At 38.2% G+C, this 121,896-nt stretch overlaps 6 protein-coding genes across 10 annotated transcripts; 4 read left to right on the forward strand and 2 right to left on the reverse strand.

Annotated features, from left to right (window-relative positions):
- Positions 1-8,873: 8,873 nt before the first annotated feature.
- Positions 8,874-12,218, reverse strand: LOC125473262 (vacuolar protein sorting-associated protein 20 homolog 2-like). Its single transcript, XM_048575837.1, has 6 exons — positions 11,870-12,218; positions 11,463-11,615; positions 11,187-11,339; positions 10,486-10,569; positions 9,417-9,561; positions 8,874-9,264 (listed from the first exon to the last, which is right to left on the reverse strand). The coding sequence occupies exons 1-6, from the start codon at positions 11,969-11,971 to the stop codon at positions 9,239-9,241; spliced, it is 663 nt and encodes a 220-aa protein (XP_048431794.1). The 5' UTR covers positions 11,972-12,218; the 3' UTR covers positions 8,874-9,238.
- A 37,900-nt stretch (positions 12,219-50,118) lies between these two features.
- LOC125473261 lies at positions 50,119-70,749 on the forward strand. The gene is made up of 12 exons (XM_048575836.1): positions 50,119-50,346; positions 50,569-50,631; positions 50,734-50,806; positions 51,090-51,212; positions 51,490-51,643; positions 52,189-52,334; positions 53,024-53,167; positions 53,675-53,735; positions 54,124-54,437; positions 55,363-55,489; positions 56,225-57,189; positions 70,437-70,749. Exons 11-12 carry the CDS (start codon positions 56,335-56,337, stop codon positions 70,497-70,499), a joined length of 918 nt encoding a protein of 305 aa, XP_048431793.1. The 5' UTR covers positions 50,119-50,346; positions 50,569-50,631; positions 50,734-50,806; positions 51,090-51,212; positions 51,490-51,643; positions 52,189-52,334; positions 53,024-53,167; positions 53,675-53,735; positions 54,124-54,437; positions 55,363-55,489; positions 56,225-56,334; the 3' UTR covers positions 70,500-70,749.
- Positions 70,750-71,066: 317 nt separating this feature from the next.
- Positions 71,067-77,705, forward strand: LOC103966758. Of its 5 annotated transcripts, none has more exons than XM_048575841.1 (10): positions 71,067-71,281; positions 71,535-71,621; positions 72,106-72,226; positions 72,327-72,450; positions 73,109-73,243; positions 73,658-73,809; positions 73,995-74,135; positions 75,424-75,747; positions 76,295-76,434; positions 77,332-77,705. In XM_048575841.1, exons 6-9 carry the CDS (start codon positions 73,753-73,755, stop codon positions 76,412-76,414), a joined length of 642 nt encoding a protein of 213 aa, XP_048431798.1. In that variant the 5' UTR covers positions 71,067-71,281; positions 71,535-71,621; positions 72,106-72,226; positions 72,327-72,450; positions 73,109-73,243; positions 73,658-73,752; the 3' UTR covers positions 76,415-76,434; positions 77,332-77,705. The 5 variants fall into 5 exon arrangements, with proteins under 5 accessions (XP_048431798.1, XP_048431799.1, XP_048431796.1 ...); XM_048575842.1 differs by lacking the exon at positions 77,332-77,705 and adding an exon at positions 77,061-77,187; XM_048575839.1 differs by lacking the exon at positions 77,332-77,705 and adding an exon at positions 71,774-71,896 and having other exon boundaries at positions 76,295-76,477.
- A 1,213-nt stretch (positions 77,706-78,918) lies between these two features.
- Positions 78,919-80,975, forward strand: LOC103966767 (protein CHROMOSOME TRANSMISSION FIDELITY 7). Its single transcript, XM_048575850.1, is given in 6 exon segments — positions 78,919-79,242; positions 79,512-79,679; positions 79,681-79,771; positions 79,882-79,978; positions 79,981-80,332; positions 80,714-80,975. Coding segments are annotated over 6 exon segments (1,032 nt in total). The 5' UTR covers positions 78,919-79,063; the 3' UTR covers positions 80,859-80,975.
- A 14,143-nt stretch (positions 80,976-95,118) lies between these two features.
- On the reverse strand, positions 95,119-102,774 carry LOC103966756. Its single transcript, XM_009379962.3, has 2 exons — positions 102,373-102,774; positions 95,119-95,966 (listed from the first exon to the last, which is right to left on the reverse strand). The coding sequence occupies exons 1-2, from the start codon at positions 102,772-102,774 to the stop codon at positions 95,283-95,285; spliced, it is 1,086 nt and encodes a 361-aa protein (XP_009378237.2). The 3' UTR covers positions 95,119-95,282.
- A 6,882-nt stretch (positions 102,775-109,656) lies between these two features.
- LOC125473268 (exocyst complex component EXO70A1-like) lies at positions 109,657-112,116 on the forward strand. Its single transcript, XM_048575848.1, has 5 exons — positions 109,657-109,893; positions 110,552-110,749; positions 110,838-110,937; positions 111,432-111,661; positions 111,753-112,116. Exons 1-5 carry the CDS (start codon positions 109,718-109,720, stop codon positions 111,868-111,870), a joined length of 822 nt encoding a protein of 273 aa, XP_048431805.1. The 5' UTR covers positions 109,657-109,717; the 3' UTR covers positions 111,871-112,116.
- The last annotated feature ends 9,780 nt before the right edge of the window (positions 112,117-121,896 follow it).

Here is a 121,896-nt window from a genome sequence, read left to right on the forward strand (position 1 = left end):
ACCTTGAATGTGATTTGGAACGGCTTCCGAAATTTCATTCATACTCTAGCTAAAGATTCTTAATCATGTCATAGAGTATTCTCCCACAATGGTTTGAAGGTTAGAGATCCCTTGTTGCACATTCACATGCCCCTCTTGATTAAGTGGCCTAACCCCAACTATGTCATGGACACTCTTAAATGGAATGCCTTTAAAATAGTCAAAGAATAAGGACCTACCCTGTGAGAACCCATATTTTAATATTATCTACATATTAGCTATGCTTTGTTTTGTATAGTAATATTTATACTACTTCTAGTTAGATATATTAATGCCTTTATTATAAAAGTATTTTTGCATGATCATTATTAGAAGAGATCTTTGCTGCCATCATTTCCTAATATCATGACACCTTCAGCTTAACCATATGCATTATGACCTATTCAACTGTCATGTTATAAGCCCCTTCTTCCACAACTAAGTTGACACCTCCACCTTTCACCATTGTTTACAAGCCACCTGTTAAACCCAAGTTATTTATCTCATGCACAATGGCACCTGAAAGCCATTTGTCAACGTATTATTCATCAAATGCATTCTTATCTCATCTTGCCATAAAACACTAGTTATGCGGCCTTTTATGTCCCTATAAATAGGAGCTAAGCTCCATTTGTTTTCCTGCACAAGCTCGCATGCAATGCATGCTCTGGAGCTCACGTAGTGTGTATATATTATATATGTTTACAGAGGGAAATTAGATGATAAAAGAGAGTAGAAGAAATATATGGTGTTAGGAGGGGTCAAGGAGCTTGCTCAAGTATGTGGAGCTTAGTTGTTTCAGTAGTGACATGGATAAGTACGTGGAGCTTAGTTATTCCGGTAATGATATGGATCTTTGTTTTAGCTTTGGAATCGAGGTAGGGGAAATACTGCATACCTTTACGGAAATTGATTTTATTAAATTTCGTGAAGTGTTGTAATATTCTTGATCTTTTTTGGTTGATTAATGTGTTGGATATTAATTGGCTAATTGCTTTGGTTAAGTGTTTACTTGTTATTGGTTATGGAATTATTGTTAGAATGCTATTTGTTGAGAATATATTTTGATACATATAAAAGATGAAATGACATTATTTGTGCATCATTCATGTTGATGTGGTTGGAACTTCAGTGTTGAGACTAGTCTAGAAATGAGGGTAATTGGAAAGGATCTTTTGTGTAGTTGAATCTATTCATTGTGAACCAAGTCCCAAGCAAGCCTGGTGTGCACATTAGAATAGGATATCAGCAGGATAATTGTCAATGTGGGTGATTTGGGTTAGAGATCAATGAATTAGATAAGATGACTAACAAAAGGGGTTTATGAACTTAGGATATCTTATGGGGGTTAGTTTGTATAATAGAATATTCAACCACCACTACAGTGGTAAAATGTACGGTATGGGACATGCAGGTCTGCGTGTTTTATTATATGAGTTAATGGGAATAGTGGAAGAGGTTGCATTGCGTTCATGCATTGACATCAATAAGGATTTGATATTTGGCTATATGATTCCATGACACTTAATTTAATATTGTCAATTTACTGTGGTAAGGTTATGTCCCTACTGAGCTGCTAAGAATCACAAAGAATCATGAGTTATTTTATAAGAAGAAATTTATTTTCTAACCCGTTTCAATTTCCTTTTAATTATTTAGTTTTTAACTCATGTTTCAGATTTGGGTTCGAGTTTTATTACCGACCTCGGGTTCAGGGCATGAGATACCCACAAGACAACTATGATGTCTCAAGTTAAAGGACTACTTCGCATTATCCCAACCATGAGTTCTCAAATGATATGAGTATGAATGATATTGTCACATCCCGACCCGGGACGGATCACTTCCTGGGCCCGCTCCACCACCATAGCACGATATTGTCCGTTTTGGGCTTACCATTCCCTCACGGTTTTGTTTTTGGGAACTCACGAGCAACTTCCCAGTGGGTCATCCATCATGGGATTGCTCTAGCCCCTTTCTCGCTTAACTTCGGAGTTCCTATGGAACCCGAAGCCAGTGAGCTCCCAAAAGGCCTCGTGCTAGGTAGGGATGGAAATATACATATAAGGATCACTCCCCTGGGCGATGTGGAATGTCACAATCCACCCCCCTTAGGGGCCCGACGTCCTCGTCGGCACACCACGGCCAGGGTTAGGCTTTGATACCAATTGTCACATTCCATCCCGGGACGGATCACTTCCCGGGCCCACTCCACCACCATAGCAAGATATTGTCCGCTTTGGGCTTACCATTCCCTCACGGTTTTGTTTTTGGGAACTCACGAGCAACTTTCCAGTGGGTCACCCATCATGGGATTGCTCTAGCCCCCTTCTCGCTTAACTTCGGAGTTCCTACGGAACCCGAAGCCAGTGAGCTCCCAAAAGGCCTCGTGCTAGGTAGGGATGGGAATATACATATAATGATCACTCCCCTGGACGATGTGGGATGTCACAATCCGCTTGCACATGTATGTTATTTACTTTGTGCATAGCTAGGTTTGTTTTTTATTCATAATTTTATTATTATTTCTTAGCTTCCGCATTGTGCACATGGTTATGTCACTTCCACGTGACGGCCAGCATGCCCTGATCTAAGTCAGAGTTCGTGAATCGGATGGCATGCTGATGCAGGAGGGTAGGATGTTTGTGCCTAATAATTTGGATTTAAAGAAAGCAATTCTCGATGAAGCACATATCTCGGCTTATGATATGCATCCAGGAGCCTAACCCTGGCCGTGTGTGTGCCGACGAGGACGTTGGGCCCCTAAGGGGGGTGGATTGTGACATCCCACATCGCCCAGGGGAGTGATCCTTATATGTATATTCCCATCCCTACCTAGCACGAGGTCTTTTGGGAGCTTACTGGCTTCGGGTTCCATAGGAACTTCGAAGTTAAGCGAGTAGCGCGCAAGAGCACTCCCAGGATGGGTGACCCATTGGGAAGTTCACATGTGAGTTCCCAAAAACAAAACCGTGAGGGCGTGGTCGGGGCCCAAAGCGGACAATATCGTGCTACGGTGGTGGAGCAAGCTCGGGAAGTGGTCCCCCCCAGGCGGGGATGTGATAGTTTGGTAACATATATATAAATCATGCTCAGAAATATGCCATGCCAAATGCCTCTAAATAAGATGCAAGTACTCAGGTAATGCCAATCCATGTCATATAATCTGTCAGCCGGAGTCACCTAACGTGACCTGTACGGCTGAAATTAGAGCTCAAATCTCCATCTCACTAACTACACCTGCACATGAGTCGGAACCACCTAAAGTGGTCTGTACGACAGGACTGGGTGTAAAATAAGTACGCTCAAGTGCTACGATCACATGAAGACTGGGCGAATAATCGCGGGTCACCAACGAGTCGGAACCACCTAAAATGGTCTGTACGACAGGACTGTGCACCTAACTTGGATCCAAGATGAGCGTGTGGTGTGGGAGGTGAACATCACGTGAAGGGTTGTGCCCAACTCTCGGCGGGAGCACTAACACCGGAGGTGCAGGTTATGAGCTCTCTATGCATCTCAAATCACTACTAAACATAAATATAAACCATAACTTACCTGGCACTTACCTGTGCGTCCGCAGCACCAAACATATATTATATTTTTCTGGGAAGTATACAGGTTTTACAGCGAGGGGTTAGAACTTTGTTTATGAAATGATTTTTGAAAAGCTTTGTTTTTGCCCACTCACGCTTTATGTTTTGCGCCCCTCCAGGTTCTAGTTGGCTAGCATTTTTGGTGGCTCCCCAAAGGATTTTCTTGACTTATCTGACAGATTATCACCAGTGTAGGACCACCTTTGAGTGTGTTTATTTAGTGTTGTTTCTCTCGGACTGCACTAGGTCTTTCATGCTCTGAACTTTGTTTTTCACACTTACGCTTGCACATGTATGTTATTTACTTTGTGTATAGCTAGGTTTGTTTTTTATTCGTTCTTTTATTATTATTTCTTAGCTTCCGGACTGCACGAATGGTAAGCCCAAAGCAGACAATATCGTGCTACGATGGTGGAGCGGGCCCGGGAAGTGATCCGTCTCGGGCCGGGATGTGACAATTAGTATCAAAGCCTAACCCTGGCCGTGGTGTGCCGACGAGGACGTCGAGCCCCCAAGGGGGGTGGATTGTGACATCCCACATCGCCCAGGGGAGTGATCCTTATATGTATATTCCCATCCCTACCTAGCACGAGGCCTTTTGGGAGCTCACTGGCTTCGGGTTCCATAGGAACTCCGAAGTTAAGCGAGAAGGGGGCTAGAGCAATCCTATAATGGGTGACCCACTGGGAAGTTGCTCGTGAGTTCTCAAAAAGCCTCGTGCTAGGTAGGGATGGGAATATACATATAAGGATCACTCCCCTAGGCGATGTGGGATGTCACAATCCACCCCCCTTAGGGGCCCGACGTCCTCGTCGGCACACCACGGCCAGGGTTAGGCTCTGATACCAATTGTCACATCCCGGCCTGGGACGGATCACTTCCCGGGCCCACTCCACCACCGTAGCACAATATTGTCCACTTTGGGCTTACCATTCCCTCACGGTTTTATTTTTGGGAACTCACGAGCAACTTCCCAGTAGGTCACCCATCATGGGATTGCTCTAGCCCCCTTCTCGCTTAACTTCGGAGTTCCTACGGAACCCGAAGCCAGTGAGCTTCCAAAAGGCCTTGTGCTAGGTAGGGATGGGAATATACATATAAGGATCACTCCCCTGGGCAATGTGGGATGTCACATTTTTGGAGTTGATTTGCTATTTAAATTAAATCGAACAAAAACATAATAGAAACAGATTTTAAATAATAAAAAGAGATTGTAGTTCACAAGCTAAGAAAACGAGTTAGGGGAATTGCTATCCACCACCAAATAATCATGCAAAAATGTTATGTTTCATTCAAATTCCTTCTATTTCCGGATGAAGATGCTCAAGTTGGCTCAATATTAGAACTCAACCTATTACTCTTTCTTATGTGGTATGTTAAGAGAATGGCGTTTTCAACTTAACTTAGTCTCTAACATGCAATCTAGAATGGCGTGTTCATAGATTTAACAATTAGAAATCATTAAGAACGAAAAGAGTTTGAGTCATCACAAGGCATCGTAAGTACTAGCGTTGTCTTACTTATCCTAGAAATTGATTCACATGTTAATCGCAATTAACAAGTACTACTCTAGAACATATGTAGGTCCTCATTCGACAAGGGTAGGCACACACATATTCATAGCATTAGAATCCTAGATATGCTTACTAAGTATGCATCCATAGTACTAAGTATGCATCCATAGAAAACACATAAAGAATTCGTCAATGAGACAAGTAGTGAACCAATTTTCATCCATTCATAAAAGTAATTCAAACGAAATGTCAGAACAAACTTGCAATCATATTCGGGGCTTCAAAACAGCCCCTAACTACTAAAAATTTAGTTACACAATCCTTAAGTTAAAACAAAAGATAGACATGAGTTTGAGAAAATAGAACCGAAAGAAATTGACTGAGGCCTCATCTCCTTTCCTTCCTTCCCTAACGCTGCTTTTAAATCAATTCTTGCTGCATCATTTTCTTCTCCTTAACTCACCCACTAATAGCCATTTAGTGATGACAATAAGTGAGAGGAAATGGTAAAACAATTGTAACTCCTTGGGTAGCCTTTATGCCAATTACTCCCTCTTAATCCTCATCTTTAATTCTATTTCCTCTGATATTTGAATAGGTGTCAACTCGTTTGTTCTTGATTGCATCAGTTTTGGCTGCTAGATTTATTGGATTTATTGCTTTCAATGCTTTCTTGTCAGTTACAAACTGCTCAATCTCTTGGGAACCTTTCAGTGTTAAAATGGCCGTAACTTCTTCTAGAAAACTGATATTAACATTCCGCGAAATGCTCCAGAAAATAGACATCCGTAGCTTTCTAAACATATAAGGCACATTCTCTAAGTCATTCTGAGCTGTCAGAAACTTGCTTCCAAAGTCAGCTGACCTGCACAGGCAGTTTTGACGAATTTGTTACTTAAAATTCCACTTTTGCTATTTTTCTTTTCTTTGCTTGACAAATCCTACAAAACACAAAAACAAAGTAAATAGCTCAAAAATATACGGAACTAACTACGAAAAGACAAGTGAATTTGATGTAAAATTTATATAAATATGAGCTTATCAATCGATCGCATCCAGTGGACTCATTCTCTATTAATCACTTACATACTTGTCTTTGTATCTATTGAGACCCCAAAATGTCATGAGCAAGCCCAACCAAGCCTCGAAGCCCAATTGTCATGCAAGCCTCTATTCAAGCCCAAATACATGCAAAGGTGTGGGATCGAGGAAGAATTATATGTACAACCCCATGCTACAGTAATTAGACCCGATCACATTAAAATAAGCCCAAGTCACATGCTCAGGGATTGTCAAGTGAATTGTGGTGTGGATGGTTACGGAAGTTCATTGGGCCTACGTGGATCAAGATTGTGGAAGACTTTGGGTTGCTTGGGAGTCCAAAAGTCCAAGCTCATAACCTTTGCCTTCCACGCGGGTAAGTTTGAGAGAGAACTAACCTAATTTCCTCTTTTCCCTAGCAGCTAACCAACTTCGTTGAGGAGGAACTAAGCCCTAGTCACGTAAAAGCCTAGCCAGGCATGCTTTTAATGAAGAAAGAAGCAGACTTTCCCTTCCTAGCTCACGCAGAGAACCAACGTGTGAATGCCATGATGCGCTCTACCAAAAGTAGCAACTGCGAAAAGCTGACCCGAGAAATCTTCACCTTGGAAAGAAGAACAATGCAGGTTCTACAATCTAGCCTTCTTACACTAAAATAGGGGAGTAGTAGAAGAACTAGGGAGAAAAGGGAGGGAGAACCAAACCACAATTAGAGATTCCCTAGGAAAGCCCTAGAAATGAGTCATTCACCTACAAAAAGGGGAGTCAGAAGCCATTATAGGGAATCCAAGAACTCAGCCCAGAACATCATAATACAAAAAGGTTCAAACTTTAAGGAGGGAAACACATAACCATCTTTTTGCAATCTTGGAGTTTTCCCCCAGACTTCCTTCAACCCTTTCAATCAAGGAAAGCCTCTTGATCCCTAGTCCTCCAGCTTCACACAAAGAACAAAAGAAGCCCAAAAACATCACTCTGCAACTTGGCATTCTCCATAACCTCCCTCTGAGTATTCCAGCCATAGTAAGCCTTGCTGCCACCCTAGGAGACCCAGATTATCTACCAGAGAACACCATGCAACCATGCCAACTTTCTCTCTCTCAACATGCTAAACTGATGAACTTCTAGCTTCTACACCATACCTCACTTGAGCAAGCCATTATTTACTTAATCATGTTATCTTCGACTCATTGATCTATCTGGAATATTTCCTAATACAAGCTAACTCTTTCGAGATATTCTGGGACTTCATACGAAACTGAACCAAGGGAGACAAGAGGACGTTCTCAAAGCCCGAGTCCACCTCGACCTAAAAGTCCCCCAACAGTATCAATCACACCAACGACTAGAGACCAGTCACTCTCTTAAGAGAGAAGACATAACAAGTACTGATCTAAGTAGATTGTCAATGCCTAATTGGGTTGAATAAAATATCCTTGATCCTTTAAATAAATACTGATTATGGTCAGCATTTGTACCATGTGAATGCTGCTTTTGAGACTGAGAATGTGGCAAGACTCGTCCTCTTATAAGTTTGGCAAGCTTGAGCTCATAGTCAACGATGGAGGGGATGTGAATTGTGTTTGTGCTCTCCAGTCCAACCATTAATTTTTTTTTTTTTTTTTTTTAACAAACGATATTATCTGTACTAAAGGGAGAGGGTGTATGCTTAGTCTCACAATGGGCTAACAATAATGTGGTTCAAATTCGCCTTTGGTGAGAATCAAACCTAAGACCTCTCACTTACAAGTGAAGAAGAATACCACTAGACTGTAATATTAAGTGGCCAGTCCAGTCATTAGTTTTGGTTGTAATTACAATCAGGTGGCATTGGCACATATGTAAAATGCTGTAATTCCTTGCAAAAAGCAAAGCATCGAAAAAAATGGGTACAATGAGCCCTGGCCTTGTTCTTCCCTTCACCAAAAGACACATGGATCGACTCAGATCACCTTTGGCTGTACTACCTATCGCGCGGCAGGTTTGCAACGAGTGCAGGTCAGTGGTGGAAATGTAGAGTAGACACATTCTAGCTTGGAGGAAAAATATTGTGACCTTCATATAGTATACAAGCGAGACATGGAGGAGATATGACATGATGATTTCGATAAACCATCAGTAGGTCTAGGACCAACAGGATCCTCTCCGGATCCTTTTGGTAAGGATCCTGGGGATTCGTGATTTGTGTTCGTTAATTGTACATCGTATGGTTAGTTTTGGTCAAGTAATGTTTGTGTTTAATTTTAAATAAAAATATTTAAAATAATTTCTGACTGCACGATGTACGATGAACAGGATTAACGGATCCCCAGGATCCTCACAAAGAGGATCCGATGAGGATCCGGATTCAGTCTAAGAGGTGCCATTGCTAGGCAAAGCCGTGATATCTACGAGTGCAGTGATCAAGTCGAATGCAGGGAAAGCGGCGAAATCAATCCGATGATTGGAAATGCAGTCAGATTCTTCCGAGGTTTCCTGGTTGGATTGCTACTTTTGATTCTTTGGCAACTTTGCTTTCCCATGTTCCTTTTTTGTCAATTTATTGGTAAGTCAATGTGTTTGTTTTCTGTCAATAACAGAATTGGACGACTTAAAAAAAATAGTAAATAATAAAAAGGAATTCACTCAGAACATTCATCTTATCATCAGAACAGCTAATATCATAAATGGTTAGTAGTTGTATCAAATTCTTGAAACTCTCATCTAATAATTAGGAAATTAAAATTTTCTAGAAAACACAATTAATAATTTCTCAAAGTAACATATATAGCACTACAACAAACAAGTTTCAACCCAGAGCATTCACATTCTTGTTTCCGTTCGTTCCATGAAGAAAGACTGATGTCGAAAAGAAGTAAATATATGTTGGAGCAATGAGTCCTTGGACTGAGTCCTGAAAAATTACATATTTGTACAATCCAATTCAGGTAATCAAGAAAGAAAACAATCAAAGTTGTCCAGAGAAAATAATTTTTACTGGTACATGCGTGGTTGCAGAAGGGAGAAGCATCGATTGACGTTTGAAAACAGTCTGACAAGAAGGCAACCTAATTCAACTGTTTAATCTAATCAAGCCACCAATGGTTCCTCCATAACTGCATATCCCAAAATATTGTCAAGCATTTGCAGTTGAGTTAACATGAGCAACGAGCAGTTAGCATTGTGTTTGTGGGGTTCTTGTTCTCTGTGTGTGTGTGTGAGAGAAAGAGAGAGAGAGAGAGAGACAGAGACAGAGACAGAGACCGACCTTTTGTCTTAGTGGAAATTTCATCATTCGCAACCAGATCAGGTGCAACTGGTACTTTGATTGGTACATCGGGAAGGTCCAACCTCTCGTTTTCTTTAGGAGATAGCACTGAAACAGGAGCTATAGGCATATCTTGAACGGTGATCTGACAAAGGAGTGAAGTTTCACTTTTAGATGAGATGAAATTATGTGACACCAGAATAGTAAAACTAACAAGAATAAGAAACAAACATAAGGGAAAACCAAAAGGTAACCACACAACAAAACATATACTATTAAAACCAGCAAAAATACTAAAAGGGAAAACCAAAAGGTAACCGTACAACAAAACATAAAACTAAAAGGGAAAACCAGTAAGAACAAGAAGTTGAGAAAATGTTAAAAGAAGAAATTTCATATTTACTTATATCTAAGTTCAAAATCATAATTTTAATGGGTGCCTACATAAGATTGATTGTTAAATGAAGGAGAAGGAAAGGTTAAATGAAAGGTCAGAGAGGGACAAAAACCTGCCCTTTACGCTGTGCAACAAGTTCATGTTCCCAAGAAGTCAACGAAGCAAACATTTTTCTGTTTCTGAAGCATTTTTCACCTTCGAATGTTTTACATCTAAGGGTCAGAATATATCTTACCCCAGTTGGAAGTCCAAAGCAAGTGGGATAAGGTAGTGGCATATCTACCAATTTTCTATCCTAGAAATCTAGCAGTAACACTGCTGGAGAAGGGATGATGAGACACCAAATTGCATTGTTCTTACAAGAACCGGATACCATGCATTGCATGAAAACTAAATTAGTAATAGCAATATTGGTAATGGGATAAATGAAGAGCACCTAAGAGAAAATAACTTTTCAACATGTTGATAAGTATTAAAAAATGATTTTGACACAATAATCCTAGATACAGCATGAGGATTTTTATTAATCTCAGAGAGCATTAATGCATTGTATGTTAATCACTAGTAACAGATTTGCTGTATAAAAAATACCCAGAAGGGAAAAAATGACAATGAGGAAGCAAAACAATCATTAGGGTTTGTGGACCTGTTGTTAGAATAGAAATATCATACCTGAGCTTCCAAATTCTCTAATTCTGCTATAATATCCTCTTCGTCTTCTGCTGATAATTTCTCCCCCAAGATTGCATTAATTTCCTAACAAAATCATGAGCGAAATGGTAGAATTTATTAAAAAGGAAAAACTGAGGAGAAGATGATAATCAAGGAAGAAGAGAAGGTTTAGATGTTAACTAATCATTGTTTACAATGACGAGAAAAACATACAAGAATACACACAAATGATGTGAGAAACAGAGACATAATTTCTTACGAGATCACAGCAGAAATAGTTATATTGGGAATCTAGTGTCAAACAAGAGGGATGGGTGGGGGTTGAAAAGTAAACTTGTTAATAGGAAAGGAACTTGTATAAACCTTACAAGATCGCCAATCTTTACAAACTCAACTCAGAGGTAAACATTTTCTCGCAATTGATTTATAATAAAAACAACAACAAAATTCCAAGCACTTCCGCTCCTCCGTTTACCATAAGAAAAAAGATGGAAAGCTCTCAAATATAAATGAGGGAGGGAGGTGGGAAGAGGGAAGGCCTTGCACAGAACAGGAATCAGAAATGTGACAATCAAAAATCTTCCCAAATCACCAGAAAGTATTTGATATAGATCCTCATCCTAAGAATGCAACCCAAAAAAACTCAGCTGAAATACTAGATAAATAAAAACAAAAAATGAAGGAGAAGAAGTGAAGCTCACATCTTGGTAAGCTTTAGCTTCATCAGTATCATCCATCAGCTTTTGCACATCGTCGAGATTGATCTCACTTTGTAAGGCTTTAATCGCATTATTACCAGCCTTCAAACTCTCGAACACCGCTTTCTGCTTGCTTGTGAGTTCGATGTCTTGCAACTGAACCAAAACATTTACTCGAGGAGTGTGAACATGTTATTTGCTTGTTAAAGTAGACCAAGTTGTAAAGGAAATGGAAAGAAAGAAAATGGACAAGTAGGGTAGGGTTGTGCAATTACATACTTGTTGCTCAACATTAATAACCCAGGTATCAACTTGCTTCAATAATTCTTCTTGTGCCTTCTTCTTCTTTAATGCTAACAAAGCTCTTTCCTTTTTCTTGTCACGAATCAAATCCCGTGCGGCTTGCTTTTCGGCTTCGATTACAGCTTCAAGCTGGGCAAGGTGGGATACAAATCAACTTGATCAATACCCTCTATTCAAAATTCACAAATACTACGCAAATTCACATCCTCATTACAAAAAAAAAAAAAAAAAAAAAAAAAAACATGGGAATTCCTCAGTCAAAGAAAATTAAATGAAGTTCTTCGTTTTCTGGTAGCCCATTTGAGATGACAAGTAGAATTTATTTTCTGTTTGACAGGAGTATCCACAAGTACAAAATAAGAATTAAGAATTAAGATTAAGACCTGTTGTTGGTACTGGGCAAGTTTGCGCCTCTGGGTCTTGAGAGAAAGAATAGCTCGATCTACCTCCGTGATCTTGGGCTTCTTCACGAACAAATTTCCCATCTCTCAATCCTCTTCTGATCCAATAATATTTCCTATTTCTTAAACCATTTCGTGTTCGTTGAGAATTTAACAATTCTCTCTCAATTATCTTCTACGATGATTTCAATTGGATTTTGCTTTGCTCCCTTCTAATTTCCCCCAATAAATCTTATTTCTCCCTCCGAGGGTCCTTCTAGTACTCGTCTCCTACAGACACACACAGAGAGAAGAGAGTGGGGAGAGTTTTCGCAGGAAAGGGCAGCTGTGATTTTCGACTCATTGACCATAGAGGAATTTTTTTTTTTTTTTTTTTTGAAAAAATTAGTTTTGGCTCTTTACTGTCTAATATCTTAAGATCTTATCAGGTTTTAGATTTTAATCAAAGTCTCCAGCATTAATATATTGATGAATTACAAGTAAGTTACATAATTTAAAAAAAAAAAATTAGTAATTGATTTGAGTTTTAATACTCACACCCTTATTAAACTCCTAATCAATTTTTAATTCAAGCATTTTCCAAATATAAAAAATAAAATAAGAATAAGTTTGTAACCATTAAATTTTTATAAAAAAAAATTCAAATTTTTAATCTTATATGTGACATCCCACATCGCCCAGGGAGTGATCCTTAAATGTATATTTTTATCCCTACCTAGCACGAGGCCTTTTGGGAGCTCACTGGCTTCGGGTTCCGTAGGAACTCCGAAGTTAAGCGAGAAGGGGCTAGAGCAATCCCATGATGGGTGACCCATTGGGAAGTTGCTCGTGAGTTCCCAAAAACAAAACCGTGAGGGAATGGTAAGCCCAAAGCGGACAATATCGTGCTACGGTGGTGGAGCGAGCCCGGGAAGTGTGATGCGAGAATTATACGCACACAAATTAAACCCTCTTTGTAACAATTGTAGTAATGATGTAAGTAGGGATCGTTCTGGACCGGGGATTAGGAGGGATTGTTAATCACTTGGATTTGACTCAAAAACGTAAAAACAAGTTTAAAACACTACACTAGACTCAAAGAATGCAAAACTCAAAATAAGATAGATTGTAATGACTAAACAAAATATGGAGGGGATTGAGGTTTTGATGAAATTAAACTAAAATGCACATATTGTAATTAAGGGCAAAATGTAAATATGAATGTGATGATAATATGGATGAATGCTAGCTAAAAGGTTCTTCTCCACACATGTTACACTTGCATACAAGATGATTTTCGGTTGGTCTTTCGATGAATTATAAAACTCAACACCCCGGGTTAATTAGGTCTGCTTAAATTAACCGTCAAGTTTTCCTTAAGTTAATGAATTGGATGATTGCATGCGACAACCCAAAGCATTCCCCACAAGTTCCCTACATGAATTGCATAATAGAGATACAAGCAAGAATCATTAAGCATCATGAAAACTATAAGTGTTGACGAGGCATTCATTACTATGATTGCATGAAACTTATGCCAAGAATTTATTTCACGCGATTGTTTATAAGCAACCTCCACTACTTGTGAATATAAGTTCATAACTATTAGGTGAAACTCACTTATATTCTAGCGTCATATTCATGCATGAAAATTAAGCGTGCACTCTCAATAAACATACATAAATAAGTTATCAATCAAACAGTTAAACAAATTGAATCCACAACTCATGAAATTCCAACCAAAAGTAATCAAATCATATCGCAAGCATAAACATGTATTTCGAATCCCCCCCTAGCCAAGGGGGGTTTAGTTCCTCATACGTACAAAACAAAGATAAGTAAATTTAATCATTGAAATCAAGGAAAAGAAAACACCTAAAAATTCCAACAACTCATACTTGAATTGTATGAACGTTTAGGCCCTTCTCCTCCTCTTTGTTGCGGCACAAGGTCTAAGGATAGGTTTTGGGGTGGTATTTGTATGGAGGAATGGTTGTGTGATGGTAAGGTAGTGTTTTGGAGGGATGGGGGGTGCTGGAATTGGAAGGGAAGGCACGGCAAAGGGGAAGTTGGTGCTGAAATGGGTGTTGTTTTTGTTGTGTTAAAGGAGGTATGGAATGGTTTTGCTGGTTCTAAGGCTTTGTTTGATTGGGCTAGGCCCTTTGTTTTATGTCCTAAAGTGCATACAAGGCTTCAATTTCGTCCAACACTTTGGCTCCAAGCATAAGCTATCCATTCTAAGCCCAATTTTGCTCCAAAATGCTCCAAAATGCACCTTTTTGCTTCCTTAGCCATATGAACCTAGAAACACACGAAAATGGCATACAGGACTAAAATAACTAAAGAAACATAACGTAAATGCACGAGAACAAGCCAATTAAGTCGCATAAATATGCTCCTATCAAATTCCCCTACACTTAGCTTTTGCTAGTCCTCGAGCAAAACAGAAAAACAAAACAAAACGAAACAAAACAAAACAAACAAAAGACAATCTAAACCTTCCAACGTTGCCTCAGGGATTTCCAATGCACATGACATGTTAAAAATTCATTATCTCCACAGATTTTAGTCATCTTCACACTTAAGTACATTCTTACTCATAGTCACCACATACTAGTTCACAATTAAGCATTTAAAACCATGTTTTGAATGTAGTAACATGCCTTAGAGAATTTGCTCAATTCCTTACAAGATATGCACTCAATTTTCACTCAGATTTTCTAACTACACACCCTAATCTAGTCATATGTGAGAAGATTGATGTAAACATGAAAACGAACACTCACATATAAGTATCGCAAAGAAAGCAATTTCTGGAGTTAATAAGCATGTTTAGATATGATCTCATGAATGGAATGCTACCAATTAGATGCGAGAACCAGGGACACCATATGCTTACATCAATTCCAAACTCCACATTATTGAAAACATAATGATCAAGATTGAAGCATAAGGATTGTAACGGGGTAAGGGTGATTGGCTAACAATGAAAGGTAAGGATAACAAACATTCTTTAAGCAATAGCAAGCAAAGTAATGAAATTTGACACTTAGAATCACTTATGATTGCAGAAACTCACTTAGACATAGAAGGGGAAAAGTCACACAACTCTTAGGGCCATATTCAACGTTTTGGACCCTTTCTTTAACTACCACAAACATGTGAGCTTATTTTCACTTATTTCATCCTCTTTTTCTTTCTTTTCACAACTTTTTCTTTTCTTTTTCTTTTTCCACGAATATTTTTTTTTTTCATGCCTTATTTCTTTTCGTGGCATATCAATACACACACACAAATTCCCCCACACTTGTTGTTTTGCAAATTCGAAAGGATTCCCTCTAAGTCATGCTTACTATGCTTTAAGAACAAGGGTATGGGTGGTCCTAATCTAGGCTAGGTGGGGATGATATGGGTAAACAAAGGCTAACAATGGCTCAATGGGGGTTATGACCTACAATAAATATATAGTGCATGGGTTGGCTGTTTGGTTGATGGTTTCACTACACACTTCATCTTGATATATATTATGCAATCATGCTTTGACTGGAATGGATGCAAGTTCTAGCATTTGGAACTAAATGATGAAACGCCTTCTAATTAGCAACCAAGCAAAAATAATGAGATCATGCAACGAGTTTGAAAACAAGAATCACAGATTAATACTCTCCAAAGAATGTTTAAAGCTCAAGTCTCTCAGGGTTGTAATGTTTGTTTGAGTTCCTTCCTTCAAGCATGTTACAAAAACTAATTTTTCTTTTTAGGATTGCATGTGAAGTCATACATTATAACCATAACCAAGCATATACCAAGAGTATATCAAACTTTTCTCCATGTTTATAACTCTTTCTTAACAATCATGCAATTAAAAACCAAATCCTCATCATTGTGTTGGAAGGTACCCTAAGACACAAACACACAAAAACGACTCAAAACACTCTTTTTAGGCTTTTCAAAACATGTTTTTCAAATTTTTATGTGATTTTCGGAGTTATAAAACAAAACATACTAAAACACTCCAAATCAGCTTGAAAACATTTTAAAAAGCAAGGAACAACACTTGAAGTTATGGGTGATAAAATCCAACGAATTTGCATCAACATACTTAGTTACCCCCCCACACTTCAATCAAACATTGTCCTCAATGTTTTAAGCTTAAAACCACACTAAACACAAGCAAACACATAAACAGCGACTAAACTCATTAAACAGGGCAGAATGTAAATAACAAAGAGAAGAGGTTTAGGGATGTAAATCTGGTTATGGAGTGAAAGTTCCTTCTTCTCGTGTTTCAACACATGGGTTGCCTCCCAAGAAGCGCTTGCTTTAACGTCTTCCAGCCGGACGGTACCTCCGTTTAAGCTTGACTAGGTTCCACGGCATGGAGGGGTACCTCCTCCACGACATGCTCCTCAAACGTCTCGTAATAGGGCTTCAATCGATGCCCATTCACTTTGAATTCTTGCTGCGTCCTTGAACTTTTGATTTGCACTGCACCATGAGGGAAAACATTAGTGACAATAAAAGGACCAACCCATTTGGAACGCAACTTACCCGGAAACAACCGAAGGCGAGAATTGAACAACAACACTTTCTGCCCAATAGAGAACGTCTTGGCACGAATCATCTTGTCATGGAATGCCTTCGTTTTCTCCTTGTAAATCCGGGCATTCTCATATGCTTCATTTCGGATTTCATCAAGCTCACACAGTTGAAGCTTTCTATGTAAACCTGCGGCATCAAGGTCCATATTGAACGTTTTGACGGCCCAATGTGCACGATGCTCTAACTCGACAGGAAGATGGCATGGCTTCCCATAGATGAGCCGAAAAGGTGACATCCCAATGGGGATTTTGTAGGCAGTGCGATACGCCCACAATGCATCGTTTAAGTGCAAATTCCAATCCTTCCTTGTAGGCCCCACGGTCTTCTCAAGAATCTTCTTGATTTCCCTATTCGAAACCTCGGCTTGCCCGCTCGTTTGAGGATGATAAGGTGTGGCCACCTTATGCGTGACATTGTATTTCTTGAGCAACGCCTCGATGGTTCGATTACAAAAATGGGAACCTCCATCACTGATTAGCACTCGTGGCATTCCAAACCTTGCAAAAATGTTAGTTTTCACAAAATATGCAACCAAAATTTGATGCGTTACGAATGTGACACATAAATTAAACCCTATTTGTGACAATTGTAGTAATGATGTAAGTATGGATCGTTCTAACTGGGGATTAACTAGGGGTGCTAAACACTTGACTCAAATAAATAAAACTAATCTTTAAACACTTAATTCACTTAACGAAAAATCAAAATAAGTCCACAAGACTCCAAATACTTAAAAACACAAAATAAGATAGATTAAGACTAAACAAAATATAGGGGGGATTGAGGTTTTGACGAAATTAAACTAAAATGCACAGATTGTAATTAAGGGCAGAATGTAAATATGAATGTGATGAAAATATGGATGAATGCTAGCTAGAAGGTTCTTCTCCACACATGTTACACTTGCATACAAGATGATTTTCGGTTGGTCTTTCGATGAATTATGAAACTCAACGCCCCAGATTAACCGTGAATTGCACTAATTAACCCTCAGATTTTCCTAACGTTATTGAATTGGATGATTGCATACGACAACCCAAAGCATTCCCCACAAGTTCCCTACATGAATTGCATAATAGAGATACAAGCAAGAATCATTAAGCATCATGAAAACTATAAGTGTTGACGAGGCATTCGTTACTATGAATTGCATGAAACTTATGCCAAGAATTTACTTAACGCGATTGTTTATAAGCAACCTCCACTACTTGTGAATATAAGTTCATAACTATTAGGTGAAACTCATTTATATTCTAGCGTCATATTCATGCATGAAAATTAAGCGTGCACTCTCAATAAACATACATAAATAGGTTATCAATCAAATAGTTAAACAAATTGAATCCACAACTCATGAAATTCCAACCAAAGGTAATCAATTCATATTGCAAGCGTAAACATGGTTTCGAATCACCCCCTAGCTAATGGGGGGTTTAGTTCCTCATACGTACAAGACAAAGATAGGTAATTTTAACCATTGAAATCAAGGAGAGGAAAGCACCTAAAAATTCCAACAACTCAAACTTGAATTGTATGAACGTTTAAGCACTCTTCTCCTCCTCTTCGTTGCGGCACAAGGTCTAAGCACGGGTTTGATGGTTGGAATGTGTATGAATGCACGGGTTTGATGGCTAGAATAGATGTGTGATGATAGGGTAGTGTTTTAGAGGGATGGGGAGTGGTGAAATGGAAGGGGAGAATGCTGGAAATGAAGATGGGGTGCACGGCAATGAAGTTTCAGGATGTGTGTTTTTGTGTTGTGGTAATGGAGGTGTTGAATGAATTTGCTGGTTCTAAGGGTTTGTTTGATTGGGCTAGGCCCTTTGTTTTATGTCCTAAAGTGCATACAAGGCTTCAATTTCGTCCAACACTTTGGCTCCAAGCATAAGCTATCCATTCTAAGCCCAATTTTGCTCCAAAATGCTCCAAAATGCACCTTTTTGCTTCCTTAGCCATATGAACCTAGAAACATACGAAAATGGCATAAAGGACTAAAATAACTAAAGAAACATAACGTAAATGCACGAGAACAAGCCAATTAAGTCGCATAAATATGCTCCTATCAAAGTGATCCGGCCCGGGCCGGGATGTGACAATTTGGTATCAGAGCCTAACCCTGGCCGCGTGTGTGCCGACGAGGACGTCGAGCCCCTAAGGGGGGGTGGATTGTGACATCCCACATCGCCCAGGGAGTGATCCTCAAATGTATATTCCTATCCCTACCTAGCACGAGGCCTTTTGGGAGCTCACTGGCTTCGGGTTCCGTAGGAATTCCGAAGTTAAGCGAGAAGGGGCTAGAGCAATCCCATGATGGGTGACCCACTGGGAAGTTGCTCGTGAGTTCCCAAAAACAAAACCGTGAGGGAATGGTAAGCCCAAAGCGGACAATATCGTGCTACGGTGGTGGAGCGGGCCCGGGAAGTGATCCGGCCCGGGCCGGGATGTGACATTATATGTATCCATTCTTAAATATACCAATTTGTTAAAAATGTACCCTTTTTTAATTTAAAATGTACCCATTTTTTATATAAAATTTCATTCAATCTTTTATGTAATCCATTTTTTAAACTTATATGGGTACATTCTATTTCGTTGATTTGCGAATGTATGTGATAACCCGTCCCTAATTTTATATTTTTATAAATTTTAAATGAGTGAATTGACGAAAATGCCATACTGGCGAGATTGTTGATTTTTGTTGACTGTCATTTAGTGACGCGTGCAAGTTACTATTTTACCGTACTCTCGAAGTTCTCAACAGGACGATTGCATAAGCGTAATCTGAATCGAAACCGAGGTTACAATAGGGGTTTTATGGAACTACAAATCCGAAAAGTGTTTTGTAAAGATTACTATTTATTATTTTATATATTTCTCCTAATTATTATATCATTATTTTAAGATTATTTTGTGAGAAATGAGGAGAAAAGGAAGAACGAATCGGAGAAAAGGACAAAAAGAGGAGGAATTAGGGGGCAGAGCTGCCTAATCGGGAGAGAAGAGAAGAGGATTCACCAATGAGAACCAAGAGGAAGGAGAGAAAGGAGAAGGAAGAAAAGGAAAGGAACCGGGGGAAATCAACCTAGCCAAACCAGGTCATTCCTTGACCTGCTGCCCGACTCAGTGAAAAGCCATGATTTCCTACGCCTTTTCAAGCGATTCGCAGCCACCCACCACCGGGAAGTCACTCAACATCAACACCTCTTCTATTTCAACCCAAAACTCGATAGATTTTAGCCTTGGTGTCGTGAAGATCTCACCGATGGGTTTTGTGGGTGTCCAGTAGTGATCGGCTGATTCTGCATAAACCATCACTGACCACCACCATGGTTCAACTCTTCTTGAACCCAGGAACAAGTCCCAAGCCTTGGTTGGGGTGGCGGCGCACCGAAGGTGTCGAATTGAAGCTCACCCATTCTAGGGTTTTCGACGGATGTGAGCCAATTTGGGGCCTTTCCCAGCCAAACTGGACTTGGCCACAGGTATAAAACTTGCTCTACTCGTTAAGATCTTCAATCATGTAAAATTTGAGAATTTTTGGAAATAGTTGAATTTTCTAGTGGTTTGAGGCAGTCGGCCGCTACTTGTGGTGATGCGTGGGCAGAGACACCACTTGACCTCCCTAGGCTAAAATGAGCGCCCTGATTTCATATTAGACATCTGATTGATGAAATTCCGTTGTTTGATTATATTTTCGTTAAGGGCCGCCACTTGGGTATTATATGATTCAACGATCCGACCAATGGATCGTCACTAAACTTTAATACGTAATAGTACAAATATTTAAGGATATTAGGAACTGGTGGATCAGGAATTTGACAACGGATCTTCCCGGATGGGTTTTCTAAATTTGTAAATCTAAACGTCGGCCACCACTTAGCGATTGGCGGAGATTCGACCTGTTGGATCGTTCCGAAACGTTAGGATGTTATTCTAGAAGCTTATTGAAACTCTTAGGAAGTTACAGATCTGAAATCCGAGGTACGAATCTTTCGGATTGAGTTACGTAGGGTTGTGGACCCTCCCGTCAACCTTTGACCGACGGTTGACTTTTTATTAATGGGTTACAAATCATTCTAAAACATCCTTAGGGATGTGTTTTATGTAATTTACGTGTTTTATCGATAAGAATTCTAAAACGTGATTTGATATTTGTTCTAGGCAACGATTGTCGTGACGCCTTGATATTCGTGTTAGGGAGTTGTAGCACGGACTTCAGGTGAGTGGGTCTTTTCTTTTATATAGTATATACATATTTTTTAGTTTCCATTTATACATTAAAAGAGAATTTACTACGTATACCTTAGACTAATGCTTATAAGAATTAGTGAAATAACGGAAAATTACGAAGTGATCATAAATCCTACAGGATGCATAGGTATGCATATGTTTATTGATGACATGATTATACCTATGGCTATGAATGATATTATGTTGATTAGAACTATCGAACCACTATGGCATGACTATATTTATGTTTTATGCTCATCGTTTGCTACACCGATGTTAGTGCTCACCTAAGGCTAGGGCCAATCTATCACGTGTATGTTCACATCTACACCGCACTCTCACCTTAGATCCACGTAGGTGCCAGTCCTATTGTACAGGTTGCAATAAGCAACTCTGACTCATATGTGATAGCGAATAGTGCCTGTTTTCACCTGATTGTAGCACTAGAGCGTATATCATAATTACACCCAATCATGTTCATGTTAGAATAACTCTGCATGAACTCAGTGTGTCAGCATGTGTCGATGAGTATACGATTACTAACGTCATGTGCTTATTTATGAACTATCGTGCCATATTGATATCTTGATATTTTGCAGGCTATGGTGAGTATTTCCATACTATATGTAGTATGTATATCTTGGAAATTATACATGTTTTACGGTGAGGGGTTATAGCATTTTCAAAGGTTTTTATTAAAACTTTATTTTCAGGCCCACTCACCCTTGTTTTTCACCCCTCTAGGTTTTAGTAGCTGAGCTTTCTTATCGATGAGGATTCTTGACAAATCTTAGTGTAGATGATTACCTTCGATGGTATAATTCTCACCCTATCTTATTGTAATGTACTTGTGCTCTTGTTGTGTTCCTTTCAAGTGCAAAAATAAGGATAGTATAGTGGCATAAGTAAGGGGGTCGAACCACAGGGACTGATTAGAACTCTACAAATTACTAGCTTTATGTGAACCCTAACTAAGTAATGAAAATGAAAACTGAATTTAGATTTTTGTTTTGAAAGCTAAAGTAACTTAAAATGCAAGACAAGATAAAGATGAATGACAGATTGATTCAAAAACGATGGGAACGGAACTAGGGATACCGATTTCACCATTACAAGTCAATTCCATGAAAGTTAAGTCAAAACGCATTCAACTCTCCAATCTGCAACTAGGGTTCGTTTTACTTATTTATGATCATCCATTTGATTTGTGGTTGTGATCAAGTACTCCTAATATGCAACCTAGTTGTTATGTTCAACTTAGATTAGCAAGTAAAAATCCATTAAGAACAAGAAAACTTCAAAGAGCCAAAGAAATCACATGGTAGGATGTATGCATAGTAGTTTCTTCATTCATCCACATGTCCAACAAGATTAATCATGATGTGTACTATAACCTTGATCAAATAATTCATAAGCAGCCTTAATGGCGATCAAATATTAAGATTAACAAACAAATTATACTATAAAATCAGTGAATGAAACAAGAACACACATTGGTAATTTGAATACTTTAACTTAATAACATAGAGTAGGTTTGCAAGGCTACATTGAATTCCCCAGCTACGAACTTAATTACACAACATGATTACAAAATATATAAATATCAAGAACAATATGAGTGAAATGAAAGTTCATAGAAAAAACCCCCTTGAAGCAATTATGATGTTGAACTTTTCCAAGAATAGCACGACGGTGTGGTTTCTTCGGTGGTAGCAAATGGTGAAGGGAAATAGGGTTTTGTTTTAGGAAGAAAGGGGGCTTGTGTAAAAGTGATCTAAAACCCTAGTATTTATTTGCTAAATGGGCTGCAAGATATTCCAAAGTGATCCAAGCAACTTAGCCTTTATTTTACACGTTTTTACCTTATTTGGCACCTCCAAATTAGGCTAGATATCCCAATTCCTTTGTCTTGGATTCTTTATTTGAGCTTCAAAACAGGCCATTAAACTTCTTTCCACGTTTGGATAAGGGTTAGCTCCAAAAATGGCATGTTTTTACTACTTTTTCCTTCAAATTGATCCTAAAGTACATGTAACTGCACACTAACACAAAATAAAGTAAAATACAACCGGTTTAACTCAAAAACATCTCAAATAGACTAGAAATGGATGGTAGCCTGCTTATTTCATAACAAAGATACTTTGGTATGTCCCAAGCTCTAGTATTTCCTTTCCTTTCTTTCATAGCCCATAGCCTAAGCCTTACATTACAACTTTGTGAAAGACCTAGCTGATCTTTGGGGATGTATTCATAGGTGCTAGTAAGTACGCGTGCTATCCATATTCTTAGTATTTGATTCATTTCATGAGATCTGTACAGAAATTGTGCTGTTATTTCATATTTCATATGTGAGAATTTTTTAATCCCTTTTACATAATTTCACTCACATGTGTTTGTGGAGAGATTACACCTTGAGTTATATATGTGAGGACTAGAGTTGAGGCGAATTCTATCTTTGGCATTTGAGTATGATGCCTTTAAAGTCATGAGTCACGGAGTAATATTTTTACACTCTACATATAATACGATTCTTTGAAGTGGCAGACTTTTGGTTTGAATGTATGACTAAGCTTTCATTGGTTCTTATTAGTTTGTTATTGGCGTCCAGGACCCATGCACGATAATGGGAAGATTTGGGAATTGCATCTTCTTTGATTTTTTTTTTCTGTAACTTTTTATTTTTTTTATTTGCAATTCCAGCACATGTTACCTCGGTACACGCCATGTTCTTGATCTAGAGCTCAATCTATATGTGTCTTCATCACTTTACTATTCTCCAAACTATAAAGTATGGCTGTAATGGGCTAAAATTGATAGAGTTTGGTATGGGTGATGAAAGAACTAGGCTAAAAGTGTTTGGCTGCAACAAGGATTAATAAAGCACACAAAGGATGGGAATTAGGCCTTTTAGCGATTAAAACATGCATAGCCTAACATCATCTTAATGAGTTCATTCATAGCTGATAATAAACACATGGTATCTGCAGCATAGGATTGATTATTCTTACCATTCAATCAAAGAGAAATAATGAGATCATTTGAAGTGAGTCTGAAAGAAAAAGATAGGAATATAAACACTTTAAACCCTCTCAAAAAAGTAAATAGGCTCAAAATAACTCACTAGAGTAGTCTCCACTATTCTTCCTCCAGAATTTAAGCATGGTACTTTAACCATCATAATTCCAAGAGTAACAGCTTTGTAAAAGAAAATAAGATACAAAACTTTTTCATGACAACACTGTAGTTTTGTTTGTAAACATAGCCCTCATATACATTCACATTAGTAAGCAAAAGCAAACTTAACCAAAAATAAAAACAAACAAAAATTTTCAATCCCACACCCCTAAAACCTAAACTAAGCATTGTCCTTGATACTTAAAAATGAATAGAATGCATGCAGTGCAAATAGGCAGAGAATGTGGAATGAAAATAAAATAAAATAAAAGACACAAATAAAAGGAAAGAACACAAACCCAGCTAGGTTGCCTCCTAGCAAGCGCTTTATTTAATGTCTAGGCAAGACGTGGTGGGTATGATGGATGAAAGCCTAGGATGGCAGGAAGTCAAGGTAGCAATGATTTTAATGGATGAGTTTGTGACTGCTAAGGATGAATGAAATTCATTCAAGGCAGCAATCTCATCATCTAGCTACAAATCTTATTTCTTATGGTAAATCAGCAGTAATGATTTGTCATCCAACTTCAATTTTGTTTTCCTCTTGATATGGTAGTAAATCATCTTCCAAAGACTCCAAATATGGCACCTAAAAAGATGTAAAACAACATGGAGAATCCGACATAGATTTTGAAAAACATTCAATTGAATTAGAAGATTGAGGAAGAGCTTCAAACACTATGTCTAGCACAATTTCTTCAAGCACATCTATGGGTGGCTCATCATGCTTTTGTTTGACAAATCTCCCTAGAATAAGAATTGGTGGAACATATGGCTTGGGAGGAATGTAAGGTTCTTCATCTTCGTGAAGCTTAGGAACCTCACTATGAAAATATGCACAGCAAGCTTCCTTTGGTTGTTCCTCCTCCTTTTCTTGATCATCACCACCAGATTGATGTTCATTTATAGCTTGGACAATCTAACCCACTTGAATTTCCAACTTAGTTAGTGCTAAAGAGTGGTTTTAAATAATGTTACTTGTTAATTGTTGAAATTGCAAATTGTTTTGAGTGAGTAGCTTCAAAGTGTCCTCCAATGTAGTGACAAAGGGGGTCTGCTCTGGGGGAGGTGCAAATGCTTGATTTGGAGCTTCCATGCTACTCCAAGACTCATGATTAGGGTTTCTCCAAACAGAGGTATATGTGTTTGACAATGGATGCATTGGCCTTTGGTTAGAGAAACATATGAGGTGTGAATGCTCTCGGTCAAATGTAGGAAATTCATCTCTCCTTGGACATAACTGAAAAGGATGACCAGTCTTGGCACATAATGGACATACACCATACATCTTTTTATACCACCTAAAATGAAAACAAACTAAATTGTAAATGAAAAATCTAAACTAAGAAAATAAAAACAGATAGGGTTTATAAAGCAAGCAATTATAGGGGACTGAAATCAGTCCCCAACAACGGCGCCAAAATTTTGTTGTGTTCCTTTCAAGTGCAAAAATAAGGATAGTATAGTGGCACAAGTAAGGGTGTCGAACCACATGGACTGATTAGAACTCTACAAATTACTAGCTTTATGTGAACCCTAATTAAGGAAAACTGAATTTAGATTTTTGTTTTGAAAGCTAAAGTAACTTAAAATGCAAGCCAAGATAAAGATGAACTAGTCTCTCTGCACGTGTTCACGCGCATGCAAGAGGCACTTTTTCATGTAGTGCCCCTAAAGATGTGTTACTTTGGTTATGCATGTGAGAATGTCATAACAATTTCTTATTATTTCCTTTTCTTCAATCATCTCCTTATGATATTTTTTTTCTCTCTACGATTGTGTTACAAACTATTATTATAGCCATGCTTTCTAATTAACTCACTTATAGCCATGCTTTCTAATTAACGCACATAGTCAAGGCTTATTGTTCTGTAATTCCGGGTGGTACACCCAAAGAACTTTTACATATGTCAAAACCACGTATGCCAATTTGTACCCATTGTTATTATTTTTTTTTATCATTGGTGCCACATCATCAAACGTTTTTTATCACACGCACCAAAACAAATAAGTATGAAATCTGAATTTTTCCAACTATTAAGAAAGATAACATGCACAAATATTGTCTACAAATTTAGTCTCCCTAGCATTACCTATATTGTTATCTTTGAAATCCATTATTCAATGATGACAATAAATTCTGCAACATCAGTACTACAAATGGAGTACAACTAAAATGAATTTGGACATTGTATTTTTGAAAAAAGAACTTGTAGAAAAAATGTACAAAATGCAAAAAAAAACCTTAACTCACTTTGAAGTTGGTGTAGCAAAGGAATGCCTACGATTGCAATTACAGTACAAAATGCAGAAAAAAATGTATCAAGAGAAAATGGTGAAGCTCTGAATATAAATCTGAATTGATTGTTGGTCGTACGTATTAGATATAAGTGATTGCAATTGTATGCAGAGACAATGAATTACAAAAGTGTTTTGATATCTTTTTTTCTACAGGCATTAAATTTTCAAGGCATTGTCTGATGATAAGAACAAAACCAAAGATCTTGAATCAGAATCCAGAATCTCTGGAATTGAAAGTTAACTTTGTTTGCAAGGAAATGAAATCCTACTAGTCAAAAGCAATTTGTAGATTGGGCTTTTAGAATTCACCTAGCTGCTCCGAAAACATTGGTTTGATATCCTTTTCTGTACGGGCATTGATTTTTAATCAAATGCTAATTGAACTTATAAATTTCTATTAGGTTTTAGACATTGGCATGTCAATGTTGTGCACATTAAAAATGTTGTTTGTCACCAATTGCAAGTAAAATTGACAATTCGCTATCAGGTGGTACTTGTTTGCAAAAGTACTAAAATTATACAGAAATTTGTTATTCCATTCACTACACACGGAAAGCAAAATTATATTTCATATACTCTTATATTTTTCTCCTCAATCCACATATTATTCAAAAACCTTTGTGTTTAATGTTTATACTTTTGTCCTTCACAATGAGAGCAGTCAAGAACTAATCTCCATCTTCCATACTTGTTTTCTCTTTGGCATAGCAGATCTTCAGTGGTTCATTCTCTTTGCACTGATCACTATGGAAAAGAGGAAATTTATTTATTTATTTTTCAAATGAAGAAGATGTCCAACTTCTCACCCAAACATTGAAGTAAAAGCATACAAATGAAGCCATATAGAATTGTTTGAAACGAAGATATATAAAACCCAAAACAAAAACCTGATTAAGCAAGACAACACATAGTCTTGAATTCTCATTTGGATGGACTTCAAATGGCTTGCAAAAATGCTTATTGTTCCTTGTCGATCCAAACAATAAAAAAGCTTTATCTTGTTCCTAGCTAGTCAAGAAAAAAAAAAACACACGGAATGAAAATAAATGAAACAATAACAGATAAAACAATTGTGGAGAACTAAGAGCAAAGCAATTGTAATTTTGCAAATTGAATCTACTACAATAAAAGTCCAATCATATATCAAAATGAGGGAGATCAAAACCTTATATCTCCACATACGCTTACTCATGTGGGAAGCCTTTTTTAATCATGGGCACTACACGCCCCTAAAGATGACGAATGCATACAGCATATACATTAGAAGGGTATGTCTGGTTTCAATCTAATTAAACTATGTCAATCATATCGTAGGCAATAGGCCTATATTCTGATTTCCTTCAGAAAAATCAATGGACCAGTCAATACAAAATTTGGATGACCACATTATGGGCATGAACAATTTTCTACAAGGTTATTTGTCCTCATGATTGAATATGACTTACAGTTTAACTTCTCTTGTATAATTAGTGCAATTATTTTAACTGTGTAAGGTTTTTGGGTAATCATATTGCAATGCATTAGAATCAGAAGTGGGGGAGCACTTTGATCCTCTTGCCATAAGTATTCATTTTGTTATCTTCAGAATGATTTTTTTATTTTTCCCATTTAGATCTCATGTAAAACTACTCAGATGCATCCCTACAGTGAGTAACATAGGAAAGAAATAAGGAAAAAAATAAATATGGATAGCCTAAGTTTATTAGAAAATAATCACACGACACTAAAAAAAAAAAAAGTAGCTGAGATCATACAGAATACCATACCTTTTCTATAAGAAAAATCCACATGAGAAATGCCTTAAAATTCTCCATTCATCTGCAAAGAAACAAACGAACCCGTTATGCTCTACAACTTGTGTTCTTTCTCGCAAAACTGCCCATTGCGTTACAGTTTCATCCCATGTTTATCCTTTTGAATATTCCGTTAGAGGAGACTGGTGAGCATATGGAAGAAAATGGAGGATTTCAATCCAACTGGAAATTGTAAGGTGCAAATGTAGTGGGGGTGAAACTATTCCGACTTTTCCTCTTCCTCTTCATATTCTTTGCCATCCTCATTGTCCTCATAATCCTCATATTCATCGTCTGACCGACCATATTCCTATGCCAAAACAACAGATATCAATTGTTAAACTAATTACTCCAAAAAATAATAGAGTATCATGATAAAAAATTTACATACAAAAAGTCAATGGTTGAAGATTGGAAATTTGGTTACATCTCTATCATATCCCCGCATTCCCTTTTGAAATAAGCAATTACTAATCCGGAGTACTTGAAAATTAGCACACCAAAAAAAAAAAAATATCCTAATTTTGATTATGTTGAACAATTAGGAATATGGAAAAAATCACACAAACAATCCCTAATTTTTATCACAGACTTAATATGCAATAGCCTAAAATAATTCAAAATCTAATTAAGTTCATCAAATTCAATATTAATTATACATCAAAGACACAATCTTTATGTATCCTAAACCTAAAATACCATACAAAGACCATAAATTTTCCAAATTTCCAAGCAGCAATTCAATCTCTCAATTCGTAACCAAATTCTTACAGAAGAGTGACATGGGTAGTAGGAGAGGGAGGATGCTTTGTGCGGAGAAGCTACAAATTAAACTAATTAACTCAAATTTTTTTGGTCAAAATTAGCAGAAGACCAAACTTACGCAAAAAAAAAAAAAAAAAAAAAAGGAACGGTCTTGCCGTTGAAATTGAATTACCTATCCAAACCTTTTTGGCCCAGCATACACCATTTTCAAAATACGCACATCGGCTCTGAACTGCAAACGGATGTCTGTTACCATACGAAATAACGAAACTTTATTTAGATGAAGATCTTAAAACACAAAGCAATTTCATATTGTTGAACAGATTGTTAGTTTAAACCTGTAGTAATTCATAACATTCACAGCTCTTCATCAGAAATGAACAACTACAAATTAAACTAAGCAAATTAAATTATTTTTAGAATTCAATAGAAATTAGCAGAAGATCAAAATTATCCAAAAGGAACGAACGGTCTTGGCATTGAAATTGAATTACCTGTCCAAGCGTTTTTTCCCCAGCTTCCACCATTTTTTAAATCTGTAAATCGGCTCTGTGACAGCCCGTCCCAGATTATTCGTACCGTAGGGGTGAAATGACAGTTTTGCCCCTAGTGTTTTTTTTCGTTGTGTGGTTGTTTTGGGGATTTGGTTGACTGTATCTGGACCACGCACACACCCACACACTCATTCTCATTTTCTGCCCTATCCCAAGTCTCTCTCTCTCTTTCCCTCTTCTTCTACACTTACGTACGGACAAGGATCAAAACACTCGAAAACGCTACGGATCGAAGTAGAAAATTATACCTTTGTGTTCATGAGGTTCATACGAGTTCAACCATACCCATTTCAGGTAAGGAAACCTTTATTTTCACGTCGAACTCGAGATCCCCGATTTGGTCACTATTCATGCACACGTAAAATCATGTGTTTTTGGGAATTTCAGAGTTATAGGAAGCTTGGTGAGGTCCTTAGGAAGCTCGGTGTGGTTCGTTTAAAGGTTTTGGGCGTCACGATTGTGAGTTGCAAGTTTGGCTGGATTTTTGTGAAGTTTCTCCGGCGAGATTCTGTTGGTTTCAGGGCTTGAAAGTGGTAAGGTTTTGTTCTATTTGTTGTAAGCTTCATTTTGGTACCAATTTCGTGGAATTTGGTTGAAAAACGAGTGAGAAACAAAGATTAGAAAATTTTTCAGTTTTCCAGCGACGGCGACGGCGCTAGAGGTTGGCCGGAGAAGACGACGGAATATTCCTAACAGCGTTAGGTTAACTTTAACGGAATTTGTTAGTTTTAACGGAATATTCCTGACGGCGTTAATTGACGCTGTCAGTGTGCTAGGCATGCGCCTGCGTGTGGGCGGCGAGTGTGGCCGTGCCTTGGCTGGTGCGTGGGGGCACGTGTGATGTCGAAAAATTATTTTAAAAATATGGGGATGTTCGTAAGGTTGAGTAGATCACGTTGGTGTATTCATGCACCCCATTTGAGCATTGTATGAGAAGTTATTACCTAGTTTTGGTTATGTGCTTTAAATTAATGTTTTTATAGTTGTTTCGCATATAGGTAAGACCTATCCCAAGGATGAGTGCAGTCACTCGAGGCAAGGGGGTTATGACCCTTCTACATACCAGTTAGTGGGCTTTTGGTTTTCCGTAAATACCTATATACTTGTGATTTTCCCAAAAAATGAAATGAAACGTTTATATGTTTTAAATGCCATGCATTGCGTTTGCCTATTTAATTATGCATTAGTAGTTGCATATATGTATGTTTGGTGCTGCGGACGCACAGATAAGTGCCAAGTAAGTTATGGTTTATATTTGTGATTAGTAGTGATGTGAGATGCATAGAGAGCTCATAACCTGCACCCCCGGTGTTAGTGCTCCTGCCCAGAGTAGGGCACAGTCCTTCACGTGATGTTCACCTCCCGCACCACACGCTCATCTTGGATCCAAGTTAGGTGCATAGTCCTATCGTATAGACCACTATAGGTGGTTCCGACTCATAGGTGACCCGCGATTATTCGCCCAGTCTTCACGTGATCGTAGCACTTGAGCGTATTTATTTACACCCAGTCCTGTCGTACAGACCACTTTAGGTGGTTCCGACTCGTGTGCAGGTATAGTTAGTGAGTTGGAGATTGAGCTCTAGATTCAGCTGTACAGGTCACGTTAGGTGACTCCGGCTGACAGATTACATTGCATTGATTGACATTACCTGAGTTACTTACCCTTTTATGTAGAGGCATTTGACATGGTATATTTCTGAGCATGTTTTCGATATATGTGTATATCCTATTTTCTGGGAAACTATACAGGTTTTACGGCAAGGGGTTAGAACTTTTAATAATGAAATGATTTTGAAAAGTTTTGTTTTTGCCCACTCACACTTTCTGTTTTGCGCCCTCTAGATTCTAGTTTGGATTGCTCTTTTGGTGGCTCACGAGGGATTCACGGCATATCTGACAGATTATCACCAGTATAGGACCACTTCTGGGAGTGTTTCGTTAGTGTTTGTTCTTCTGGACTGCACTAGGTCTTCTGTGCTCTGAATATTGTTTTTCACACTTACGCTTACACATGTATGTTATCTACTCAGTGTATAGCTTGGTTTTTATTTACTCGTACTTTTATTTTTATTCTTAGCTTCCGCACTGTGCACATGGTTACGTCACTCTCACGTGACGGCCAGCACGCCCTAATTTTGGTCGGGATATGTTAGGTTCTGAGCTGTAATACCTTATCGAAATTGAACAAAAACTGAGCAAAATGAATAGGAAATTTAAGACGATGAAAGTGGATGAAGAAGAAGCATAAAATAGACGATGTGAGAAACGACTATGTGTGGTTGAGTTCGTTTCTGCTTTTTCTATGAATAGTGGGGATTGAGTAAGCCGTTGTGGCCTCTTGAACGTGCGGTCGGTTACAGTTTCCATTGTAGCAATTGCTTGTAGAATGTCTTTCATCTGAAGGGATGCCAATTTCACTATTACAAGTCAATTCCATGAAAATTAAGTCAAAACGCATTCAACTCTCCAATATGCAACTAGGGTTCGTTTTACTTATTTATGATCATCTATTTGATGTGTAGTTGTGATCAAGTACTCCTAATATGCAACCTAGTTGTGATTTTCAACTTAGATTAGCAAGTAAGAATCCATTAAGAACAAGACAACTTCAAAGAACCAAAGAAATCACATGGCAGGATGTATGCATAGCAGTTTCTTCATTCATCCACATATCCACCAAGATTAAGCATGATGTGTACTATAACCTTGATCAAATAATTCATAAGCAGCCCTAATGGTGATCAAACGTTAATATTAACAAACAAATTATACTATAAAATCAATGAATGAAACAAGAACACGCATTGGTAATTTGAATACTTTAACTTAAGAACATAGAGTAGGTTTGCAAGGCTACATTGAATTCCCCAACTACGAACTTAATTACACAACATGATTACAAAATATATAAATATCAAGAACAACATGAGTGAAATTAAAGTTCATAGAACAGCGCGGCTGTGTGGTTTCTTCGATGGTAGTGAATGGTGAAGGGAAATAGGGTTTTGTTTTAGGAAGAAAGGCTAAAGAAAGAGAGGAGAGAGAGCTCTAGGCAACCCCCAAGGGGGCTTGTGTAAAAGTGATATGAAACCTTATTATTTATATGCTAAATGGCCTACAAGATCTTCCAAAGTGATCCAAGCAACTTAGCCTTTATTTTACATGTTTTTGCCTTATTTGGCACCAAATTAGGCTAGATATCCCAATTCCTTTCCTATTATGCTTCTAGCCTTCTAACAAGCTGGATTCATCTTGGATTCTTTATTTGGGCTTCAAACCAGGCCACTAAACTTATTTCCATGTTTGGATAAGGGTCAGCTCCAAAAATGGCATGTTTTCATTTCTTTTGCCTTCAAATTGATCCTAATGTACATGTAACTGCACACTAACACAAAATAAGGTAAAATGCAACCAATTTAACTCAAAAACATCCCAAAGAGACTAGAAATGGATGGTATAAATGCATGAAATATATGAGTTATCAACTTTGACATCACGTGTGAAACGGGTTCATTCCCGCTCACAACGCACTCTTATATTTAGGCACTTTTAGGTTTAAATTGGTTCACATTTTCCACATCACTACACTTTATGGCTTCGTCACCTTCTAGGTGTTAGCCAGCATAGCTCGATTCAGAATCCTAGTGGACATTCAGGGTTGAGGTGTTAGTGCTTGCCCAGGGCTAGGGCCAATCTTTCACGTGTATGTTCACATCCGCACCGCACGCTCGCCTTGGATTCGAGTAGGTGTCAGTCCTGTCGTACAGGTTACAATAGGCAACTCCGACTCATATGTGACCGCGAATAGCTCCAGTCTTCACGTGATTGTAGCACTATAGCGTATATCATTATTACACGCAGTCTTGTTTATGTCAGAATAACTCTGCATGAACTCGTGTGTCAACATGTGTCGATGAGCACTTGGTTTGATATGTTTACTTATGCGAAAGTATATGATTACTGACGTTGTGCACTTATATATGAACTATCGTGCCATATTGATATCTTGATATTTTGCAGGCTACGGTGAGCATTTCCATACTATATGTAGTATATATATATCTTGGAAACTATACATATTTTATGGTGAGGGGTTATAGCATTTTCAAAGGTTTTTATTAAAACTTTATTTACAAGCTCACTGACCCTTGTTTTTCGCCCCTCCAGATTTTAATAGCTAAACTTTCTTATCAACAAGAATCCTTAGCAAATCTTGGTGTAGACGATTACCTTCGATGGTATAATTCTCACCCAATCTTATTGCATTGTACTTATGCTCTGACATGATGTGTGAAATGGGTTCATTCCCGCTCACAGCACACTCTTATATTTAGGCACTTTTAGGTTTAAATTTATTCACATTTTTCACATCACTACACTTTATGGCTTCATCACCTTCCAGGTGTTAGCCAGCACAGCTTGATTTGAAATCCTAGTGGACATTCCGGGTTGAGATGTGTTAAAGTATCTATGTCAAGTTTAATAGAAAAAATTTAATAATGTTATTAAGCCTAATATTTTTTTTTTGTGCTTTTGAAAAATGTATCCATGCTTTGGTACAATAATTTTTTGGTTAGTTTTGATGAATGTACCCATATATATATACACACACACGTACACACACAATATATTGGAGACTATAATTCATCTTTGATATTTTTAATCCCATAACTCATGGGTTTTATTTAAAATCTCATTAATATAAATAATTACAAATTTCATTTTTAATTTAAAAATATAATAACCTACATAGAAATACACTATTACATTAATGTCAAGGTCGTCGATCAAAAACTAAAAACCACCAAGGTTTCAATCAAAGAACATTAGTAGTTAGGAACAGCATCCAAAGTGTCCCCTTTTTTTTTTCAATTACAAGCCAAAGACTGTGAAACATAAGGTCATTTCCAATGCAGACGGCTAAAAGTCCAAAAGCCAATAAATGGCCTGATTTGCCTAAAATTCCATTTCCAACCGATGGCTAAGATATATTATTAAAGAGCCCACCAGGCTATTATTTGGTCAGAGAGGCATCAGGCTGGCCAAATGTAGCCACCCTCTTTGCCATTTTTTTGGAGTTCAGCTCCTCAGTTGCAATAATTGATTCAAATTCAATGACTAAATTTGAAAACATTCAACGGTACTTTAACCAAATTAACCAATAAATTTAAGATATAAACTTAAAACTAATTAATTATTAAGGGGGTTATGCTTAGGACCTTTGGTTGAAGATGATATATGAGTATCGCCTGACACTATTCATTTAAAAATAATTTTTTCGGCGCTCTAATTCTAGATGGGGCTACTATGTTTAGCTCCTTCAATTTGAGATGGCCTAATAGCTTGCCTAGTGGGCTTATATGCTATCGCGATTTCTAAGTTGCGGATTGCATTTTGCAAACTAAGCATTTGGATCAAATATGGTATGTTGGATCTCATCTGAATGGTCGAAAATGAAGGAAAAAAAATTTGTCCTAGCTAAGAACATGTGAGAACATTTGAACACATAAGCAAACTAATAACACTTTAAAGTAGGCATGCATTCAAAAACAATTCTAAAACCCATGACTTTCAAAGCCTAGTGAATGGTGAACCAAAAGACTCTTTAACAAATTAAAGAGAAGAGAGAGTTTAAGTTTCATTACCCTTAAAGCTCATCCTTGCTTACACAAAGGATTCACCTAAGTGGAGGGCTTTCAAGTCACCTCCTTTACTCCTTGGATGGTTGCTTCTTTGCTTCTCCTTTGCTCCTTGAGGGTTTGAGGAGAGGAACTCCAAGAACACCAAAAGTTTGGTGTCTCTAACGCTCCACACCAAGGATGAGGTGTGAAGATGAAATGGATGACTTAGAAGAAAGAAGATTGCTAGCTATTTTTCTCTAAGTGTGGCTGGCCTCTTTGGAAGACGAAGAGGGAAAGAGTTTTGTACTTTTGCCACAAAAGAAAAAACCTCTTTTGTGGTAAAGCTATAAAGGAACAAGTTCCTCTTATAGCACCTCACATTTGAGTGGCAAACTTGCAATTATGCCAAGTTCACTACCACTCACCTTATGGCCAGTCGTCGAGAAGTATGATTTTTGTTTTTGAATCACTTGATTTCGTTGAGTATTGAAGAAGTTATGACCGTTTAAAGTTTACCTAGTTTCCGGCGAGTTTTCTAGTTTTCCCTCGAACCAGTCAACTTTGAGGCTATTTACCGGCCATCTTCGGCAACCATTGGGCTTCCAAATAGGTATAATCTTATTCTACACTTTCCTATCTTCATTTTGATATATTATGAGTCGAATTTGGTTAAGAAACGATTGAGTTACAAAGCTTTAAAAATTGCCCAGACTTCCGGCCAAAAGCTCTGGGACACTTAACGGAGTCTTTAACGGAAGGACCAAAATGATGGATGGTGGACAATCTCAAGGACCACTTTTATTGATTTGAAATGTTAGGGACCAAAGTGATGAGTTATGCAAATCTCAGGGACCATCACACCTCGATCGAAATCAGGGTGTGCTGGCCGTCACGCGAAGGTGACGTAACCATGTGCACAGTGCGGAAGCTAAGAATAATAATAAAAGTACGAATAAATAAAAACCAAGTTATACACTAAGTAGATAACATACATGTGCAAGCGTAAGTGTGATAAATAATATTCAGAGCACAAAAGACCCAGTGCAGTCCAGAGGAACAAACACTAACGAAACACACCCAGAGGTGGTCCTACACTGTTGATGATCTGTTAGATATGCCTAGAATCCCTCGAGAGCCACCAAAAGAGTAATCCAAATTAGAACCTGGAGGGGCGCAAAACAAAAAGTGTGAGTGGGCAAAAACAAAGCTTTTCAAAACCATTTCATTAACAAAGTTCTAACCCCTCGCCGTAAAATCTGTATAGTTTCCCAGAAAATAGAATATACCTATATATAGAAAACATGCTCAGAAATATGCCATGTCGAATGCCTCTACATAAAAATGTAAGTACTCAGGTAATATCGATCAATGCCATGTAATCTGTTAGCCGGAGTCACCTAATGTGACATGTACGACTGAATCTAGAGCTCAAATCTCCAACTCACTAACTATACCAGCACACGAGTCGGAACCACCTAAAATGGTCTGTACGACAGGACTGGGTGTAAATAAATATGATCAAGTGCTACGATCACGTGAAGACTTGGCGAATAATCGCGGGTCACCTACGAGTCAGAACCACCTATAGTGGTCTGTACGACAGGATTGTGCACCTAACTTGGATCCAAGATGAGCGTGTGGTGTGGGAGGTGAACATTACATGAAGGACTGTGCCCTACTCTGGGCGGGAGCACTGACATCGAGGGTGCAGGTTATGAGCTCTCTATGCATCTCATATCACTACTAATCACAAACATAAACCATAACTTACCTGGCACTTAACTGTGCGTCTGCAGCACCAAACATATATATATATATATATATATATGCAACTACTAATGCATAATTAAATAGGCAAACACAATGCATGGCATTTAAAACATATAAATGTTTCATTTCATTTTCTGGGAAAATCACAAGTATATAGGTATATACGGAAAACCAAAAGCCCATTCATTGGTATGTAGAAGGGTCATAACCCTCTTGCCTCGAGTGACTGCGCTCGTCCTCGGGATAGGTCTCACCTATATGCGAAACAACTATAAAAATGTTAATTTAAAGCACAAACTATGTAATAACTTCTCATACAATGCTCAAATGGGGTGTATGAATACACCAACGTGATCTACTCAACCTCACGAACATCGCCATATTTTAAAAATAATTTTCTGACGTCACACGCGCCCCCACACGCCGTCCAAGGAACGGCCACATGCGCTGCCTACGCGCAGGCACTTGCATGGCACACTGACGGTGTCAGTTAACGCCGTCAAGAATATTCCGTTAAAACTAACAAATTCCGTTAAAGTTAACCTAATGCCGTTAGGAATATTCTGTCTAAACTGACGGAATATTCCGTCGTCTTCTCCGGCCAACCTCCGGCGTCGTCGCTGTTGCCGGAAAACTGGAAAAACTTATAAACTTCATTTCTCACTCGTTTTCAACCCAAATTTCACGAAATTGGTACCAAAATGAAGTTTACAACTAGAGGAACAAAACCTTACCACTTTCAAGCACTAAAACCAACAGAATCTCACCGGAAAAACTTCACCAAATCCGGCCAAACCTGCAACTCATGATCCCGACGTCCAAAACCTTCAAACGAACCACCCCGAGCTTCCTAAGGACCTCACCAATCTTCCTACAAGCTTCAAATTCCCTGAAACGCAACAATTCACGTGTGCATGTACAGTGACCAAATCAGGGATCTCGAGTTCAACGTGAAAACAAGGGTTTCCTTACCTGAAATGGGTATGGTTGAACTTGTATGAAGCTCACGAACACAAAGGTATGATTTTCTTCCTCGATCTACAACGTTTTCGAGTGTCTTGGTCTAGTCCGTACACAAGTGTAGAAGAAGAGAGAGAGAGAGAGACACGGGACAGGGCAGAAAATGATAAGAATGAGTGTGGGTGCGTGTGTGTGGTCCAAAAGTAGCCAACGAAAACCCCAAAACAACCACACTACGAAACAAAACACTAGGGGCAAAATCGTTATTTTACCCCTACGATACGAATAATCCGGGACGGGCTGTCACAATTTTTGACACGCCCCGACCCCGATATTCCCCGAATACCAGGATAGGCACGTGCTGGCCGACACCCGAGGGTGACGAAAGCCATTTATTGAGTGCAAATGCTGAAAACAAAAGATATATAAGGCTTATGAATATAAAAGAATAATTAATATGCAAATAAGGACCGTGTTCAGAGCACACCACTAATCTAGAACACTAAAAGAAAATAATATAAAATTGAATGAACAAAGGAGTGAGTCCTACACTGAGAGGACTCGAAGATGCCGATGCGGAAGTGCCTGGACGTCGGGATTGTATGCCTCGATTCTAAGTCCAGAAGGGGGCGCAAAACAAACATGAGTGGACCAGGTTGATATATATATATATATATATATAATAAAATAGTTATCAACATACTAACCCCCAGGTTTTATGAAAACACATATATATAATGATAAACATAGGTTTTCCGAAACCTAACATGTCGTGCAATGTCTCAAATCATAATTCGCATAAATAATAAACACTAGTGAATGTCCGATACAACTCTCCAGGCCCCATGCCGGCTCCCCGTCTCTGAGCACACAGTCAGAGGAAAATACACTTCAGGCCCCATGCCGGCTCCCCGTCTCTGAGCAGACAGTCAGAGGAAAACACACTCCAGGCCCTATGCCAACACCAAACCGTCGCCCGGGACGGACCGGATCTATCCCTACGTCCCGTATTGGAAAGGACCACTAGGTAAGTACAAAACCAGTGAACATACATATATTTGAAAATCAACTTCATAGTATAAAGTCATCCATCATCTATACTATAAAGAGGTGTTCTAAACATATTCTAAATATCATATCGTCATCCATCAGATATTCTATAAGAACATGGGTTATAGGAAAAATAGTAATCATTTAAACTAGCCTTAGTAAGCATGTTATCTCGTTAAACGTTTCGTAAAACATAATCATCAAATCATGCTTTTCATGTATGCATTTATACTATCAAAACATGCATTTTTAGAAGGGGTCCACTCACAATACTTCGCCGTTGAAAAGCCACGCCACTAGCGAAGACGGAAACGCCACAATTAAACGCCCCTAAGCACATAAACGGTACATTTAGTCAAACTCTACTCAAACAATTGAATTTGGGGAAACGGACATCGGAAACGGGTTTAGAACGTCGAAATTAGCCTAAGAGGGTTCCCGCACGAAAACTCAAAAAGTCAACGGTCAAAGTCAACGTTGACTGTTGACTGGTCAAAGTCAAAGTCAACGGTCAGACCGGGTGCGGGTCAAAGGGTCAAACGGGTCTGGGCTTGGATCCATGTTGGGTTAAAGTGTTTGGACTTGGGTTGGATCCGGGTTTGGCCTAAAGGGTTTGGGTTAGGATAATCGGGTTAGGTTTTTAAGTGGGTTGGGTTGGGCTTGAACCCATACGGCCCAAAGGCCCACAACAGAAAGGGTGATGGGTTTTGGGCTAACAGGCCCTAAGGCCTAATTAAAAAGGGGAAAAATGGGTTTGGGCTCCAACCAAGGCCCTAAGGCCTTTTGGGTTTTTAAAAGAAACAAAACTAAAAATAAAAATAGAAAGGGTGAGGGTATTGGGCCAGAAACCAAACAGGCTCTAAGCCCGTGGGTGTGGGAGATGGCCCGAAGGCCTGGGTGTTTTCTTGGGCAACGTTTCACGCCGGAGAAGAAGGCCGGAATTCGGCCGGAATTTAGACAAACTTCGAACGTCCATAACTTTGTTAATACTCGACGAAATCAAGTGATTCAAAAATGAAAATCGTAGCTCTCGAAGAGACGAAGAGAATGGTACCTCACACGACGTCTAACTCGCCGTGGTTTGGCCGGAAATCGCCTCGAAAGGGACGGTGCTTGCCGGAAATTTGGGTGTGCACTCACCCATGCCAAAAACACTCCAAAACCTTGGAAATCAAGAACCCAAACTCAAAAACCACATCTAGGCAAAGTCTAACATAAGAAAAGAAGAAGAAAAAGGGCTTACCCAACTGGAAAAATCACAAAACTCGCCGGAGGTGTTCGTATCCTCCCGGCGCCGTGAGCAAGGGAGAGAGAGAGATATATATGCAGTTGAATGGCGACGATGGTGATGATTTCCTCGAGTAGGTGTAGCTGTGGGTGTGTGTGTGTCTGTGTGTCTTTCACGGGGAAGAAGAAGAGAGAAATGGGGGAGTTCGAAAGAAAGGAAAAAGGTGCAGACAAACAAAACAAAAGAAGGAAAAGAAAAAAGAAAAAAAAAGAAAGGGAAAGGGAAGAACCGGGGAACAAAAACAGGGGGTGGGCCCCTTGGGCTCACCAATTAAGGTTCAAAAACAATTTTAAAAAGGAAGGTATCCCCCAAACTTAGTGAAAATACAAAAATACCTATTTTCTTACGTAAATCCCGGGACGGGTTCTTACAATCTACCCCCCTTAAAAGAATTTCGTCCCGAAATTTAAATTCACAACTTAAACCAAAATGCTCGAAAATAGGAAGAAGAATATATGTATAAAGAGAATTCAAGTCAGAGTGGGTTCATCAAAGAGAATATGCCACACCGTCGCGAGTGGGTTGCCATATCCTCTATCATGCCTCCAAACTCTTACTTTCTTCCCCATCAGTGTAAAAGTAGAAACATACTTTCATAAGATATAAAGTTGAAAACATATATAGACGTAAGTTCAAAAATAAGTACGCAAAATACTCTAGCGTCAAAAATAGTCAAAATAGATATGTACTAACATATAGGTCGAAAACTCGCGCTTAACTTAAAACTGAAAATAGAAATACTTCCCCCAAAACATTTGTAACGTCGAAAACAAATAATTAAAGAAAAGGAAGTTAAGATACTTACTAAAAATCAAAACTGAACTCAAAATTGAAAAATGAGAGTGGGTCTCGCCTAAGCATACGAACGTCACGTACTCCGAGAAAAGATGCGTCTCTAGGTCAAGTCCTAACAATAGCAAATCCGTGCCAACTGCTGAAGACGAATCTTCCTGCCCACTTGCTTAACAAACCCAACGAATAAGTTTTCAATACCACAGTCGGCCGCCCGTGATATCGATCACACATTTGTTGTCTCGATAAGCAAGCAGTAATTTGTTGAGGTTGCACAATTTCACGCGTCGTAAATTCAATCTTTCGAATACTAGTTCACAATACTCCTCTGCTACCCAGTATTGCCTGTAGAACTCTCGTACCATGCCGCAAAAATGGCGTACTCAAACCGATCAAAACAGAAATTGTCGTCATAAAACTCTATCCAGTATCAAGCATACTATCCTCCTCAGTTCTTCCAAATGTGACCAACTACTCCAGTGTTTTGCCAACAAAGAACCCATTTGAAAACTGTACCTTGGGATTCAAAGGAAGTGGCTACCATGTTACTAGTAGACCCACAAGCTCAAGCCAAGCAAGCAGAAAACGAGAAGTCACCTTTCCCAACAAGCAGTATCTCTTGGGAATCATTGTAGTGCTCAAACCACCTCTCCAATTTTGCTTAGTTGCAGATTTCTAGTAAAACAAGGTCAACGTTGATAGAAAGAAGGACTCTCAAGTGATCAACCTAAAACAAAAGAAAGTACACACCTTTCGAGAGAAGTGTAGAGATTTTCCGATTCTCGCCTCGACCGCGCTGGGGTGCCAACCCAGAGTGCACTAAACAGATTGTTAGAAGTGTTTCAATAACCACGTACTCACAATAAGAGTCTTGGAGCGAAACAATGAAAAGATGAGTTGAGACGGCACATAACATTGGAAAAGAACCGATGTGATGTCTATGAATTATAGTAAGATGGTGATGCAATCCGCTGACCTTCTGTACTCAAACCTTCATCCAACTCTTACTAAAAGATCGCACAAACATCACGTTCACGTGCTCACAAACCGAAGGATCCTGGTGCCAAGGTAGTGGAAAGCTACATTGAGGCGAACACATCACATCATCGAAAAGGCCTACCAAAGTACGATATGATGGTTATGAATTGTAGCAAGATAATGAGTGGTAATCATTCAATTCAGCGTGAAGATAATGATGCAATCTGCTGCTCACCTGCACCACAATCTTCACCAACCTCTTACCACAAGACGACTCCAACCTCACACCCACGTGGAACTCTTTCTGGTAAGTAGAGTAAGCTTATGAAAAGATTAGGCTCCCAACATTTCTGTCTGAAATGATAAGAATTAGGCGCATACTTCCGCCGAATTGATCGATCGTGAATTCTTCACTGATTGAGCGAGAAACCATGTAGAGAAGGCTAAAAGAACACTTAAGAATTTGAGGATCAAAACAAGTTTATTAAAACTAGAGTACAAGATATCTGGATGAGTGAGAAATCATGCCAAGAACAAACGAGCGAAAGAAGGTAAAGATGTAGAAATAGAAATCACTGTTTATGATTATTTGGTTAATCAACACGGTAAGGTTGACTGGTTCCTTAGCCAAAAAGGAAATAGGTATAAGCTCAAGAATAGTCAAGAATTGTTAATAAGGTTTGACGAGGCCAAAGACATTTCGAAATTCACAATACTTTGTGAGAGCTGTTTCAAAGTTCAAAAATTAAACATAGAACCTCTGAACCAACAGAATGACGAAGAAGGAAGATACAAAGCAGTCTGTGTAAGCATGTAGTGACACGATTGGCTAACTTAAAGTGATACCCTTGAGCAAACCAAAGCTCAATGAGTCCAGAGAAGTTCAAAGTAAAGCTCGATCTTCGTACAATGATGAATATGGTAGTCTCAAGCCATTACATTGAAAAGCTACAAAGCTAAACAGTTAGTGGATAAGAGCACTGGTCAGTTGGGCTACACGCAAGAGGGTAAGTTCACTTTTACTGAAAAATACGTGGGCAAGATGCTAGGATTTACCGCCTAGTGTCAAACCCAAGTGAAGTTCAAAAAGTCTGTTTATCCAAACAAGTATGGATCTTCATCAACCAAAACCAACTACAACAAGAATAATCGCAACTGCTTTTGGAAATTGGTGAGAATAGCGTCTGCTACCGAAGAGTCACTTAAGAAATTATCTAATTTAAATGAAGTCAACGCCCGAAGAATTTGGTGTAGAGCTAACGGTCAATGGTTAAGGAATTGACTTCGTCGTTGAGGCAAGCAAGGAGGTTACTGGTAGAACAATCATCGAAGATTCATTCTACCGGTTCACACGAGTTTCTTCAGTGGTAATGAGCCTGAGAACCTTGATTTTCTCCTGCCAACTACCACATACTAATCGTCGTCACCACTAGCGCTAACTTGCTTTCTCAAACACACACTTCGAATATTTCAAGTAGTTGCCACTGCAATATGACTCTGCCCACCATTCCTAGGGAACGCATGTCGCAGAGTGATGTCATCGTTTCAGGGTTCTAGTTGATCTCAACCAACTCGTACCGTCAAGATTTTTCCACTTCTCGAGATTTCGATGTAGAGCCGACTCTGCCCGCAATTCTTAGGGAACGCATGTCGCAGAGTGGCATCGCCATTTCGTATCTACAGTTGTGCTCGCCATTCCCTGAGAATGCACGTCGTAAAGTACAAAACCGCTTCATATCTTCCAAATTCAACTCACTTATGGTTTTTCCGTTTCCCAACGCTCCTAGGTAAATCCAATTATGTCCAAAACTCCCAGGGAATGCACCATGTAGAGTACCGATCCGATGTCGAAAGTCATCCAACAATCCACTTCATCACTGCTGAGGCACAATCTCAACACGAATTCTTGTATTTCAACTAGAAGGTGAAAATTCAAACAGAGAAAGGTTTGCACAACTACGTCGAATGACACCAAATCCGGAAGTCGTGACATCCAAATGATGTCATGACAAACACACTACTACAGTAACAGAAAGTCCTAAGTATGCTCTGAACAAAACCACGCTCTGATACCAATCTGACACGCCCCGACCCCGATATTCCCCGAATACCAGGATAGGCACGTGCTGGCCGACACCCGAGGGTGACGAAAGCCATTTATTGAGTGCAAATGCTGAAAACAAAAGATATATAAGGCTTATGAATATAAAAGAATAATTAATATGCAAATAAGGACCGTGTTCAGAGCACACCACTAATCTAGAACACTAAAAGAAAATAATATAAAATTGAATGAACAAAGGAGTGAGTCCTACACCGAGAGGACTCGAAAATGCCGATGCGGAAGTGCCTGGACGTCGGGATTGTATGCCTCGATTCTAAGTCCTGAAGGGGGCGCAAAACAAACATGAGTGGACCAGGTTGATATATATATATATATATATATATAATAAAACAGTTATCAACATACTAACCCCCAGGTTTTATGAAAACACATATATATAATGATAAACATAGGTTTTCCGAAACCTAACATGTCGTGCAATGTCTCAAATCATAATTCGCATAAATAATAAACACTAGTGAATGTCCGATACAACTCTCCAGGCCCCATGCCGGCTCCCCGTCTCTGAGCACACAGTCAGAGGAAAATACACTTCAGGCCCCATGCCGGCTCCCCGTCTCTGAGCAGACAGTCAGAGGAAAACACACTCCAGGCCCTATGCCAACACCAAACCGTTGCCCGGGACGGACCGGATCTATCCCTACGTCCCGTAGCGGAAAGGACCACTAGGTAAGTACAAAACCAGTGAACATACATATATTTGAAAATCAACTTCATAGTATAAAGTCATCCATCATCTATACTATAAAGAGGTGTTCTAAACATGTTCTAAATATCATATCGTCATCCATCAGATATTCTATAAGAACATGGGTTATAGGAAAAATAGTAATCATTTAAACTAGCCTTAGTAAGCATGTTATCTCGTTAAACGTTTCGTAAAACATAATCATCAAATCATGCTTTTCATGTATGCATTTATACTATCAAAACATGCATTTTTAGAAGGGGTCCACTCACAATACTTCGCCGTCAAAAAGCCACGCCACTAGCGAAGACGGAAACGCCACAATTAAACGCCCCTAAGCACATAAACGGTACATTTAGTCAAACTCTACTCAAACAATTGAATTTGGGGAAACGGACATCGGAAACGGGTTTAGAATGTCGAAATTAGCCTAAGAGGGTTCCCGCACGAAAACTCAAAAAGTCAACGGTCAAAGTCAACGTTGACTGTTGACCGGTCAAAGTCAAAGTCAACGGTCAGACCGGGTGCGGGTCAAAGGGTCAAACGGGTCTGGGCTTGGATCCATGTTGGGTTAAAGGGTTTGGACTTGGGTTGGATCCGGGTTTGGCCTAAAGGGTTTGGGTTAGGATAATTGGGTTAGGTTTTTAAGTGGGTTGGGTTGGGCTTGAACCCATACGGCCCAAAGGCCCACAACAGAAAGGGTGATGGGTTTTGGGCTAACAGGCCCTAAGGCCTAATTAAAAAGGGGAAAAATGGGTTTGGGCTCCAACCAAGGCCCTAAGGCCTTTTGGGTTTTTAAAAGAAACAAAACTAAAAATAAAAATAGAAAGGGTGAGGGTATTGGGCCAGAAACCAAAAAGGCTCTAAGCCCGTGGGTGTGGGAGATGGCCCGAAGGCCTGGGTGTTTTCTTGGGCAACGTTTCACGCCGGAGAAGAAGGCCGGAATTCGGCCGGAATTTAGACAAACTTCGAACGTCCATAACTTTGTTAATACTCGACGAAATCAAGTGATTCAAAAATGAAAATCATAGCTCTCGAAGAGACGAAGAGAATGGTACCTCACACGACGTCTAACTCGCCGTGGTTTGGCCGGAAATCGCCTCGAAAGGGACGGTGCTCGCCGGAAATTTGGGTGTGCACTCACCTGTGCCAAAAACACTCCAAAACCTTGGAAATCAAGAACCCAAACTCAAAAACTACATCTAGGCAAAGTCTAACATAAGAAAAGAAGAAGAAAAAGGGCTTACCCAACTGGAAAAATCACAAAACTCGCCGGAGGTGTTCGTATCCTCCCGGCGCCGTGAGCAAGGGAGAGAGAGATATATATATGCAGTTGAATGGCGACGATGGTGATGATTTCCTCGAGTAGGTGTAGCTGTGGGTGTGTGTGTCTGTGTGTCTTTCATGGGGAAGAAGAAGAGAGAAATGGGGGAGTTCGAAAGAAAGGAAAAAGGTGCAGACAAACAAAACAAAAGAAGGAAAAGAAGAAAAAGAAAAAAAAAGAAAGGGAAAGGGAAGAACCGGGGAACAAAAACAGGGGGTGGGCCCCTTGGGCTCACCAATTAAGGTTCAAAAACAATTTTAAAAAGGAAGGTATCCCCCAAACTTAGTGAAAATACAAAAATACCTATTTTCTTACGTAAATCCCGGGACGGGTTCTTACAATTTTGGCTATTTAACCTAAAACTAGAGAAGAAGAACCAAATCAAATCCTCCCTGCCGCTGCCCTCTCTGCTTCATGTTAGAAGAAAACACATCCCCCTGCCGCTGCCTTGTTTCACGCCAGCAGACGAAATCAGAGTCCCCCTCTTTGCTACTGCTTCTTCTCTTTATATTTTGCCCCCTTTTCCAATTCGTAGGACCACGTTCTTCTAATAAAATTAAGGATTTTATTGCTTGATCTCACAAATATCTTTCTCCTAACTTGTCGGTTGCCAATCCTTGGAACCACCAATTGAAATTCTATTGATAATTGTAATCCCTTGTGTATAAAGTTGTAATGCCTCCTTTGTAAGTAAACTCCAAATAAATAAGATTTCCCAAAACCCATTAGCCTTCAACCTACTAACAAAATAACAAGTAATTAAATAAATGAAGCCAATGTTAACAACATGACCAAAACGTAACGAATGTGCTGAGACCATGTTAATTGCACTGTTATCAATAAGCATCCTAATCCTTATAAAAACAATAATAGAAGAAGTACGAATAATTAAAAACTAGCATACATAAGGTAAAAGTAATAAGTGCTAGCGTAAGTGAGGCACAAGTTCAGAGCATAACGCCTAAAGCAGTCCAAATTAAATGACACGACAACAGTACACCCGAAGGTGGCCCTACGCTGGTGATCGTCTGTCAGAAATGCCGGAAAAGCCCTCTGGGAAACCACCAAACTTGCTAGATAGCTAGAACCTGGAGGGGCGCAAAACAAAAGCGTGAGTGGGCAAAAACAAAGCTTTTCAAAAACCGTTTAACAAAATAAGTTCTAACCCCTCGCCGTAAAACCTGTATACTTCCCAGAAAATAAACATTTGTACATATAAATATATATACCAATCATGCTTAAGAATATGCCATGCCAAATCTCACAATGAAATGCAAGTGCTTAGGTGAAAAATCATATTAATAACGTATAATCTGGCAGCCGGAGTCACCTAACGTGACCTGTACGGCTGTATCTAGAGCTCCAATCTCAATCTCAATAACTAAACCTGCCCACGAGTCGGAACCACCTAAAGTGGTCTGTACAACAGGCCTGGGTGTAATACATATAAACGCTCTAGTGCTACGATCACGTGAAGGCTGTGCGAATAATCGTGGGTCACCTACGAGTCGGAACCACCTAAAGTGGTCTGTACGACAGGACTGTGCACCTAACTTGGATCCAAGCTGAGCGTGTGGTGCGGGAGGTGAACAACACGTGAAGGACTGTGCCCTACTCTGGGCGGGAGCACTAACACCGAGGGTGCAGGTTATGAGCTCTCTAAGCATCTCAAATCACTACTGAATATAAACGTGAATAACACTTACCTGGCACTTACCTGTGCATCCACAACACCAATACATACGAACATATATATATATATATATATAAATGCAACTAATCATGCATAATAACCAACAATATAAAAATGGCATATAACTAATAAACATTTAAATCAATTTCTGGGAAATATAAGTATATAGGTATATATGGAAACCAAAAGCCCACTCACTGATAAGTGGAAGGGTCGTAACCCCCCTGCCTCGAGTGACCACGCTCGTCCTCGGAATACGTCTCACCTATATGCGAAATAACTATAAAAACGTTAATTTTAAAGCACATAACCAAAGTTTAGAAATAACTTCTCATACAATACTCAAATGGGGTGCATGAATACACCAACGTGATCTACTCAACCTCAGGAACATCCCCATATTTTTAAAATAATTTTTCACCACCGCACGCGCCCTCATGCGCCGGCCACGCGCAGGCACGTGCCTAGCACGCTGACGGCGTCAACTGACGACGTAGGGAATATTCCGTTAACCTTAACGGTTTCCGTCAACGGCGTCAAGAATAATCCGTCAGATTTGACGGAATATTCCGTCTTCTTCCCCGGCGAGCCTCCGGCGCCGGAAAATCGCGAAAACTTTAAAACGTCCTAACTCCTTCGTTTTTCATCCAAATTTCACAATATTGGTACCAAAATGAAGCTTAGAACTAGAGGAACACAATCATACTACTTTCAAGGGTTAAAACCCACGAAATCTCACCTGAAAATTCAACCCAACTCCGGCCAACTTCGAAACTAGTGATCCCGACGTCCAATTCCTTCAAACGAACCACTTCGAGCCTCCTTGGGACCTCACCAAGCTACCTACAAGCTTGAAATTCCCTAAAACGTGAGAAATCACGTGTGCATGAACAGTACTCGAATTCGGACATTGTGGATTTGACGTGAAAACGATGGTGTTCTTACCTGGAAATGGTATGGTTGGACTCCCACAAGCCTCACGAGCTCGAATATGGTCTTGGTTTTCTCGATCTGTGGAGGTTTAATGGGTTTTGGGTGTGTGTCCATACGTATATGGTGAATGGGAAGGGAAATGGGGCTCGGGACAATCACAGGGAAAGGGACAGAAAGGTGTGGGGTGTGGGAGTGTGAGTGTGTGGCCCAAAACATGCCAACACAACACAAAAACAACCAATAACGTAACGAAATCGAACTAGGGGCAAAATAGTCTTTTCACGCGTACGTTTTAACATTCCCGGGACGGGCTGTCACATCTCACCCCCTGATGCGTTTTGCAGATTTTTTTTTTTTTTTTTTTTCAATTTCGTTGGTTCTGATGAATCTGATCTGTAGCTTTTCAATTTGTTTTGGGTATGCTGGATTTGATTAATTTGTGAGAGTACATAGGGTTTAGAGTAGCTTAAGGGGTAGCTTCCTCAATTATATTTGGGTTCTCCTCGTTCTTAGTTAAGAACCGAACCATTATATTCGGTTCTGTTTGTTCAGTTTTTTCTAAACACAACACCCAAACCAATCCTTTAAACGTAGTACATAGGGTAGACCAAAACCAAAACCAATCCTTTAAACGTAGTACATAGGGTAGACCAATTTTTTCTGAACACAACAAACCCTGTTTGTTCCATCATAAGTTATGGAATTTGTATGTTCTTGCTCGTGGCCTCCACTTCAGTCTTCATTCGTAGCTGTTTGTTCAAAAATTAAAAAAAAAAAAACATAATTATAAATAATCAAGTTTTACCGGAGGAGGAGGATTGCTAATTGAATCTTTATGACTTATGAGTTGTAGATTACTTTCCAAATGTCAAATTAATTAGTATTTAGGTGTCAATACTTTCGAGTAATATGATGAGGAATACGAGCTCAACGACTAAATTTCAAAGAGAACCAAAATATGTTTGATTTTGATTTTTAATTATTTGTCACCCAACAACAGAAAGATTAAAGTTTGTTGTGCATCTATAGCTTTTTCATCTTATATGTTTTGTATCTTTTGATGATTATAGTCATAGACCATTAGACCTTGCTTTTATTTTATATAAAAATAAAAAATCAAAAAATCAAAACCAGATCGAAACCGAACCTGAAAAAATGAATCGAAAAAAAAACCGAATCGATTAAAAACAGAAAAAAAATGAATCGAATTGAACCGAAATTTCGATTCGATTTCGGTTTTGGTTTTGCCAAAAAATCGAACCATTAAGAACCGAACCCAGCCCTAGGTCAATGGATCATCTTGATGGTGTGAGTCAATTTCAGGGATCATTTATGATAAAAACCCGTAAATCTTGTAAGTCCATTTATGTGCCACATCAATACTTAATGGAAATTTTAACATAATTATAATGGAACGACCACATTGATTTGTAACACCTATTTTCAGGGACTACATTGATTGGTTTTCAATTTCAAAGACTATCTTGATGGTGAAAATCAATTTTAGGGACTATTTATGATAAAAAATCAATATAAGAATAATCTTTGAGTAATTTTAAGAATTTAAAAAATTTCGATTATAAAATTTTTAGGATAAAAATAAGTTATTTACAATTGAAATAAAATAGGAACTGTATCTCTCCGCCGATCCACAAAACTCCCCCTTCCCTCTCAGAACGCTCTGCAATTACTCCTCGCCGCCGTGACTGTCACTTTCTCGTTCCTTGACCTTCTCTTCCCTTCTCCTCCTCCTCCTCCTCCTTCAACTTCGTTGCTTTGCACTTCGAAGACTACAGCTTACTGTTTCCATTCCGCTGTTTGGTTGCCGAGAAGAAGGTACGCAAAGGAAGAGAGAAACAATTCGTTCTCTTTAATTTTTTAGAGTTGCTATTTTCCTTTTTACTTCCCCAAATTTTCTGAGCTGCCAAACGGAGAGCTGGTTTAGTTTACTGCTCCTGGAGTTCTTGTTCTTAATAGCTGGCGAAGGCCTGAAAACGGCGCTGCATTGTCATTTGACACTATCTGATATGATCAGCAGAGCCTGTGTGTATGCTGTAGGTATAAATGGCACGCTCCAAGGCTCCGGCAAAGAAGCAGCAAAAGCGCGGCATCGACTTCAAAGTAATCGATATTTCAGGTTTTGAATGCATTTTTCTTTGGGAAGTTCAACATCTGAAAACTTTGTTTGCATTTGATGTTTATTTTCTTTTGTAATTTTTGCAGAAAATAAAGCGAAAGATTGGCAGAAAGTTGCCGCCACCAAAGAACGCTACGAATACTGAAATTAAGTCCAAAGGTTTTGATTTTAATCTGTTCTTAAATTCATGAGTTGATATTGCTTTTTGTACTCTCTGTTGTTTTTCGTTAATTCATTGAAAGGAAAATTCTGTCATCGTTTTAAAATAAGTTTGTTTGGGGGTGACGAGAGTAATTAAGGATGAGAGTTTGTATTCTCTTGATTGTTTGAAATACTTTTTCTTGCCACGATGAAGGAGTTGCCTTTGTGCTTCCATTTTGATGTCAAATATCGTAGTGAACTAGTTTCTTAATGAGAACTAAATAATGGTTACTATGAGCAGCAATTGTTCTTCCCGAGCAGAGTGTGGCATCGGAGAAGGCAGGATTAGCAGTGAACAAGAAAGGTTTAACATTGAAAGAACTTCTTCAGCAAACATCTCATTACAACCCGAAAGTTCGTAAAGGTATTTTAATGTTATTTTAAAATATTTTCTTAATGAAAGCGCTTACAGCCGTATAGTATCTTCCAAAATATGAGAATTAATCTATTTTTAACCTGAAATAGATTACCTAGATCGTTGATCATGTATTTCTGCACATTGATTTGGGTTTTAATGTGTTAAATTTGAAGAAGTTACGACCTTTTCAATAATTATGTTATCTAGGAAGTTGTTTCCCATTATTGATATTCTGTACCATATAGTATATATCTAATAATCTTACCGTTATTTCTCTCTGAAGATGCATTATTGGGTATGAAGGATTTACTGAGTTGAGGTTGCATAAGTATGCTGTTGTTGAAAAGCTGCGTGAACGCATTGGCGATGACGATAGGCTGGTTTGAGATACGCTATATCAACTTTTTAAGTCAGTAATTTTACCTGGCTGTAAGGAGGTAATTTTAATTCTTGTCTGAATGCAGCAAGGTAAAAACCTGTTGTGAATTATATGTATTAATGCGAAACAAGGACGATTATTTTTTATTATTTGCAGTTCAAGAAACTTTTGGGTTGTTAATTTCACTATTTTCCTCTTAATTTTTTCACGATACAAGTGTCTTATATGCCAAATTTTATTCAATTGTTGCCGTGCATTGCACTAAATTAAACTGCCAGGCCATACTTCTGGATGCGCAAAGCCATTCCTAGCTGGGGGGGGAAATGGAATTAATTCTCTTTCATAGAAATTGACATAAATTATCTTTGAAGGGCTTACTCTTTTTCCTTCCAGTTTTCACTTTCTCTTAATGCTATGCATCTTCCATACAATAGAACAATTTGGTAGTTTCACATCTACACTGCTTTTATTGTATAGATGGATTCATCAAGTGTAGTTTTGAGATTTTGTTGTCATCATCTCTCTATTATTATCATTAAGTTCGGTGGTGTTTATAGCCAATGAATTTAATGTGACATTTTTTTCCCTTCTTTTCTTGTCCAGGATAATCAAGAGCTGTTGATTTCCTTGATGATGGCCTATATATTTAATGCAATGAAACATTTAGCAATCAATGTTCGGTTGATGGCTTTCAAATTTTTGGAGCTTGCTATCCAATACCATCCACCTTCTTCTTGAATGCTGAAAAGGTATCCTAAGATTGTACTGTAAAATGTTGTATGCAGTGTTTTCATTGGAATCATTTATTAGATATGTTATTCTGATGTACAACTGTAGAATTTCTGATTTATGCTTTGGTCATTAACTATGAACTGTTATATGGTTTGTTGTTCTTCTATGCATTATTCTAATGGAATGGACTTTAGGCATATTCTGGTAGTTATGTACCTGTCACAAAGATCGGATGGTAATTTATGGCTAGAGTTTGCTACTTTGTGGTCTAGTGTTACGGATTGAGGCCTTATTCAACAACATTCTTTTTCTCCAAGATTCTGCTCTTTCTGTAATTCTTGGTCTCTTCTCTTCATGTTTTCTTTGCTCTCATTCTGCTCAATAACACGAAAGTTCTTATAGATGTTGAGCTTTAGGTTACTTGTCATCTTCTTTCTTTCTTTCTTTCTTATTCCCACTAGACATGTTATTCCTGTACGCAGATATTCTTGTTCGAAACCTTATCCCTGGTGGGTGTGTGAGCTTGTTTGTTTGGTTGCCATTATATGTTCCACTGCGTTATTTCCTATCAATTGTTTATGGTTTAGTCCGTCTGTGTGGTTAATGAATCTAAATATTAGATGAACTCGAATTTTTCTGTGTTACCGCTCTCTTTTGTGTTTAAAGATAACTTTTAAGGTTGTTTTAATGATTGCTTCATTGACAGATTCTTCAAAGCTTTGAGGATATTCTGCGGTGGAACCAGTTTTTTTTAGAGGACAAGGGCAAGCTCAAGACTGCTCTTGCCGGCCTGGAACTATGCTTGTTGCTTTTGCCATGTAACAAGAGAGAAGCTGGCTCATGTGGAAAGGTATTTTTATGTTTTCTTAAAATCCGGAGGGTTTGCATGTTTTCTTTCATTGTTTGTATCGTGCAGCGTGAGCCTGCTTGTTTTCTTGTACCTCCCAGCCGTATTCTTTCATTGCACATTATTGTTGAAACTTTGCTGTTAAATTTTGTTATTGTTATTACAATCATCATTTTCCCCTACTTGGTTAGTATAGACAAGGGGTGCAAAGCATGTGTCAGTCAGAAAGCCATGAAAAGTAGCCTCAACTGCACATGTGAAACTTTTGAAAATAAATTTGTTTTTATTCATACTTGGAGATCTCACTTCTGAAGCTGGACGAACAATTTTTGAATGGGAGAGTATTTTTTTTTCTTAGGTTATAGTGGTGATCAGAGGCCAAATGAAAGGGAAAAAAAAAACTATCTAGGCATATAATTGCATCAGGAAGAAACTGTTCTGAGTTACTGCTTTTAGTCTCTTGCCTTATTGATGAAATAGTTTTGTAATACCTTTCCTTTTACTTGATAGAATGGTGCTGGACAAGGGATACTGCATGCTTTTGAGCCTGATGTACCTGCAAAATCTGCTGGTATGTGAAACATTGGTGCATGTGTTTATACGTCATTATCGATTATGTTCTTCTGATGGCACCATGTGTGTCTAGTCATGGCTCATATCACGATAAAGATCAATATGAGTTTGATAGTTGAAGTTCCTGAACTTTGGAATGATAATACTTATTTTGGTTATGTAATTTTATTAGTTTGTACTTCTTAGTTTCAAATGCCTTGCAGTTGGCAGCATTCTCACAGCAGGAGAAATCAAAATTCACTCTAATAATATTAGCTTGTTACTTAGATTGTGTTAATAAGTTGCGGTTTAGTGGGACAAGCATTCAGCAATTCAAGAACTTCCAATTATTTAATACCTTTTTTCGTTTTCATATTGACCTATCGTCATCTTGCTTTCTTTTGTAGGATGTTCAATCATCATCCCAAAACTAAAGGATCTTGTCCCATTTCTAGTAAATTGTTTCCAAGATTTTATTCCGGAAGTTCAGACTGGCTCTCTTCTTAATACACAATCATTTGATTGTATGCTGTCCATACTTAACAGCATAAACCTTGCAGTCAAATTCTTCTTTTATATGACTAATGAGGGTAAACTAGAATCACAACCTACTCAAGGGGGGCATGGTGTGACTATGTGTGATACTATCTTTGTGACACTAGTAAAGAAGTTTTTACAAGTTTTGCTTCCCCTGAACATGAGAAATCAACATTCAGAAAAGGTATAAGTTATAACCTTAATATAACTTTTAAATTCATCATTGTTTCTGCAAAATGACTTCTTTAAAAGTCTCTTGATTGATCTCACTTTATTTTGCATCCGTTCTATGGTCTTTCTGTTTTAATACTTTGGTAAGCATGGAAGCCTATAGTATTGCTTGATATTTTATATTTGTATTTTTGTGTCAAAATTTCCGTCATTTGCAATTTCTCTCATTATCGATGTATTTGTCAATATTTTCATTGATATATTCCATTTTTTCGGACCCTTGTTATTTCATTGATAATGATATATTATACTTTGAATAAAATTGGTATAAAGTTATAGTACAAATGCAATGAATAATGTGTATTTGACCTTCACATTTTATTTTTTGTTTATATTAGATATTTCTTGCATTTCTCTCAATTTCTCTTCTGTTTGGTTCACCTAAGATATTTCTTGCATGTCTTGCAATTTCGATTCAGTATTTTGGGGTTTTCATTACTATCTAATGGTATCTGAACATGTTGACATTTTCATAGAAGGTCATGTTTCCATAAGTCTGTCTTGTTCTATGGATTATATCAGGCCAACCCCTTGGCAGCTCTTGCTTTCTTGAAACCTGACTGTATGGTAAGAATCATATACTAGAGTTTTTTCTCCTTGGCAGCTCTTACATTCTTGAAACCCAACTGTATAGTAAGAATCATAAACTAGAGTTTTTTCTTGGGGGGAAATTTCAAACTTTAGGATCTGGGCAGGTGCTATATGGGCACCAAATATCTTAGAAAGGGATGTATACTATGTGAGGCACATTCTTAGCTGTAGATGTGTGTGTGTGTGTCTGTACTAACTCATTTCACATTTTATGAGGGTCTTTTGTTGCCAGTATTACAAGTTCTCTTTTTAACTTGAATTGGTTCTTTTCTATTTCTGTTTGACAGGATGATGTTAAATATTTTGTCTTGAACACTGATGACAGAAATATTTTTGCACTTAAGCAAATGGATCTGCTCTCCTGTTTTATTTGAGAAAGTTTTAGAATTTCTGGAAGATTCTCTGCTTGGAAAGGTTGGTTCGTCTACCATAATGTTTTAGTATGAAGTTGCATTCATGGTGTTCAAATTTCTGCTCATGTGCTTTGTATTTCTTAGAAGTACTGATTTAGGTGTGATAAGCGGTTATAAGTATAATAGCATTGTAATTTGAATGTTTCCATTCAATGAATTGAAATATAAAATAATCTCATATATTGACAAAAAAAAAATAAAATGATTTGCATTCTGCTAATGTGTATTAATAATGTCGGTGATGGCCTTGAGGGCTCATGGCACATCTTCCCCTTAAGCACAAAGGTGGGGGTTAATTTGGGGTGCAAATACTGGTTGGTGCTTGATGTAATTTGCCTTGAAAAAAGTATATTAAAATAATATCTTCGATATAATAATGTAAACGATGGATTGTTGTTCCACAGCATCACGTTTTGAAGGTAAAAAGAAGTTTATGATCTACATTTTGCCATGATAGTTTGGGCCTCAAATACTGGTGGGTGCTTGGTGTAGTTTTTCTAGAAATTAAGACATATATTATAATAGAATAATGTAACTGATAGGTTGTTACGTGCAGCATCAAATTTTGAAGAAAATATTTATGCTCTAGAACTTGCCATGGTGGTTATTTATAAAAGAAAATTTCATTCAATTTTAGTTACTGTATTTAATAGTTTTGTACTGTATGTTTTAGGTTACATTTCTAATACTTTCTGTAAAGCTTCTTTTAAAATGTTGGAAACTTGTTACTTTACAGGTATGCAATGACACGCTTTCTGATAAGGCATTGCGCATCAAATTTTGGCGCCGTTGCCGGGGATTAGCAACTTTGCTAATCCCTTGTTAATTCTTTTATTTCTTTTTTTTATGTATTTTCATTTTAACTTTGACGACGATTTTGAGCGGACCTTGAGGAAGCAAAAGCATCAACAAAACCCTAACCCACCATCTTCTAGCTCTACATCCGAGTTTGACGAAGGAGGTGAGGAAGGAGAAGCCACGACACAGGTTGTGGAGGAAGTGCAAACCATGGTCGTGGACAATCGAACCATCAAAGAGCTCTCTGCCTCAGGTATGGGCAATGCCGTTCCTTTATGCATACAATACCCTACGGCAGCTGAAGGTAAGACGGAAGAATTTGAACTTAAGTCTAGTTTATTACATCATATTCCTAAATTCCATGGGTTGTCAATGGAAGATCCTAACAAACATCTTAAGGAATTTGAAGTAGTTTGCTCAAGTATGACACCCATCAACGTGGATGGGAGTATTTTGAAGATGAAGGCCTTTCCATTCTCACTTATGGACAAGGCCAAAGATTGGTTGTTTGAATTGTCCCCTGGAACTGTCAATTCTTGGGAAAGTATGAAACGTGCATTCTTAGAGAAATTTTTTCCCATTGCAAAGATCATTCTCTTGAGGAAACGAATTAGTGGCATCCAACAAAATCAAGGTGAGTCGTTTCCATCTTATTATGAACGTTTTAAATCACTTGTTGTTTCATGTCCACAGCATCAAATGAATGAGGAGCTGCTCATTCAATATTTCTACGAGGGACTCCTTCCCATGGAACGTCAAATGCTAGATGCTTCGGCGGGTGGTGCATTAGTGGACAAGACTCTAGTGGATGCCAAAGCTCTAATTGCAAACCGAGCACACAATGCTCAACAATATGAAGGTGTTGGACAAAGAGAGGGGCCACGGCAACAAAGTGTAAATGAGGTAAGTGCAATTTCTGACATTCAATCACAATTGGTTAATCTTACTTCTCTTGTGTCTCAGGTTGTCAAGGGGTCAAAACCACAAGAAAACCAAGTGTGTGGCGTGTGTTCAATGCAAGGGCATCCATCCGAGACATGCCCTCAGTTGATAGAGAATGGAGGATGGGAATCTGCCAATGCCATTGGTTTCCAAGGCCAAAACCAACCCAAACATGATCCATACTCCAACACCTACAACCCCGGATGGAGAGATCACCCTAATTTCAAGTGGAGAGAGTCCCAACAATCTGCACCACAAAGGGGATTTCAACAAAACCCCCCTGGGTTCCCACGGCCATACCAATCCAACCAGCCACCATCGTCCCAAAACAACTCAGGTTCGTCTTTTGATAATTCTCAAGTTATCCAATTGCTAACTACATTGGCGCAGGGGCAAGAAAAACAAACAAAGGACATGCAAAATTACGCCAATGAAGTGCAAAATCAAGCTCGAGAGGTGATTGAGTTGAAGAGACAAGTGGGACAAATGGCTGAATTCATGGGGCAATTTAGTAAAGAACAAGGTAAGTTACCAAGTTCAACACAAGTGAATCCGAAAGGTGGATTCGAATCTGCAAAAGCCATAGTGTTGCGAAGCGGAAAAGAAGTTGGGGCAGATTCTTCATCAAAAACAGGTCACAAAGAGGAGGAAAAACTGCATTTTGAAGAGGTGGAAGCAACCAAACCCACGGCAAGGGTGGAACTCCCTTTACCTCAAGTTTCTAGTGACACTAAACCATCCAATCTGTCCAATAAAGGTAAAAATGTGTTAAGTTCAGTTCCTACTAATGTTTTTCCTTCGAATATGCCTTTTCCTAGTAGGTTCATGCAAACAAAGAAAGAGGAAGCCGAAAATGACATTCTTGAGACGTTTCGGAAAGTTCAAGTCAATATCCCTCTTTTGGATGCAATCAAGCAAGTCCCGAGGTACGCCAAGTTCTTGAAGGAACTTTGCACTAATAAGAGGAAGATTTCGACCAAGGAGGTTGTAAAAGTGGGTGAAAACGTCTCAGCCATCTTGCAAAGAAAGCTGCCCCCTAAATGCAAGGATCCGGGTAGTTTTACAATTCCATGTGTCATTGGTAATACTCGTTTTGAATCTGCCATGTTAGATTTAGGTGCATCAATAAACGTAATGCCATATTCAATTTATGCATCTATGAATCTAGGAGCATTGAAAAATGATGGTGTTATTATACAATTGGCCGATAGATCTAACGCCTATCCAAAGGGAGTTTTGGAAGATGTTTTAGTGCAGGTCAATCATTTAATCTTTCCGGCGGATTTCTATGTGCTTGAAATTGATGAATCAGACCATGCTCCTTCATTGCCCATCCTCCTTGGAAGGCCATTCATGAAAACTGCTCGTACGAAGATTGACGTATATAATGGCAATTTGACAATGGAATTTGATGGGGAAGTTATTAAGTTCAATCTTTCTGATTCTATGAAATACCCTAGTGAGAATCATTCGTGTTTTGCTATTGATATAATTGACTCTTTGGCGCAGGACCATTTGGACAATTTGAAGGACGATGCACTTGAATTGGTTATTGCACAAGGAAGGGACATGCAAACCATCGAAATAACCACCAAGGAACCCCATGGCATGCATGAGGAGTCCTTGGCCGTGCCCCCTAGGGAAGATATGATTGAGATGGTGGCTGCCCTCGAGTCATTGCCATCACATTCAGGTAAGTTTTTGGACCCTATTTTAAGTTCAGTTTCGGCTAATAAAATGCTTCCCTCAGTTGTGCAGCCACCTACACTTGAACTTAAGCCGTTCCCTAGTCACTTGAAGTACGTGTTATTGGGAGAGGATGAGACATTGCCCGTCATCATTTCATCCTCACTCACGGCACAAGAGGAGATCAAATTAGTGTGAGTGCTTAAAGAGTACAAAACGACAATTGGATGGACTTTGGCCGACATAAAGGGAATCAGCCCTACTATGTGTATGCATCGCATACTTCTAGAGGAGGGGTCCATAACATCTCGAGAGGCTCAACGCCGTCTCAACCCTCCAATGATGGAAGTAGTAAAGAAAGAGGTAATCAAATTACTTGATTGTGGAGTGATTTATCCTATTTCTGATAGCAGGTGGGTTTCGCCCGTGCAATGCGTTCCAAAGAAATCCGGAGTGACTGTGGTTGCAAATGCCGAAAATGAGCTTGTTCCTACGCGCATTCAAACTGGTTGGATGGTGTGCATCGATTATAGGAAGCTAAACGCCACCACAAGGAAGGGCCACTTCCCATTGCCGTTCATTGACCAAATGCTCGAAAGGTTAGCGGGTTATGCTTTCTATTGTTTTCTTGATGGTTACTCTGGTTATAATCAAATTGTCATAGCACCCGAGGACCAAGAAAAAACAACTTTCACATGCCCTTTTGGTACATTTGCATATCGTCGCATGCCTTTTGGTTTATGTAATGCACCTGCTACATTTCAAAGATGCATGATGAGTATATTTTCTGATTATGTTGAGAAAATCATTGAAGTTTTTATGGATGATTTTAGCGTCTTTGGTAATTCTTTTGATGGTTGCTTGCATAATCTTAGTTTGATTCTAAAACGTTGTGTTGAAACTAACCTTGTTCTTAATTGAGAAAAGTGTCATTTCATGGTTAAACAAGGCATAGTTTTAGGTCATATCATCTCTGAAAACGGCATTGAAGTAGACAAATCCAAAATAGTACTTGTACGTCACTTACCCTCTCGAACTTCGGTTAGAGAGGTTCGTTCTTTTCTTGGCCATGCAGGATTCTATCGTAGGTTTATCAAAGACTTCTCAAAAGTTGCACAACCTCTTTGCCGTCTCCTACAAAAAGAAGTGGCGTTTGAATTCACCAAGGAGTGCACGGCTTCATTCAATCAACTCAAGGAGTTGTTGACCACGGCACCAATCATAGCTCCACCTAATTGGAACCTCCCTTTTGAGTTAATGTGTGACGTATCGGATTATGCTCTAGGGGTTGTTTTAGGGCAAAGAAAAGACAAAAGGCCGCATGTCATCTACTATGCCTCACGGACGTTGAATGATGCACAACTAAATTATTCTACAACCGAAAAAGAACTCTTGGCTATTGTATTTGTATTAGATAAGTTTAGATCATATTTTCTTGGTACTAAAGTCATTGTTTTCACTGACCATGCAGCCTTGAGGTATCTTTTCACGAAAAAGGAGGCCAAGCCAAGACTCATTCGTTGGATGCTCCTACTCCAAAAGTTCGATCTTGAAATTCGAGACAAGAAAGGATGTGAAAACGTGGTGGCTGACCACCTTAGCCGAATGGTAGGTAAAGAAGAGTCCATTCCCATCTTAGAGACATTCCCGGATGAACAACTTCTGTCCATTGAGGTAAGAACCCCTTGGTATGCCGATTTGGTCAATTTCTTGGTGTCTAAGCAAGTTCCTAGTACCCTAAACAAATTCCAACGTGATAAACTTGTTCATGATGCACGTTTTTATGTTTGGGATGATCCCTATTTATGGAAATTCTACCTAGATCAAATTGTGCGTAGATGTGTGCCCGACTCTGAATTTAATTCCATTCTTACATTTTGCCATACTTATGCATGTGGGGGACATTTTGGCACCCAAAGGACAGTCCTAAAGGTGTTACAATCTGGATTTTATTGGCCTAATCTCTTTAAAGATGCTAAAATGTTTTGTTTAACATGTGATAAGTGTCAAAGAACAGGTAAAATAGGGCCTAAGGACCAAATGCCGCAGTAATCTCTCTCATTTGTGGAAATTTTTGATGTTTGGGGTATCGATTTGATGGGCCCCTTTCCTCCATCTTTTGGTTTCACTTACATCTTGCTAGCTGTCGATTATGTTTCCAAATGGGTGGAAGCCAAAGCCACCCGTACTAACGATTCTAAGGTTGTTGCAGATTTTGTGAAATCTAACATTTTTTCTAGGTTTGGGATGCCACGAGTTTTAATCAGTGATGGGGGTTCTCACTTTTGTAACCGCACCATTGAAGCTTTGCTCAAGAAGTACAACGTTACGCATAAGGTTTCAACACCTTATCACCCTCAAACCAATGGTCAAGCTGAGGTTTCAAATAGGGAGATCAAACAAGTCCTAGAGAAAACCGTGGGACCTTCAAGAAGAGATTAGAGTTTGCGCTTGGACGATGCATTGTGGGCCTATCGCACGGCTTACAAAACTCCCTTTGGCATGTCACCTTTTCGGCTTATATATGGTAAGCCATGTCATTTGCCCGTTGAGTTAGAGCACAAGGCACATTGGGCGGTGAAAACCTTCAATATGGACATAGACGCTGCTGGAGTTCATAAGAAGCTCCAATTAGATGAACTTGAGGAGATTAGGAACGAGGCTTACGAGAATGCTCCCATCTACAAGGACAAGACGAAGGCTTATCATGATAAGATGCTTCATACCAAAACATTCTCCAAGGGGCAGAAAGTGTTGCTTTTTGATTCAAGACTTCGGTTATTTCCTCGTAAGTTACGTTCTAAGTGGATTGGACCTCTTGTTGTTACTAATGTTTTTCCTCATGGTGCAGTCTAAGTCCAAAGCTTGAAAAGTGGCCACGAGTTCAAGGTAAATGGGCATAGATTGAAGCCTTATTACACTTTGTTTGAGGAGCATGTTGTGGAGGAAACACCCCTCCATGCCGTGGCCTCCCCTGAAGCTTGATGGAGGTGTTCGTCCAGCTGCACGACGTTAAAGCAAGCGCTATGTGGGAGGCAACCCATGCAATCAACAAAGGAAGAACTTGGGAATCGTTCCACACTCAGATTTGCGTCCCTAAACCCTTTCCTTTGTTGCTTACTTTATGTTATGTGTAATGTGTTCAATTGTGTCTAAAACATTGAGGACAATGTTTAGTTTAAGTGTGGGGGATTTATCTATATTTAGCACAATATACTAAATAAAATAAAGCATGTCCATTGATCTCTGAGAAATTACAAGTGCGTACAAAAAAAAAAAAAAAAAAAAAAAAAAAAAAAGATGGAGCTTTCACAAAGGTTGTTCACGTGAAGCCCCACTACTTGGCAAAACTCCAGGAGCGAGAGGCATCGAAGATAGATCATTCGAGGCCTCAATACTTGGTGGAACGCTAGATGACGAAGGAAAAAGGTGCCTCTGGAAGAAAGCCGCAAGCCTTTGACGATCACTTTGAATTCGACCTTCAGATTCTTGCAGCTGATCAAGCTTCCTCTTCATGCTCATCGAATAATTATTTGCAAGCACGTGCAAACCTCTATTCTCGCGCTTAAGCTGTTTGATCTCTTGCTTAAGATTTTCCACCTCCGCCATCAATGATTCAACTTGACGGGATCGAGCAAGTAGGCGTTGACCCATGTTGGACACAGAGCCCGCACACTGAACACTGAGAGCTAGGGACTCTTGAACGGCCAACTCATCGGACCGTCCTGAAAGCAGCCTACTATCTTTAGGAGTGAGGATGTTCCTAGCTACTATCGTAGCTGTTGTTGCATCCTTCATCACGGAGTCTTCACCTGTAAGAGGGTCATTAGAAGATAAGAAAGACGGGCACCATACATTACCCTGACGCGGCGCACCCGTATCACTGCTGAGACTCAAATCTAAGCAAATGTTAGATGGGTTAGCCATTTTCAAAGATGTATCTTTGAAAATGGCTAACCCATCTAACATTTGCTTAGATTTGAGTCTCAGCAGTGATACGGGTGCGCCGCGTCAGGGTAATGGCTAACCCATCTAATATTTGCTTAGATTTGAGTCTCAGCAGTGATACGGGTGCGCTGCGTCAGGGTAATGTATGGTGCCCGTCTTTTTTACCTTTTAATGACCCTCTTACAAGTGAAGACTCCGTGATGAAGGATGCAACAACAGCTACGATAGTAGCTAGGAACCTCCTCACTCCTAAAGATAGTAGGCTGCTTTCAGGACGGTCCGATGAGTTGGTCGTTCAAGAGTCCCTAGCTCTCAGTGTTCAGTGTGCGGGCTCTGTGTCCAACATGGGCCAACGCCTACTTGCTCGATCCCGTCAAGTTGAATCATTGATGGCGGAGGTGGAAAATCTTAAGCAAGAGATCAAACAGCTTAAGCGCTAGAATAGAGGTTTGCACGTGCTTGCAAATAATTATTCGACGAGCATGAAGAGGAAGCTTGATCAGCTTCAAGAATCTGAAGGTTGAATTCAAAGTGACCGTCAAAGGCTTGCGGCTTTCTTCCAGAGGCACCTTTTTCCTTCATCATCTAGCATTCCACCAAGTATTGAGGCCTCGAATGATCTATCTTCGATGCCTCCGGCTCCTGGACTTTTGCCAAGTAGTGGGGCTTCACGTGAACAACCTTTGTGAAAGCTCCATCTTTCTTTCTTTTCTTTTTTTTTTTTTTTTTTTGTACGCACTTGTAATTTCTCGGAGATCAATGGACATGCTTTATTTTATTCAGTGTATTGTGCTAAATATAGATAAATCCCCCACACTTAAACTAAACATTGTCCTCAATGTTTTAGACACAATTGAACACATTACACATAACATAAAGTAAGCAACAAAAGAAAGGGTTTAGGGACGCAAATCTGAGTGTGGAGCGATTCCCAAGTTCTTCCTTTGTTGATTGCATGGGTTGTCTCCCACATAGCGCTTGCTTTAACGTCATGCAGCCGGACGAACACCTCCATCAAGCTTCAGGGGAGGCCACGGCATGGAGGGGTGTTTCCTCCACAACATGCTCCTCAAACAAAGTGTAATAAGGCTTCAATCTATGCCCATTTACCTTGAACTCGTGGCCACTTTTCAAGCTTTGGACTTGGACTGCACCATGAGGAAAAACATTAGTAACAACAAGAGGTCCAATCCACTTAGAACGTAACTTACCAGGGAATAACCGAAGTCTTGAATCAAAAAGCAACACTTTCTGCCCCTTGGAGAATGTTTTGGTATGAAGCATCTTATCATGATAAGCCTTCGTCTTGTCCTTGTAGATGCGAGCATTCTCGTAAGTCTCGTTCCTAATCTCCTCAAGTTCATCTAATTGGAGCTTCCTATGAACTCCAGCAGCGTCTATGTCCATATTGAAGGTTTTCACCGCCCAATGTGCCTTGTGCTCTAACTCAACGGGCAAATGACATGGCTTACCATATATAAGCCGAAAAGGTGACATGCCAAGGGGAGTTTTGTAAGCCGTGCGATAGGCCCACAATGCATCGTCCAAGCGCAAACTCCAATCTCTTCTTGAAGGTCCCACGGTTTTCTCTAGGACTTGTTTGATCTCCCTATTTGAAACCTCAGCTTGCCCATTGGTTTGAGGGTGATAAGGTGTTGAAACCTTATGCGTAACGTTGTACTTCTTGAGCAAAGCTTCAATGGTGCGGTTACAAAAGTGAGAACCCCCATCACTGATTAAAACTCGTGGCATCCCAAACCTAGCAAAAATGTTAGATTTCACAAAATCTGCAACAACCTTAGAATCGTTAGTACGGGTGGCTTTGGCTTCCACCCATTTGGAAACATAATTGACAGCTAGCAAGATGTAAGTGAAACCAAAAGATAGAGGAAAGGGGCCCATCAAATCGATACCCTAAACATCAAAAATTTCCACAAATGAGAGAGATTGCTGCAGCATTTGGTCCTTAGGCCCTATGTTACCTGTTCTTTGACACTTATCACATGTTAAACAAAACATTTTAGCATCTTTAAAGAGATTAGGCCAACAAAATCCAGATTGTAACACCTTTAGGACTGTCCTTTGGGTGCCAAAATGTCCCCCACATGCATAAGTATGGCAAAATGTAAGAATGGAATTAAATTCAGAGTCGGGCACACATCTACGCACAATTTGATCTAGGCAGAATTTCCATAAATAGGGATCATCCCAAACATAAAAACGTGCATCATGAACAAGTTTATCACGTTGGAATTTGTTTAGGGTACTAGGAACTTGCTTAGACACCAAGAAATTGACCAAATCGGCATACCAAGGGGTTCTTACCTCAATAGACAGAAGTTGTTCATCCGGGAATGTCTCTAAGATGGGAATGGACTCTTCTTTACCTACCATTCGGCTAAGGTGGTCAGCCATCACGTTTTCACATCCTTTCTTGTCTCGAATTTCAAGATCGAACTCTTGGAGTAGGAGCATCCAACGAATGAGTCTTGGCTTGGCCTCATTTTTCGTGAAAAGATACCTCAAGGCTGCATGGTCAGTGAAAACAATGACTTTAGTACCAAGAAGATATGATCTAAACTTATCTAATGCAAATACAATAGCCAAGAGTTCTTTTTCAGTTGTAGAATAATTTAGTTGTGCATCATTCAACGTCCGTGAGGCATAGTAGATGACATGCGGCCTTTTGTCTTTTCTTTGCCCTAAAACAGCCCCTAGAGCATAATCTGATGCGTCACACATTAACTCAAAAGGGAGGTTCCAATCAGGTGGAGCTATGATTGGTGTCGTGGTCAACAACTCCTTGAGTTGATTGAATGAAGCCATGCACTCCTTGGTGAATTCAAATGCCACTTCTTTTTGTAGGAGACGACAAAGAGGTTGTGCAACTTTTGAGAAGTCTTTGATAAACCTACAATAGAATCCTGCATGGCCAAGAAAAGAACGAACCTCTCTAACCGAAGTTCGAGAGGGTAAGTGACGTACAAGATCTATTTTGGATTTGTCTACTTCAATGCCATTTTCAGAAATGATATGACCTAAAACTATGCCTTGTTTAACCATGAAATGACACTTTTCCCAATTAAGAACAAGGTTAGTTTCAACACAACGTTTTAGAATCAAACTCAGATTATGCAAGCAACCATCAAAACAATCACCAAAGACACTGAAATCATCCATAAAAACTTCAATGATTTTCTCAACATAATCAGAAAATATACTCATCATGCATCTTTGAAATGTAGCAGGTGCATTACATAAACCAAAAGGCATGCGACGATATGCAAATGTACCAAAAGGGCATGTGAAAGTGATTTTTTCTTGGTCCTCGGGTGCTATGACAATTTGATTATAACCAGAGTAACCATCAAGAAAACAATAGAAAGCATAACCCGCTAACCTTTCGAGCATTTGATCAATGAACGGCAATGGGAAGTGGTCCTTCCTTGTGGTGGCGTTTAGCTTCCTATAATCGATACACACCCTCCAACCAGTTTGAATGCGCGTAGGAACAAGCTCATTCTCGGCATTTTCAACCACAGTCATTCCGGATTTCTTTGGAACGCATTGCACGGGCGAAACCCACCTGCTATCAGAAATAGGATAAATCACTCCACAATCAAGTAATTTGATTTCCTCTTTCTTTACTACTTCCATCATTGGAGGGTTGAGACGGCGTTGAGCCTCTCGAGATGTTATGGACCCCTCCTCTAGAAGTATGCGATGCATACACATAGTAGGGCTGATTCCCTTTATGTCGGCCAAAGTCCATCCAATTGCCGTTTTGTACTCTTTAAGCACTCGCACTAATTTGATCTCCTCTTGTGCCGTGAGTGAGGATGAAATGATGACGGGCAATGTCTCATCCTCTCCCAAGAACACGTACTTCAAGTGACTAGGCAACGGCTTAAGTTCAAGTGTAGGTGGCTGCACAACTGAGGGAAGCATTTTATTAGCCGAAACTGAACTTAAAATAAGGTCCAAAAACTTACCTGAATGTGATGGCAATGACTCGAGGGCAGCCACCATCTCAATCATATCTTCCCTAGGGGGCACGGCCAAGGACTCATCATGCATGCCGTGGGGTTCCTTGGTGGTTATTTAGATGGTTTGCATGTCCCTTCCTTGTGCAATAACCAATTCAAGTGCATCGTCCTTCAAATTGTCCAAATGGTCCTGCGCCAAAGAGTCAATTATATCAATAGCAAAACACGAATGATTCTCACTAGGGTACTTCATAGAATCAGAAAGATTGAACTTAATAACTTCCCCATCAAATTCCATTGTCAAATTGCCATTATATACGTCAATCTTCGTACGAGCAGTTTTCATGAATGGCCTTCCAAGGAGGATGGGCAATGAAGGAGCATGGTCTGATTCATCCATTTCAAGCACATAGAAATCCGCCGAAAAGATTAAATGATTGACCTGCACTAAAACATCTTCCAAAACTCCCTTTGGATAGGCGTTAGATCTATCGGCCAATTATATAATAACACCATCATTTTTCAATGCTCCTAGATTCATAGATGCATAAATTGAATATGGCATGACGTTTATTGATGCACCTAAATCTAACATGGCAGATTCAAAACAAGTATTACCAATGACACATGGAATTGTAAAACTACCCGGATCCTTGCATTTAGGGGGCAGCTTTCTTTGCAAGATGGCTGAGACGTTTTCACCCACTTTTACAACCTCCTTGGTCGAAATCTTCCTCTTATTAGTGCAAAGTTCCTTCAAGAACTTGGCGTACCTCGGGACTTGCTTGATTGCATCCAAAAGAGGGATATTGACTTGAACTTTCCGAAACGTCTCAAGAATGTCCTTTTCGGCTTCCTCTTTCTTTGTTTGCATGAACCTACTAGGAAAAGGCACATTCGAAGGAAAAACATTAGTAGGAACTGAACTTAACACATTTTTACCTTTATTGGATGGTTTAGTGTCACTAGAAACTTGCGGCAAAGGGAGTTCCACCCTTGCCGTGGGTTTGGTTGCTTCCACCTCTTCAAAATGCAGTTTTTCCTCCTCTTTGTGACCTGTTTTTGATGAAGAATCTGCCCCAACTTCTTTTCTGCTTCGCAACACTATGGCTTTTGTAGATTCGAATCCACCTTTCGGATTTACTTGTGTTGAACTTGGTAACTTACCTTGTTCTTTACTAAATTGCCCCATGAATTCAGCCATTTGTCCCACTTGTCTCTTCAACTCAATCACCTCTCGAGCTTGATTTTGCACTTCATTGGCGTAATTTTGCATGTCCTTTGTTTGTTTTTCTTGCCCCTGCGCCAATAAGAAATTAAGAAGATATTGATGTAAATAACTTCATCTTCTCCTTGACATGTTTTTACCTTGGAGAACAGCTAAGACGAGTGACAATGAAACATCAATTTTGTGGATCGTCAGCAAACGCAACAACTGCATATGCTGAGTCATCCTCTAACCCTTTTCAATACAAATTGGAAAGATTGAACAAAGAAACAGGTCATCACCTCCACCTCGTGCTTGCCTGCCATGTGTCTAAATTTTGAAACCGCCAATGCAATCACCAAGGAGAAGATGGAATTTACACTCCATAACCAGATTTGCGTTCCTAAACTCTTCTCTTTGTTATTTACATTCTGCCATGTTTAGTATGTTTAGTTGCTGTTTATGTGTTTACTTTTGTTTGGTGTGGTTTTAAGCTTAAAACATTGAGGACAATGTTTGATTGAAGTGTGGGGGGGGGGGGGTAACTAAGTATGTTGATGCAAATTCGTGGGATTTTATCACCCATAACTTCCAATGTTGTTCCTTGCTGTTTTAAAGTGTTTTTAAGCTATTTTAGAGTGTTTTAGAGTGTGTTGACTTAAAAATCCGAAAATACCATAAAATTTGAAAAATTGTTTTGAAAAACCCAAAAAGAGTTGTTTTTGTGTGTTTGTTTGTGTCGTAGGTCACCTTCCAATACAATGATGAGGATTTGGTTTTTAATTGCATGATGGTTAAAGAAAGTTACAAACATGGATGGACGTTTGATATACTCTTTGGTTTATGCTTGTTTGTAGTTATAGTTTACGAATTCACATGTAATCACAAAGAAAAAAAAATTAGTTTTTGTAACATGCTTGAATGAATGAACTCAAACTAACGCTACATCCCGGTGAGACTCAAGCCTAAACGTTTATTTGGAGAGTAATAATCTGTGCATCATTGTTTTCTAAAGTCGTTGCATGATCTCATTATTCTTTGCTTGGTTACTACTTAGAAGGCGTTTCATCATTTAGTTCCAAATGCTAGAACTTTTGCCCATTTCATTCAAAGCATGTCATTGATTTGCATAACACATATTCAAGATGAAGTTGTGTAGTGACCACCATCAAAGCCAAACAGCCATGTGCCCTTCACTCATTTTGTGTTTAAGTTTAACCCCGTTGAGCCTTGTTTAGCCTTTATTCTTTGTTAACCCACATTATCCTCACCTAACTTAGTTTAGGACAGTCCACACCCTTGTTCTTAAAAGATAGTGAGCATGACTTAAATGAATTCCTTTTGAGTTACATTATGCAAGAAATGAGTGTGGGGGAATGAGTGTTTGTTCTTAAGTTTATATGTATGTTTTGAGATTCAAAAGAAAAGAAAAGAAAAAGTGTGAAAAACGTATGAAAAAGAAAAACAGAAAAGAAAAGAAAGAAAGAAAGGAAAAAGAGCTTGAAAAGATGAAAGAATGAGTGATTAAGTGTTGAATGTTGAAGAAAGGGTCCAAAACACCAAATCTGGCCCTAAATTGTCTAAATTATCCCTTTTTGTTCAAAAGTTGAGTTTGCATTCAAAAGTGAATTCTAAGTTGATTCAAATGCTTTGCTCACTATTTCTTTAAGAACCTTTGTTTTCCATATCACTTCTTTGTTAGCCAAACACCCCAAGCCCCATTACAACCCGTGACTTCAATCTTGAGTGTTATGTGTTTCAATTTGTGGAGTTTGAACTTGGTATGAGCATATGGTGTCACTGGTTCTCGCATCTAAGTAGTAGCATTCCATTCATGAGATCATATCTAAACATACTTATTAACTCCAAAAATTGCTTTCTTTGTGATACATATATGTGAGTGTTCGTTTTCATGTTTACATCAATCTTCTCACATATAACTAGATTAAGGTGTGTAGTCAGAAAATTGGAGTGAAAATTGAGTGCATATCTTGTAAGGAATTAAGCAAATTCTCTAAGGCATGTTACTACATTCAAAACATGGTTTTAAATGCTTAATTGTGAACTAGTATGTGGTGACTATGATTAAGAATGTACTTAAGTGTGAAGATGACTAAAATCTGTGGGAATGATGATTTTTAACATGTCATGTGCATTGGAAATCCCTGAGGCAAATGTTGGAAGGTGTAGGTTGTGTTTTGTTCGTTTTGTCTAGTTTCGTGTTCTTTTGTTGTTTTGTTTTGCTCGAGGACTAGCAAAAGCTAAGTGTGGGGGAATTTGATAGGAGCATATTTAGGCAACTTAGTTGGCTTGTTCTTGTGCATTTACGTTGTTATTTCTTAGTTCTTTAAGTCTTTTAAGTTATTTTCGTATGTTTTCAGGTTCTAAGGGCTAAAGGAGCAAAGAAGTGCATTTTGGAGCCTTTTGGAGCACTTTTGGGCTAAGGATGGATAGCTTATGCTTGGAACCAAAGTGTTGGACGAAATTGAAGGCCTTGTATGCACTTTAGGACACAAAAAAAAAGGCCTAGCCCACTCTAACACCATTGCCGTAGCCTTCCCCCTCCATCACCACCAATTCCAGCCATCTTCCACACCTTTCCCACTTCATCATTCAGCCACATGCTCTCCCATTCATTCACTCTTTAATCATTAAGCCACATGCACTCTTCATCATTCAGTCACCATCCCTTTTTCCCATCCTTTGCCGTGCATTCACCCTCCTTCTAGCACCATTTTTTTTTTTTTGTACGCACTTGTCAAAATTTGATGCGCAAATAGTTAAGCACACAAATTAACCCTCTTGTTGTCAAATTGTAGTAAGGATGCAAGTAGGGATCGTTCTTGGACCAGGGATTAGGAGGGCTTGCTAAAACCTCTAAACTAACTCAAAAACATAAAAACAAAGTTAAAAACGTTCACAAAGACTCAAAGGACTCAAAACAGGTTCAAAAGACTCAAAACTGCCTAAAAACACTAACTAGACAGTTTCTGACCTTAAACACAAATTTGGACGAATTTAAGATTATAGGTTGATTCAAAACACTTTAAAATACAAACTAAACAGATTCTAAACACTATAGAACAAGAAAGTAAAGGGGGATTTTGTTTTGACGAAAATTGAAATAACAAAACAAGTTGTAAAACTAGACAGATGATCACTTCTTCCATTTGTTCCAAAACTTGTTTCTCAAGTGGCAGTTGCCTGGAAGTCTCGCCTTCTTTAGGTATGAGCTGTGCTTAAAACTATTGTACATTCCAAGAGTTTGTCATCAGCAGAGTTATGTCAACTGAATTCCTTTTTCCTTATAAGATTGTCTTTACTCTTTTCTTTAAGTACTTCAATGGTTGTGTAACTCTAGATTTGGTTCTAAAACAATTAGAGGTTCCCCATTTACACAAACCATTGTAGTGGGGTATTAAATGATTTATGTCTTTTAACTTCTGGAAATGGTGTTACCTAAATATCATTAAATGCAGGCTTTTAGTGAGGCTTTCAAGGACTGCAATCCTGTATCCCCTTTAAAATTGGCTTGTATTTCCGTACTGGAGGAGCTGCTAGTTCCTGTAAGCTTGATTCTATACCTCCTGCTTGCAATTTCTCCAAGTTTTTTCTTTCCTTTTAGTATCCTTGTGGTAGTAAGAAATCAGACTCCTCTCTCTCTCTCTCTCTCTCTCTCTCTCAAATTGAATTTTGATATATTTTCTACACATCATAGAGACAAGACATGCTGTACCTGGATCTGAGTATTCCCGAGATATTACACTTTCAGATTACGTGGATAAGAGAGCTTCCTGTGTTGCTTATTCTGCTGGATGATAAAAACCCATACTATTCCCAAGTAACATTTTTTTAACCTTGTAAGATAGACAGTAGTATTGACACAGAAGAATTTAGACAGTAGGTTTTGCATCTTGTATCACTGTGTCAGGACGTTATTCAATATTATTGTCATTGTTTATTGTCTTTGTTTTTCTGCATAGTCAGTCTTTATCATCACCTATGCTTTTTCACCCCATTAGTTCTGGCTTATATTGCATGTTTCTTCAGGTTGTGCTGCACCTTCTACTTCGCCTGGGACAATGTGCTTTAGTGAACTCTTCCTTTGCATGGGAATATGACAACATGGAATTGTCACTGCAAGAATTTTTTGGCATAAGTCAAGATGATGGTAAGAGCCCATTCAATAGACACTAGTATTCTTCTTTGTGGATTAATCATCCATCAGCAGACAACTTGGTTTCTTATGATTCCGCCTCTTTTTCTTGCAGGAAATGTATTATATGGTCCCTTTTTAAGGCTTCCCAGAGATTCTCAAGAACTCTCTTTCCTGCCTCTGTTATATCTCTAATTTGGGTCCACCTTTGCTGAAGTCAATAGCTTACTGTTGCCTATGTAAGTTATTCATTTCTACCTTGGTTAGATTCTGTATGGATTTGACAGCTTAGGTTTGGCATGATGTACAAAGTTCCCTATAGTTATTATTTTGACTTTTTTAATGTCTCATGCGTGCCATTAATATGCAAGCTATTCTTGTTTCTGTTATAACAATTATAAAGGAACCTTGGGATTCCAAAAGTAATCTGGGTTAAAGTCACATGGGTACCAGATATGTTCCTTGTGCACAGTAGTTTTGTTGGTAGAGTTATCTTTTACTACAAGAATCAGGAAAAAAATCCTATCCTCATCAGTTTCTTCATTAGAAAGAGTATGTCATTTTAAAATCTGATGTTGAAACCATTTTGTTGCATCATTTTGTGGCTGAATGATAGTAATTGTCCTTCAACTGGAACATAGATGCTTGCCATTCATGTCTTAATGTAACTGTCATTTGTTAAGTGATTAAATCCAAATATACAGGGGGTTAGACGTGCCATTAAACATCAAAGGGTGATTCTGTTCTGATTGATGTTATATGGTAACAATATGAAGTAATGATGAATGTTCTCTCTTCTGCTTTCCAGTGATGTGTGAACATTGTTGAAGTATGATGAGTTATTTGCAAATTGGGATTGTTTAAGTGACATTTCTATCTTGTTCCTGTTCATTGCAGGTCCTGATCTGGAGCAATATGTATTATTTCGAATCATAGAGGTCCTGAATTCAGCATATAAATCTGGGCATATTCAGATTGTTGATCACATTAGTTTCTTGATCGCTTTGCTCTCCCGTTTCAGAGTTTTCCCAGGTACGTCTGACAGAATTTCTTCTCCTCTTCATGGTTTGTATTAGTATGTGTAATTTCTATTTGTACCGGTTGACATCTTATGATGACTTTCAAATTTTCTAGTTTCTACTAATATGATGACTTTCAAATGATTTATCGTTTTTCATGCTTTATCATCATAAGGTAACTAAATTGCAAGTGTAAGACTTTGTCAGCACGTTTTAAAAGGCTGCTTCAGAACAAAAATTATCTTGCTCTGAGATTTTGGGATAGAAAGTTCTTGCTCTAGACTATTTATAGCTATTCATTATTTTTGCTGCCAAAAGATCCGATGCCTTCATATTAGTATTACTAGAGAACCAATTTATTACTTATATGCATAATTTTTATTGCAATTTCTTGGGTTCCAAACCTAAAATGGCTTCATCATGGCAGAAAATATCGTTCCTGTTAGAGAGAGTGATGTGAATATCTCAAATCGAGGGACTTTTAAGTCACTCAGCCGAATTGTCTGCTCATGCCTGTCACAGATGGGTGATAATACTCTTGTTTTGCAGATGCTAGAGAAAATTATACTCGATCAGATGGTGAGTTGAGTAGATAACTTCATCTTATTGTGTTTTTATAGTTTTCTTTACATCAATATCTTCTTAACTTATTATTTTATAACTTCATCTTCCTAACTTTGTCAACTTACTGTGTTCCTGCGTTTTCTTTCTGAAAGTTACAGTTTATCTATTTTTCCTGATTCTGATTTTTGTACATATTTCAGTCTCAAAATCCTCCTCTAGACAATGTATGTGCTATGCTTAGGACGCTTATTACACTGGACTCTAAAACCACGATAATTTCCCAAAGAGCTTTTATAAGCCTAGGCAATATCCTTCCACGGTATCTGATTGACGTTGTGCAGGTAACCTTCATTTCTTGTTCGGAGAGCATCTGCCTTAACCACCCAAACACCATTTTTTACTTGCTTGTGTCTTCTAACTTAGTTTGGAATATTTTCCACTGAGAGGATTCCAGTGTTTCTGGTTTCCGAAATTCAATATTTATTGAATCTGTGATTCTCTGCTGCTCATATGTAAATTTGTCTTTCCCATGAAAATAAGTTTTTTCACAGGATGCTCAGATTTGATATATGTTATTGATGTAGGACAAGATAGGGGTCAATCAAAGTGGAGAAAATCAAAGAAACGAGAGTGCTACAAAATAAGAAAGAATAATGCTCATGCATTCAAGAATAATTAATATCTGGAAGTAGGAAAAAGTAACAAGTCAGTGTTGCATATTTGTTAGTGGCTTGATTACATTTCAAAGAAAGAGGCTTGAGTTTTAAGATTTTTAGTAAAGTTTTAGTTTTGGATAACCTTATCTTTCCTTGTCCCCCAAGGATTTGGTTTCTTTGTTTTTTTTTTTTTTTCACTAGTTACTCAGGATTTTCTTTATGTTTCCTTTATTAATTAGATTTTTAGTATTAATGAAGGTGCAAGGCAGCATTAATATCATGCACATGGTTGTCCAGGGTGGGATAATTGGGTTAGGATTAGACTGGCCTCGGTACGCTGTCTGCAAATGTAACCAAAATGAGGATAATGGATTAGGGTTAGGCTAGCCTCACGTTTAATATCTTTCTAACAAAGAGAGAGAGTAATTCATGCACGCATAATAATCGACTCATTATCCTTGGCAAAGAGAAAAGACATCCACAAAGACATTTTGCTTTACAGGTTCATCTTAAATTGTTGTGTTTTCCAATAGGAACCTCTATGAAGTATAAATGTATCTTTGTGTGGTAAGTTGATAGTTACCATGTCATACTTCCATGGTTGTACATTGTGACACGAGAATCGATGGACTGGAATCATTAAATATCATGTCCTCTAATAAAAAGCCAACAAAATATAATTTTGTTTGCAATCTCATACTACTGCTGGTCTGGCCGATGGGGTTTTGGAAGGGATGTCTATATATGTCTTTTCAATAATTATCAATATAGGGCACATTTTGCAGATATCTTGCTGTAATGCTTTCTATATGTTTGTAGACGTGTGGTATTGTTTTCCATTTTGTGCCCCCTCTTCGTGAACTTTTAAATTGTTGCATAACGCTCTAGTGCATAGTATTCTATTTCAAACAATGAAGGTCCTTCGGCCTTGTTTCAGTCTTACCGTTTCTCAAGTTTCTGCCTTCTGATGCAGTGCATTGTTGAAGATGACAAGAAGACCACCGTTTCCATTTCTTCAAGTTCATGTCGTTATTATCTCATCCCTTGCTTTGTCTTGTTTGATAAAAGTCACGAACTTCTGAATCTTGTATTGAATACGTTGGGGTCATGGATAACTGAAAGTAGTTTGCTGCATGTAACTGGTGATCTTACCCACTACGCAACTGACATTTCAAGTATGGTAGATGCAGTCGTTTTCCTGCTTCAATTGATGCATATAGATGACAAAATCTGTCAAATCATATCTTCGTTCAAGGCAGAGATTGACTATATCATGGAAGGCATCAGGTTATTACAGGTGTTTTCATTGCACCCTCAGGCATAACCCTGCATATTCAGAGAATCTTGATTTGTTTTTTTCCCCTTACAGCATACCTGAAGCTCGTCCTCTTTTGAATTTGATCATTTGATCCATTCCCGTGATAATTCCAATTATTATAAATTATAAATGTTTAAAAAGAGAGTAACTGCAGTGCAATGTCTAGTCAACATGTACATGTTACATATGGTATGTACTGCATGCAGTGGATGAAAGGATTGATATACGTAGTGATATATGGGGCAATGTTCAAAAATATATAATTTGTAATTTGAAGAGCGTTATGGATTGAAATGTCTTTGATATTCTAATTGATCTGTCACTCCATATGTAACTACTTTACAACTGGAAGTTTTTGTCCCAGGTGTAATTCTTTCGTTGGTTTGATTTGGTTTTTTTCCACGCACTCAATTCTTACATGTGCGCTTTGGGTTGGGATCTTTGTTTTTTTTTTTTTTGTTTTTTTTTTTTTTTTTTGGGGGAAAAAAATGGCGATCTTTAATTTTGTTCTACTTTATTTGTGCAGTCGTCAGAGGAAATCAGCATGACGATTGAAGAAAAGCATAAGGTGCATAAGGTGCAATGTGCACATGGTAGACTACACAATGTAACAAATACACTGCACAGTGAGATGCAGTCAGTCTAGAAGAACGTTGTTAACCTGAGGTAACCTGCGTTGTGGGTCTTCTTCATAAGCATCTTTAGAATTCATTTATGTGTAGGGTCCTAATAATCCGCTTCCTTTTTAAGCCACCATCACACCCCACCCCCACCCCCCCCCCCCCTCTTCTCTCTCTCTCTCTCTCTCTCTCTCTCAAATACATAAATGAAGAGATGAAAGTGTGTGGGACTATTCAGAAGTTGATATTTCATGTGTACACAATCCAGTGGGAGAAGGGAGACAAGAGTATATGGCTCTGGAATGTGCTTTAGCCCTTGTAGCTTTAAATTCACACTTGGAAGCAAGGTTCTAAAAGACGCTAGGCGCTGGTCGGGCAGCGGTCTGGGGCCTAGCGCACCTAGTCGGCTAGGTGGGGTCTAGGTGGACGACTAGGCGGATTTAAGTAAATTCATTATATTTTGTGTAAATAAGGGTATGTTTATACTTAAAATATATATAATTTCATCATAAACTACGAAATAGAATGACATATGTATTATGAAGTATTGGAACATAATGAAAACATGAGGAACAAACATATATTGTGTGCTCATTTAAGTATTCAACAGGTCTCTTACAATTTATTGAAAAAAATTAAATGCAAATTGAAAGTTATCTATTTTCTGTCTAGGTGAGTCGCAACCTGGGCAGGTCTAGGCGGGCACCTCAGCTCGTCTGGGCGTCCTTTCTTAATTTTCAAACACCTAGACATTAATCGGGATGGTGACCAGTCGCCTAGCGCCTAGCCGGCGCCTACGCAGCGCTAGGTAGGGATTTTTAGAACAGTGCTTGGAAGACATTTGGGATAACGATTAGCAAATGACCAATTTTAGATAAACAGTTTAACTACTTGTTTTCCGGACAGCTATAAGTGCCCGCTGCGTCTGATTCCGTTGTTGCAGGAATACGCAACTATGGTGGAAGTACAAGGAGTTTAAGGATAACAGACGGTCCAGATCCAGTAGCTAGAGTACGGCTTCTAGATTGATGTTGGTCGTCAATCCTTGACTTGGTTCAGCTTAGGTACTCGAAGGCCCGGACTGAATGCACATCTCCCGTGGCCGTCGTGTCTACCTCATGGTTTTCAACGAGTGTAACTAATCAAAAGCAAAAGAAAAGAGTCTCGAAACATGTAGCATATTTTTCGGGTTTGGGGGTATGAAGCTAAAGTAGTGTCTCCATCATGTATCTGGCTATGTTGGGTGTCCAATTTTGTTGTAGAAAGATTGAAACAGATTGATGGTGATTTAGGAATAGTTTTTCTTTGTACTTTTACTCCTTATCTTTAACCTAGTAATTAACAAGATGATTATTTTTGTTAATCCTGTTATTTACAACTAAAAACATACTAAATTCTCCGAAATAACAAATTAGTTCAAAATATTCCAAGAACACACAAAAATGAAAAGTAGAAGAAAAACAAAACAAGATTGGTGCAGATGATAAACCAAATGCCCTCGAAAGATTTATATTTTCTTCATATATTTATGATTTATAAAGGAAGTCATTAAGGGAAGGGATCCCTATTTATTTATAAAAATAGAGGTTAGTTGTGGAGTCCATACCACATCAAACTTTAACGATTCAAATCATTTATTTTTCAAGTTGTACCTTATGGATCATTCATGCAAAATATTAGCCAAATCGGAAATATTTAAGACATCTAACTGGATTCAAAGAAATGAATGAATATTTTGTTATATAAGAAACAATGAAATTTGATCCTGATAATTGAATAGGCAAATGGTTTTTGATTGAATTGAATTTTTGCAAGAATGATCTATGGATCAAGACTTACAAAATAGATGTTTGGATCGTTGAATTTCGATATGGAGTGAGCCTCACACCTAACCCCCATTTTTTTTCAAAAAATAGAAATCCTTTTGCATAAAGGGCCTGTATAACTATCTCAAAAATCAGAAAAGAAGATGATTCACATATGGTTAATCAACTGAACTTCTCATAGTTCACATCTTTTGTGCCCCGACAAGCATAATCTCACTCTAACTCTCTTCTGAATCATTCTTAGAAGATCAAGGGTCAATCGATGGTGCACTACTCTAAAAGATCCTCCTAGTCAGTTTTCTTACGTCTTATGGGTTTAATTGCTTGTTATTATGTCAGACTTTATGATTTGTGTTTCAAGGTGGAACCAAGGGAAGCTTGCAACCTTTGGCTAGGATTACAAAGATGCCGAGACCCTAAACTGGCTTGTTAAATGTTTAACACTTTAAAACTCTTTAGTTTTCATTAACTCTGAAATTTGTGCTCATTATTCATCTAATTAATTAAGTGATTGACAACAATACTTACATGTATTTAATAGAATAGTCATCTAACGGTCATATGTAATATATACGAATATATGTAAATTGGGAAATCATATCTGACCGTTGAGATGATGATTGTATTAAATACATATAAAAAAGTAACAAAATAAAAAGTGATCAAATTCAATAAAACATAACTAGGGTTAGTTCAAAAGGAACAGAAGGCCCAAGGAGATAAATTAGGCGGGAAAATTGACTCAACCCCACAATTTCCCCAATTTCTTGGTGCCAAAATCAAAGTCAATGATGAGGTAAGCGCAATGAAATCAGATCCAATTCAAATCAACTCCGACGAATTCATGCAATGCAATCAAAGATCAGTGCCTTCTTCAAACCCTCCTCCTCTTCTTCTTCCTCTTCACCCAACCCAGCAGCCGCACCTCCGCTTCTTTCCAACGAAAACGACGACGAATTGACCGTCTGGGAGAATACGCAGCACCAGTACTGTAACACCTTCAAGCGAAGAGGTCCAAACCTGCAAAGGTATTTGTTTTTTGTTCTGGGCTTTCTGCTGTTTGGATGCCGAGAAAAAACGTTTCAATTTTTATTTTTAATTTTTATTAAAAGTTGTTTCTGGGTAGCTTCTGTTAAGACAATTAGGAACTGGAGTTAGCCTGGATTTAAAGTTCTGGGATATTCCTCACAAAAAATCTGAGATTTAGTTTATTTATGAATATATTGATTTACTGACTGTTTAAATTTATATTTATTTGCTTCTGTTTCCCTTCCAATCTTTTCTTTGTGTACTTAAGTCGTGGAAGGGACAAAAATCCAGTGAACCAATTGCCGGAGAAACCCTTTTCTGATGGCAATTCCGGGAAGCCGGAATCGACCACATTGGGAAGAACAGTGATCAAGAACAAGAAGAGAAGCTATGCTCAGTTCTATCTGGACTTTGGACAGTCTGATTTCAATCTGCACGTGCGGGGTCAAGTATACCGCCGGAGACGAAGACGATGAGAAGGCTCACAGGGCATTTCACAAGGACTATACCAATGGAATTTTATTCAAGGTGCAAATTCGTTATAGGTTTTGTGTCTCCTTTGTTAGGTCCATTTATAAAAAAATGAGATTGTTAGAAATGGGTGCTTGTTTACTCAAATTGCTGACCAAATTTTGCAGGGATGGTGCAATGAGAGGGTTGTTCATTTGCCTTCTGTGGAGGGAGGTCGGATTGTTTTGGTGTTAGATTCTGATCCTCTGGCGCAGAGAAACAAGGTTCGAACACAATATCTGTTTTCTTGAATTTGATACTTTATCAGAGGATTGAATTGGATTGGATAGGATAATTCAAAGAGGCATACAAAGTTCCTTCATGTGCAACTGATGGAAGTTCTGATGGTACTACTACACATGAAGCAAAATCATCTACTCTCCAATTTGGGGATATCAGGTTTCAGAGGGAAGTCATGAGAAAAGCCCCTTCTGTTCCCGAAACGTTGAATGAGAATCTCAATGGTGCTATCTTCTGCGAAAGGGAAGCAGTGGCTGCTGTTTGCGGCGTTAGAGCCATTTGGGTCACTCCATCTAACAGAAGAAAACACATAGCCACCCAGTTATTAGATGCCCTGAGGTATGTTCATGTTCAAGTCCTTGCTATCCTCTCCTATGGATTTTCTTTTCGAGTGGATTTTATTATATTTTCATCACATTGCCATCAAATTGCACGATATTGTAACTCCGTGATTTGGATCATGAACTGCTAGCCAAATTACATCAGCTAAATTTAAGTAGCTTTTAGTATAATAAATTGTCCAAGAATCTGAAAGAAACACAGGTTCTTTTCTTATTCATACCGATCATATGTCCTTCGGAACTATGAAATTCTTTTGAACCTCTGATCATGTGGAAATCATTTTCTGTCCTATTATCCCAGAAGACTGAATCGCTTGCTTCTTTTCGATGTCTGCTCCGATTAGCATTTGGCTGTTTACTTATTATTTCTCCATCACAGGAAAAGTTTCTGCATGGGATTTGTCCTCGAACGTTCTCAACTGGCATTCTCTCAACCAACATCAGCTGGAAAGGCATTGGCATCCAATTATACTGGTGGTGGTGGATATTTTCTGGTGTACAAAACCAACCATATTGTCCCATAAAACACAGATATTTGTGTCCATATGTGCCTTGAGTTTAATTCCTTTAGAAACAATTTTGACATGTTTGCTAAATTCTAAAAGCTAGAAATAAAACTTATTTTCAGTTCTTCAATCTTATTTTTTGAAGTGATTCTCATGCACTTGTCTCCGGTTACGCTCTCTTTTTGGTCTCCATCTCATCCCTATGTATGTAGTTTACAGTATCGTCTATTTACTAGACGATATTGTAAATCACGTACTCTTGTTTACGAGGAAGGGATTCAAACTCCGGTTCAAAGTGAGTTTGTGTCTTAATTATAAAAAACATGTATATCAGTAATTCAGTAAAAAAAAAATTTATTTGAAATTTGGTGTAGTATATGAGATCTTATTCACCCTCGTTGAACAGTTCAAAACACAAAGAATAGATGTTTAATAATGTTAAATAATATGTTTTAGTAATTAAATAAAACCCTAAAGAGTAATTAATTATATTTGAAGAATTCGTTTAATAATGTATGTTTTAGAGACCCCATGCCTGGGGGCTTCAAACCTTCAGCGTTTTACATAATCAAATACAGCCAGAAATATATAGAAACCCAAAAATCAACTAATTGGACCTTTTCAATTATCTATTAGGATGACGACTACAGAAAGAGATGTTAAAACTTCAAACAACTTCGTTGCCAAAATGTGAGTGTTCGTTCTCTGCACTTAAGTTTAAAAAACTCTTTATTGTATTTTTCATTGATACAACTTTATGGATAGGAAGGTAGATTATAGGTATAGGTTGAACGCTTTAAACCTTCATAACTACGGAAAGGGATCCTCTCCGGATTCCTTCCACCTGAGCAAACTGAGCATAAAATCTGAGCTCTTGAAATTTGATTCAACGACTAAAGTTATTATAATTTTAATAGGGCTCCTTGTTTTTAGCCGTTTGATCAAATTTCAAGGACCTGGATTTTGTGCTCAGTTGGCTCAGGTGGAAGAGATCTGGAGATTATCCCTTCCCATAACTACAACACCCTCCCAAACCTTTATGTATATTAAAATAATTTAAAATTAAGGAAAACTAATGAAAAGAGTTTGAAAACTTTGAGTTTTAACGATAAGGACAAAATAAAAGGTGTAGTAATAGTACCAGGTTTGACTTTTTAGTGTAAAAATATGATTTTTCGTTAAAGTAAACGATACCGTGAACTTTTCGTTAAAACTCTCTTTAAATACAATATTATCTAGAAAAGAAGTACATGAATGACAGATCAGTACTTTTTTTGGCACTAGCAGGGGAAATAAGAGCCAGGAGTATCCTTGCCGGATCCTATGTGAGGATCTTAGAGATTCTCCTATTATATCCATTCATCCTATATTATGCAATTATTATTCATTGTAAATTTTTTATTTAAAATTGAATATAAATAGTACCTAACAAAAACTGATCGTATGATATACGATGAACATATATGATTAGAGGATCCCTTGATCCTTATAAAGATGATCCGGCAAGAATCCTCTCTAAAATAAGAGTACCCTTCTCTCAAACTCTAGTCTACGATTTAAGGAAATTGTGGTCATTTAACTTTTATTGTTTTACTATCTTCTACATAATTAAATTAAAATCTTACGACAGGATAACCATAATTTTTTTTTTTAGCCCATGAGGCCTACAAGAGCAGAACTAGAAGCAAATAACATATAAATAAATAAAAATACTTCTAAATCGTAATCCTAACGGCAGCGGCACCCAAATGTGTTTACTGTGAAACACACTCCCGAGGGTGCAAACGGAATTTGCGGCGATTTTATTTCCAATGCGTTTATAATTGTTGTAATTTTTTAAAACTGAGAAAATATGTTTGGCTATTTGGTCGAGAGAAGAAAGCTACTCTGAGCAGACTGACCAATGGCCAGTAGGATGATGACGTGTATCATGGTTGGCAGCAAAGAAGGAGGAGGTTTACGTGACGTGTTGAACTGAAAGAAGAGACGCAAAACATTTTATTTTATTTTCTTTTCCTTTCCTTACTTTTTTGAAAACTTTAACGAAAAGCTTCCGATCCTGTTCACTTTAAAGAAAAATCACATTTTTACACGAAAAAATCAATTTTGGTACTATTCACTTTACCATTTATTTTATCTTTATCGTTAAAACTCAAAGTTTTTAAGCTTTTTTCATTAATTTTCCTTACTTTCTTCTGTTTAATCTATTTTTATTTGCTTATTGCCTGTTGACGAATTTGAGAATCGAGAAAAGAAATCATCTTATTTTTCAAAAACTTCTCACGCACATTTTTCAATTTTCGATCGTTTTTTCGAATATATTGAAGATTAACGTAAAAAAATTAATAAAGATGTGTAGAAGGTAAAAATAGATATGTAAATAGCACTATCCTAAAGTAATTATAGTAGATACGAAGTTCTGGAATGATTTCAAGCTCATTTCTCCACCACCTACATTCGTCAAACCTCTCATAACTTTCTAGAGATTATTAGTTGGTTTCCTCCTCCCCGGGATTTTGTTAAATTAAACTTTGATGGATATGTTTTAAATGAAAGTTTCATTATTCATTCTCAAGTAGGTTCTCCTTTAATTGTTGGAGCTAAACCCCTTGGTTCTACAAACGTGTTTTTAATCGAAGCTTCAGCGCTCTGTCTAGGATTTTCTCAAGCAATTAGGGTTGGTCACAAGAAAATTGTAAGAAGGGGACTCGAAGGTTTTGATCGGTTATGTGAATGGTGCTCGCTCAATTCCTTGGAAAATTTGTTTGCTGCATGGGGACATCCATAAACTTTTCCATGATTTTGAGGGTATTAGTTTTGTTCATGTTTGTCGGGAGGCCAACTTCGTGAATGATAAATTAACCGTTTTAGAACACTCTATTTCGTCAAATTGTACTGGCTTGATTTTATCCCTAGTAATGCAAGGCTTCCCATACACTTTGATAATTGTTGTATTAGTTGCCCAAGGGGCATTTGTGACAGCCCGTTCCGGAATTTTTAAAACGCATGTGTGAAAGGACGATTTTGCCCCTAGTGTGATTTTTACATTGTGTGGTTGTTTTGAGCTTGGTGTGGCTGGTTGTGGACCACACACATTTCCCTCATCCTTTCCTTGCCCTGCACCCTGTCCCGTGCCATTTCCCTTCCCCATTTCCTATCCCATTATACGGACATACCCCAAAACCCTTGTAATCTTCACAGATCGAAGAAACAAAGTACATATTCTTGCTCATGAGGTCCGTAGAAGTTCACCCATACCCATTTCAGGTAAGGATACCTTCGTTTTCACGTCGAACTCGGGATACCCGATTTTTGTCACTGTTCATGCACACGTTAATTCTTGTGTTTTTGGGAATTTCAAGCTTGTAGGAAGCTTGGTGAGGTCCTTAGGAGGCTCGGGGTGGTTCGTTTGAAGGTTTTGGACGTCGGGATCGTGAGTTTCGAGGTTGGCCGGAGTTGGTGGTGTTTTCTCGGTGAGATCCCGTGTGTTTTAGCACTTGAAAGTGGTATGAATTTGTTCCTCTCGTTGTAAGCTTCATTTTGGTACCAATTTTGTGAAATTTGGTTGAAAAACGAAGAAGATAGGAGGATTTGAAAATTACCCGATTTTCCGGCACCGGAGCCTCGCGCGGAGAAGACGATGGAATATTCCGTCAAAACTGACGGAATATTCCTAACGGCGTTAACTGAATATTCCTGACGGCGTTAACTGACGCCGTCAGTGTGCCAGGCACGTGTGGCCGTGCCTTGGCCGGCGCGTGGGGGCGCGTGCGACGATGGAAAATTTTTCTAAAAATATTGGGATGTTCCTGAGGTTGAGTAGATCACGTTGGTGTATTCATACACCCCATTTGAGCATTGTATGAGAAGTTATTTCATAAGGTTGGTTATGTGCTTTAAAATTAACGTTTTTGTAGTTGTTTCGCATATAGGTGAGACCTATCCCGAGGACGAGCGCGGTCACTCGAGGCAAGGGGGTTACGACCCTTCTACATACCAGTGAGTGGGCTTTTGGTTTTCCGTATATACCTATATACTCATGTTTTGCCCAGAAATTGATTTGAAACGTTTATTCGTTTATATGCCATGTTTATTGCTTGCCATTTACTTACGCATTATTAGTTGCATATATATATATATATGTGTATTGGTGCTGTGGACGCACAGGTAAGTGCCAGGTAAGTATGATTTATGTTTATGTTCAGTAGTGATATGAGAGGCATTGAGAGCTCATAACCTGCACCCTCGGTATTAGTGCTCCCGCCCAGAGTAGAGCACAGTCCTTCACGTGATGTTCACCTCCCACACCACACGCTCATCTTGGATCCAAGTTAGATGCACAGTCCTATCGTACAGACCACTTTAGGTGGTTCCGATTCATAGGTGACCCGCGATTATTCGCCCAGCCTTCACGTGATCGTAGCACTTGAGCGTATTTATATTACACCCAGTCCTGTCGTACAGACAACTTTAGGTGGTTCCGACTCGTGTGCAGGTATAGTTAGTAGATGGAGATTTGAGCTCTAGATTCAGCCGTATAGGTCACGTTAGGTGACTTCGGCTGACAAATTACATGGTATTGGATTTGGCATTACCTGAGCACTTGCATTTTACTTCGAGGTTTTGGCATGGCATATTTCTGTGCATGATTTATATATTTGTATATTCTATTTTCTGGGAAGTATACAGGTTTTACGGTGAGGGGTTAGAACTTATTTATGAAATGGTTTTTGAAAAGCTTTGTTTTTGCCCACTCACGCTTTTGTTTTGTACCCCTCCAGGTTCTAGTTGACTAGCACGTTTGGTGGCTTCCCAGAGGATTTCCCCGGCTTATCTGACAGACTATCACCAGTGTAGGATCACCTTCGGGTGTGCTTTTGTAGTGTCGTTTTCTCCCGGACTGCATTAGGTCTTCGTGCTTTGAACTTTGTTTTCACACTTACACTTGCACATGTATGTTATTACCTTGTGTTAAGCTGGATTTTATTTATTCGTATTATTTTTATTATTATTTTATTAGCTTCGGCACTGTGCACATGGTTACGTCACTTCCACGTGACGGTCAGCATGCCCTGATCTCGATCGGGGTGTGTCAGCATTTGCGTTTAATTTAATTTCCTACTTTAAAAACCAACAATTTTATTTAATAAAACTAAAAAATCACATTTTTGATCCTACTTTGTCCAGAATTTAGACTCCTTTTATTTTTATATATATCTGTTTTCGGTTGTAATTTAGAGCAGTAATGTAAAAGAAAGTAATGTTTTTTTTTTTTTAAGAAAAAAAATTTTAAATCCCCATTTTTCCTAATAACCAAAACAAAACAAATATATTGTCACAACAAAAAATAAATAAATACAACGTAAAAAAACAGTGAATTTCCAAGACTGGCCAAACAAACCGGAACACTGCCGTTTTCGGTTGCTTGGGCCCCAAGCATCCAACGATCGAGCTTCCCCTAACCTGGATCCTCACGAAAACATCAAAAACATAATTCCCTAAATACCCCTACCGCCTAACCATATTTACAACGTCAGTCCTAAACCCCCACACCTCTCTATATAAATCCCCTTTCCTCTGTTCATTCCCCCACCAAAAATCCCCTTATTTACCATCGGATTTCAAAACTCCGACAAATTTATCACTGGAAATCTGATGTCACCTTCCCAGAGACGGGAGATAGTAAAGATGATGGAGGGCGAAAGAGGCATCTCGTTCTTGGTTGTCTTTTTTGACGGTCAGACTGATAGGAGCATATTTATGCGACTTAATTGGCTTGTTCTCGTGCATTTACGTTGTGTTTCTTTAGTTATTTTAGTCCCTTATGCCATTTTCGTGTGTTTCTAGGTTAATATGGCTAAGGAGGCAAAAAGGTGCATGTCGGAGCATTTTGGAGCAAAATTGGGCTTAGAATGGAAAGCTTATGCTTGGAGCCAAAGTGTTGGACGAATTTGAAGGCCTTGTATGCAGTTTGGACATAAAACAAAGGGCCTAGCCCAATCAAACAATCCATCAAAGCCATGCAAAACCACCATTCACACACACATGCACCCAAAACACATCTTTGCCGTGAGTTTCCCCTTGCCTTTCCAGCTTTCCCTTTCATTTCCAGCATTTCACTTCATCATTACACCACATTCTCCCCCTTTAATCCACATGCATTCATCATCATTCACCCTATATTTATGAAGGTATTGTATAAGATTCGTTCATAAATAGATACATTTAGCGTACCATGGATAAATTGATACAAGTAACACCACATTACGTTGGGTGGCTTGGGAAGAGATATTTACTTGAAATTAATTGGTATTACCATTCGAAATGTTATGATATAGGTGGACTTGATGGTGTTCCGAATATACAAAAAAAAATTATTGGAACTTGGAGGAGAGGAGAGATGCATGGCATTGAGAAAATTTTCTTATAAATCAGTCTGATATACCAAGTATCATAATATAAGCAATTTAATTTTTTTTTTAATATCTAACCACTTGTATTATGATACATGAAAAATCGGATCATGACACACTGATAAATCTCTCCATGTTACCATCACATTTGGTTGTAAAAGTGTGGAAGATTACAGAAGCAGACTATTTCAAACCTATCGATGTTTGCCATGCATGTGGAAGTTTCAGCATCTTTGTGAAATCTAAATTTCGGGTAATTAATTAGATCACGAGAGAAACTATGTTTTCAAGAGATGAACATGTGCTATGTGGGTACACTGGGCAATTGATTTCGAAAGGTAGCGTCCAAAAATAAAATGATGGAACCTAGAGACCTTAATAATCTTGAATCATGAGGTCAGCCATTTTCATGTGTACCTAACCTCACGATTATAGGTGAAAAATATTCTAACAAGTTAACCACTAACTATGTACGTACGGACATAATAATGTTAGGGAGATTAGTAAACTAATTAACATAAAAATTGATGATTGAATATTACTAAGTGTTGATAAACGTCCTCGTTTGTTATTGGTGACACATCATTTAGTTTGCAAATTTTGTTTACAAATTTTATTTTTTTAGTATTATCCTAATATAAGAGATTATCTTCCGACGTCCTATGGTTTTCTTAGTATTATCTTAATATAAGAGATTATCTTCCGAAGTCCTATGTAATATATTAATCGAACGTTGCAAGAGCGGATTGCTCTTTATTTAGCCACGCCACAGTAACCCCCCAAGCGATCTTCATCTAGTTGCAGAGCGAAATCCTGCAGCCAATTGGGGCTTAGAATAACTAGCCCAGCAATAAGTTCAATTCATCTATAAAATAAAGGGGAGGGGTTGCGTCCGAGCCGGGTGAAGTGCGTGCACAAGAGTAGTTCTGGCTACAACTCTCTCTTTTTTATAGGTTCTACGGCAACTACTTGGAATTAAGAAAGATCGAGCAAACATAATAATCTACAAACAAAAATTAACTAATGAAAACTTTGAGTTAATTGGCTTGAGAGTTGAAACTTCAGATAAGAAAATGCAACAATTAATATTCTGATTTCTGAAACAAGATCGGCTTAGTAGCCAGCTAGCTCATGAAGTAATCATCACCAAACAAGTAAACCATCCTCTCCTTCCTCCATGGATCCTTATCTTTTGAGTTTGGGGAAGTACTACAAGTTTTAGGCAATAGCTCCGATCTACAGAGAGGACATGTTAGCTGACCTTGATCAATCCAGACTTCTAGGCATTCCTTATGAAAAGCATGCGAACAATTGCATGGCTCTCTCACCGCTTGGCCTTCCTCCATGCTATCCATGCACACTATGCACATGTTCACTTGGCAGTCCTGTTCTTCTGCTTCTGCTTGCCTTCGTGTTTTCATGAGAGTTTCTTGGTATTGCAGCACCGGGAGTTGGTTCTTGACGGATTCAGCTATGCAGTGGACCGGTAACGGTACCAACCAAGGTGAAGGCCGCCATGAAGGTGTGGCTGCTTGTGGAGGCCGTGGTGGGAATGAATCATTCTCTAGCGGACGACGTTCATAAATATGTAGCTTGTTAAATTGTTGATGACGTTGTTTAATGAGTAAGCAGTAATGTAACTTGATCATGTTGAGTAGATCGAGAAGAACGAGTAACAATTTGGAAAGCAGGTTTCTCGGTCGACCCATCAGATGAATGTAATGTGAGAGAGAGAGAGAGAGAGATCAGAGTCACAAATACCAAGCAAACGTAACCGATATATAGCGGAGGAAGACGGTGAAGGGATCGTTTACTAAATAACAAAATGGACAGTTCGCCTAAAAAAACAAAATGAACATTTTTATTTTTATTTTTATATTTCACAAAATGGACAAAATGGACATTCAACCTAACCAGTCTTGCTAAAAAGGAGGAGCTTTGGAAACAGGTAGGGTTTGACCGGGCAACAAGTTTGATAATTAGAAATTAATTAATACTAGGTAATATATCACGTGCTATTATACAAATAATAGAATATGTGTATTAAAAAGTTAATAATTTAAAAAATAAAAATTTTCATCACTTACATAAAAACATGTATTGTACCATTCATATTCCTGTCATAATAAAAAATTTCTTCAAGAAATACCCCCAAAATATAATATCATACACTACAAGTAGATAATTTTCTTATGCTCGGGCTCGGGCTTTATAGGGGTATGGTGGCACCAGACACTAGGAGATGATGCATGATGGATGCTCTGATAATTAAGCCCACAGAAGTTTATAACGAGCTGGCGTACGTTGATGTATTTTAATTAGGGTTACGTATGTGGTGCCTTTTATTAGCATCACACGTCAGTTTGATGAAGTCAACTATCTATATGATTATATTAATCAACAACCACCAACCAGCGAGGATACTGAATAATATTGATATATAATCTAGGGCACGACAAAGCAATTTGCGTAATTAAATTTTGAGAAATTTTTTGAAATATAATTTATACTTATTTTGGATAGAAAGCAATTTGAAATATAATTTATCGCCCACCCTAGTGTAAAATCAATGGTTTTTTAGCCAAAATGATTCTTGAGATTTTAAATCAATAGAACTGGTTCTTGAGATTGTCCACCATCCATCATTTTGGTCATTCCGTTAAAAACTCCGTTAAGTGTTCTGGAGCACTTGGTCGGAAGTTTGAGCAATTTTCAAAGCTTCGTAACTTAATCGTTTCTTAACCAAAATTCAACTCATAGTATATCAAAACGAAGATAGGAAAGTGTAGAATAAGATTATACTATTTGGAAGCCAGTGGTTGCCGGAGATGGTCGGAAAATAGCCTCAAAGTTGACTGGTTCGAGGGAAAATTGGAAAATTCAACGGAAACTGGGCAAACTTTAAACGTTCATAACTTCTTCAATACTCAACGAAATCAAATGATTTAAAAATGAAAATCAGACTTCTCAATGAGAAGAAGATAATGGTATCTTTTTCAGCGCTAAATCGTTGTGGTTTGGCCGAAAAACGGCTCGAAAGTGGCTCTCTTGGTCTCTAGTTAGCCACTTTTGAGCCATTGTCCGGCCAAGCTACGGCGATTTAGCCGCTGAAAAAGGTACCATTCTCTTTGTCTCATCGAGAAGTATGATTTTCATTTTTGAATCACTTAATTTCGTTGAGTATAGAAGAAGTTATGAACATTTAAAGTTTGCCCAGTTTCCGGCGAGTTTTCCAGTTTTCCCTCGGACCAGTCAAATTTGAGGCTATTTTCTGACCATCTCCAGCAACCATTGTGGCTTCCAAATAGGTACAATCTTATTCTACAATTTCCTATCTTCATTTTGATATATCATGGGTCGAATTTGGTAAATAAACGATTGAGTTACGAAACTTTAAAAATTGCCCAAACTTTCGGCCAAGCGCTCCGAGACACTTAACAGAGTTTATAACGAAATGACCAAAATGATGGATGATGGACAATCTCAGAAACCACTTCTATTGATTTGAAATCTCAGGACCAAAGTGAAGAGTTATGCGAATCTCATGAACTATTTTGGCTAAAAAGCCAAAATCAATTTATCCCATAAATAAATAAACTTGAAAAAAAAGGGGTCAAAAGTCCAAGATAGCCATCTTTTGAATAGAAAACTTAACGGAATTAAGATGATACAAATTAATGATTTCAGAAATTCATATGACAAATTACTTAAAATTTTAGTTCATATGATAAATTAAAAAATATATATAAGTTGGCATGACATTTAAAAAACTTTCCTTATTTTTGGGAATATTGAATGATGCCCGGTGTAATTAATAAATCAAGAAGCTCCCGTTGAATTTTTTGGCGCCCGTACGTTAGGCTGTCCTCATTTTCCTTGGTAGACTAGATAATAAGTACAAGAACATATCCAACGATACATAGGATATTCTTAATTAAATATGTATGGGATTAATACGTGTTGGTTGCAAATTTGAGGAATCAATTTGAGTATTGTTGAATATTGGATGAAGTTGACTGTAATTAATCAACCAAGGAGCTACGGGCTTTGGTTAACCAAATTGGATAGAGCAATGTACTTCTTCCTTTACACTTAAGTTCGAACCTTTCTTTCTTGTTTAACTTTTTGGAGCTCACGTAAAGTCATAACTCGTAATCATTGAAGGAGCTTTACCGACTTCCTTGGTAGACCAGATTTGATGGTCCATATTGTCAAATTATGAAGACTTTAGAACAAACCTAATGAAAGTTACGAACATTAATCGAGCTATATACAGCGATCAAGTGATGTTTTTTTTCCTACTTATTCATTAATTTTGTGTGTTCACATTGTCAACTTATGGATACATTTTGGGAACTGGTAAATTAAAGTCGCATCTTCTGAGGGTCTCATCTTTTTTGTATTAGAACAATGAGCAAGTAGGGTTTGTTTTCTGAAATAATGCATGCTAACGATGATAACGATGTCTTGGTAGGTGCGAACACATTCACATCTCCGCCCATTCAATCATGTGGTGCTTCGCTGTGAGACAACGGGAGACAGATACAGAGAATCCATGCATAAAAATGCACCAAATTAACCATCTCCTAGGAATCTTACTCCTAAGTCTTTCTTTTTTTATACATCTATTTTTGGTTAAGATATATACCCAAAGTAAGTCTCTCTTATCTTTATATATATATATATATATATCTTCTACTTTTAGTTAGGTACCCTAAGTCAGCACCAGTTTATGGCTACTGTTTATTTTTTAGTACATTATAAATAGATCATTCTTACAAAATTTAGACAAATTCAAAACTATTAAGACATTCAATTCTAGTGAACAAACTATACGAATACAATTTTCCAAAGAAAAACACTCTTATGACTACCATTTAATCCAACAAAAAATGATTTCAGATCAACCGGTTCATCTGCCAAACAAGTCCAAGAAAGTAGGCAATATACGAATAACGTACAAATTAATTGATGCTTCTTACTCAAAAAGATTTAGAGATTTTGCCAACAAAATGTACTCCTTTGTCTGTCTACGTCTAAGAGGTCGGTCCGTTTCCTTTGTCTGTCTACGTCTAAGAGGTCGGTCCGTTTTCCTTTTTCCATTCACCGGCCTTAATCTTGAGTCAGTTCGATCTTGCATGGGGACCATTGAGATGTGCTGGCTAGGGCTAGGGCGGCAATGCTAGCTGGTCCGTGACCCGTTAATCCGTGATCTTTGATGACCCAACGGGTTGCGAATTACTTCTAGTTGAATCTAGGTTTGGTTTTCTTTTAACGCATGGGTAAAAGAAAAGTAAGAAGAAACTGATATGATGCATGGGTACCGTTTGATTATCATATATCGTTTTACTCACTTGTAAAGTGATGAGTCAATATTAAACTATATATTTTACTTTATTTTAATATATTTTGGTATTTGTTTTGACCATATTTTGATTTTCTGAATTATAATTTAATTGCAGGACATGCGACCCCCCCCCTCGAGCAAAAAGCGACCAAGCGGATGAATTATGGCGTGATTCCAATTGAAGGATATTCGCAAGTCTTTCAATTTGTTTGTGACAAATTTTCAAAGTTTTCTACTAAGCGGTTAATTTATGGCGAATACATAAATGACTAGTGCACGAAACTATTAAAGTGACATTTTGGGCTTAGTTAGCTTTTTTGGCATTCAAGATGACGTTTTATGGCAATGGGCTTTTCTACAAATATGTTTAGGACATCTCAAGCTTTAAAAGAGTTGTCTTGTGCTTGTTTTGGAGATGTCTAAGGTCCTCAACGTGGCTAGACAGATTTCCCTTAATTGATTAGGATTATGTTTCATATTTTACTTTAACTTATTTTGTTTCCTAGTTTTTAAAAGACCTTTTCTATGAAGGATTTTATTTTGTATTTTTTTCTATGAAGGATTTTATTTTGTAGTAGCATAAATAAACCTAATTAGCCATTAGGGTTCTCTACACATCAATTTGGAGAAGGAGCCTTAGCATGAATATGTAGTCTTTATTTAACTGTTTATGATATTATGTATGCATACTTTGAATGATTAATCACTATGTTTAAATTGTGTCTACATCTTAATGCTTAGCTACTATTATGATGTTTAGATAAGTAACCGGATGCAGTTTCCTGGAATGCCACCCAGAAATTGAGGAATGTTTCTTGTGGTTAATAATTGTAAATTCACTTAGGGAAAATGCCATGACTTAAGCGTTGCATGGTTTTTCAAAAGGTTTTCACAAATCGTAATTAGTCATGCATGTTTATAATTGATCTGAATGTCACAGATGGTTGCATGTTTCATATATATTTGTCATCTTTAGGTTCGTGGTGGTGGTTGGGATGGCGGTTCAATGGCATGGGTGGTCTTGGCTTGGCAACCCCTTTAGCACCCATGTCATTGTCGTTATTTCTTACCATTACTGCGACCAACTCCAGTTGGTGGAATCTATGGTTGCTCTCGGTACTATTTTGTTGGTTTGGTTTGTGGTGGCGTTCCGATAACTTCGGTGGCTCTAGCTGGAACCTTTTTCCTCCCCACCTCTCTCAGTTGGTCCCAGCTACAGCTGTCGTCGCGCTCCTCCCGACATTTCTGCACGTGCCCTGGTTTTGCTCCCCACACCTACTACCAACTTGCAGCTGCACCGCCTGTTTATTTTCTTTTGTTTTTTAGTTTAGTGTTTTATCATTGGTTTGTTGCTTCGGCCTTCGTGTCGCCTATGCGAATTTGTTGGTAGCCTCACTGTCACGCGTAGGTTTTTGTATCGCTTATGCGGTTTTGTAGCCTCGCTGTCTCGCGTAGGTTTTGGTGAAGGTTTCGTTGCTTGCTATGTCACGTGTCTATGGGACATATCAATCTCGGGATTCATCGTTTTAGTGATGTATTTTGTGTGATGACCGTATGAGGGGTTTAAAATCATTTGTGTTTGTGCTTATTACCTTTAAATCAAGAAATTGATCACTGGATATATGTACTCATCTGACGTCCTTGTAAGTGGTTTGTTATGTTAATAAAATTCTATCATTTCTCTCTCTCAAAAAAAATAAAAAACCCTCCATATGCAAGTACTAAATATCCTATCATAAAGCCTCCTTAATGTTTGTTAATCATTTCCTGTAATTTATTTTTCTTTTTTTTTTTTTTTGAAAAACCTAAACCTAAACTTGTTTGATGATTGTTTTCAAGTTTCAAAAGAACAATGAAAACAGAAAACGAAAGCCTTAACGCTACTTTCTAAGTCTTACGATCATCATTGCGGATATAGTTTCTAACTTAGTAGGCCATCTATTAGGTATGGGGTTGAATCATAAAATGTGATATTAGTAACGTCCACTATAAAGTGTATATTATTTTGTGTTCAATGCGACTTTGTTCTCCAACATAAACAAGTTTCAATTTATAAGAAAATTTAAAACTAAAAATAAAAAACTGAAATGATTATCAACATCACCATATATTCATGTTTTCATGCTTTCTTATTTATATATGTTCATAAAAAGATGATCGATCAAATAAAAAAATCATTAATAACAATTAATATACTATATTCAAATACGTACATATATATATATATATATGTAGCTAGGATTTTCAAATAATGGGGTTATAGTATCAACCAAAAAGTTTTATTGGGTCATTTCGTCGATCACCTAGTAGGCACTTGCCAATTCTTGTCAACATATGCCAAAAGTTTATGTCAACATATGTCGACAACTACTATTATTAGTAGAAGCTTGTCAAGGGTGGATACATGATATTGTAGAGTAATATTAAAGACTGCCAAGGTTTTTCAACTAAAGCATTCCATACAAGAAGAGAGAAAAGAAAACAAATATGATAGAAGAAAATAAAAGAAGTAGAAATATGAGGTTGTAATTTAGTTTGCCTTAATTGTTAATTATAGGGGTCAAATACAATAATACAAACAAATACACATGGAGTTTTTAGAGTTATTGGCGTAAGGACAACCAATTAATGACCTCATGCTTGCTTCACCACTGAATATCTACTACATCCTAACAAAGCCAGCTACCACATGAACTGGTAATCGTCACCAAACAAGTAAATCATCCTCTCCGCCCTCCATGAATCCAACTCCCGTTCATGACCTTTTGGTTCTGGAGTAGTACAATTCTTTGGCAATAGATTGGATCGACAAAGAGGACAGGTAAACTGACCCTCATCAATCCAAGCATCTAGGCACTCTTTGTGAAATACATGTGAACAATTGGAAAGCTCTCTCACCCTTTGCCCTCCTTCCACTTTATCCATGCACACAGTACACGTATCGGTGTGCGAGCCATAATCCGAATCCTGCGTTTTGCCTCCTCTATTTTGCACCCCCGGGAGCTGGTTCTTCACGGATTCAGCTATACAGTGAACCGGTAACGGCACCAACCAAGGCGAAGGGGTTACTTCCGGGAATAAATTATTGTGTTCTTGTAGCAAAACACGATCAGAATAACTTATTCCGGGAAGCTTGTGATATTGATCACCACGTAACGTAATCATGAACGAGTAGTAGTGTGTCTTGATGATCCTGAGGAGATTGAGAAGGGAGAGTAACATTTTGATGAGCATGTTTCTTGATTGCTCCAGTTCTTTATCAGATGAATAAAATTCTGGAAGTATATAGAGCAGGAAAAAAGAAAAAAAAAAAAAAAAGATTAGTTGCAGAGTCTTTAAGTAGTGAAAGGATCGTTCATCTAATTTCTTTAACAGAAGAAGCTAGCATTAAAGATAGTAGGGTACGTAAGGTTTCAGCGGCAGCTGCAATTTCGGTGGGGATAAACGTATGCCTCTGTGTGTGTGCCTCGGCCTCCGCTTATATACATGATTCATGAAGTTACATGAGTTGAGGGGTACGGTGACAGCAGACAGCTTAACTTTAGGGTACGTGTGATGTTAATTTACTGTTTTTGTTGGTAAGTCTAATGTTTGATCAATTCATACTTGAAGAAAGTTGGAGTTTCTTCCACTATAAAATTAATTAGCAATTTGAGAGTAGCCAAACTATTTATAAGCACATACAAAATTCTATTTTTCTGACGTGAAATTCACTCTCAACCATACTATCATGTACTTAAAAAGGGCCGAAAAGTGGGGAATTTATTAATTGATTGGTACTGAATATCATATAAATGAAGATGATGTCCAGTCCGGCCTTTAGACTACATCAGTTTACTGACTCCAGAAAAAGAAACCCTAAAAAGAACAAGAAGCACCGAGATATTATACGTACTGTAGCTTGTACAGACTTGAGAGCATTGAAATCTTATCGTCAAATATTTATATCTTCATTGTTGTCAATGAGCCGGTGTCTATCACAATCATAGATTATATTATATATGTACATGTGATTTGACCATAGACTTTTTGAGTGCATCCAAATAATCGCTTTCGGTGGCCGGTAAGAATGTATATGCCTCAACTTTCTTCTATCCATGACTCTGCAAATTAGGAAATCGTCCGAAAAATTTATCAGTATGTCTGAAATACAGCGTAATATGTCATTATTACTATACAATTTGAAAAACACTTGAAAACAAATAGTTTTCTCAAATTATTGTTTTTTAGAGCACATAAAATAATTTATTCCATTGTTAATGCCCCAAAAATGTAGAAAGAAAACCTTATTTTTTCGTATCCATCGAGATGCATATATGTGTTAGCTATATACAAAAAAGCTTCACTTTCCGTTGTTGTCTACATATGCATATATATATATATATATGTAAATGTATATATATTTTTTTTCAAACCTACATGTGCATATATGTCTATGATTAGTTTGTAATTTACGTTCAGAAAGAAATTAAGAATGCAGAAAAGTCTAAGTTCCGACGTACGTCCGCGAATCGGTATCGAGAGTCGACGTCCACCCTCGGCCAGGCATATATAAATATAACCATATGTACTTCGACTAATGTTTAAAATATTGGTATCGGTGAAAATATTAATATGTAAATTTGTGGAAATATCGATGGACATATTGAATATCGATTGCTTTCGATGGAAATAATAAAAATTTGAAATGAAAATTTTTAGCATTAATTTGGACAAAATATAAAAGTTTTTCTGATATTTAACAGATGTGTCAGAAATATCGATAATATATATCGATTTTAGCCTAAACTTAAAGAGTTTCTCTAATATAAGGTGAATTTTAGACTTCATTCCCCATTTCCATATCTTTCTATGATTTTTTAGATATTTTCATAGAAATATTGACTGTATCAAGGAAATTTTAAACTCTGACCTCATGAACGCTGGTCCTTTCATAATATATTATGCAATATCAGATAGACTTATTTAATTAAGCCTAATCCAAACACAGCGCGCTTTCTCGAATCAACTTTCAGTAGTTGTTACACGTTTATTACAATTACCAAATTTTCTTCCTCGTGAAAGCATCGCAACTTCTCGTCCACCATGAGTCTATGATACTGTCCACTTCAAATGAACTCATCCACGAAATAAACAATGGTCAAAACTAAATGAACGTCATTTACCATACATTTGTCGATGGATTTTTCGTTACGACAGTGAATGTACGGAAAGGAGATTTTGACCCAAGCATAATTAAACAAGCACACTAGGCACCCCCTTGTCAACTTGGCCTAACCAAACCCATGTTTGATGCATCAGAAAATTAGTAATTAATGCACCTGTGGTTAATCTATTTAGGTCTGATTGGATTATTAGTTCCCATGGTGATATGATAGTTAGATGATAGCTTCTGTGGTAAAAAAATTAGGATTTAAGTTCTTGTGGTGAAATATGTTAAGGTTTGTGCTCAAAATTGAAAATTATGTCTACTTTCTATTAATTATTAGCAAATGAACCACATATATAAGGTTAAAACATAACTATCCGTTAATTGTTAGCATGTGAGGCTTACATGTGAGGCTAATTTTGACTTTTTAGCCTCACATGTGAGCCTCATGTGCTAATAATTAACGAAGAGTTAACAAATTTTTCAAATTTGGACATAAATCCTAACAGACTTTCACCACTAGAACTTAAATTCTTATTTTTATACCACATGGACTATATTCCGAGTACCCTATCACCACAAAGACTAGTAATCTATTATTTATTATTTCAACCAATACTAATGAAAGAAAAGTAACGTTTTAGTTCGTTTGTTCTAGTTGAAGCAAACCAAAACAAACTCTTATTGCTAATTAGTCATGGACCATTTGGTTGGTATTTAGCGTTTGTTTGGGACTTCTTCTAAAATAACTAAAAGTGCTGTCTAATAGCAAAAATTACTCATGACTATTTGACATATTAACTTAAAAAGAGTTTTGTGTGAATTTTAGAAGTGCTTCCTAGAGAAACTTGTGCTTCTTTAGAGTATTCCCAATGAGGAGCTCTATATGTGACTGGAAAAGTGGTGGATATAACCTATTTTAGAGCTTTGAGGAACTATTGGGGCTTTATAAAAGAATATCTCTCCAATGAGGGGCTATTTACTTTTGGGCTCTATATGGGGCTATATATATATTTATTTAAGTAGTAATTTGATTACACAATTAGATTTTTTTGTGTGTTAGCTTATCGTAAGTTTATTTTTTGATGTGTTATCTCAAAAAAATTTCTTTCCAACTTCAAGAGTAATAAAAATGCGAATAAATAAAAACCAACTACTAGCAGCTCTAGCTAAGAAAAGGTGCTAGTGCAAGATTAAGTGTGAAATACACAATCAAAGCATAAGTAGCCTAAGTGTAGTCCAACAGGACAAATACTAATTATACAACACCCAAAGGTGACCATACAATGGTGATAATCTGTCAGAGCTGCCGTGGATTCCTCGCAAGCCACCAAAAAGCACTCCTAACTAGAACCTTGAAGGGCGCAAAACAAAAAGTGTGAGTGGACAAAAAAAAAGCTTTTCAAAATCATTTCATTTCTCAAATGTTCTAACCCCTCACCGTAAAACCTGTATAATTTCCCAAAAAATAGAATATATATCTATACCACAACCATGCTTAGAATAGCAAAATTCACCAATATGCCATGTCAAATATCTCAGCATAAAAAATTATATGTAAGCCAGGTGATATAAATCAATGCAAATGATATGTCAGCCGGAGTCACCTAACGTGACCTGTACCTGTACGGCTGAATTTAGAGCTCATCCATCTAGCCGGAATCACCTCATGTGACCTGCATGGCTCAAATCCACATCCCAACAAATATACCTGTGCACGAGTCGGAACCACATAAAGTGGTATGTATGACAAGACTGGGTGTAAATAAATACGCTCAAGTGCTATGATCACGTGAATACTGTGCGAATAATCGTGGGTCACCTATGACTCAGAACCACCTGCAGTGGTTTGTACGACAGGACTGTGCACCTAACTTGGATCCAAGATGAGCGTATGGTGCGAGAGATGAACATCACATGAAGGACTATGCCCTAACTCTGGGTGGGAGCACTAACATCGGGATGCAAGGTTATGAGCTCTCAACACATCTCACATAATCATCAATTTACATAAACAATCAACAACTCACCTGGTACTTACCTGAGCGTCCACAGCGTCAAATCACATTTATGCATACTATATTAATTCAATGATCTACTTATAAATCAATATACATGGCATTTCTAAACATAAATTCATTTAAATCGATTTTCTGGGAAAAATCTCAAGTATATAGGTATATACGGAAAACCAAAAGCCCACTCACTGGTATGTGGAAGGATCGTAACTCTTGAGGCTCGATTGGCTACGCTCGTCCTGAGGATAGGTCTCACATATATGGGAAACAACTATATAAACGTTAATTTAAAGCACATAAACAAAACTAGCTAATAACTTCTCATACATTGCTCAAATGGGGTGTTTGAATATACCAACATGATCTACTCAACACCACAAACATCTCCATATTTTTAGAAAAAATTTCCGACGACCCACGTGCCGGCCAAGGCACGTGCCTGGCACAAGTATGGAAACCCTAACGACATTAGGGAATATTCTGTCCAAAATGGAATATACCATTATATATACCTGACGTCGTTAGTATATTCCGTCAAAGTTGACAAAATATTCTCCTTCTCATTCCTTGGTTCGCCAGAGTCTGGCGCCGGTCACCGCTGCGTCACTGGTTTCTGAAAAAACTTCAAAGCTTGATAACTTACTCATTTCAACACCAAAATTCATGAAATTTGTACCAAAATGAAGCTCTCAACTAGGAGAACATGATCTTACCACTTTGGAGCCCGAAAACAAACGGAATCTTGCCGGGTAAACCTCGAACACTCCGGCAACCACTGTAACTCGATGAACTCGAGCTTCCCGACGTCCAAAACACTTCAAAATTCTTTTCCAAGCTTCGTGAAGATGTTCTAAAGCTTCCTAGAACCTTAAAACTCTCTGAAAACTTCATGATCATGTTTGCATGAACAGTGCACCAAATCGGGAATTCTGGTTTCAAAGGTTTCCGAGGTTTTCACGTCCAACCACCACCACCATTCGACTCTTAAGCTTGCAAAGAGTCCAAAAACACCATTCACGACCTTGATCCGTGATGTTTGAAAGGGTCTTGAGGGTTGTTCGTATAGGTTGTACGGAAATGGCAAGAAAATATGAATGTGGACAGGAGAGAGAGGGTTAACGGGATTGGATGTGTGCGTGTGTGCGCGTTCCAGATGGCAGCCAACCAAAAGCAAATATAACAAACCTAAGTCTAAGTTCCTAATTGGTTCCAAAAAAAATTAGGGACTTAGCATATTGGTCCACAACCAAAACTTAAACCACACAATGCCCCAAACGTTTAAGGGTACTTTAGTAATTTCACGCCATTGATACAAATATTTTGGGACGGGCTGTCACAACCTACCCCCTTAAGAAAATTTCATCCCCGAAATTACATAACAACAACAAACAAACCACTAGTAATCATAAAACAGGCGTGGATACAATTCTCTCATCTGGTCTTCTGTCTCCCAAGTGGCCTCCTCAACTGAGTGATTTCTCCACAAAACTGTCACTAATCTCACAGTCTTGTTCCTTAGAACCTTTTCTTTCCAATCCAGAATAGTCACTAGCTCCTCGTCATAAGTCAAATTCGAATTTATTTCCAATGGTTGATGAGGTATCACATGCAACGGATCTGAAACATAGTGACGAAGCATGGACACATGAAAAACATTATGCACTTTAGACAGCTCTGAAGGCAACTCAAGCCTGTACGCAACTTCATTGACTTGCTCGGTGATCATATACGGTCCGATGTACCTACGACATAGCTTGCCTTTCTTCCCGAACCGTATCACACCTCTCCACGGTGATAACTTCAGAAACACCCAATCACCTACATTATACACCTGGTCAGTGGCATGTTTATCTGTTAAGCTCTTTTGTCGATCTTGGGCCGCTTTCAGGTTAGACTTAATCACTTGAATATTTTGAGTAGTCTCCTCCACTATCTCAGGGCCCTCCAAAACTCTTTCACCAACCTCTGACCAACATAAAGGTGTGCAACAAGATTTGCCAAAAAGTGCCTCAAATGGTGCCATACCAATACTCGAATGAAAGCCGTTGTTGTAGGCAAATTCCATCAAATCCAACCGCTATGCCAAGCGTCACCAAATTGCAATACCGAAGATCTCAACATATCCTCCAACGTCTGAATGGTCCTCTTTGATTGTCCATCTGTCTGAGGATGATATGTTGTACTATAATCAGAGCCTCCTAAAATGCCACCCAGAACTTAGAAGTAAACATGGCATCACGATCTGAGACAATACTAACAGGAACTCCATGATACTTCATAATCTTTGATATAAATAATTCAGCTAATCGGCTTAAAGAATACTTCTCCCTCACTGGAATAAAATGTGCTGACTTAGTAAGCCGATCAACTATCACCCAAATGCTGTTATAACCATTATGTGTGTGAGGAAGCTTGTACACAAAATCCATAGTAATGCTTTCCCATTTCCATTGTGGAACGAGAAGCGACTACATCAACCCAAAAGGCTTTTTCTTTTCAGCTTTAACTTGTTGACAAATGGCACACCTACTCACATACTCAGCAATTGCTCTTTTCATACCCGGCCAATAATAAAATGGTCGAATAGTATGATACATTTTAGTACCTCAGGATGCATTGCATAAGCTAAAATATGCGCTTCATCAAGAATTGTTTTCTTTAATTCGAAATTATTTGGCACGTACATTTTACTCTCCTGCATAAGCATGTCATCAGTTTCTCGAACTTTGAGATCTTTCTTTTTCCCCTGACTTCTGGCTTCAATTAACTCCTGGATTTCCTCATCATCCATCTGGGCTTCAAGTACACTATCAATTAAAATTGGTCTAACTTGGAAATTAGCAAGTAAGGCTTCTTCTCGTTCTTTTACCCTTAACTTCACTCCAGTTGATCTCAAGTCTGCCAAAAGAGGAACATGACAAGCATACAAAGCGTTAATACGACCTTGAGATTTTTTGCTAAGTGCATCAGCTACCACATTTGCATGACCAGGGTTATAGTCAATCATGCAACCATAGTCACTAAGCAGTTCCAACCATCTCCGCTGTCAAAGATTAAGATACCTCTAAGTGAAAAGATATTGAAGACTCTTATGATCCGTAAAAATCTTACATTTTTCTCCATAAAATAATGTCTCCAAATCTTCAGAGCAAAGATAATGGCTGCTAACTCCAAATCATGTGTAGGGTAATTCTTCTCATGAGGCTTTAATTGTCGTGAAGCATAAGCAATCACCCTACCATGTTGCATCAGCACACATCCCAGACCATTCAAGGAAGCATCATTATAGACCTTAAAAGTACCATTATCAAACAGGTGCATAAGTGAGATAATACTTCAACTCCTGGAAACTCCGCTCACAATTATCATCCCACTCAAATTTAACCTCTTTTCTAGTCAACCTCGTCAGTGGCAAAGCAACGACCGAAAATCTTTAACAAATCGTCTGTAATATCCTGCTAACCCAACTCTCCACTGCTGCTACCTTTTAAAGATCCACCGGAATACCTTGAGCAGATATGACGTGTCCCAAAAATGACCCTTGATCTAACCAAAATTGGCATTTGCTAAACTTAGCATATAATTGGTGTTCCCTTAATCTCTTTAACACCAAAGGGAGATGTCGAACATGCTCTGATTTATACCTAGAGTATACCAAAATATCGTCAATAACGACAATAACAAACCTATCTAAATATGGCTGGAATACTCGATTCATCAAAGCCATAAAAGTTGCTGGTGCATTCGTTAATCTGAATGGTATCACCAAAAACTCATAATGACCATAACAAGTCCTGAAAGCTGTCTTAGGAGCATCCTCACTACTGATCTTCAACTGGTAATAACAAGACCTCAAATCAATCTTAAAAAATACACAGGCACCTTGAAGCTGATCAAACAAATCATCTATACATGGCAATGGATAATGGTTTCTATTGTTACCCAATTTAGTTGCTTATAATTAATGCATAGCCTCAAAGTCCCGTCTTTCTTCCTCACAAATCACATTGGAGCTCCCAGGGTGAAGTACTAGGTCGAATAAAACCTTTATCAACTAATTCTTGCAATTGGATTTTCAATTCCCTCAATTCAGCAGGAGCCATTCAATAAGGAGTCAAAGATATAGGATCCGTACCTGGAAGCAAATCAACAATGAACTCTACGTCTTGGTCTGGCTGCTATCCAGGTAAATCATCAGGGAATACGTCAGGAAAATGCCTAACTACTCGCACATCCTCCACACTACTAGGAGCAACATCATTCAACACCACATGAGCTAAATATCCCTGTCAACCTTTTGATAATAATCCTTTTGCTTTCATAGCAGAAGTAAGGCCATGCCTCACCCCACTCTGCTCACCCACAAAAGTAACTTCAGGTAATCCAGGATGATGGAAAGTAACTGTTTTCCTGTAGTAATCTATATTGGCACAATTATAATGCAACCAATATGTGCCCAAAATCACATCAAAATCAACAATATCTAACGGGATAAGGTTAGCTGGCATAACTATATCCTTCACCATCACTGGACATCCTGGATATACACAATCAACATAACATCTCTTTCCTCTAGGCATAGGAAACTCTAAATCATACCTAAGAGGTGTAGGAGGAGGTTGCATCACTTGAGCAAAAGTATGAGAAATGCAAAATCTCTAAATCATACCTAAGAGGTGTAGGAGGAGGTTGCATCACTTGAGCAAAAGTATGAGAAATGACAGAATGTGTAGCACCACAATCAATTAACACTTTAGCAAAGTGACCAAGAATATTTAACGTACCCATGATTAAGTTAGGATTATTCTGAGCATCCTGCTGCGTGATGTTGTGGATACGCCCCTGGGTCTGTTGTCATCCACCACGACCTTTGTTAGTCTGACTACCTCGACCCTGCATATTACACACCTGAATTAGTTGACCAAACTGCCTCAAAGATCCTGCACTACTGGAAGCAATCTCTCCTTGTTGGGGCTGTCATCCCTGATACCCTTGAGATCCACCAACTGGAATGGGAGGATACGGCGTACAACCTCCAGAATACTGAGGATACCCACTCTGATAATAAGGATCCTGGGAATACTGATACTACCCTAAAGCATAAGGAACTGCGCCACCCTGATAATGGTAAGCACTACCACGACCTATCTGACCATAACCACCAGACCCTGGAACTTGCTGGTTCGGCGCTGGTGGTGGCAAGGAAAGCTGTTGGGGCCTCTGCTGATTCTGAAGACAACTTACAGCTCTATGTCCCATCTGTCCACATGTAAAACATCCACTGCTGCCCCGTCTACACTCTCCAAAATGCCTATTGTTACATCTGCGGCACAACAGAACCCTTCCTCTACTAGCATCCCCCTGTCTCTAAAATCTAGGACCCCTAGAAAATCTACCACCTCTTCCCTGACCAGTGGCACTAAAACCCTCGCTGGAAGAACTAGAACTAGCTCTACTTCACTTAAAGCTCTGAGTCTTGCGAGGTCTTTAAGATGCTTGACCTTTACCTTTATCATCTTTCTTCTGATTGCCGTCTTTTTCTTCTTCTTCACTCTCACTAGGCATATTCTCTGAATCCTCAATCCTTAACAAAATCTCATAGAACTCCTGATAAGAAGCACAATGAGTAGTGGTCACCATAGAACGCCACTTCTTCTTAGTACCCAATCTGAAATGACGAAGCATCTCAACTGGATTAGCAGCAACTTTCAGATCATAGCGAGACAAATCAGTGAATCTCTTGTTATACTAATTCGCCGTCTTCTTCCTCTGTCTCAATTGAGTAAATTTTTGCTTCTTGCGATCAATATACTCAGGGGGAATAAACCTTTTCTGAAACAACTTCTTAAATACTTCCCAGTCAGCTGCTTCCTCTAGTGTCATCGGATAAGCTTCCTGTTTCCACCACGATGCTGGTTCTTTACCTAAGAACCATGTAGTCGTCTCGACCCACCTTTCATAAGGAAGATTCCCTTGACTCTGCAATACTCGGAAAGTCTTTTCAAGATGGTAGAGCCACCGCTCTGCCCCTTCATGACCTTCATTAACCTCAAACTTATCCAACTTCAAATTATACGTAGTCTCCAAGGGTGTCCTTTGAGGAGGGCGGAGCGCAGACTGAATAGCAATAGCAATAACTTCACCTAACTGAGCTATATCGGGGAAACTAGGCTCAGATGAACGACGTGGCTCTCTACGAGGCGGCATAGTTCTGACAGAAGACACCAAAATAATTAGAATACTCACAAAATATGCAGGACTGCCAAACCTAGGCTTTGATACCAAACTGACACACTCCGACCGAAATCAAGGCTTGCTGGCCGTCACGTGAGGGTGACGTAGCTATGTGCACAGTGCAGAAGCAAAAATAATAATAAAAATGCGAATAAATAAAAACCAACTACTAGTAGTTCAAGCTAAGAAAAGGTGCTAGTGCGGGATTAAGTGTGAAATGCACAATCAAAGCATAAGTAGCCTAAGTGCAGTCCAACAGGACAAATACTAATTATATAACACCCAAAGGTGACCATACAATGGTGATAATCTGTCAGAGCTGCTGTGGATTCCTCGCAAGCCACCAAAAAGCACTCCTAACTAGAACCTGGAGGGGCGCAAAACAAAAAGTGTGAGTGGGCAAAAACAAAGCTTTTCAAAATCATTTCATTTCTCAAAAGTTCTAACCCCTCGCCGTAAAACCTGTATAATTTCCCAGAAATAGAATATATATCTATACCACAACCATGCTTAGAATAGCAAAATTCACCAATATGCCATGTCAAATATCTCAACATAAAAAATTATATGTAAGCCAGATGATATAAATCAATGCAAATCACCTAACGTGACCTGTACGGCTCAAATCCACATCTCAACAAATATACCTGCACACGAGTCAGAACCACCTAAAGTGGTTTGGACGACAGGACTGGGTGTAAATAAATATGCTTAAGTACTACGATCACGCGAAGATTGTGCGAATAATCATGGGTCACCTACGTGTCGGAACCACCTATAGTGGTCTATAAGACAGGACTGTGCACCTAACTTGGATCCAAGATGAGCGTATGGTTCGGGAGGTGAACATCACATGAAGGACTATGCCCTAACTCTAGGCGGGAGCACTAACACCAGGGTGTAGGTTTATAAGCTCTCAACACATCTCACATAATCATCAATTTACATAAACAATCTACAACTCACCTACTACTTACCTAAGCGTCCAGAGCGTCAAATCACATTTATGCATACTATATTAATTCAATGATCTACTTATAAATCAATATATGCATGGCATTTCTAAACATAAATTCATTTAAATCAATTTTCTAGGAAAAATCTCAAGTATATAGGTATATATGGAAAACCAAATTCCCACTCACTGGTATGTGGAAGGGTCGTAGCCCTCGAGGCTCGATTGACTATGCTCGTCCTGAGGATAGGTCTCACCTATATGTGAAACAACTATATAAATGTTAACTTAAAGCACATAAACAAAACTAGCTAATAACTTCTCATACATTACTCAAATGGCTTGTTTAAATATACCAACGTGATCTACTCAACGCCACGAACATCCCCATATTTTTAGAAAAATTTTTCGGCCACCCACGCGCCGGCCACGCGCAGGCATGTGCCTGACACACGTACGGAAACCCTAACGGCGTTAGGGAATATACCGTTATATATACTTGACGCCGTTAGTATATTCCATCAAAGTTGACAGAATATTCTCCTTCTTCTTCCTTGGTTCGCCGGAGTCCCACGCCGGTCGTTGGTTTCAGGAAAAACTTCAAAGCTTGATAACTTACTCATTTCAACACCAAAATTCATGAAATTTGTACCAAAATGAAGCTCTCAACTAGGAGAACATGATCTTATCACTTTGGAGCCCGAAAACAAACTGAATCTCACCGGGGAAACCTCGAACACTCCAGCAACCACTGCAACTCAATGAACTCGAGCTTCCCGACATCCAAAACACTTCAAAATTCTTCTCCGAGCTTCGTGAAGCTGTTCTAAAGCTTCCTAGAACCTTACAACTCTCTGAAAACTTCATGATCATGTTTGCATGAATAGTGCACCAAATTGGGAATTCTGGTTTCAAAGGTTTTCGAGGTTTTCACGTCCAACCACCATCACCACCATTCGACTCCTAAGCTTGCAAAGAGTCCAAAAACACCATTCACGACCTTGATCCTCGATGTTTGAAAGGGTTTTGAGGGTTGTCCGTACAGGTTGTACGGAAATGGCAAGAAAATTCGAGTGTGGAGGAGAGAGAGAGGGTCAATGGGATTGGATGTGTGTGTGTGTGTGTGTGTGTGTGTGTGTTCTAGATGGCAGCCAACCAAAAAAAAATAAAACAAATGTAAGTCTAAGTTCCTAATTGGTTCCAAAAATATTAGGGACTTAACATATTGGTCCACAACCAAAACTTAAACCATACAACGCCCCAAATGTTCAAGGGTACTTTAGTAATTTCACGCCATCGGTACAAATATTTCGGGACAGGCTATCACAGTCACTTGCACGTTGTCATGTTTGCAAATGAGAATTTTATCCTTTCAAGAGAAATGATAAGGGGATTCTTTCAAAAGTCAAATTCTTTATGAATTCTCTGTCATCTCATGTTTTTAGCTCAATGTTTTATATTGTTGACGCAAAAACTGACGTTAAAAAAAGTTCATAAAGTGTTCTACTTTTGAGAAGCTCTCTTAGCATTTCTCTTCATCCAAATATCATGATTCAGTTATTGATTATATGTTTTGTTGTAGGGTTAAGAAATAGGGAGGAGATTAAAGCCATCAAAAGTGTTTGTTCCAATGCTGGTTTGCCTCGAGACTGGACTTATTGAGCTTTTGTGACCTTTCTCTAACTATGGTATTTTTTTCTTGTTCATCAAAGAAGAATAGAAGTTTGATTATCTTGAGTTTTATGCAGAAGAAATGTAAGAAACCAGTAACTTGTGTGTTTTTTTTTCCCTTCACTTTGTTAGGGTAGATTTTGCTGAATAAATAAAAACTTAGTAACTTTTCTTTGACTTTGCGTCATAAATTTAACACGTATTAATCAAAGATAGAGTCACAGAGTTTAATCAATGATAAAACTCACATAAATGGTACATATAAAATGAGTTTAGAAGATTTAATCGCTCAACACCCAAGCACATGCATAGGTAGGAGCACACATAAGATTGTGCACAAAAATTTCTTCTAATCGTGAATTATGTGTTGCGTAATGGGTTTAGGAGTAACTCAACAAGAAAGGTTAAGAGTTCGATTTTCCCTAATACAACCCTTTTATTCTTAAAATTGGTAAAGAGGCATCAATAAACCCAACACATACTCACACACTCAGTCACTAGTTTATGTACAACATCGTTTTGGTTAAAGCACTTTACCAACTTGCATAAGATGTTTCTGGAGTCCATCCATTGCTACTAATTTGGGACAGAACATGCAGTTTCTCACTCTTCACTGTAGTGCTGGCTTCGATGTGAATATGAAAATGATGCTATGTTGCTGATATAAATCCTTGTTAAGACCTTAGTATTGGTTTCTTAAATCATGGCAGAGCTTGTGTAAGTTTGAATGAGGCCTGACAACACCTTAGAACACATCAATAAATAGCCTTTAAATTCACAAATTCATATGTTTAATTATATGAGATGATCGCTGGAGTATATTGAAGGCCAAAAGGTTGAAAAGTATTAACATGGGAATGGGGTTAAGTGTAATGATGTCAAGCTGATTTCTTACAGAAATTTATATTGCAAGGAAACTATAACTCTTAAAGAAAGTAGAAGGTCAAAATATTAGTTTCGTTCTCATCTTTATCTTTATATGTTCATCAAATGTTGGTTTAATACTTCTTAAGGAAACAATCGATGGTTTAAAATATAATTCTTAGATCTTATTTTTCAGATTGAGTTACTTTTTGGAAGCAAAGCTTGCATGGAAATGCGGGAAACTGCAATAAGTTTGACAAAGCGTCTAGCTCAAACAGCCCAGGAAACTTTTGGTGATTTTGAAGAAGCTGTTGAAAAGGATGCCACAAAAACTGCCGTTCTTGATGGAACCGTCCATCCTTTGACAAGCTACGTGATAAACTATGTAAAGTTTCTTTTCGAGTAAGTAATTATTCCTGTGCTTTCTGATTCTTGCTATTTTGTTCCTTCTCTGAGGAGATTGCAAATATAATAACTTTGAAGCATTCATGATTGCTGATGTCTTTGAGGGCGATCTGATCTGTATAATTTTTTTACCCTATTGCTTTTGGTAAATTCTCTGCTTTGTTGAATTGTTAGTTACTTGGATTGTTTGTCTCCACGTTGGCTGGTTATGATGGTAATGTTTAATTTATTAGTAAACTGGAAAAAACGCCCTTACAACTGTAAGTTTTATAGAAAAACACTTTTTAAGAGCTCAATTGGAGACAAAAGCCCTTCATCCATCCCCATGCCATGCATTAATTGATTTTTAGTTGCGAAGTTATTTTGGTATTACATAATACAAACTAAGCTGATTTTTCTCTGAAGTGTTGAGTTTGAAGTGTGTTTTTTGTCTAAGGTGTGATGTTATCTAGGGCTTATATGTGAATGCCCTTAATTTATCAAGATCATTGCAATAATTTCCATATCAATTAAAATATCTATCAGCTAAGCCATTTGCGTTTTTTTGTATCTTCCTTTTCTCCCAATCCCAAGTTCGGTTCTCTTTCTATTTTTCTGGTACTTTTTCACAGTAACTGTGCAAACATCACCGCATGACTGTTTAAAATGTTCACAGTTATCAGTCTACACTGAAGCAACTTTTTCAAGAGTTTGATGAAGGTGAGCCAGAGTCTCAGTTATCAAAGGTTACTACAAGGATTATGCAGGCTCTTCAGAACAACCTGGATGGAAAATCTAAGCAGTATAAAGATCCTGCACTCACTCAGTTATTTCTCATGAACAACATTCACTACGTAGTGAGATCCGTGCGGAGGTTTGTTTTATAGTTATTCTACTCCTTAGAAGATACTGATCCTATCTGCATGCTACTACTGTATTAACTGATAAGTAATTATATACAGGTCAGAAGCAAAGGATTTGTTGGGGGATGACTGGGTGCAGATACACCGAAGGATCGTGCAGCAGCATGCAAATCAATATAAGAGGGTTTCTTGGGCAAAGGTTTTGATTCTTTGATCATATTATTTCTCCACCATATTCTTTCTGTTTTCTTCTGATGCTGCCTTGTTCCCTGGTTTTGAATTCTTGTTAGATATTGAGCATTCGGGATTTGTCTGTGTTGGTCATGTTTTCCTTTTATCAATACCCTGAATTTACCCTTTATTCAAAAATTTCACAGCATGTCATTCATTTCGATATTTTCCTTGGGACATTTGATCATGTGGCCTTGATCCACTCCCCTGGCCTCCTGGTCTCGACTATTTTTTAATCTGTCTATTCTCAATACATTATAGATGATTATGGTATTCATATGTTTCGAATAAACCATTAGAAGGTGTTGGTATGGCAACATCTTTATCCGCTATAACAGTAGTAAATGGGCTCAACTGTTGTCAAAATTTCAATCTAAAGTTACAATGCTCGAATTATTCTTCCTGTTATTTGAAAATCATTCTCATATGCTCTGGTATCTTTATTTGATTTTTGTGATGCAGATTCTGCAGTGTCTTACCGTTCAGGGCGGAAATCCATCAGGTGGTGATAGCAGTTCGCTTTCAAGAGCAATGGTGAAAGATCGTTTCAAGACCTTCAACACGCAGTTTGAGGAGCTTCATCAAAAGCAATCTCAGTGGACAGTTCCTGACAGTGAATTGCGAGAGTCTTTAAGGCTAGCTGTTGCTGAAATCCTCTTGCCTGCTTACAGATCATTCATCAAACGTTTCGGGTATGTTTTCTCCTATTTTCGAAATTTCCTTTGAAAAAGATCCATAATTTCTGCATTTCTGGCATCAATGTTGACGCACATCGTGTAGCAGGCATACGGTCGAGAACGGAAAAAACCCGGGGAAGTATATAAAGCTACGTCCGGAGAATATTGAGTCAATGCTGAATGAATTTTTTGAGAGTAAGACGTGGGGAGAACAGAAGCGATAGGTAGTTGACATGCCTGTTTTGAGAAGTAGGGACTTAGCTTCCAATGGTAGTCTTTGTACAATTTAAGATGAGGTTAAATAATAACCGATGTTATATGCCCCTTGTAAAGCTTTCAATTAATCATTCAAGTTCTTTTTACGTTTTTGATTTTCAGCTACCAAATGAGAAATGTGCAGGAAATATTCGTTTCTGTGCAAATGTTAAAAGAAAACATAATACGAGATAATTGCTATTAGCATTTTTAAATAATTATCTAATACTTTTTTAAAATGAGAATAGTGTGGTTATTGTTTGAGTATAAAATCTGTTTTTACAAGTATTTCTTCTTAATTAATGTAAGTACATACATGTGTATGATGCTTGTACACCACATGTGTTATGTATGAAGAGGAAATACACAACATGTACAATTAATGTTTGTAGAGAAAAACCTTCGTTTTGTGGAATGGTCAATATGTACATGATTAACGACTAGAAATATGCCTCTTTTCAATACACGAACAGATATTAAAATGAATATTTAAAAACGGCTGGAACCTAGTCGAAGTTGGCCGACCGAGCCCTCATGCCCAATGTAAGCCTTTTCCTCTTAGGCCACGGACGGAGTCACCTTAGGCTCAGAGGGGGCGGATGCCCCCACTCATTTTTTGTGTGTGTGAAAAAAAAAGTACTCTTTCAGTTGTTTGTAGCATTAGTATTAGCTCTTCCATATGCTATTTTTATTGTTGAAAGAGCATTTTCGATCATGAAATTTATAAAGATCGATTGAGAAATTATATGAGAGACTAATGGATAAATGATAACATGGTTATTTTTGTAGAGGGAGATGTTTGATGGTATTGGTAATGAGGTTGTCATGCAACACTTTCAAAATATAAAAACGCATTGATGGACATTGTGATATGTTATATGAAAAACCTTATGGACTAATATATAAGTGTTTTGTTTAGTATATTTTTGTGTTTTTTAATTTGTGACTTTTTTGTTTAAAGATGCCCCCATCCATGCATATCTCTGACTTCATCCCTGTCTTAAGCCATCTCCAACCGAAGGGTCCAAAGAGCCGAAAATAGCCCGAAAATCGTCTCCAACCAAAGACCAAGCCAAAAGCCTCGTGGGCCCCACGAAATCTGAAAAGGCTGAAGGGCTGGTCGAATGCAGCCAACCCTACGCTGAATGGAATTTTTTTTAATTGTATCGATTTTGCTCTCGGTTATAACTGACAACAATAAAGGAAAATAGAAGATTTAATGATACAACGAAGTACATAATATTTAATGATACAATGATTGAAAATAGAAGATTTAAATAATTGTGAAGATAAAATATAACAGTTAAGACACACATAGCATAGGATGTTACGTCATGTCACACTCGAAACGTAGATGAGAAAAAAGTACTGCACCCCCAACTTTCACCAAGTAACTTCATCTTCCCAACAAAAAATTAAAAGTGCTTCATCTAAAGTATATATCAATAGAATCATCTTTGTCAACTAAAAGATGGTGAAAAAATTATTTAGTCTTCTATCATAATAAAAAGATTAAGAGCAGTAACGTAAGTTTACAAAACAAAAATTTGCTATTTTTTGTTTAAGCCTCACCACCTACAAGTGATTTGAACATCTCTAATTACAAAAAAAAAAAAAAAAAAAAACCTCACTCCCCACTCTCACCCACTCTCTCTCTTTCAACTTTAAAAATAAAAAATAAAAATCTCACACACTGTGTGTAGGCATATACTAGTTAATCATAAAATTAACTCCTTGGATCAGTGTAAGAACACAAGGAGCCCACCAAGCTCTTCATGCCTGTGGAGCCCTTATGGAAATTATAGATATGCTCATGAAGATGTCCAAGTGGGGGACTTTACGCTCCAACAAATGCTAAAACGTTACCCTCCTACACTACCAATTTCATGAAATTTAAGGACATGGTAAACCATCATTGTTCAGAACATGAATCAACGAAGATGGGGGGCAGTTAGCGCATGTGAAGTCGCACATCTCCGTATTCCTACTCCACGCCAAACGGCATGCCACCATGTTGGCCGATCTTGGACTCCAAGACCAGCGGCAAGCATAAAAAGACTCCTAAGCCGCCTGATTTTCATCAGGGAAGGGAAGGCCTCCCAGCTGCCAAATATGGAAGAGTCCCGCAAGCAAGATATATTTTTTTTCTGAGAGCTAACCTAGGACATTGAATAACACAATTCAATGAAGGCCTTGAGAGCAAACCTAAAACATTGAATAACAGAATTCAGGAAATGGCTTCATGGGTCAAAATACAACAAAATACACAACCAGTAAGAATATAATCCACAATGAACCAGATTCGAACCGCGTTACGAAATTACGAAACTTGTATTTGCTCCACATCCTCTCTAGTGAAAAAGTATTCAAAATCTTTAACTTTTTTTTTTGGAGCAGAAGCTTATGTATGCTTTGGAAATTTCGAAAAAAAAAAAGCTTTCCTTTAATCATAATTTTTCAAGTAAAGGATATAGTATATGAACTTGAGACCAACCTGGTTCTGTCAACAGCAGATGCGCCAACTTGGCCGGCAAGCTGCCACTTCCAAGCATACGCAACAACGGCTCCATCGGGACAAACCAATGGCATATGTAGCCCCCAAGAATTGCTCCGTGATCGCAGCGACTCGTTCAGAACTTCACATTCTTCCAGCTGCCTTCCCAGCAAAAATAAGCGCGACACCCTCAAACATTTGTGGATTTTTCAATGCGAGATAGGTTTTTGCGAATCAAATCCTAGAGAGAGAGGAGGTACCGACGAAGCGGAGGTAGAGGAGGTGTTGGCGCATGGAGGCGTCCTCGTTAAGGAACAAATGGAGAGGCTCAGCGCCAAGAACAGGGGTTCGAGGAGGCGGTCGGAGTCAAGCCTAATGTGAGAAAGCCGCTCCATCACCTGCACCACCTGTTTGGCGGCGCCTCAACAGAGGGAGGTTGCGGCGGCGTGGAGTTCTGGGTCATTGCCTGCGGTTGTTGTTGTTGCTGCTGCTGCTGCATCGTCGTCTATGGTACTAAGCGGTGTTTTGGATCGTTTCGCCGTCTGCGTAACAAGTGCCTCGTTTGAATGAAACTTTTTGTATGTGATGCGTTACGAATGTGACACATAAATTAAACCCTATTTGTGACAATTGTAGTAATGATGTAAGTAGGGATCGTTCTAACCGGGGATTAACTAGGGGTGCTAAACACTTGACTTAAATAAATAAAACTAATCTTTAAACACTTAATTCACTTAACGAAAACTCAAAATAAGTCCACAAGACTCCAAATACTTAAAAACACAAAATAAGATAGAGTAAGACTAACAAAATATGGGGGGGGGGGGGGATTGAGGTTTTGACGAAATTAAACTAAAATGCACATATTGTAATTAAGGGCAAAATGTAAATATGAATGTGATGAAAATATGGATGAATGCTAGCTAGAAGGTTCTTCTCCACACATGTTACACTTGCATACAAGATGATTTTCGGTTGGTCTTTCGATGAATTATGAAACTCAACACCCCGGGTTAATTAGGTCCGCTTAAATTAACCGTCAAGTTTTCCTTAAGTTAATGAATTGGATGATTGCATACGACAACCCAAAGCATTCCCCACAAGTTCCCTACTGATGCGAGAATTATACGCACACAATTTAAACCCTCTTTTTGTCAATTGTAGTGAAGAATGTAAGTAGGGATCGTTCTTAACCGGGGATTAGGAGGGATTGCAAAATCACTTGGAAACTGACTCAAAAACGTAAAATAAAGTTTGAAACACTAAACTAGACTCAAAGAATGCAAAACTAAACAATAAAAACACTCAAACAAATCAAAAGACTCAAAACAGCCCCAAAACACTCAAAACTGCCTTAAAATCACTTTCTGGGCAGTTTTGAGCACTTTGGTAACTTTGGACGAAATTGAGTAATAGAATGAATCAAAATGCTTAAAAACACAAACTAAGATACTTTCTAACTAAAATGTAATCAAACTAGGCATATTAAGAATTGAATCAAACTAGTCTAAATAGGCAGATTTGGTATTGTATCAAACTAGTCTAAATAGGCAGATTTGGTATTGTAACTTGAAAGTATAAGAACATGAAGTAAACACAAATAAATGAATCAACAACTAATAAAATGAGATAGTATCAATGGAGATGAAGCTAGGGATTCGATTTCACCACTGCTAAACCAAGTCCATGTTTGTTAAGTCAAAACGTATTCAACTCTCCAATCTGCAACTAGGGTTCGTTTTACTTATTTATGATCATCCATTTGATGTGTGGTTGTGATCAAGTACTCCTAATATGCAACCTAGTTGTGATGTTCAACTTAGATTAGCAAGTAAGAATCCATTAAGAACAAGAAAACTTCAAAGAATCAAAGAAATCACATGGCAGGATGTATGCATAGCAGTTTCTTCATTCATTCACATGTCTACCAAGATTAAGCATGATGTGTACTATAACCTTGATCAAATAATTCATAAGCAGCCCTAATGGTGATCAAACATTAAGATTAACAAACAAATTAAACTATAAAATCAGTGAATGAAAAAAGAGCACAGATTGGTGAATCAAATACTTTAACTTAATAACATGGAATAGTTTTGCAAGGCTACATCGAATTCACCCCTAGCCAAAGGGGGATTTAGTTCTTTATAACATTGAAATCAAAGAAACACCTAAACATTCCAACAACTCAAACATGAATTGTATGAACGTTTAAGCACTCTTTTCTTCCATTCCTCAATCATACAAAACAAAGAGAATTGAATTTAAACATTGAAATCAAAGAAACACCTAAACATTCCAACAACTCAAACTTGAATTGTATGAACGTTTAGGCCCTCTTCTCTTCCTCTTCTCTTCCTCTTCGTTGTAGCATAAGGTCTAGGGATAGTTGGTTGGGGGGATGGAAGTATGGTGTTTGGATTGTAAGGGAGAGCACGGCAAGGGTGGTTTGATGTCTACATTTTGAAATGGAAGAAGTGTGTGACTGAAATGTGTATGAATGAGAGTGAATGAGAATGAATGCAATGGATGCTTATTTATAGGTAAAATGGGGGGGACATGACAGCTAGGAGGAGGAATATATGCATGTGCAAAGCTAGAAATGCAAGCAGAAAATGGAAGGGAATGCATGTGCACGGCAATGATGGTGTTTTCTTGTGGTGAATCTGAAATGGGAGAGCATGTGGATTAAAGGGGTAATGATGATGAATGCATGTGAATTATTTATGAAGGGAATGCATGTGGAATGGCTGAAATGAATGATTATGGATGCATGTGCAATGTTTTAAAGGATGATTTCTGGTGGTGAATGGGTGTATGTGTGAATGATTAAAGGAACATGTGGGTTGGAAATGATGAAAGAAATGCATGTGAGTGACAACTAGATATGTTGATGAATGCATGTGGAATGTTTGTGGTGAGTGAATGTGCACGGCAATGAGTGGAGAAATGTGTGAATGATGGCAGATTTGTGTGGATGATATGTTTAGGGTCTTGTAAGGGTGGAAATGCATGTGGAGTGCATGATTGTTTATGATGATATGGATGGTTCTTTGCATGGCTTTTGAAGTGATTGTGGGCTTTGGAATTGGAAGGAAATGCATGGCCTTCAAATTCGTCCAACACTTTGGCTCCAATCATATGCTATCCATTCCAAGCCCAATTTTGCTCCAAAATGCTCCAAAATGCATCTTTTTGCTTCCTTAGCCATATGAACCTAAAAACACACGAAAATGGCTTAAACTACTAAAACAACTATGAATTAACAACATAGATGCACGAAAACAAGCTAAGTAAGTCGCCTAAATATGCTCCTATCACCTACATGAATTGCATAATAGAGATACAAGCAAGAATCATTAAGTTCTTTGAAAACCATAAGTGTTGACGAGGCATTCGTTACTATGATGAGCATGAAACTAGTGCCAAGAATTCATTTAACGTGATTGTTTATAAGCAACCTCCACTACTTTGTGAATATAAGTTCATAACTATTAGGTGAAACTCACTTATATTCTAGCGTCATATTCATGCATGAAAATTAAGTGTGCACTCTCAATAAACATACATAAATAAGTTATCAATCAAACAGTTAAACAAATTGAATCCACAACTCATGAAATTCCAACCAAAGGTAATCAATTCATATTGCAAGCATAAACATGGTTTCGAATCACCCCCTAGCTAATGGGGGGTTTAGTTCCTCATACGTACAAAACAAAGATAAGTAAATCTAACCATTGAAATCGAGGAAAAGAAACAACTAAAAATTCCAACAACTCAAACTTAAATTGTATGAACGTTTAGGCACTCTTCTCCTCCTCTTTGTTGTCGCACAAGATCTATGGATAGGTTTTGGGGTGGTATTTGTATGGAGGAATGAGTGTTTGATGGTTGGAATGGCTGCAATGGAGGAGAAAATGCTGGAAAACTGGAGTGGGATGCACGACACAAGATGTTCTAAGGGGAAGATGGTGTAGATTATGGAAGAATTTCTGTGGTGAATGGAGGTGTTGAATGATTGCTCCTTTGTGGCTGCAATGGATGCTTATTTATAGATGGATGAATGATTAAAAGAGGGAATATGACAGCTAGGAGGGAATGATTAAAAGAGGGAATGCATGTGGAAGTGTGGCTGCAATGAAGGAGAAAAGCTGGAAAATGGAATGGGATGCACGGCAAGGTGATGTTTGGTGCTGGAAATGAATGTGCTTGCATGTGAATTAAAGCTAGGGTGAATGATGATGAATTCATGTGGATTAAAGAGGGAATATGGAAGAGAATGTGGTGCAATGATGAAGTGGGAAGCTGGAAATGCAAATGGGATGCACGGCAAGGGCTTGTGGATGCTGAAATTGAATGTGTTTGCATGTGAATTAAAGCTAGGGTGAATGATGATGAATGCATGTGGATTAAAGAGGGAATAGATGGTTTTGCTGGTTCTAAGGCTTTGTTTGATTGGGCTAGGCCCTTTGTTTTATGTCCTAAAGTGCATACAAGGCTTCAATTTCGTCCAACACTTTGGCTCCAAGCATAAGCTATCCATTCTAACCCCAATTTTGCTCCAAAATGCTCCAAAATGCACCTTTTTGCTTCCTTAGCCATATGAACCTAGAAACACACGAAATTGGCATAAAGGACTAAAATAACTAAAGAAACACAACGTAAATGCACGAGAACAAGCCAATTAAGTCGCATAAATATGCTCCTATCAAATTCCCCCACACTTAGCTTTTGCTAGTCCTCGAGCAAAACAGAAAAACAAAACAAAACCTAAACCTTCCAACAATGGTCTCAGGGATTTTCAATGCGCATGACATGTTAAAAATTCATTATCTCCACAGATTTTAGTCATCTTCACACTTAAGTACATTCTTAATCATAGTCACCACATACTAGTTCACAATTAAGCATTTAAAACCATGTTTTGAATGTAGTAACATGCCTTAGAGAATTTGCTCAATTCCTTATAAGATATGCACTCAATTTTCACTCAGATTTTCTAACTACACACCCTAATCTAGTCATATGTGAGAAGATTGATGTAAACATGAAAACGAACACTCACATATATGCATCACAAAGAAAGCAATTTCTGGAGTTAATAAGCATGTGTAGATATGATCTCATGAATGGAATGCTACGACTTAGATGCGAGAACCAGTGACACCATATGCTCATACCAACTTCAAACTCCACAAATTGAAATGCACAACACTCAAGATAGAAGTCAAGGGTTGTAATGGGGCTTAGGGTATTGGTTAACAATGGAAAGATAGAGGGAAACAAAGGTTCTTAAAGCAATAGCAAGCAAAGTAATGAAATCGAAACTTAGAACTCACTTTAAAACACAGAAATCAACTTTTAACACAAAGGGAAGAACTAAGCAACACTCAGGGCCATATTCAACATTTTTGGACCCTTTCCTCAAACATGTGAACTTATTTTCATTTATTTCATATTCTTTTTTTTTTTTTTTTTTTTTCTTTTTCCTTTTCTCTTTTCCACCCGTGCCTATGGCACACTAACTCACATGAAACCTACTTCCCCCACACTTGGGTTCTGCCAAACATTAATCAAAGAGAGTTCAATTCAAATCATGCTTTGCTATGCTTCAAGAATAAGGGTATGGAAAGTCCTAATCTAGGCTAGGTGAGGATAGTGTGGGTTAACAAAGAATGTAAGCTTAACAAGGCTCAATGGGGTTAACTTAAACATATAATGAAGTAGGATACACGGCAATTTGGCTTTGGTGGTGGTCACTACACAACTTCTTCTTGAATATGTGTTATGCAAATCAATAACATGCTTTGAATGAAATGGGCATGAGTTCTAGCATTTGGAACTATATGATGAAACGCCTTCTAATTAGCAACCAAGCAAGAATAATGAGATCATGCAACGAGTTTGAAAACAAGAATCACAGATTAATACTCTCCAAAGAATGTTTAAAGCTCAAGTCTCGCAGGGTTGTAATGTTTGTTTGAGTTCCTTCTTTCAAGCATGTTACAACAACTAATTTTTCTTTTAGGATTGCATGTGAAGTCATACATTATAACCATAACCAAGCATATACCAAGAGTATATCAAACTTTTCTCCATGTTTATAACTCTTTCTTAACAGTCATGCAATTAAAAACCAAATCCTCATCATTGTGTTGGAAGGTACCCTAAGACACAAACACACAAAAACGACTCTTTTTGGTATTTTTCAAACTTTTTTTCGAATTTTTCTAGGGTTTTCTGTTATATAACACTAAAACACATCAAAACACACTAAAAACACTTTAAAACAGTGAGAAACAACATGTGAAGTGATAGGTGATAAAATCCCACGAATTTCATGCAAAAATAGCTTGTTTACCCCCCCACACTTAAACCAAACATTGTCCTCAATGTTTCAAACATAGATTAACACAAAAACAATCAACTAACACAACTAGCAAACATAACACAAATGGCAAAGTAATAGCAATAAAGAGATAGGTTATGTGACATCCCGTCCCGAAACTATTGAAACGCATAGGTGAAATGACCATTTTACCCCTAGTTTGTTTTGTTATGTTGTTTGGTTGTTTGTGTGGTGTTGGCAAGTGTTGGGCCACACACACACACACACTATCTCACTCTCCCTCTCCCTCTGTCATTTTCTCTGTCTCTCTCTCTCTCTCTCTCTCCCGAGTTCCCTTTCTTCTTCTTCTTCCTTCTGTAAACGTACGAACAAACACACAAGTCCCTCAAACCGTAGCAAATCGAGGAAACCAAGGGTGCAGTCGTGATCGTGAGGTCGAGGGGAACATAGACGTACCATTTTCAGGTAGGGAAACCACCATTTTCACGTCGATTTGAGGTTTTCCGATTTGAGCACTATTCATGCAAACTCATTTTAACATGTTTTTGGACTTGTGAAGCACATAGATGTCTTAGTGAGGTTCCCAGGAACCTCGGAGTGCTTCGTTGGACGAATTTGGACGTCGGGATCATTGGGTTCGAGCTTGGCCGGTTTTGGAGTTTGTGGACAGGTATGATTTAGTAATTTTTAGGCCATAAAACTTGTAGGATCGTGTTCTACTAGTCCTAAGCTTTAATTTGGTGCAAGAATCATGAAAAATGGTGGAAAAACGAGTGAGAAAACACGATTTGCAGGTTTTTCGGCGACGGCACCGGAGTCTCGCCGGAGAAGGTGACGGAATATTCCGTCAGGATTCTGACGGAATATTCCTGACGCCGTTAACGGAATCTGTCAGTTTTGACAGAATATTCCTAACGGCGTCAGTTGACGCCGTCCGTGTGCGCCACACTTGCCTGCGCGTGGCCGGCGCGTGGCGGCGGAGGAAAATTTTTCTAAAAATTTGGTTGTGATCCTGAGGTTGTGTAGAGCACGTTGGTATATTCAATTGTCCATTTTGAGCAATGTATGAGAAGTTATTTTGAACGGAAGGTTATGTGCTTTAAAATTAACGTTTTTATAGTATTTTTGCATATAGGTGACACGTATCCC

This window comes from the organism of the source record quoted next, unplaced genomic scaffold (assembly GCF_019419815.1).
Source record: "Pyrus x bretschneideri cultivar Hongxiangsu unplaced genomic scaffold, Pyrus_bretschneideri_v1 Contig80, whole genome shotgun sequence".
NCBI classification, from domain to species: Eukaryota; Viridiplantae; Streptophyta; class Magnoliopsida; order Rosales; family Rosaceae; genus Pyrus; species Pyrus x bretschneideri.

Bases quoted from the DNA above. Each gene is read 5' to 3' on its own strand.
- LOC125473262 (XM_048575837.1), bottom strand. From the start codon at position 11,971: ATGGGAAATTTGTTCGTGAAGAAGCCCAAGATCACGGAGGTAGATCGA. The intron at 11,340-11,462 runs GTATGTAATTGC...GTTTTGGTTCAG, and splicing joins TTATTAATGTTGAGCAACAA to TTGCAAGACATCGAACTCAC. The intron at 9,265-9,416 runs GTCGGTCTCTGT...TGGGATATGCAG, and splicing joins AATTTCCACTAAGACAAAAG to TTATGGAGGAACCATTGGTG.
- LOC125473261 (XM_048575836.1), top strand. From the start codon at position 56,335: ATGTATTTTCATTTTAACTTTGACGACGATTTTGAGCGGACCTTGAGG. The intron at 57,190-70,436 runs GTAAGTGCAATT...GTATGTTTTCAG, and splicing joins GGCAACAAAGTGTAAATGAG to GTTCTAAGGGCTAAAGGAGC.
- LOC103966758 (XM_048575841.1), top strand. From the start codon at position 73,753: ATGGGTGATAATACTCTTGTTTTGCAGATGCTAGAGAAAATTATACTC. The intron at 73,810-73,994 runs GTGAGTTGAGTA...TACATATTTCAG, and splicing joins AAATTATACTCGATCAGATG to TCTCAAAATCCTCCTCTAGA. The intron at 75,748-76,294 runs GTGTTTTCATTG...TTATTTGTGCAG, and splicing joins AAGGCATCAGGTTATTACAG to TCGTCAGAGGAAATCAGCAT.
- LOC103966756 (XM_009379962.3), bottom strand. From the start codon at position 102,774: ATGATTGACTATAACCCTGGTCATGCAAATGTGGTAGCTGATGCACTT. The intron at 95,967-102,372 runs GTACTAAAATGT...CTTCTGTTAAAG, and splicing joins CTTATGCAATGCATCCTGAG to AAATTAGATGAACGATCCTT.
- LOC125473268 (XM_048575848.1), top strand. From the start codon at position 109,718: ATGGAAATGCGGGAAACTGCAATAAGTTTGACAAAGCGTCTAGCTCAA. The intron at 110,750-110,837 runs GTTTGTTTTATA...AATTATATACAG, and splicing joins GTAGTGAGATCCGTGCGGAG to GTCAGAAGCAAAGGATTTGT. The intron at 110,938-111,431 runs GTTTTGATTCTT...TTTGTGATGCAG, and splicing joins AGAGGGTTTCTTGGGCAAAG to ATTCTGCAGTGTCTTACCGT.